Source organism: Rattus rattus, chromosome 2 (genome assembly GCF_011064425.1).
Source record: "Rattus rattus isolate New Zealand chromosome 2, Rrattus_CSIRO_v1, whole genome shotgun sequence".
NCBI classification, from domain to species: domain Eukaryota; kingdom Metazoa; phylum Chordata; class Mammalia; order Rodentia; family Muridae; genus Rattus; species Rattus rattus.
The window spans coordinates 195,967,076-196,103,117 of NC_046155.1; the positions used below are offsets into that span (position 1 = coordinate 195,967,076).

The window sequence follows — 136,042 nt, forward strand, 5'->3', positions numbered from 1 at the left end:
TGTAGAATTGGTAAAGATCTTTTCTCAATCTGTTGGTTGTTGTTTTGTCTTATTGACAGTGTCCTTTGCCTTAGAGAAGCTTTGCAATTTTATGAGGTCCCACTTGTTGATTCTTGATCTTAGAGCATAAGCCATTGGTGTTCTGTTCAGGAAATTTTTCCCTGTGCCTATATATTCAAGGATCTTCCCCACTTTTTCTTCTATTAGATTCAGTGTATCTGGTTTTATGTGGAGGTCCTTGATCCACTTGGATTTGAGCTTTGTACAGGGTGATAAGAATGGATTAATTTGCTTGATGAACATGCTGACCACCAGTTGAATCAGCACCATTTCTTGAAAATGCTGTCTTTTTTCCACTAGATGGTTTTGCTCCTTTGTCAAAGATAATGTGATCACAGGCATGTGGGTTCATTTCTGGGTCTTCAATTCTATTCCATTAATCTACCTGCTTGTCTCTCATGTGGTTTTTTCCCTTGAGTTTGTTTATATAGTGGATTACATTGATGGATTTCCGTATATTGAACCATCCCTGCATCACTGGGATGAAGCCTACTTGATCATGATGGATGATCATTTTAATGTGTTCTAGGATTTGGTTTGCAAGATTTTATTGAGTATTTTTGCATCGATATTCATAAAGGAAATTGCTCTGAAGTTCTCTTTCTTTGTTGGGTCTTTGTGTGGTTCAGTATAAATGTAATTGTGGCTTCATAGAAGGAATTGAGTAGTGCTCCATCTATTTCTATTTTGTGGAATCGTTTGGACAGTATTGGTATGAAGTCTTCTATAATGGTCTGATAGAATTCTGCACTAAACCCATTTGGTCCTGGGCTATTTTTGGTTGGGAGACTTAGTGACTGCTTCTATTTCTTTAGGAGTTATGAGACTTTTTAGATGGTTTATCTGATCCTGATTTAACTTTGGTACCTGGTATTTGTCTAGAAAATTGTCCATTTCCTCCAGATTTTCTAGTTTTGTTGAGTATAAGCTTTTGTAGTAGGATCTGATGACTTCTTGAATTTCCTCAGTTTCTGTTGTTATGTCTCTGTTTTCCCTTCTGATTTTGTTAATTTGGATACTGTCTGTGTACCCTCTGGTTTATCTATCTTGTTGATTTTCTCAAAGAACCAGCTCCTGGTTTTATGGATTCTTTGTGTAGTTCTCTTTGTTTCTACTTAGTTGATTTCAGCCCTGAGTTTGATTAACCTGCTATCTACTCCTCTTGGGTGAATTTGCTTCTAGAGCTTTAGGTGTGCTGTCAAGCTGCTAGTATGTAATCTCTCCAGTTTCCTTTTGGAGGCACTCATATGAGTTTTCCTCTTAGCACTGCTTTCATTGTGCCCCCTAAGTTTGGGTAATGTGGCTTCATTTTCATTAAATTTTAAAAAGTTTTTAATTTCTTTATTTCTTCCATGACCAAGTTGTCATTGAGTAGAGCCTTGTTCAGTTTCCATGTGTATGTGGGCTTTCTGTCCTTTTTGTTGTTATTGAAGACCAGCCTTAGTTCATGGTGATCTGATAAGATACATGGGATTATTTCAATATTTTTCTGAGGCCTGTTTTATGACAGATTATATGGTCAATTTTGGAGACAGTACCTTGAGGTGCTGAGAAGAAGTTTTATTCTTTTGTTTTAGGGTGAAATGTTCTATAGTTGCCTATTCAATCCATTTGATTCATAGTTTCTGTTAGTTTCACTGTCTCTGTTTAGTTTCTGTTTTCATGATGTGTCTATTGATGAGAATGGGGTGTTGAAGTCTCCCAATATTATTATGTGAGGTACAATGTGTGCTTTGACCTTAGTAAAGTTTCTTTTATGAATGTGGGTGCCCTTGCATTTGGAGCATAGATGTTCAGAATTTAGAGTTCATCTTTGTTCGTTTTTCCTTTGATGAGTATGAAGTGTCCTTCCTTTTCCTTTTGATAACTTTTGGTTTGAAAGTCAATTTTATTCAATATTAGAATGGCTACTCCGGTTTGTTTCTTGGAACATTTGCTTGGAAAATTTTTTTACCAGCTTTTGACTCTGAGGTAGTGTCTGTCTTTGTCCTGGAGGTGTGTTTCCTAGCAAAATACGGAGTCCTCTTTACATGTCCAGTCAGTTAGTCTATATCTGTTTTTTTTTGGGGGGGGGGTTGAGTCCATTGGGTTAGGAGATATTAAGAACCAGTGATTGTTGCTTCTTGTTATTTTTGTTGTTAGAGGTGGAATTATGTTTGAGTGGCTATCTTCATTTGGGTTTGTTGAAAGGAGATTACTTTCTTGCTTTTTCTAGGGTATAGTATCCTTCCTTTTGTTGGAGTTTTTCATATATTATCCTTTGTAGGGTTGGATTTGTGGAAAGATATTATGTAAATTTCATTTGTCATGGAATATCTTGGTTTCTCTGTTTATGGTAATTGAGAGTTTTGCTGGATATAGTAGCCTGGGCTGGCATTTGTGTTCTCTTAGGGTCTGTATGACATCTGCCCAGAATCTTCTGGCTTTCATAGTCTCTGGTAAGAAGTCTGGTGTAATTCTGATAGATCTGCTTTTGTTTGTTACTTGACTTTTTTCCCTTACTGCTTTTAATATTCTTTCTTTCTTTTGTGCTATTATGTGACAGGAGGAATTTCTTTTCTGGTCCAGTCTATTTAGGGCTCTGTAGGCTTCTTGTATGTTTATAGGCATCTCTTTCTTTAGCTTAGGAATGCTTTCTTCTATAATTTTGTTGAAGATATTTACTGGCCCTTTGAGTTGGGAATCTTTGCTCTCATCTATACCAATTATCCTTAGATTTGGTCTTCTCTTTGTGTCCTGGATGTTTAGGGTTAGGAACTTTTTGTGTTTTACATTTTATTTGATGGTTGTGTAATGTTTTCTCTGTTATTTTCTGCACCAGAGATTCTCTCTTCTAGCTCTTGTATTCTGTTGGTGATGCTTGCATCTATGACTCTTGATCTCTTTCCGAGGATTTCTATGTCCAGGGTTGTCTCCCTTTGTGATTTCTTTATTAATTCTGTTTCCATTTTTATATCCTGGGGTAGTTTTGTTCAATTCCTTCACCTGTTTGTGCTTTCCTGTATTTCTTTAAGGGATTTATGTGTTTCTTCTTTTGTGGCTTCTATCTGTTTTCTTGTGTTCTCCTGTATTTCTTTAAGGGAGTTATTTATGTCCTTAAAGTCCTCTATCATCACCATGAGATGTGATTTTAAATCAGAATCTTGCTTTTCTGGTGCTGGAGGATCCAGGGCTTGCTGTGATGGGAGAACTGAGTTCTGATGACTCAGTAGCTTTGCTTTCTGTTGTTTAGATACTTGCCCTTGCCCTCTGCCATCTGGTTATCTCTAGTGTTAGCTGGTCCTGCTGTCTTTTACTAGAGCTTGTCCCTCCTATTAGCCTGTGAGCTTGTGAACTTAGGTGTGTCAGCACTCCTGGGAGACCAGCTCTCTCTGGGGAGAATTTGGTCATGGAGAGCTGTGACACGGGGTTATCTCTGGGATCTTGATTGCAGTTTATGAAAAAGTAGTTTGAATATTTTTTTTAGCTGACTGGTTCCAAGAGATGGAGTATAGGCAGCCATTAAGCTTATGAAACATCCTTAAGCTAATGTAAAAATATTGTAGTGATTTCCATCCGTAGGGGAGGTCAGTCAGCCATGGTGAAGGAAGCTTGCCCAGTCTAAACATGTGTAGTGGGAGCCAGTGATTCATATTCAGTTCTCACTCACATCTGTCTACGTTTCTCAGCCCACAACTATTTGAGTCCTTCCCAGGATTCTTAACCATAAAATGCCTGTCTAATTATTTTGACATATTCCTGCTGGGCAGTGAATGTTGTGAGTTTTGCGAGAGTGCAGTTATGAACACAGGGTTATGTTTTTCTTTAGCTGTCTTTCTCGTTGTGTCTATCAGCGTTATGTTCTAAGACCCACTTGATTTGATTTATGTTACCAAGTGATTTAGGACACCAGTGGATTTTTTTCCAGAATTGAATTTCTGGGGCCAAGTCTCTTTCCTTTAATAGAGAAGCAACTTGGATCCCAAGGTCTCTTGATCTATTTTAAAATAACTTTGTGTTAAAAGCTTGTGTGCTGGTGATAAAGGGATAGATGTCCACATATGTTTTTTATCCTTGAATATGCCTATTTTCCACAAAATATGACATTATGAATAGGAACGAGACAGCTGGGTTACAAAGCAAGGAGAGACAAGCTAAAGAGACACAGAGACTGCTCCTCAGAACCAGAATTCGCAAGCTGTTTAGGTTATCTCGATGTCAGATTAACATTTGTGTGGTTATTTTCTTTTTCTAGTGAACAAAATCTTTTCCTTCCTAAATTTCAGCTCAAAATTATGAAAATAGCTTCCAAAGGGGCAGAATCCAGTTTACAAAGTATTCATTGGAAATCTCAAAATCTTTTGAAGTCATTTCTGCAAATGAAGTATGGCATATTTTTCTTTTCTGGGAAAAAATTCTGTACTACTTTGTAGATGTAAGAAACTTGGAGAGGAAGAGTAAAGTTCTCAGGGTCCAAAAAGTTTCTTCTTGTCTGACATTTCCATTGTTATTTAGCCTGTTATCCTCTGTGAAAAACAATAGCACTGTTCCCAATAAAATCACAAAAAGGGAGTTAACTATCTTGGGTGTCAGTTTACACAGGAAAAAATCATAAACAGATCTTAACAAGAATCTCAGGAGTTTTGTTAATAATTAATAAACCACAAGGATCTCTTGGTAGATGCCTGAGGTGATATTGAAATTAACCCCTAGATCTGAGAAGCTCAGCGTAACAAACCTTTATTTCTGATTCACATGGAATGACTAAGAAACTCAGGCAGTGTGCCGGTTGGTGAGGAGATCCCAGCCTTGGAGTCCACCCAGGATATGTGCTGAGGCAAACTCTGCCATCTTGTGGCACCATCTTGTCAGTAATTGACCTCAAGGGTTTGCCATCATGGGGAAGATAGTATGCAGCAGGCTAACCTTCTCTGAACTGTAAGTGACATGTGTTACCTCTGCCAGGACTGTTGGCTCACACTGCCTTTCCTAACATGCAGAAAACTGAGGAAGGAGAGAAGTAGGTAGAAGCTTCAGGAATCATTTATTCTTGGATGACATTTAAAGTTTTGCATTTACATACAACTTTCCCAAATCCTTCATGCATATCACTTCTCATACTTTACTAAGTAGCTGAGTTATTTGAATGTTTTAGTAATAATTTAATATTAAAATGGTTATTCATTTTTATTATCTGTGTATGGATGCAAGCTTGCATGAACTTATGTGCACCACATGCATGAAGGAGCTGGGAGAGGGGACAGAAGAGGGCAATGGGCTATCTGGGCCTTGAGTTGCAGGTAGTTTTGGACCCATGGTTCTCTGTAAGAGCAACTAGTGCCAGCCCCTGATTTTGCATTTTTAACTTACTGAGTTTAATAGGAACAGATTTAAAAAGGTGGATAATTGAGAAGAAAATTGTTTGTTTACTTGCATAGAGACCTGCATTTCTTAATGTTTATCCAAAGCATCTCAGTTCTATACCTCGCCGGCTTCCTTTACTGTGAGAAGTGCCTCTCCCTGTCCCTGTGATGCTGTCAGTCATAAGCTCACCTATGTGACACAAGAGCAAGTACAGGGCTCAGGGTGGAACTCATTCCTCACTAATAACAACCAAAGCTGTTATTCACCATCAAATGGGATGGACCATGTGCCAAGCACAGTGTTTGGGTCTTAAGCCCAACAGGCAAAGCCTCTTTTACATTGTGCGTGCTTCCTTCTTTCCTTTCCTTGTGTACAAATTCTTAGGTTCAAATTCACCCCACTTTACCACTTATAAGATTTTACATCTGCAAGAGACCATTTCCTCTAGTGAAAGCTGAACTTATTTTCAAAGTCCATATATTCTAAAGACGCCCTTCAGATAGACACAAGCTTTGGGCATGGATCTGGGTGGGCTGACACATCAGATAGGGAAGAAGCCTAGGGACCCTAGGCTCTAGGTGCATAACTAAAAGCATGATCTCAGCAGTCAACCTTCTAGCTCGAGCCACCCTGCCAAACTTAACCACAGAGAGAGGTGTCAGTTTGACTGCCAAGCAGGCCTTCCGTGGATCCCTGACATGGGCCATTATCAGGAAAAAGGCTCCTCATCCCCTATGACACAGATGATGAACAAGAGTTAGGACCTTTGCCTTTGACATCAGGAATAAGCCAAAGATACTTGTTGCTACTCTTCAACAATACAGTATTGCAGATGCTTGTAAGAGAATTAGTCAAAGCTATGATGATTTAAAAAAAGAAGAAATTAAGACTTCCAATATTTCAGACTAGAATTTGGCATGTAGAATCTTAAACATGGGTAATTAAAAGTAACATGTAAACATAGAAAATTACCAAAATACGTGGTCATTACATTAAATTGAGTAATGTTTCACCATGTAAGGAATAATACAAAAACCAAATGCCCAAGAAAACATATATCTCAGAAAATATATGTTACATGTCTATGGATAAATTTACTATTCTACCTAACATCATTGGGAGCAGCTAAAGAAAGTGTAACTGAATTCAGGGATGCCATTCAACTGAAAACCAATAGTGATTATCAACATGTTCTACCACTCTAAGGTCACAGGATATCTGCCTTGTCTTCTAGAACTATTTGTCTTTCCCTGTCCATATTATATCTATCATCAATGAGCACTTGATTTTGACATGGTTTCAGATAAGGGTCAAGTTTCAAGCTTTAAGTTAATAACAATTATTCCAGTATCATGTATGGGCTGGTATGTTTCAACCAGCTAAGCTTTACCCAGGGCTACACAGGGAGATTCTGCCCCTCAGCTCCCCACAGAAATAGGTAGCCCTGCTAATAGCCATGGCTCTTAGGGCTGGAGAGATCTAGGAAGAACTCAACAATGATAGTACAATTCTCCAAAATGAATAGCTTAAGAGGATGCTAAGGACCAGAGATGCATTGGAGGTTAATGACTTCAGACCCTTAAGATAGAATCCCAGGTTAGAAAACAGAATACACACTCAGGTCCGGCACAAACATTTGTTTTAAAACACATGGACCTCAGGATATTTACTCTGACCAAAATCCATGAATTATATAAATGAATGATGATGACTTAGTTTTATATGTTTTCACTTTTTTGGTGTTTGGGGTACATGCATGTGTGTACATGTATGTATTCCAGTACACACATCTGTGCATGTGCTTATGGGGACCAGAGGTCAGCTTTAGGAGTCTTCCTCTACCACCTGTAATCTTATTTTTTGAGACAGGCTGCCTCATTGAACCTAGGGATCCAGTTCTGGCTAGATTGGCTAAAGGGCTCCCAGGATCTGCCTTGTCTTGACCTCACCTCTATCCCCAGTGCTGGATTTACAGGTGAATGTCTCCATGCCCAGCTTGTACATGAAATCTGGGCATAGAGCACAGGTCTTAGCATTTGTTCCGAAGGCACTTCATAAACTGAGCCAACTCCTTGAGTTCCCATAACTTAAATGTCTGCATCCCTGGAAGCAATCACACACACACACACACACACACACACACACACACACACACACACACACACACACACACACACACACAAATATTTGGGTTAAAAGTAACTGAAATGGGAAACATTTAGATTTGGTCTTTGTTGAAATACATGTAAAACTCTGGGGCCATGATTGATTTTAGTGGGAAATGTGTGCTTCCGAGGTATCTACCGAATAGCTAGAAATAAGACAATTAGCCTTCAGCATACAGAATTAGAGCAACAGCAAAACAGCAAAGCCAAGAAAGAAATAACCGTAACAGGGGCAGAAATCAATGTGGAAAGCTGTGGAGAAAATGAATAACGGAAGCGGTTTCTGAGAAAACGAAATAGAGTGGAATTCCAGCAAGGATAATGAGGGGAATGAAATGCAACCAAGACCGTCCAGCTGCAGCTCATAACTTGCCGCGTACTCAACTTAGAACCATTAACTTCAACAAAATCACATTTGGATATGGGTTATTAAGTAAAAATAAACCAAATGATACATGTATTAATGAATCTAATATGGACACATTGCCCACCAGTCTAGCATCTGAGAATCTATTCTGAAATGCACTGCACATTCCAGCACACAAGCATACATTATAAAACCTTGCCCTTTTTTGCATGTCCTAGTCAGTAAAAGTCAAAATTCTAATTGAAATTTTAAAAAATATATCCAGGGGATGGAGAGATGGCTCAAGAGGTTAAGAGCACTCACTGCCTGCTTTTCCAGAGGTCCTGAGTTCAATTCCCAGCAACCACATGGTGGCTCACAACCATCTGTAATGGGATCTGCTAACCTCCTCTGGTGTGTCTGAAGTGTACTCACATACAAAAATTAAATAAATAAAATCTACTTTAAAAATTTACATTCAGGAAATCTTAGAAAATTATTGACCCTATAAGCCCTCCAGGTAAAACTTATCTAGCATTTTAAAACTATTATAACAAATAAAGCTAACTCTATGAGTTTAAAATTCAGAATCACACAAATAGGAAAATCAGTCAGGCTTTGGAACCTGCAGTGTTCACCCACTCTGTGGTGCTGGGCATCGTAAGCTCACCTCTCTGACACAAGAGCACAGGGCTTAGGACGGCACTCATTCCTCATCAATAACAACCAAACCTGTTATTCAGTCTAAGGGCACTCAGAATAGTTGGACTTCGAGATTGAGTTCAGCTTTCACCAGAGGAAATGGTCTCTTCCAGATGTAAAATCTTATGAGTGGTAAAGTGGGGGGTGGGTTTGAACCTGAGAATTTGTACACAAGGAAAGGAAAGAAGAGAGTGAGGAAGGGCGAGAGATGGAGGGGCATGCAAACAAGCAAGCAGCAAAAGGTCGTGGGAACCTAAGGGAAGTCCTGTGAACTAAGGTGGGTGCAGTGGCCCAGTCCCAAATACTGCGAAAGCTGACTCAGAAAGAATCCCCTGAGGCTGAGTTCCAGACCAGTCTGAAAAATATATAGAGATTCTATACAAAGAAGGTTTGAAAATTCCTATGAGTTAGAATCTACAAGATCATACAAACTGCAGTTGAACACAACTGAACATTAATTGGTCATAGAGGAAAAATAGATTTAAAAAATACTCTGTGACTTTTACCTTTGAGGTTAAAATGAAATTAGGGAGGGCAAGGAGAAAGAGTGAGTTGTCGATTAAAAGCAGGAAGGTGGGCACAGGGAGAAAGTGAGGGTGGGGGTGAGTGGGTGTGCACGCTGGAGTGAAGGTGAGGGTAGTGGGTGCACGACAGGAAGTTGCAGGGACCACAGGAAGCCAGGTGGAAAATAAACCCAGTTGCGGCTTTTACCCAATTGCAAACCAGAATAAGTCGACCCATAGACAAATGGAAAATCTCACCCGCAGCGTCTGCTGAGAGCTGAAAACACAAATCAGCATAAATGCATACAGGAAAGGGAGGGGGAGGCGGGTGTCCAGTTGTAAGCTGCTCTGTGCTGTCTGCATTTCAGTGTCCGTATTACTTTCTCAGACTTGATTCAGAACAGTAGCCAAATCCAAAAGACAAAAGAACAAATGATTTCTTCAGAAATAAACATAAAACGCACTTTTACAGATTTTCTATTTCTTGGTTTATGGTTTAAGTAGTTTGGAAGGTGCTGCCTCAAATCCATGTGAACTCACAGAATTCGAAGGGGACACCTCTTTGTCCCTATAATAAATTTTGTACTTACATGGGTTGCCACTAGGTGTCTCTTCATACACATTATGACTACAGAAAACTATGCTGTTTCTCAAGGATCCTATAGATTTTTTTTTTTTTATTTGAATTTTGGAAGATGTGAAGTTTTTTTTTTGTTTGTTTGTTTATTGGAATAGTTCATCCCGAAGAACAAAAATGTCTCTTAGTTCTTACTTTAGAGGTGAGGAGACACGAGTACACCTTAGGCAGCAAATAGAAATCTTAAATTCCTGCACCGGGGATGTTGACAGAGCAGGAAGATGGAGACATTAGACTTCGTAGCCTGCTCAGCTAGGATTTCAGCTAGGATTTCAACCCCACTGTTCTTAAATGAAATCCCTGAAAGGACATTTGACACCAGAATAATCCATGTTTGGCTCTCTAGGGTCTCCTAGAAGGTTATGTTCTCCCGACAAAATCCTTCCTTCTACCCCGTAACAGCTCACCTGTGATCCCACATGTAGCCCTCTGGATAAGCATCTAATTACGGGTCATGCTGGGTGTCTTATCAATAAAGTGCTTGCCTACCTTTACTTATTCCTAATCAGAGGTAAGGTTTACATAAATCAGCATATGTATCATCCTCTCCTGTATGTCCGAGCTGGCTCACTGTTAAAGCCACCCATAGGTAAGAGTGTGTTGAGATTTATTGCTCACAGAAAACCCAAGCTTACTGCAAAGAAGGAGAAAAGGCAGAGAATACTGAAGGGGACAGCACAGCCGATGGCCAAACGATTCTGGGCCTGAAGTCTAAGACCTGAGTATGAATTCTGGTATTCTAACCAGCCAATGTTAATCCCGAGAATCCCTGGAGAAAAACCAATTCCATCATTTGAGCCAAATTTGAAGTAAGCCTTATACCAATAGATGGATTTTGGTCAAGACAACTCCTTGGAATTTCCAAGTTGAGTGGGAAGGGGGTTTATTTCAGGGGTTTATTATTTCAGGGGTTTATTAAGACAAAGTTATAGGCTCCCATACTTTTCCAAGAGGCTTTTGTTCTATTCCAAGGACTACAACTCCCAGCATTCCAGGAGGCTATCTGGTCCTTGGGCAAGTGGGGCTTACAGATTAATTCTGGGTATTACATTAACTCTGAAAACTGGTTAGTGGTAGGTATCACTAAAGGGGTGTCTTCACTTCCACATATATAGGGGATGTCATCACACAGATTTGTGGTGAAGTCCGGAAAAAGACCGAGAGCACTGCCAGGCGTCATCCCATGCCCCTATCTGAATCAGGAGTGGACCCATCCTTAACTAAGGCAGCCCTTCCCCCTGATCACGCACAGGTTTAGCTCTGCATGGCCTCCACATTCCCTACTAACAGACACTGCACTGGACTCTGCTTTTGCACAGCCACAAAGCCCATTTATGGGGAGAAAAGAACTAACCAGATAAAAGAGGAATTTTAGTTTCAACATTGGAGTAATGAACGGAAGATAGGGGTTGGTTTTATGTTGGTTTTCCCTCAGTTGCAGAAGCCCCTGCTATGCAGGGACTGTTTGTCCCGGTGCAAAGGCTGTGGAGTCAAGTGATAACGAGCAAGTCTGAATTAGATTGATTGGCTCCTCAGAGCGTGCACACACTGCCACGATTTCACCAAGAAACAAACAAACTCTCTTCTATGGAGAGAACATACGACAATTACTCCTGTGGAGGAATTGGGGCGGGAATGTAAAGATATAAAGAGAAGGGATATTATATGTCATACTCGACCTGCCTTAGAGTCTGTCATCTGTTCTTGTCTCCAGGCTTCGGTGAAATAAACAGTGCTATTTGGTACTCTACCATTGTAGGAATAAGAAGGAACCAGGAGAGAGTCTTTAGTGGACTGAGACTTGGTCACTTGTTTGTGGACAGTGCTTTCTGTGACCTTGCCCTGACTTTGAACTCTATTTCTTAGGCAATGCAGAACACAGGGCAGATATAAACCTTTAAAGACACGACATGAGTTCCCACCTCTCATATTGGACTTCAACACACAATAAGTTTGGATCTTAGTGTGATAAGTTCCAAGTCCCTTGGATCCCAGCAAAGAGAACGCAGAGTTACCTATAGGTTGCGTGCACTGGTGAACAAGGACTTCCCATAGAGTATGTTTGTGTGCATTTGAGTGTATATACAAATGTGGTCCAGGGCTGGAATATACCTATTCTTTTGAGGGCTTGTTTATGTAAGTACTTGTAGAATTGAGTATTTATGCCCATGAGGGTACTTCACACTAGTGAAGGGGGTGACTAGGTTCCAACTTGGGAACAGGAGAAACTTCTGCTGGGGTGCAGTCTGTGGCAGGTACTGTGTTGTTCCAACCTATGAGTATGCTGTAGGTATAGACTCTAACCTTTGAGTTAAGAGTTTTGGAAGCCTACAGAAAAGCAAGAAATGCCTGTAGCTGAGAAACTCAGAGGATCCTCGTGCCTCCCAGAAGACCATGGCCAACAGTTATTTGTGCTAGGTATTGGTAGATCCTTTCAGGGGACAACAGAGAGGGCTTGTTTGGGATTCCTTTCAGCTAGCTACTTTGTTATTACTCTGGCGATATGGTCTGCAGGGAACAAAGTTTGACACTGAGTTCAAGAAGGGTTTTTCTCTCACTCATGTATGTGAGAGCTGTGAGGTGGAACCTTGATTGTCAGGGCTGACAGTGTGTGTGTGAGAATACATGGAGAAGGCAGGAAGGAGCCTGCCAGTCTCCTCAGATGATGTGTTCCCGGATTCTAATGGTGTTGAAAATAAAGTAATTTTAAGCATCACAGTTTTTTCTGTTTTATAAAAAAGCCTGTAATTCTCATAGCCATCTGTCAATTCCTCGCCACAGTGGAGAGAAAGGAAAAGATGTTCTGCAAAGTGAGTGGAAGAGAGAAAACCAAAATGGAGAACTTTCTGAAGTAAGAAAACAGACTGACAGAACTGAAATTAAAATCCAAAAAGGAGGAGGAGGAGAAGCAGGGGGAGGAGGAGGAGGAAGGGGAGAAGAAGGAAGAGGAGTAGGAAGAAAAAGAGGAGGAAATAATTAATATAAAACCACTTCGGTTTCCATCAGTTTCCTGGAGAATCAGTCCAAACCACCTGCACCCCTGCATACCCACTAGCATATGTCACCATGCACACTCTAATGGCAGGTCACTCTGTATTTGCTTTCTTCACACCTGCTCTGGCATGACAGGAGAAATTTCATGTTAATTGGCAAAGCGAATGGATTATTTCATGTCCCATGCTTTTACACAGGAGCCAGGACGAGTGTTCTCTTTGCTTTCTACGGTGCCACTGTGATGGCCCATCAGCAGCACGAGCCTGCTGAACAAATGCTCCAGGTGTCAGCCAAGGGGAAATGGTCTCTGCTATGTCAACTGCATGGTTTTGATGACTGAGTCTTACACCCTAAGGAGGAAGGACCACTGCTGCCATGCTTCTCTGGTTTCCAGGTTAACAAGGATACCAAGTTTACCTATATTTCTCAACTTTCTATAAATCTGCCTATTTCTTCTAACATGTAAAGGCTTCTAATGCTCTATCAAATGCTAACATTGTTATTTCAGAGAGTAAGTGGGTTACGAGTTAATCTGTGCTTTTAGAAGTCTTAGTTCAGCACTCTGGTGTTTTCACTTAAAGCTCAGGCAAAGGAGAGTGAGCCTAGCCCACATTTTATTTAAACTGGAAAATTATTTCTAAATCACAGTTATGATCTTTTTACAATGTTTTTACTGTTATTGTATGTGTATTCAAGTATGTGTGTATGCATATGGTATGTATGTGTGTGCATGCGTTTGTTTGTGCATATGGTGTATGTGCATGTGTATGCACTTGGATATGGTGTGTGTGCAAGTGTATTGCATGCATGGCATGTGTATATGTGTATGTGAATGTATATGGTGTGTGTGCATGTGTACACATGTTCTTGTATGCGTGTGTGCATTGTTTATGTATATGGTGTGTGAGTCTGGGCACATGAGTGCCACAGCAGTTGTGTGGAGATCAGAGGCCACCTTACGTTTCCATTCTCTCTGTCTACCATGGGATCTAATGCTTGAACTGTGTTATCAGGTTTATGCAGCAAATATTTTCATATCACTCACCCTAGTCTCCTTTTTTTTTTGACACGTCAAAGTGATAAGCCTTTACATGTTAAATGTCATTATTCAGATCAAACACTGCTGCTAGGTCTCATGAACCTACAAATCCATGTAATAAAACTTTTATTCTTAGTTCAAAGCAGTGACCATACCGGCCTTCTTTAATAATACAGTGTTTGTTGCAAAGCCATAGTCTTGATCTACTTTCTGGTTTCAAAATGATATGGGACCATAGCAGACACTTCTGAGTTACAGTTTCTAAAGCAGCTGTAATGTGCTTGGTATCACTTGGATAAGCGCTCAAAGCGGACTGAACAACTCTTCACTTGTGTATGTAAGTAGAGCTTCTCCCAGGTTAACTCTAGGACTCATGTGACGATGAATGATGCTTTCTACTCTCCAGCTGCAGACCTGTCAGGAATGCACTGTCCTTCAAGTCATAGACTTAAAAAGTAGAAAGGAAAAGGCACATGATGTCATTGGTTTGGCTTGCTACCTGTTGTTGAGTGTTGAGTTCTCTAAGGAAGATGACTGTTATCAGCATAACCGAGAAAAGTGTACTCTTGAGATCAGCAATGAGGCTTCAAAACTGCTGTGGGGAGATCCAGCCAGGGATTTTAATCAGCCGCAGAGTGTGAGAGCAGCTCCGTTTGATGGGGCCCATTACCACACCTGCCTAAACCTCCTAAGTGTGCACTCATTCCATTTGGAAGAGTAGTTTTGTATAACAAACCTATTTCTAGATAATTGCTCCCATCCTAGGCAATCGCTCCCACCTACTGAGCATTCGCTATGCCTGAGTGCTTGCCGTAAGCTCTTATTTAGTTTTCACAAAACCTTTGTAAGTTGGTTATTATTATTTCTGTTTAACTTGTGAGGTAACCCCCCAATCAGAGGAATGAGTGATGTTTACAAGTTTGTATATTTAACAAGTGATGGAGTTGAGATTCAGACATTAGTATGTTTGCCTCTAATGCACATGTTTTAGTGTACTGGGTATATAGTTTTGGCACATATGAAATAATCTGGAAGCCTCGTGGAGACCCAGGTTCCCTAAATTGTCATATAAGCTTATATCATACACATAAAAGATATGGGTTCTAGAACACTGTGAATCTCCGTAATTGTGTATAATAAATACCACAAAGATTTGATGAGTTCCATCATTAAAAATTTACCTTGAGGACTTAAGAATTATATATTTTTTCTTTTCTCCTAAGATTCAAATTATGATCCTTTTCCTGTCTGGACTTTTATCCTAAAATATGATATGTTTAGGCTTGACCAACTATTGATAATTTTCACATCTGTGCTACAGCAATTAAATAAAATTTAATTGAATTTTCCGTGGAGTAATTATTTATAGAAATTGATTTTATGTGGAGTGAGTTATTGTTCCAATTATTGTTCATGAATAATTTAACAATATGAATACATTACATCCTTGTACAATAGCTATGACTACAGTGGAGCAATATCGTGGTTGAGTGCATGATCTTTAACATAGATGCAGCCTTTTCTCTATAACTGTGGGATATAGCCATGGATGAATATTGTTCATTGCTAGAACGAAAGAGTACAAAGCTAATCATAATCTTAGTGTTGGTCTTTATATCTGTGAAAATTTAAAAATAGTTTTCACATATGTAAAATGCCTTGGACTTTTAAAAGGATTTTATTAGCAAATATTGCTTATATAATAATTCCATCATGACATTGACATAGCGACTGCGTTCACCCCTATTTCCCTCTCCTATCTTCTTACCCTTCAGACTGAACCTCTTCTACTTCGCTGGCTCTGCTTCTACTTCTCAGGTTTTTTGTTTTATATCGGCGAATCAGTGAGTTTACTCAGGGGTATTTACAGGCACACAGATGAGAGTTATCTAAAGGAATATGTGTAACTCGCCTGCATCTGTACCACTCAAGAAATTGTCTATTCATTTCCTGGAAACCATGGACTGCCATAGCTCCTTATGGAGGGCTGGGGCCTCTCTCTAGCTATCGGTGAGTAGCTATAAAACCTTCAAGAGGAGCTTGGCCTTGTGAGCTCCTCCACTCTCTATGCAGGAATGTTGATGGGCTCAGTCTTGTGCCTGTCTGGGAATCATGGCTGCCGAGCTCAGCCCTGTCACGTCTGGAAGGTGACTCTACAACACCTTACCTTTCACTGAGGACTTTCCTCCTCCTCCTCCTCCTCCTCTTCCTCCTCCTCCTTTTGCATTCAACAAAGAATTTTACTCTAGTTATTCACAAAACAATATCACAATATTTTATTAAAATATTGAGTCTTAGGCTACCATTACTTATTTAAAAAAGTGTTTGTGCCAGAAGGCTGCTTTTGCCAACTTTCTTTTTGGTAAGGTTGCTAAAGTTCTGTGTAAAGACAATACAGATAAAAGCTGTTGGAAAAAAAAACTTCAAATGTACAAAACTGTTTCTTTTCCTTAATAATTAAAAATATATAACAATCTAAACTGAAAGCACATTAAGTTAGTGTTGCATACTTACTATACAATTTCTATTCTGAGGAACTAACTGCTCCATTAAAATCTAAAGAATGGCATCATTTTTTTCTGCCTTATTTTCTGATCAGCATTAGTACATAAACACAATTTTATTACCCTTTAAAGAATGCTTAGATAAACTCTAATACCATAGTTCACATGAAGCCCTTTGAAACATTCATGTCACAGACTGTAGACATCAAGGCAATAAGGACCCAGTCTTTTTAGGAGATCCTCTTGGCAGAGAATTCAGTACTGAATAGGTTAAGTAAAAGAAAAGCAAATACAACTTTTAGTAGCAGAACTTTTGCCAACTTACATAGAGTTCACTTGTCTCATTTAAAAAGGTTTAAATTGAACATATTTACCATGACCCACATTTTTACATTTACCGATGGGAGTTTAAAATTATATTCTGAAAATAAAGAGAACTTGATATAATGCCTTAAAATGTAACTATAAAACACAGCATTTTAAAACATAAACATTAGACCTTTATTTCATTTAGCTGACTCCATTTTTCTCTTGCTAGACCCTTAAACTGTTAACGCTACGCAGTTCAAATTAATATTTCATAATTTCTGAGTTAGAAAAACTCTCGTTTTAAATGTTTTACTTCTGCACTTTAAATGGGCAAAACTTTTCCCTTTAAATTACAGCTGCTCAGAATAAGTATTCTTCCTCAACTTAATTATATTATAAAAGGAAAATACAATAACCATCAAGTATATTGAAAAATGTAAGTCAAGTTTCAAACAGGGATTTGAAACGTGTTGTTCTAAAAGGTTCTATATAAAAGCTGGGCCACTGAAATTAGGGTAAAGCCTTATCTTCTCTATTTTGAGGAAGTAAAACTTATTTAGTATATATGATAAGAAAATTAGTTTTGTAATCATACTTTATAACTTTCAAAGTCTAAGGAAACAGCTAATGAGGAGCTCTGAGCGCCAGTCATGTTGTCTCTCCATAACACCAACATCAAACGCTCATCCCAGCCCGGTACCTGCAGAGCTTTCACATTACTTCTCTCATATTTCTTTAAATACATTTTCTTCTCTCCTATTCTATACTCAATATAAGCAAAGGGCATCCAAGTCCCTGATCTGCTGATGTTCTCTACTTGTGGAGCCCATAACCATAAAAACATCTTAGCAACATTTCAAAGGACTGTATTAAGTTCTTTAAAACTGATTGCTTAAATGTTAGGTTTTTATTTTTATGCTATGCAAATAACGAGACTTTTCCTTTGGACTGGATAGTATTATCTCAATTGTATATAACCTTAAAAAAATCAATACATCTTTTTAAAAGATTAATCTGGTTACCTTCATTATTCAAAGCTGAACAGTTCAAGACATGACTGATGGGAAACATTTGTTTTTTGTTTTCTGTTTTTGTTTTTGCTTTCCAGTTCTATGGACAAAGTTTGAACATTCTGTATTACACTTCTAAATTCCATGGCTGTGGTCTAACATTTAATTAATTTTTTGATTCTATCTATAATCCATTTCTTTGCATTTGGAAGACTTGGTCTACTTTCACCCAAAAGGAGGCCTCTGATAAGACTGCACGCTGACTATTAAACAGAAAAAACAAAACAGGAAAACTTGAGAAAAAAATCCTAGAAAAATTAAAAAATGGAATTATTTGGTTCCATGAAGTTCTTTGATTTTAGATTTTACTGTGGTCTAACAGCCAAGTTTTGTTCATCATAATACATAGTTTTCTCTTAGCAAGTCTGAGTTTGGGGAAGAAAAGGCAGTGACTAGTAAGCAGTAGTCCTGCTGCTCTTTCTTACCAGGCCATCGTCCACAGTCACAGTATCTGCCCTACTGTTTCTGGACCCTGCGTAAGTTATAAGATGCATTATTGGTACTTTAGAGTTTAACACTTGGAGAGAAAAAAAAGTGGTCTTGTGTAACCATATCTGGAATTCCAGTTTACCATAAGAAACATGCAGAGTGAAGAGTATCTTCTCATTCCTGTGCAGGAAGAACTCACACCAGGTCTTTACCTTTGGCCTATCTGTGCACCCAGGCTACTTGGATTCTAAATTTTCTCCTAGTTGGTTCTGCGGCTCTGTAGCAGCGAAGTAGTCTCCCAAGAAGGACTGAATATATTCAAATGTTGGTCTCTCATCAGGATCCTTCTTCCAGCAAAGATTCATCAATTCCTGGAGGGATTCTGGACAGCCCTGAGGGCAAGGCATTCTGTGCCTTGGCTCTTTGTCCCAGCACTTTACAGTAGTCTTCCTTTTGTTACCAACTCTGTCTGTAGAATTCCAAATGACCACACATCTGACTTTAGTGTGAACCGATCATACAGCACATCCTCGAGAGCTGTCCACTTGATTGGAAACTTTGCACCTTTTCCAGTTGTGTATTCATTGTCTTCAATGAGTCTTGCTAAGTCAAAACTTGATATTTTGCATAGAAGATTTTCTCCTACAAAAATATTAGCAGCTCGGAGATCTCGGTGGATATAGTTCATCCTTTCAATATATGCTATGCCCTCAGCAATCTGAGCAGCCATATCAACCAGCCATGGAAGCTTCAAATACTTTCCATCTCCTTCTTTAAGGAACTCTAACAAACTTCCTTTCTGACAGAAACTCAGTGAAAATATAAATTGGCTCTTCAGAAACAACTGCATAGAGTGGAACAAGTTTATCGTGCCTTAATTTTTCCGATATCTGAGCTCCTTGAATGAGTGCTTCTGACATCATTGTACCTGGCTTTAGTGTTTTGATTGCTACTTTTGTGGTTCCACTCCATGTTCCCATCCACACTTTGCCAAAGCATCTTTGACCTAGTTTAACCTCTAGTCCCAAAGATTCTCGAGGGATTTCCTAAGTATCTTTTGCAGGACCTTGAGTCTGGGGTTTCACAGTTGGACAGACAGTTGTTAACTGTGGTATAATCCATCAGCATGTTTTGTGTAATGCTTCCCCAGCTTCTGTAGGGTATCAACCTGAGCTCTGGTCCTCATGTAGTATCTACCACTGTCAAGTTTTCTGATTTTGTAATGCTTCACATTGTCACCCCTTACCTCACCCCAATCATGAATTGGGAGGGAATAAGCACCTTTAGTAGTTTCACTTTCTCTTACTAAGAATTTACCTCCTGATTCCCAGGATTCAGAAGTAATCTCTCAGCGTCTTTTCTCCCCATTTTGCCAAAAATACCATTCTTCTGCCTGAATGGAATCTGGAGGCGCTACATAATTGCCTGGGATATAACCATTCTTTCCGGTAGCAGTTGATCTTGCTTCCCACCAGTCTCCTTCTATATTGTTAATTGTTTGAAATCTTTCACCCTTTTAAAGGAAAGGTCTTCGGTAGTTCTAGCTTCATAATCATATAAGGTCACAAATATAGTGACATCACCTGTTAAACCTGTAGGATATGAACTTGGCACCACTGAGAATGAGGAAGATGCTCCTCCAGAAGGAGTCACCCCAGAGGACCCTCCAAAGGTGTCATGGAAAGACTGATAAAATGGAAGAGGTCATGGCAACTGTAGCATGTTCCACTCCATAATAACTGGTACTTGTGGTTACAGGCTCTATAGGAATTTCCAGTGTATATTTAATGGCTGGACTTTTGTTTTCTTTACAAAAAATCAAATCTGGATCTGGCTGCACTCGCACAGTTTGCCGTGGGGTAAAGGCGGCCAAGGAGGACGCCTGCGGGGCCCTCTCCCTTCTCTACATCCTGCTCTCTGGGCGGGTGAGCACTTATATTCTTCCTTTTTTTTTCTCTCCCTTGCTCTTTTTTTTTTTTAAGTTGGGTATTTCTTATTTAGATTTCAAATGTTATTCCCTTTCCTGGCTTCCTGTCCATAAGTCCCCTAACCACCCCCCCATTCACCTCCTCTTAACACCCCCACAATCCCCTACATTGGGGTGTCCAACCTTGGCAGGACTAAGGGCTTCTCCTTCCATTGGTGCCCAGCAAGGCCATCCTTTGCTACATATGCAGTTGGAGCCATGGGTCAGTCCATGTATAGTCTTTGGGTAGTGGTTTAGTCCCTGGAAGTTCTGGTTGGTTGGCATTGTTGTTCTTATAGAGTTGTAAGTTCCTTCAGCTCTTTCAGTCCTTTCTCTAATTCCTCCAACAGGGGTCCCGTTCTCAGTTCAGTGGTTTGCTGCTAGCGTTTCCCTCTGTATTTGACATGTTCTGGCTGTGTCTTTGAGGAGAGATTTATATCCGGTTCCTGACAGCATGCACTTCTTAGCTTCATCCATCTTATCTAGTTTTGGTGGCTGTATATATTTTGGGCCATATGTGGGGCAGGCTCTGAATGGCCGTTCCTTCAGTCTCCAATCTAAACTTTGCCTCCCTATCCCCTCCTATGGATATTTTTTCCCCTTTTAAGAAGAAGTGGAAACATTCACATTTTGGTCATCCTTCTTCTTGAGCTTCCTGTGGTCTGTGGGTTGCATCTTGGGTAATTCGAGCTTGTGGGTTAATATCTACTTATCAATGAATGCATACCAAGTGTGTTTTTCTCTGATTGGATTACCTCACTCAGGATGATATTTTCTAGTTCATTCCATTTGCTTACGAATTTCATGAAGTCATTGTTTTTGATAGCAGAGTAGTACTCCATTGTGTAGATGTACCACATTTTCTGTATCCATTCCTCTGTTGAAGGACATCTGGGTTCTTTCCAGCTATTATAAATAAGGCTGCTATGAACATAGTGGAGCATGTGTCTTTGTTATATATTGGGGCATCTTTTGGGTATAGCTGGGTCCTCAGGTAGTGGAATGTCCAATTTTCTGAGGAACCTCCAGACTGATTTCCAGAGTGGTTGTACCAGCTTACAATCCCACCAACAATGGAGGAGTGTTCCTCTTTCTCCACATCCTTGCCAGCATCTGCTGTCACCTGAGATTTTTCTTAGCCATTCTGACTGGTATGAGGTGGAATCTCAGGGTTCATTTGATTTGCATTTCCCTGATGACTAAGGATGTTGAACATTTCTTTAGGTGCTTCTCAATCATTAGATATTCTTCAGCTGAAAATTCTTTGTTTAGCTTTGTACCCCATTTTTAATAGGGTTATTTGGCTCTCTGGAGTCTAACTTCTTGAGTTCTTTGTATATTTTGGATATTAGTCCTCTATCAAATGTAGGATTGGTAAAGATCTTTTCCCAATCTGTTGGTTGCCATTTTGTCCTAACAACAGTGTCCTTTGTCTTACAGAAGCTTTGCACTTTTATGAGATCCCATTTGTCGATTCTTGATCTTAGAGCATAAGCCATTGGTGTTTTGTTCATGAAATTTTCTCCAGTGCCAATATCTTCAAGATTCTTCCCACTTTTTCTTCTATTAGTTTGAGTGTATCTGGTTTGATGTGGAGGTCCTTGATCCACTTGGACTTAAGCTTTGTACAGGGTGATAAGCATGGATCGATCTGCATTCTTCTACATGTTCACCTCCAGTTGAACCAGCACCATTTGCTGAAAATGCTATCTTTTTTCCATTGGATGGTTTTGGCTCCTTTGTCAAAAATCAAGTGACCATAGGTGTGTGGGTTCATTTCTGGGTCTTCAATTCTATTCCACTGGTCTATCTGTCTGTCTCTGTACCAATACCATGCAGTTTTTATCACTGTTGCTCTGTAATACTGCTTGAGTTCAGGGATGGTGACTCCCCCAGCACTTACATTCTTTAAGCCTCCTCTTAGATGTTATCCTAAGAATTGCTTTTGAGACTTTGCCAGCCACCTGCCACATACCATGATGACCTGCCACATTTATGATTAATGCTTGGCAGACTGCTCGAGTAGGCTTTGCTTCGATTTTGTTGAAAGAAAATCATTAAAAATATTTTAAAAGGTTTATTCCTTTTAAATTTGTTTGGGGGTATGGGTACATGAGTTCAAGTGCATGCAGAGGCCAGAAAAGAATGTCAGTTCCCTTGGAACTAGAGGTACAGAGGATCATGATGTGACTAGTGTGGGCGTTGGAACTAAACTCCTCTGAAAGAATAGTATGTGATTTTAATCCCTGAGAGACATTTCTCTGCTTTTTAAACAAACAAACAAACAAACAAACAAACAAACCCACAAAATTGTTTTATGGCATTCTCATTAGGATCTTAATCATCTTTAAAATATCTGATAATGCAAAAATTATTTACCAAGACATACCAAATAAATAGTGTTCCTTCCTCTAGTTCTTGTATTTGTACATACCTTGCTTAAAGTAATATTTTCAGTTGGATGGTGAAAGAACAAGTAAATAATCATTTTAAATATAATTTTGCTATCATTATTTTTTCGAAAGCCATTGTGTGAACAATTATATTTTCATTGAAACCTTGGATCTATGCATTCACCTTTACCAGCACATGCCCTTGTGTCCTCTAGCATGGTTTGTTCTCACTGTAGATTAGGAAACGCTCTGGCTGACTCAAGTCTTTCCAAATTTTGTTTGACTGTTTTTCATGGAGGAGAAACAGGAATTGGGTTTAGACTACTTCCATTCCTCTCTAATGTGTCTGAATGCTTGCCTACATTTAAGTTCTTACACCACATGTGTGCCTGGTGTTCATGGAGTCCAGAGGAAGGCATTGAATCTCCTAGAACTGGAGTTACAGACAGTTGTGAGGCATCATGCTGACTGTGGGAATGGAACCTGAGTTCTCTGTGAGAGCAGGGTACTCCTAATTGCTGAGCCACCTCTCCTGCCCCCTACAGTTTAGGTTTTGCCTGTGTAAAGAAACCAAGCTCTGGAATCAACTCAATGCTCACAGATGAATACCACAGTACAGGAATATTCATTCCCAGCTGGCCCTGATGCCCACTGTTATTTCTACCATTTGCTCTTCCACTGAAGAGAGAGTGGCAGTAGTATTGTTTCATGGCCATGACCTACAGATGGAAAGGAAAATTTGTAATGGATCATTCATGATGGTGGTGTTTCACAAAACAAAACAAACAAGCAAACAAACCAAAAAGAGAACCCATAGGTTTCTATACAGAAATTCAAAATTAAGCAGTACTATTGTTGGTGTATTCAACTCATTAGTTCAACAAATATTTACTGAATCATTTAGGACACAAAGATTGGGGATGTATCAGTAAACATATGAATGAGACTTTGTAGTAAATGGTAATTAATAAATCTCAGCGCAGGGTTCCTTCCCACCTTAGACCATTTACATTCCTGGATGGAAGACACACACAGCCTTTATATTTTCCTATGCCATAAGCAGCCCAATAGCTAGGAAACTGCCTACCCTCCATGCTGTTAGAATCCATTTTCCTACTGATAACTCCAAGTTACTATTTACTAATTTCTATGTTCCATCTTGGCTGCTCTTGACCCAATTAAGCAGCCCGCTCTGGGCCACGTTCTCTTGGCCTTTTTACATGGTGACTCCATTTCTTCCTCCTGTATGTTCTTCTTCCTTGTGGCTCTTTCTCCTATAGTTTCTTATTCTTCCATGGTGACTTCTCTGTCTCTCCCCTTCTTTCTCCTCCTGGTCCCAAGCTTGGGAAACATATGTCTCTTCTCCCCAACTACTGGCTGCTGGCATCTTTAGTTGCCAATCAGAATTAATTTGGGGGCCGGGACCCAAAGGCTACATGCTGACTCCAAATCTTGGAGGTCACCACTTAGCTCTAGAATACAAGCAGCATTAGGCCAACCCACTCAACACAGGTAGGTATTGTGATGGAGTGCCATATAATAATGAAACAACTGCAGAATTAATTATTCGTTACAAAGAAGAGAGCTTCATGAATCAAAGCACAGATTCTTGGATAGCATCAAAGGGACCAACCTTTTGCAAGAACTTGACTAAAAGCATCATTTGGTGAGAGGAGTCAAAGTATAGATGGTATAAAGCATCTTGGGGAAAGGTTAAGCATGTATAGAAATCATGTGATTAGGACAAATATGTTTAAGGAAGTTTATTTTAGAAAAGCCAAGCAATGCAACTTCGTAAGAACAACAATACCAACCAACCATAGCTCCGAGGGACTAAATCACTACCCAAACACTATACATGGACTGACCCATGGCTCCAGCTGCATATGTAGCAAGTGATGGCCTTGTTGGGCACCAAAGAAAGGTACTTGGTCCTACCTAGGCTGTACCGCCCAGTGTAGGGGAATGGCAGGGGCAGGAAGGGGATGGTTTGGGAGGGGGAATACCCTTATAGAAGAAGGGGATTGGAATGGGATAGGATTCTTATGGCTGGGAAACTGGGAAAGGGAATAACATTTGAAATGTAAATAAAAAATATCCAATAAAAAAAGAATTTAGTATATTGAAAAAAAAAAAAAAGAAAGAAAGAAAGAAAGAAAGAAAAGCCAAGCAATTCAGGAGATGAAGAGAGGTGTGGTAAACATCCGAGAATAGGGAAGAGATGAATCCAGAGCAAAGAGTGTTCAGCTCCCTTGTAAGATAGTTCAAACTTTTGGGTTCAAGATCACTATGGAGACTTAAAAGATAATTGGTCATTTCTTAAATCCTCAGGCCAGGCCCTGTGATAGAATGGTCTTGCAGTAGCAAAGAGGAAGAGCCTTGTAGGGTGGGGGTGAAGCTCAGGTAGAGGCATCTCTTTAGAGATAGGTGAGTTAGAGGGAGTATGGCACACGGAAGCAGTATGCTCTTCATTTTCCAAGGCAGTTCTAATGCTGTGTCTTCCATTAAAGTCAGTATTAGAGAAAGCAGGGGGAGGGGATATTTCATCGTTCTCCCAAGTTTTCTAGGCTTTTGTTGTTGTTGTTGTTGTTGTTGTTGTTGTTGTTGTTTCTAGTAGTCTGACTGAAGAACAGATTCAGAATTCTAATGGGAATAGTCTTCTGATGGTGCGACCTATCAGTTTAAGGAAGCCTTTGAACAGTGCGCCCTAGACTTTGTTCTTCACCAGCATAGGCATCTGGGCACAAAGAATTGATTTGTATTTGCTGATCTCTTTATCAACTGAGGTACAGGAGTATCCACAGAATGATGACCTAACACTGTGACCATCATAAACAATGCCCTGTGGGGAACATGGGGTCGCTGGGATAGAACAGGTATTAGGACCTAGTGATGCAAGTTTGTACTCCCAGCTACTCAGGAGGCTAAGGCGGGAGGACCAAGGAATACAGAGTGAATTTTAGGACCACCTAGTAACTGAGCAAAATCCTGTGTGTGAGGGGAGGGAGGGAGGGAAGAAAGAGATAGGGTGGGGGACAGGGAAACTTTGAATGAATAGGAAATCCAGACTCAAATTCAAGCACAAACTTTCTAATCAATTGCCTAAATTTTCCCATCTAAGAAGGGGTTAATAATGCTATTTTTAAAATAAGAAGCTCTGATAATTATATGTCACAGCACAGCAAACTTACCAGAGAGTTTGGTTATATACCACATACTGAAGAAACACAAGAAAGTAGGCTGCCGTATTGTAGTAAAGAAGAGGCCAATTAGCTTTCAGGATGAGTAAGGACAGTTTTCAAAGGGCCGCGCCATATATTATTAAACAGTTTGCACAGCCGACTGTTACCAATCCTCCCTTAAGCAATGGATATATCTATAACACATGATTTGTGAGACTTTATGATGAGTTAGGTCATGCCTTCAGCTGTATGAAGACCTGTCATCATTTAGCTCTTGTCTAACCCCAAGAAAGGAATATGGATTAGGTTAACTCCATCTCACAGATGGGGGTCTTTACTTCTATTTTAGCCCAATCCAAAATATCTGCTCTTAATGTCTACATTATTTTTTTTCTCTTTACCTAGAAGTGCTATCTTTAGCTTGTGATGCATTTTCTCAACCAATGGATGCTAAAAACACATTAGTCAATAAAATATTCATTGGAATCTTTATCAACATTATTATTTTATATATAAAAACTTATTATAGAAAATAAATAGGAAGACAATAAAAATAAATGATTGGCTATTCCAGTTCCTAAGGATAATCACTGTAGGCATTTTGTTTTTGTTTTCTTTTCCTGAAAATATATTCAGACTTATTTTCTCTTGCTATATTGATATATATCTTTAAAGACTTGTGTTTAGTTCCTTTTGTGGGGTGATGGGTGGCCATGTGTGTAGGTGCCTGCAGGGGTCAGTGAGGACTTTGGATTCCCTGGAATAGAGGTACAGACGGCTGTGAGTTTGCTCTGCATGGAGGCTGGAGAGTGAACTAGGGTTGTCTGCAAGAGCCGCACGTGTTCTTAACCACAGAGTCATCGCTTCATCCTTTAAAGTTATTTTCTTGCATAAAATAATGGAATCATCCAATAATTCTTTTTTTTTTAAGATTTATTTCTTATATATAAGTACACTGTAGCTGTCTTCAGACACACCAGAAGAGGACATCAGATCTCATTACAGATGGCTGTGAGCCACCATGTGGTTGCTGGGATTTGAACTCAGAACCTCTGGAAGAGCAGTCAGTGCTCTTAACCACTAAGCCATCTCTCCAGCCCCCAATAATTCTTTTGTAAAGATACAAAGTGACTATGTAGCCCAAATTAGCCCATAGCTCATGATCTTCCTGCCTCATCCTCTAGAGTGTTAGTCATAGGCATGCCAGTAAAACTGGTTATTACTCTGTACATATTTCAACCCAGAGGGTGGTGGGGGCAAACATTTTTAATCCCAGCACTCAGGAGGCAGAGCAGGTGGATCTCTGAGTTTGAGGCCAGGCCTTGTCTACAGGGTGAGTTGCAGGACAGCCAGAGTTATACAAAGAAACCCTGTCTTGAAAAATCAAAACCAAAACCAAATGAAATCAAACCAACCAGACGATAACCCAAATATATTCCAACCCGTGTTTTAATTAGCAATATGTTGCAAACTGTTTTCCTGCTAGGCGTGGTGGTGCTAAGATACTTTATGTCACACAGAAAAGTCTCAGTGAGTCTCAGTTGTTACACAATTACCATTATCGATGGTATGGTCTCAACAGCTGTCTAGCACATCTGTAATGGCTGTCTTCCTCCAGGCTTCCTCTAAAGTCAGCTTTCACCACTTAAATGGAATCAAATTGTTTTATTTTATGCTTCTTTTACTGCTAATATTTAAGGGTAGGTCATTTGAATTTCCCTTCATTCCTTCTTCTGTAACTTTGTTATTTTCTTATTGGTGTGTACTAAATGCATAGACAATTCCTCTAGTTGGTGACTTTTGTAAGTACATTGAAAGTTACAGGCTTAAAGTGTCAGTCTTTGTGTTTCCTTTACACTTTATAAATAAATGTCTCATTCCCCTCTATGAAAGTATGGGATTTTTGATATTAAAAAGTAGTAGCATACCGTATCAAGTATAAAGCTGAAGGGCCCTAAGACATGTGGATATCTGTGCTTAAGTGTGGCTTTACTCATGATAACTAAGAAATGAAATCAGGTCAGATATCTCCCAACAGATAAATGGATAAAGAAAGCACAGCAAATATACACAATGGAATTTTATTCAACCCTAAGAAAATAAAACTATGACATTTATAGAAAAAAATAAGAGTAACTAGTCCTGGGGGGAAAAAATGATTGCCACAAAAATATGATGTCCCCAGTTCAATCCTCAGAACCGACATGGATGTTCCAGGTGTGGTAGCATGTGCTTATAATCCCAGTGCTGGAGAGGTAGAGACGGAAGGATCCCTGAGTCCAGGGAGAGCATCTTCAAAGCCAAGCATAATAGCATATTTACATAAATATACCCAAAGGAACCCCACTACCTTGTTTGTTAACAACAAATTACAGTTTTAAAGATACAAATTGCAAAAATGGGGTGGCAGTCTTCAAGTTTGGGGGACCTTTGAGATAAGAGATCAGGTTGATGGAGTGAGGGGTATGGATCTGAGCAGGTGTCATGGGGTAAGTTAGGAAATGTCCCACTTCCAGGAATTTCAGTGGCTTTGGGACGTCAGCAAACTTCTGTGTCTTGCGAGGCTAGGTTTCCCCCTTCTGTTTTCATTTGCTTTAGTCGAAGCCACAGAGTGCCTTGTTTCTTCAGGTGCCCCGCTACAACACAGGCACGTGCGAAAGGACTTCTCTTCGTACCACAGCTGGGACTTTCTGAGGGGTTGGCTACATCTATGACATTTGATGATAGCAATGGTTCAATTATTCCATGTTGCCCACATGTCCACACTGTTCTTCACAAACAACAACAACAACAACAACAACAAAATCCAACCCCCAAATGCAACAAAGTATCTGAACCGTATGTGTCAAGTTCATTGCCAGAAACATACTGGTAATGTTCAGCCAAAAATGGCTTATTTTTACAAATTCAACTCTAAGACATTGATTTACTGAATTTGAGATTAAAAGCCAATTAATGAATTATCATTATGGCGAAGTTTATCAATCATAATGTCGATACCTTCTCCCTCTACCTAAAGAGGGATATGATTTTATGAGCAGTATAAGCCTACACTTAACTGAAAATATTTTTCTCTTCCAGATTTTGTTTCTGGCAGTCTGACACCCAGTATGGCCACCGAAGGCAATGTGAGTACCTGTGTGAGAATGCTCTGGAACACTGCAGGCTTTAGAAATTCCCGTTTTGATGAATAAGTAAAATATGAGATGAGTAGACTTCAAGTTCCCAGTTCTTCAACTCATCAGCTTCAGTGGAATCACATGACTCTGTTATCAGGTTTCAGTCTTAGGACCCCTAAGCAGCAAGACCTCTGGCTGTTCAGAGATCAAGAATACAGCCCTGAACTGAAGAAAAACCTTCTCTGTGTTTTAGGAAGACGATCACTAAGATACTGTGAAACCTCTTATCAACTCCCATAGGACAATTTCTCTTAATAGTAATTGCATTGAAGTTATGGATTCCTTTAAAAACTATAGCTGTCTGTTTGCCTGAAATACATATGTAGCTTGAGCAAGTGTATTATGTATATCGGTAAACTTAGGCAGGAAGAATGGGTAGGTTTGTCATTGGGATGCAGCATTTGTCATAGAAGTGGATGTGGACTGGCATGGGACTGTCAGCTGTGATCTAATGACCTCTTCGGAGGTGCAGAAGTCCCTCACAGGTGCTGGAGCTGCAGCTAAGTTGGCAGTAGACGTAGTGGTTTGTATATGCTCAGCCCAGGGAGGGGCACTATTTGGAGGTGTGGCCTTGCTGGAGTAGGTGTGGCCCTGTTAGAGTGAGTGTGTCACTGTGGGTGTGGGCTTTAAGAACCTCATCCTAGATGCCTGGAAGCCAGTCTTCAACTAGCAGCCTTCAGATGAAGATGTAGAGCGCTCAGCTTCTCCTGCACCATACCTGCCTGCATGCTTCCATGATGATAATGGACTAGACCTCTGAATCTGTAAGCCAGCTCCAATTAAATGTTGTCCTTGTAAGACTTGCTTTGGTCATGGTGTCTGTTCACAGCTGTAAAACCCTAAGACAGTAGAGTAGTTGCTTAGGTTCAAATCCAAGCAACACTCAAGCTGGGCATTGTGGTGTACATCTTTACCCTCAGTACTTAGGAGGTGGAGGCAGGAACACAAGAAGCTCACTATGTGACCAAGTTTAAGTGATTTATCAGAAGAAGAGAGCCTAGACTTGGTGCCAAATTGGGCGTGTGAGTGCGGTTTCCAAGGCAAGTTGGAGCAATAGCAAATGGGGAAGGTGTCCCCTGGACAGTTCCTGGAAGCTGCATCAAGGTATCTTGTAAAATCTCTGGCTTCTTGTTCACTTCATGTCCCAGACATACAGCAATGAGCATACTTCACATCCGATCTAATTCTAAATAGTAGGAAAAGCTTGTCATTAGAACTAGTGGAAACTCTGACAAACGGGGCAGGAAACTGAAAATGAAAAGAGAGAATAGTTAGGTATGTACTGTCATGTCTATAGAGTCACCATTTCAAATGAAGGCAAGCAAGAGGTGGTCACTGGACACAATGGATGGTTGCTTTTGGTTCCAGATATATAAATAGAGTGGGAGTAGGAGAATTTTGCCAGAATGTGAAAGAGTATGAGCTGTTGTAGGATATTGCCAAAAGGTTCTACCATGAAGGGTAAAAGCAAATGAATATCATAAGTGTGGAGAGGAAGGTGCAGGAGGTTAGAGTAACCAATGTTTATGAGAATATAAAATTTTAGTTGTGTTTATACTGTGTATGTGCGCGTGCGCGCACGTGCGCATGCTCGTGTGTCTGTGTTTGTGTAGGTATGTAAGTACACATGTCAGTGGGTCAGAGGAGAACTTGAAGACATCAGTTTTCTCCCTCTGTTTTGTGAGTTCTGGGGGTGCAGCTCAGGTCACCAGCCTTTGTTCCAAGTGCCTTTACCTGGTGTGTGATCCTTTGACATGCCCATGATCTACTCTTGAATTTGTTCATTCACTTGTGTGTGGATGAATGCACATGCACACTGACACATACCCAAGGTGTGCACTTGGAAGCCAGAGGACGATTTCCTCCAGTGGATTCTTTTTCCTCCTCCTACCTCGTAGGTCCTGGGGATTGGTGATTAGGCTTGGTGAGCCATCCTTCTAGCCCTCAAAGTCCATGAAAATTATAAAAATGTATGTGCCTATAGGCATATGAATATGTTATAAGGACAGAGAAATGGAAAAAACCAACAACAGTGTTGTCAAGGCCTTCAGTGATAACATGTTCCCTGTGTGGTTTAGTTTTTTGCACTGGAAGGATGTCATTATTCAACTGGGACAAATTTGTCTTCTGCGTGTAAGAGGAATGGGATATTTAGGTAACAAGAGAGCATCTAACATTGAAATAGTCCCTGAAATTTAGAAAGTACAAGAAAGTTATGTGTTCTCTCTCATGCATGGGCCTTGCTGATGAGGCTTACATGAAGTTGTGGGTGTGAGTGCCATGTAGGCCCTGAGACTAGAAAAAGACAGGAAAGGGAAAGGTGTGGAAGAGGGGGAAGATGATAAGACACAGAAGAGGAATGTAGAAAGGAAGGGAGGAAGGGGGTGGAGTTCAAAGAGGGGAAGGGGCGGGGAGAAGAGAGCCCAGAGGTAGGGCAAGGAGAAACAAAATTTGAAAGTCCATAACGAAATGTAGTTGTATATGCTAATTAAAAATAAAAATGAAAGATATCTATTTAATAACCACTCCGAATCTACTATCAGCTGGGGTATGGGTTAGGTACGAAGGAGAGATGTAATTATCTTCAGAGGATGTGGTAGTTTGAAAATGGCTTCGTAGGCTCATGGGGAATGGCATTATTTGACTAGGGTGGAGGAGGTGTGTCACTGGGACTGGGCTTTAAAGTTTCAGAAACTTAAGTCACACACGGTGGCTCACACTCTCTTCCTGCTGCCTGCTGATCCGGATGTAGAATTCTCAGCAACCTCTGCAGCACCATGGCTTCCTGTGATGCCGCGATGATAATGGACAGAACCTCTGAAACTGGAAGCCAGCCCTGGTTAGGTTAAATGTTTTCTGTTATAACGGTTGTCATAGTCATGGTGTCTCTTTACAGCAACAGAAGCCCCGGTTAAAACAGATAAATTAAGATGGCCACACCTTTAGAGTTTCTGAGGTATTAGAAGAAAATGGCTGATGGGGTTAGCAGGTGTACTGTGTCATCTGCATGACCTCTGACTTGGAGCCATCACCACTGTGGCTCGTGACCCACTTCCCTTGGTCCTGAGCACCAGTGAATTCTGTCCTTTGGTGGAGATTGGCTATTTATGGAATCCCTCATTCCCCGAGCCACCCTGCACTTACTCCAGCTCCCTCAGTGGGTCTATTTTCCTATTTCTCTTGCTGCCATTGGCCCTGGGAGGTTCTATTAACATTGCTCTTAACATGGGGCATTTCTCCCAGCAGCTTTTCGACATTTACTCGCCTTTATTTTTCCATTCAGAAAATTAGTTCAATTTTCTGCTGTCATGTGTTTCCTATCAAGTGGGGCAGAGGAGACCTATTTTTGTCCCCTGTGTTTCTGAAGGTTTGTTTGACACATCTGACCTATTGCATCTCATTTTCCCCTAATCTGATGTTTGCCGAGCTTCACGAGCTTCCAGTACTGCCTAGGGCAGGATGGCAAAGATGAGCAGCTCTGCGTCTCATGGAGTAAGGAAGACAGGCTCAGGCACGGTAGCTCTTCCTAGACAGACAGGGACTGGTAGGATAGGTGGTGCCCATTCTAAATATTTCAAATATTTCAAATTTTATTATGTGTAGCAGCAGTGCCCATTTTGATTATAGCTGGGTTATTCATAAATGGGACAGAAGGGACAGTATTCTGTTTCCTCTTTGAAAGAAAATGGTGGAATTTTCAAAGCGAAAGCAGAAGTAATTGACACACCAAGTGGTTCCTCTTCGTACTATCCCTTCTGCAGTGTGATGCCTGGTCCTTCTCTCCTCTTACCAGACTGTCACTTGGCTATCTCTTTCCCTCTGTCCACCTAAATACCAGAGTGGATTTTCTTGTTTTGTTTTGTTTTCCCTCTCAGCATAATCTTTTTATTGATTATTTGTGAGTTTCATGTAACACACCCTGATCAGGTTCACTTCCCAGTCTTCCCAGGTCTACCCTGAACCCTTAAGGTCTCCTCCAAGGAAAAGAAGGACAGAAAGAAAGAGAAAAAGGAATCCAAGTCTAATTTATGTTGCTCATATACTCATTGGAGATTGGTCAGACTCTCAGTGTCTAGCCCCTTAAAGAAAAAACAAATCCTTCCTCATCCCTCATGACAGGAGCCATCAATTGTGTAGAGCTACATGTTTTAATCACAATGTTTAAGAGTTCTCTCCAATGGCTTCCTGTCTAGACTGTTTCTTTCTTTAGGGTAGGGTAGGGTGAGGTAGGGTGGGGGCAGGAATGACCCATGTTGCTTCCAGAGGAGGGCATGTTGGTGTCTGTAGCCTGTACTGCTCTCTAGGGCTGTGATGTGTCCATGGTTCCTGCTGTGGTTGAGGGCTGTGTTGAGGTTCATGGCCTGCCTGTATTGCCACTGGAGACCAAGTGGATGCCTGTGGTCTGTGCTGTTGCCAGAAACTGTGTGGAACCCAACAATCCATGCTGTCGCTGACTATAAAGGGCCAGGAGGCTTCTTTTGCAGTGGTATTGGTGACTGCAGGCTCACAGTTGGGAATGAAAGACTTAGAACAGATTTTCTTAAATGTAGCTCCCGTGGCATCAGTCATGAGCTCACGTCCATTCAATGGCTAGCCATTGGACTTCCTTCAACCTGACAGCTTAAAACATGGCTTTCAAGGCCCTGTGTGACATGGCTTGGCCACTCAGCGTGGTCCTCCTGCCGCTCTGTGTTGAAGCTCCTTGGATCAGCCATGCCTACAGTGTTGTACCATAGCCTCGAAGTCCAGGGTTTTTTTTTCTTTCAAGCATTTGATGTGATCAGCTCACAGGCAGTCTTCCTTGACTGCATACTTCCGGTGGGTGAGCTCGCCTTCCTCCTCTGTGCTTCTGAATGCTCTGAGCATTCACGGGCAGACCTCATTATTCTTGAGTCATTGTACCCTCTCTATTTTTCTCTCCATCCCTTGCCTCTCTGCCTCTCCCTCTCTCTCTTTCTGTGTGTGAGTGTGTGTGTATGGGAATTTTGTATGTGTGTGTGCAGTGTGTGTATATGAGAGTGTGTGTGTACAGTGTGGGTATGTATGTGTGTGAGAATATGAGTGTGCGTATGTCAGTGTGTATGTGAGTGTGTGTACAGTATATAAATATATATATATGAGTATGTGTGTAAAGTGTATGTATGTGACTGTGTGTGTACAGTGTGTATATGTGTGTGTGAGAATGTGAGTGTGTGTATGTCAGTGTGTATGTGACCGTGTATGTATGAGTATATGTGTATATGAGATATATGTATGTGAGTGTGTGTGCATGTGTGTGTGTGCAGTATGTATATATGAGTGTGTGTGTAAAGTGTATGTATGAGTGTGTGTATACAGTGTGTATGTGAGTGTGTTTGTACAGTATGTGTATGAGTGTGTGTGTGTGTGTGTGTGTGTGTGTGTGCCTGTGGAGGCCAGACCTCAAGACCAGGTGTCTTCTTCAATAGCGTTACATCTTAGTTTTTGAGACAGGGATTCTCACTGGAACCTCCCCATTTGGCTAGAGCCGCTCCCCAGTAAGTCCTAAAAGACGCTCCTATGTCCAGGTCCCTTGCTCTCTGAGTACAGATGTATGGCTGCATGCCTGACTATTTTATATGGGTGCTAGGGATCAAACTCAGCAGGTCTCCATGTTTGTGCAGAAATCACTTCACCAAATGGGCCATCTTCCCCTCCTCTAGTCACCTTTCTCTCATGTCTGACTGGAAACTGCCCGAGAGCATGTTTGCCAATGAGTCCTTGACAATGAAACATTTTCTAACAAGTGATTATTGAATAAATAAAGAGCCACCATTTATAGACAGTGGTCTGAAAAAATTATTAAGGATCTGGGTCATTGCTTCTTGAGAGATGTTTAACTGGTCTAAGAATTCATCTCTGTATTCCTTGACATCCATATGCTATCATATATATCATCAATATATCATATATTATTCTTTAAGATGTAATTAGAAATTCTTAGGTTTTAGATCATTTCAGGGGCACTTGTTTTTCTGTGAGCCCTTTGAGATAACAGGACCACAGAAAAATGAGGGAGGCCCTGATGCCTCTATTCCTGATCCTTGCTCTGTTACCTAAGGCTCCAAAACCGTCTTGCTTTCAGAGATGGCTCTTGCGGAGAGGAAACACTAAGATTAACTCAAATCAAAGCTTCATGACTGTGTTTCTTAGGAAATTATTTTAAATAACATTTCTTCACTGAATAGTACCTGAAGACAAAATGTCAGGTAAAAGGTGACTCTTGAAACAGAGTCTACTTAAGCAAGTCATGACTCCTTTGTTCCAGGAGTCATAATGTCTGTCACTATGGTTGTGTTCTTTTCTTTGATGCTGTCTGGATTCAGCTGTGTGGTGTGTGGGGGTGCTCACTACTGCTACTTCCTGAGTGGCTTCAGAGGAGACTCTGTATTGGCCCATTGCTCCTAAAGTATTTATTGCCTAGTTTTTAAAGTGATCGTGGCAGTCAATATCCTCTGATTCCTGTCTTTAAGAAACCTATGAGATTCTTCCCTTCTCTGGGCTGCAGTGTGAGCCCCAGGGAAGTGGTAATAGTTAGGGCTGAAGTAAGGAGTTTAGTCTCACTTGTCAGATCTTGTGAAAGGAGGTGAAACCAAACTGGCAGGTTTGCGTTGTAAGTGATATCAGCATATGCCCTGCCTGAACTAAGAGAGCCAGTACTGCCCTATATGAGTCTAAAACACAGGTCAGACCCCACAGACCCGCTCTATCTATTCCCACAGAGTCTCATTTGGGAAAGTCTCAAGGACCGCTAGAGATGTGTTAATGGGCACAGTGAGAGGTGCTTGCTATTCACCTCTGGAAAACATCTTTCCCTATGGCATCTATCCCAGGAGATTGTCTTGGGTTCGTGAGACAGTTGAGACATGCTGAAAAGGCATTGTGAGTTTGCTTGCTTGCTTGTTTGTTTGTTTGTTTGTTTATTTATTTGAGAAAATAGTATATTGGGTAAAGCTAGAGGTGTGTAACACAAGTCTGTTTTACTCTCGGGGAGAAACTGAGGTCATTCTCCAGGTGGGCTGAAGTTAATATCAGGGCAGCATTTTTCCCCTATAAATTTTGGAGCAAGAAATGTACTGGGGTAACTTTTAGATTGCCCAATGTCCAATGTCACCAATGGTTCCCTCATAAGGAAGCATTTTGCAGCCCAGAGTAATCCCGCAGCAGGAGGCTTTCCAGAGGTTTGTCAAATTAACCATTGGCAGGAACATGGGGATACATACTCCCTACTACAGCCATTATAGGGAGCAAAACCAGACACAAAGCATGGTGTTTTGATTACTGTGTGTCAGACATTGGGCTAGGTACTAGACATTGAACTGAAGATGTCTAAAAGAACATGAGTTCTGCCCTGAAGTCTTGGCCAGAGACTTGGTCTGACTGCCAAGAGCCAATTATGAGCAGAAGTATTTGAAGTAGAACCATAGCAGAATGTTAACCAGACTGTCCAAGGTCTACACTGTAGGTGGTGGGACAGGGTATGAGGGGTTGCTAGTTTGGGAAAGAACAAGATAGAGTTTGACACAGGCAGCAACTGCATACAGACGAGAGACTACACAGACACTAGAAGGCGATCTGGTCAGGGCAGTGACAGAGCACAGGTGTGGGATGAGGTAAAGGGCACAGAAATGATTCACAGCTCAGTGTTGAACCTTGGTAGGCAGTGTTACTATAATATATCCATCACTGTGAGCCTCACAGGGTGATAACCATTGAAATCATGATACCTACCTCAGAGACATCAGCAGCACATGCCAACAGGATTGGAGACTGAAGCAAAGTAGCACACAGTTGAGCAAAAGACTTGGTCTGAGCCACTAGTTAGAAGTAATGTCTGTGTTAACCACAGCGGTGAAGTTCCTCATCTGTGAATAAGAGGGCAGACCAGGACATGCCATGTAGAACCTTGGGTGGTCACACATAGATATCATTCCAATGACTACAAATACAGAACATCAAGCAAAGTTAAGAACCACACAGGAGCTAATTAGCCAACTTCCGAAGCCAGAGAAGGCTCTACGTAGAAGTGGCATTTGACAAGGTCTCAAAGGATTAGATTAACCAGGGGAAGCATGGAGTATGGAAAGACATTTACAGAGGTGCCTGAGACTTCTGTGGAGCAGAGAAAAACAATAAGGAGATTTTCATTTAATAATAATGATTTAGGAGCTGTTCGTTTGTATAACCAGTAGAAGAGACACGAGGTTGACATTTCAATTATAATTTCAAGAGCAGATTGCTGTAAATGAAGTGTGTGTCTTCCATCCAAGCGCATAGCTGTGAGTTCACACTTGGCAACACTCTAGTCTTCTTCAAGCAAGTATCAATGACAGACAAAGGGAAACAGAAAGACAAGAAGTTATAGTTAGGGTCAAAAGCTTGTTCTTCACTTCTGAAAATCAAGCCTGAAAGGCAATGGTGTTACTGAGGCCAAGGGCTTGGTGGGTTCTTATTTGGTGGTCTGATGTTTGCGTTCGATGGCAGGTTCAGAGGGGGAACAAAACAGTCAGTAAAGGGAGGGAAGAGTCACTCACTGGTGACAATGGCAAACCGAGTCTCCCTGTGCATGAAAAGGGCCGTAGAGAGAATAAAAGAGAATACCATTGCCAAACCACTAGCCACAGTTACACATTTGGCCATCTTAGGGAGGAAGGAAACCCAGACAGGCTCACAAACAGGAAGTAAAGAGAAGAGTCAACTGGATGAGCCGCTGGGTGTGCAAGATTCCTTGTGAGCATTTCAAGAGAGATTATAGGGCGAGCTCTTATTAAGTTGAGGCAATCTGTAAACCACCGGAGAGGAAGGTAAGAGATAGAAACAGGAAGGATGAGAAGAGGAAGAAGAATTTTATATAAATATAATTTTTAATGGATAGTATGTGTGTATCTTCTCCCTGCTACATTCACATGCCAAAGTCCTAATCCAATTCAAGATGGAATACTGTTAAGACATATGTTGAGAGGTCATAGGTCACGAGGGTGGTGGCCTCATGAATGGCATTTGTGCCCTATTCTGGCAAACAGGAATTTCTTATTAGCCATGTGAGGATATATTAAGATCATGGATGTCTTTGGGTCAGGAAGAGGTCATCTCCATTGTTAGCAACTTGACCTTGCCTAGATATCCCAGCTTCTAGGACTAAAAAGACATTTTTTTTTTGACCCAGTCTGTGGTTTTCTGTTGTAGCTATCCGTACTAAGAAAAATTTCAAATAACATTAAACATAGTTTCAATAAAGATAGGATATACAATAAAAATAAGAGATCATCATTTCTGTTAAGAGTTTTAACTTTTACAAACAAATCAAGGATGGGACTTTAAAAACCTTTTCTTTCTTAAATGTTTTAGAGTCTTTCAAAAACCTTGCTCCAAATGAAAAAGTATAAATAGGTCTTGAAATTATTTAGTAGTATTAAGAAAGAAGATACACTTCTTAAAATAGAAAGCTTAATATATGAGATAAAATCAATATTGGAAGCTCTGTGTGTGTGTGTGTGTGTATGTGTATATGTATGTGTGTATGTATGTGTGTGTATGTATGTGTGTGTGTGTGTGTGTCTGTATGTGTGTGTGTCCACACACAAACAAAAAATAGATAGTTAAAAATAATAAAAAGTTTAAAAAATGTATGTTTCATGAGGAATGATAAATGGGCATTCTGAAAGCAATTTGAAAATAACTGAATACTTGAAGATACACATATACTATTCCCATGCAACTTTAGTTCAAAGTAATATCAAGCCCAGAATAACATAGGTACATACAATGGGAATCACATAGAGTTGTTAATTGTGAGTTTATAGCTGATAACAGAAACTGTAAAAACATACAAGCTCATTATGAATGAATTGGATAAAGAAGTCACAGAATATCTATTCATTGACACACTGAAAATAATCTGTAGTTACATGTATCAGCAGGGGAAAAAAATCAGAAGTGAAATAACGAAAAATGTGTGCATTAGTGCTATTGTTTAAGATACTAAATTGTATGTGGGAAGGAAAACATGCTCAGGGCAGAGTAAGCTGGAGTGACCCATGAAGCGGATGAGGGGGGAACTTGGGAAGGCAGCAGTATTTATATCTTTTTTTTTTCCCTAAAAACGTCAAAAATAAGAAAGGGAGAATGAAATGACATTCTATAATTCAGCATATGGTGTAGCTGGCATGCCCCATAATGTCCTGTTAATTTGTGTCAAGTATACATCCCTCATTTAACACAGTGAGTTTAAGCAGAAAGCTTGGCTTGAGCGAAAGCATGTGGCTTTATCCATCCTCTGGCCTTGAGTCTGCCTGGTACCATCACTTCTCGCCTTTCCCATAGTCATCAATTCTGTGTACAGCTTCTTAGTTCCCACTCATCCTGGAACCTGCCGGAATTTGTCTTGTGGTTCCAAACAGTATGGGGGTGAGATAGTCATGAATGGGGCGAGGTAGTCAAGACTCCTGTGATGGTCTAAGTCAGAAGTTTTCCCCACGGGCATGCGCACTTGAACTATGGTCCCCAGGTAGTCACAGTCTGGTGAAGCTGTAGAACCCTTGATTCACAAGGCCTATCCCTCATGAGAAAGGCCACTAGGGGGAGCCTTGAGGGCGATGGCCTGCTTCCTGTCCTAGATCTTTGTTTCCTGGCCTAAAGTGACAGTTCCAAGTTTCCACTGTCCCAGACCTAGCTGCTGCACCTTCTCTATGATAATGTATTTCCTGAAACCGTGGGCCCGAATAAGCCCCTCCCCACTTAAGTTGCGCTTATCAGGTGGTTTGTCATGGCGATGAGAAAAATAACAACACAGACATTCTCTAATGAATCTTTTCCTTTCAAGCAACACAATTTGATGGCTTGGACCCACCTTTTCTTGGGGTTCTCTCCCGAGTCTCTCCCTCATGCCCACGACAGTCTTCTCCTGAGTTTGACTCAGGGTATCAGTGTTCAGTTTTCCTCAGATGCTCTTCTTTACTGCTTTGCTGGTCTTTCCCCGGTTCTCCTCCCCAGCCTTTGCCACTTATATCTTTCCCAGGTGATCATGTGCAAGCTCAGACTCCCACTACCCATCTTCGTTATTCTCTACCAGAGATTTTCATTCCCTATTTTGGGGTTACATAATGTTTAAGTGGTTGGTTTTCTGACAAAGTTAAGCAAGGTCGTGTGTTATCACAGGTAGCTCTTTACCAATCATGCCTTCCAATTCCATTTAAAACGTTGAGTTTAGCTTTCCAACGATACAGAAATATACTTGTGGAAATGTCAAGCGTTCGTGGAGAACCTCAAATACAGAGATTTTGTCACTTAGTCTGCAGGTAATGGTAGTTTTTACTGCCAGGCAGGTGAGGAACTATACCACAGAAAATGGCAGATCCTGCAAGCCAGTGTTCCTGCAAATGAAGAACTCTTTGTACACTTTAGCGGTTAGCTTTAATTGTCAGCTTAGTGAAATCTAGAATCATCTGGGAGGAGAATCTCAATCAGGGATTGTCTACTTTGGGCTGTCCTTAGGCATGTTTGTGAGGAATTGCCTTAAGTCAATTGATAGGGAGAGACCCAGCCCACCATGGGCAGTATCATTCCCTAGGCAGGGAGTCCTGGACTATATAAGAGTGATTTGAGCACAAGGAAACAAGTGAGCATATATGCATTTCTTTCATTCTACTCTTGACTATGGATGTGGTGTGACCAGCTGCTTCAAGTTTCCACAGTTGTGACTTCCTCAACAGTAATGGCTTAAAGCTAGAATTATAAGTTAAAATAAACCCTTCTCCACTAAGTTGCTTTTTGCCGTGGTGTTTTACAGAAATGAAACTAGACTATCAACACAAAACCATGTAATTTTTTGCTCAAGATTTGGATCATTGAACATGCATGCGTATATGCATGTATATGTGTGTGTGTAGGGATCAAAGGTCAACCTCAAGCATTACTCTGAGGAACCACCATACATCTTGTTATGTGAAATCTCTCGTTGTCCTGAAGCTCACTGAGTAGACTGGTCTGGTTGGCTAGCAAGTTCCAGGGATCTGCCTATTTCTGCCTCTCTGATTCTGGCATTATAATCAAATCACCACATCTGGATTTTAAATATGGTTTCTAGGCATCTAACTGAGGTTCTCATGCACGTGCAGCAAGCACTTTACTAACTGAGCCATCTCCTCAGCCCTCAAATAAGACAGGAGCCGTCTTTCCAAGGTCAAAAGAAAAGTCTACTTTTCTTCAATTAAAACTATGTATATATTTTCTTTGAGAATTGCCTCCTCCCCCATTTTTAAACCTAATTTAGAGAAAACTTATTTATTAGAATAAGTGGTCAGTTTTCTCTATGTCGTTCAGACAGGAAGGAAACAGGTCGGGAGAACTAGCTTATTAAACCTTAAATGTCTGTGAAGGTTGAAATGGTCTCATAACTCGCTCAAGCACCTGTCAGTGTTTTCAACCTACCCAGTGAGAAAGCCACATGAAAGTCTTCTTGAAACCGACTAGTTCGTGGGTTCCACTTCTGTTGTGAGGAGGAAAATGTGTCTTAGACTCAGTAAAATTCTCAAAGGTTGTTTTCATTCCGTCTTGTAGAGCGGTTGGGGGTTTCATATTCACATCTACCAAGTGAAACTGAAACCTTCTCTAGTTTGTTATTTCTCTAAGGTGCAGCTTGTTTCTGGCCAGGGGACACAGTCAACAGTTAGCAACTTGACTTTGAGGGAGGACTGGCAGGGCAGGGTTGGCTCGAAAGGAGCTCGCCTGGAGTGATGGAACACTTTCCTCGGGGGACTGTGTTGACCTGATGTGGGCGACCAACTCTCAACCCAGATTCAGTGCGAGAATTCAGCTGCAGACCTAGGACTGATTTTTTGGAAACCATCTTAGGCTTGACCTTGGAGGCAAAGAGTCAGCAGTGTTACTGGGAGCCATCTCGCTATGACTGGAGACTCAGCTCCTCTGGGTCAGGAGCCGAGGAACGCAAAATCACTTCTGTGCTTCCCTTCCAACTGTGGACACTCCACAGTTGACTCCCAGGCATTGTGTCCTCCGTGTTGGTTCTTTTCAAACCCTGCTGTTGCTGTGTGAAACAAAGTAGTTTCATCTTGTTTACCTGGGCTTCCAGCCTTTTAGGAATCAGCTTGGCCTTCTCTGCTTTCTCCCACTACCCTGGTTCTCAGTAACTCTGCTTGCTCCTCGGGATCCCAGATTCCCAGCCTTACTGACAATGACGTTCACTTATTCTCTTTGTCTTCAGTCCCCGCTCTCAATTCGGACAATATTGTGTAACCAGTAAGTACTAACTGGGCTTCCTGATCTCAGGAAAGTGGTATAAAAATAAAAAAATGAACCCAGAAACTTAGGAATGAGTAGAGAATCTTAGACCCAGAAGTTGGTAGTGTGGGAAGTGTGTGGGAAAGGAGGGGTAGATGGAGGAGGGGTAGATGGAGCTCCTTAACATGATAATATGTCTAGACTTGATTAGCATATCATGATTGACACATGTTGAATCTGTTTAAAAACTACCCTCCAAGAGATCAGTCAATGATCCAGGGGAAGAAAGGATGCTCATAAAAGAAAAAGCCAACTCAGGGCTGCCCTGGTCTTGTATCCATGAAGAAACACAATTTAGCTTTAATTCCATCCTCCCTGCTGAGGAAAAGCCAAGTCACTCTTACTCTAAAATGATGGGTTTTGTTTATTAAGTGTTTGCTTATCTTTGTACACTCCATGATGCAGTCAGTGATATGTAGCTATTTATAGAAACAGGATTTTTAGTTATCAGAATATTTTTACAAATAAATCTTGGCAGATCTGCTTGACTCTTATGATATTAGAAATCATACATACATACATGCATACATACACACATATACACAAATATATTTATGGGTTTAGAGTGCTTTTTCCTTGGGTAATATAGAGTGGATCTTCCTCATTAAATAATGGCCTATGGCTTTAAAAAATTCTATTCTATTTCCACTATAGATTATATTCTCTTGTCAAACATATGGCAGAGTCACTAATGCCATTCATCAGAAGTTAGGTATGTGGACTGCTGGCCAGAAGCATCCAGAGTACCACAAAATTCATGAGAACTACCAACTTTTAATGTTTTAATTGCATGTTTAAAAATTTAAAAAGTCTCTGCTTGTTAACATAAATGAAATTTATTTAGACCTGAAGAATTTCAGCCTAGATGCTGTAGAAGAAAAATGAAGTTTTAAAAGCTAAAATTCTGTCTAATATTTGTATACACAGACAGACAGACAGACAGATTCACACAGAGCAGGAGCGGCATTTATAAGCATATTTTTTTTTCCCTTGGGATTTCCAGGGTTTTTTTTTGGAATCTGATTTCACATGACTTGATAAAATGTGCTGTGATAAATGTGTGTATTTTGTATAAATCGTCATGTCTGATTTGAATATTTGAATATTTATCTTCTATAAGACATGTGAGAAATATTCAGAGATAAAGATAGAGTGAGATATGTATATTAGGCCTCAAATAAGAAATTCTCGATCTGGAGGCTTTAGAGTCCCTGAGGTCACACAAGAAGAGATAAGGAATTTCTTTCCCAGGGCTATTTAGTCCCCATGGTTTAGGTAGAATCCTGCATATTTGCAAGACCATGAAGTTCTTGTGCTGTGAGCTTTTAATAGTTTGAGATAGAAATAATTATTCTCCAGTTTTACTTAAGTAATCGATATGATTTAGAAATTAAGAGGAAAAAGAAAAGCTGTTGTTTCTTGTAATGTATTTCTCGACGTTTTAAAACTTCAACAAACCCAGTGCCATCCTAACCTAAGTAGTAGCAAGAGCTGCTGTGAGAGGAAACAGGAAGCATCACAGATAAATGCTCGTTACTCTTTTTCCCAGGTTCAGCTCAATGTATATCGATTCTAATTAGCACAGTTTGTGCCTCAGCTGGTAGCTCCCCTCGAGCTCTGAGCTCTGCTTGAGAGGTTTTTTTTTTTTTTTTTTTTTTTTTTTTAGAATCCACCCCTGCCTCATAAACACTGCCGCCCCCCTCCCTCCTCCTTCTCTCTTTACAAATGTTACAACACAATCAGAAATTTCCTCTTTTCTTTCCTCCCTGCATTTCCAGCAGGTTCCCTTGCGTCAGAAGCCCAGGAAGAAAACTCAAGGTAATTCGATTCCTTTTGTTCCTTTATCCCTTCCTTGCCTGTGTTAGTGTGATTTTTTTTTCTTTCTTCCTCCTGGATGCCTTCTTGGGGTGGGCTGGAGTGGGGGAATCAGATTCTTGACTGTCTAAATCTTAATATCTGGAGATGGGTGCCAGATTAATTTTGGGGAGGGTTGCTTTTGGATTGATTTTTAAGAAAGAATGACATGTTGTTCATTTGGACTTGTTCCTCGTGCTCTGTCCACGGAGCTTAGAGAAGCTGGCACCGAGTCCGGGAAGTCACCATGTGTTTCTAGGTGGGCTTTAACCCTTCCATGTCTATTGCATAATTGCCTCTGTTATTGTGGGAAGGACCCGCGTGTGTTTACCACAATGTGGCTTCCAGCCCGAGAGTCTAACGTTTTCAACTTACTCTCTTTGACTGAGGTTCTCGGACCCATACTTGCGTGTAAGTCTCTTTGCCCGGGTTTTCTAGGCACCGAATGGAAGTTTAAAAATAGAACAGATGCATGCTTTTTTTTTTTTTTTAAATATTCATGACCGAAAACGTCCAATCCTTGCTGTGCAAACAACTAAAACTTGCCTTTTATTTTGTCACCAGAGTCTCACACTCACCTGTCCCTGTAACTCTTGCAGGGTTTTTCACCATGAGTCGGAGAAGGATATCCTGTAAAGATCTGGGCCACGCTGACTGCCAGGGCTGGCTGTACAAGAAAAAGGAAAAGGGAACTTTCCTAAGCAACAAATGGAAAAAGTTCTGGGTGGTGCTGAAGGGGTCATCACTGTACTGGTATGGCAATCAATTGGTGAGTGATCCCTCCTCCTTCCCCTGCCCTACCCTGGTTATCAATGTGTGGCTTCCAGAGCGCTGGCCGGGCGATCCCCATGGGGAAGGGAATCTCTGCGAGCTGGAGCAGAGCAAACCAGCAGATTTTATAGAGGACTCATTTCTGCCCCAAGAACCATGTAGGTTAGTGAGCTGTGCTGTACGGGAGAAGCCATCTGGCTTCATTTTTCTCATTGGAGAAGGAAGAAAAGGGGCCCTAAATATATCCTTGCTTAAGGGAAGAGCCCTCAGCTTTCCCTGATTTTATTATTCTGTGAGATCCTAATAGTTTCAGGAGCTGTCTGGATGTCATTTGCTGTGGGAAGTTTGCATTGCTAAGGTCTATTAAAAAGGGACTCAGCTTTGCCCTCTATTGAGGATATAAATCTATCAGCTTAGGGACGTGATCTCTTCTCTCCCTTCTTCCACTACCTTCTCTTCTCCTGGCCTTTGTGAGATGGCTTAATTTGGGATAGTTAAACCTGTCTGCCAGCCTTGTGTAGGGACTGGTGATATTCTTCCATGGTGACATTGGTGTCCAAACATTGTGAGGTCGACCCTCACTGAGGTAGTTGGTGAATTTATCCTTTGATGGGCACATGCTGTTGGGGTGAGCTTCGTGGTTTGGATGTAGAAAGAGAGCTGGAAATGAAGTTATTACATTGTCTTTTGTGGCTGGAGACATTCTGAGAGGGATGTTAGTGTTGTTGAATACTCTATAGAGCTTTGCAGATAGATAGATCTGTCACTGACCCCGGGGAATGGCAACCCATTGCAGATCTTGGGAGAATTGGGTCCCTTTGTTATAGAAGAAAGACCAATAGAGAAGATTCGTTAAATCATTTAAGGGACCAGTGCTAAATTAAGCCAACCCGGGACTGGGTAGATGTCCAAACAAATACAACTTCCTTCCTAAGGGAAATTAAGGTGAACGTAAGTATTTTGTATTTCCTGTTATTTTATTTTTAATAATAATTTTTGAATTGCATTTATTTTGTGTGTGTGTGTGTGTGTGTGTGTGTGTGTGTGTGTGTGTGTGTGTGTGTGTTTGGGTATATAGTATATGTGTATCATCACTCGTGTGTGAAGTCACAGGACAACTTTCAGTAAGGACTTGTTTCTATCATGTGAGTTCCTGGGATTTAACTCAAGTGGTCTTGGCAACAAGCATCTTCACCTGCTGAGCCATTTCTCCAGCCTCTATTTCCGATTATTTAGGCTATGGCATTTGAGTGGTTATCACAAAGTGATTGTCACCTGTATCCTCCTTAAGACAAGCTGGTCTGAGTTACCCTATAAATAGCCCTGGGAGATTTCTTGAGCGTGTGCGATAGATTGGGTGTTGGAACATGCTGCATCCGAGGGACATAACAGGGCTCAGAATTAAGCAGGCCACTTAGCTTGTCTCTCCCTTCATTCGTCCCGATGGCACTGTCCCTGTCTTCATAGAATGTGAAGGAGTCCTCTCCGGACCTACACAATTACAACTTGGCTCATTCGGCCTCTTCAGCTTCTGTTTCTCTTAGGAGAGTAGGGCAGGTTACTTTTGGGCTTCAGATCTTCCTAATCTTAGGCATTGGGGATCTCACTCTTCTGCATGGAGCAGCCATGTTGGCTTAGATGAGGAAGGGGAGAAGATAGACTCCGATGCCTGTGGGCTCCCCATTCCTGTGTGCTTTCATCGGCTGCAGAAAGTAAGTTTTGGGATGCTGGTCATTTAGTGCCACTTAATTAGTAGCATTAGCTTGAGAGTAAGCTTACTATTGGTTGGCCCAGGAGGCAGAGCATTATAAGTGGTATACAGAAGAGTCTTCCATGAAGGACTTCTCATATTCTTTTGCTTTCTCTCTTTGCCACAGTCATTCCCGACATCTTAATTGTATGTTTGTTGTGGGTAGGCCTCAATGAAGATTTAATTAGCAGTCATATTCCTACTATCTGTGTGAATATCAACTGCAAAGTAACAGCCAAACACGCCCTCACAGAAAAACATGAAGTTAGTGTCCTCTACTCTAAGAATTTGGATTCAATAGCTGAGGCAGCCAAGGGTTGACTGATATCATCTTGCTTATCTGTTCCTTATTGTTCTTAGAAGGCCACCCCTGTTCTTTGTGACATTGTATATAGTATGATGGTCTATCCTGCGGAATACCTACCATATGCCAAGGGATGTTCTAGGCATTTTGCACGAAGGCTCTTATTTATTCTTCAAAACAATCTTTAGCTGGGTATGTTGGCATAGGATTGTAGTCTTAGCTACTCAAGAGGCTGAGGCAGGAGGATTGCAAGTGCAAAGCCTGCCTGGCCTACAGAATGAGTTCAAAGTTAGTCTTGTCAATTTAGTGAATCATTGTCTCAAAATGAAAAAAGAAATATAAAATGTCTGAGGATATACCTCGGTGGTAGAGTGCTTGCCTAGCATGCATGAGGTCCAGGGCACAATCTCGGAGGGAGACAGAGATAGACAGAGACAGAGACAGAGACAGACAGAGACAGAGATATATAGAGACTGGTAGAGACAGAGACATAGAAACAAAGACAGACAGAGACAGAGATAGGCAGAGACATAGACAAAGACAGAGATAGAGAAACAGATATATAGAAAGATAGAGACACAGAGAGATAGAGATAGATAGAAATAGACAATCAGAGACATAGACAGAGAGACAGAATCACAGAGGGAGGTACAGACAGAGATAGACAGAGATATAGACAGAAAGCCTTAAACCTCAGAGGCATACTTTAAAAGGTGGGAAGATTGAGACCTGGTTTGAACTGCCTAAGTCATACATGAAGGAAGTGAGTAAAAATTGCTTCCTGTCCAGGCCCCTTTGATTCTCGATTATGCTATGCCACACTAAATGTTCCTGGGGACCAAGATAAGTGATATCATATTAGCCCATTTCCAAAAGGGGACTGAGAGATCATCTGTACAAGAAGCAATTCTGCTTTGACTGTACAAGCTACCCTAATAAATCCCTTGCACATCCCTGTTGCTGTCAATGTTGCCCAGGGACATTGCCACCCTCCCCTCCTTGCTCGCCCTTCTGTTGTTGTTACCCAGCAATTAGTGGGGGGTGGGGTTCACCTCCTTCTGCTCACATTGCTTCTCCCAATACTACTACCCAGACTTCTTTAGGAAGGCCATTCATCATTTTCACGTGGCATTTTGTTGGCTTGAACTGCATCAGAGCACATGTAATTGCACACCACCTCTTACAGCACCATGTATAAGTTTAGTAGCCACAAAAATCTCAGCTAGTGAAAAACCAGGAATTAAACTCTGTACTCTCATTTTCCCATGACCTTAGGGTAAAGTTCAAACCCACTTTTGGGTATCATCTTAATGGGTACCTTTTTCTTCCTTCTCCGTACTCCACATCCTAACCCAAGGCTTAGCCATGAAAGCTTTGATCTCTACTGATGTGTTCTGGTGCTATGCACACCTTTGTCTACACAGATTCCCTGCTCAGAAAGGCTCTGCTTCTGGAAGCCTTTCTCCTGCCCGGTTTCAGCAAGCCTTCCCTCTTCATAAGAGCCACACTTTAATTTGAATGCATATCTTCTTTTTTTAAATACTTTTTTTATTTATTATATATAAGTACATTGTCTTCAGACACACCAGAAAAGGGCATCAGATCTCATTACAGATGGTTGTGAACTACCATGTGGTTGCTGGGATTTGAACTCAGGACCTCTGGAAGAGCAGTCAGTGCTCTTAACCACTGAGCCATCTCTCCAGCCCGAATGCACCTTTTCTATGTCGACTTACCACAGACCTGAACTCAGCTAGTCTGTCTTCTTCCATTTATATTATTTTATAATATTTTGATTGTCACACAGATCCTTTCCTTTTGAACGTGTGTCAGAGTTTCCCATCTTTCATAATTGGTCATCATATCTACGTAGCAAGATCATGGGTTTGTATCTTTAGTACTTTAGGGTCTGGTGTTGAATACGTACTTGATTGAGAGTTGTTGATGTCTCAAGTGAACAGGAACAAGGGATTGCTGACACTTACTTTGCCTAAAGGATTCTGAGAGATGAGATCTGGTTCAAGTATTTTTATTGACAGGAAGTAATTTCCAAGGAATGGCATTTCCATTTCTACTCTTAAAAAAATATGATTCAATTGGTGGTTTGTTAGAAAGGGCACCCATGGAGCAATCGGTCCCATAGGCTGTTCCCATCCTTGCTTAACATCTTCTTTGGAGCTTTCAGGAGTAGAAGATGGGAGTAGGGTGAGCATCTGAGTCTGAAGTCTCATGTGAGCAAAGGTGGGATAGTGTATATATGAGCTACACCAAGCTCCTACGGTAGACATTACGTCTAATTTCTGTAACAACCACTTGTCATCGATTTTATTACTTCCATTTTTCAAGAGCCAAAGGAACAGGCTCAGAGCTTCTGAGGAAGTAACTGGCAGAGCTGGGTTTAACATGGAGATATTCCAAGGCCAGAGCTGGGCTCTTTCCTGTAGACTGTGTGGTGGACAGGTGACCCGGGCCTAGTGAAAACGGAACTAAGACTCTTTACACTGCTCAAAAATAGGGCTGCCGGGTAGGAGGGGGTTAAAGAAGATTCTCAGGCTGGAAAAGAAACTGGCTTGTGGAAACAGGAGCTTGACAGCAGTTAATTGGGAAGGAGGGCATTGTTGGAAATCTGGTTAGGAGCTGGTCAGAAAATGCAAGCATTCAGACGTGGATTCTTGGACTGGGGTTCTAGTAGTGAGAATCAGGAATGCACCACATTGATGGAGAGGGGCACCATATCAAGAGTCCTTGGATATGAGACAAAGTAGATGAGGCTAAAACAAGACTAATTTCCAAGTTTTAGTGCCTGGGAAAATAACATGAAAATTGAGAAGGAATTTGTGGGTAGAGTGTAGACTTTTGTATCAGCTCATCCTCGGCTGTCTAGCTGATTCACTTTTTGTATTGTCCATTACTTGTCAAATTACTAGAGACTTGAGGGTTTTTTTTTTTTTTAAATAAACTAACCAACATTGATGTCATTTGTGTTGGCAGCAACAGTTCAGGAAAGTGATGGGGCTGCTGGGTAAACCACCTGGCCCTGTTTCATGGAAATTTCAGGTCGGCCCATCCCTTGTGCAGGGCAGTGTCTGGCTTAGCAGCCACCTTGGAGGTTCACAGTCCTCTGAGGTTCCCACCTGTCTATATAAATGTGGCCATGTCTCTCGCTCATTGTCAGCCTGGGTGCATGTCAGTGCCCTGTGGTAATCACGCCCTGTCTGTCGTCATCACCAGCTGCATGAGAACAAAGCAAGGCTCTCAGAGCAGCTTAGATGTGGAAGGTGCTTTTCTTGGAAACTATTTCCTGAGAGTCTTTTCTATTCGAGTTTGAGTATGTTGGTAGAGTAGAATTGGTCCTTCCAAGAAAGCCTTACTTGAAAGGCAGAATTTCTCCATAAGAGAACTGTCTTGATTGATGGGCAAATATGAAGAGCTGTTCTTTCAGCTAAAGAAAAACAAAAAGTGGGTTGGTTCCTGGAAGGAAGGGATCTTCCCTGCCTTCAGTTTGATGCCTTCTCTAAGCATACATTTTTGGAAAATATCTTAGTAATATTGTCATAGGTTGAAAAATAGTTTTATTTTTCATTGACATACTTTTTTCTTATGTGGCTTTTAAAAAAATATTTGTTATTTTGTGCATTTGAATGCTCTGTGTGTATGGTGTGTGTGTGTGAATGTGAGTGTGTGTGTGTTTGTGTGTGTGTATGCATGTGTGTATTTGTGTGTATATGTGTATGGATGTGTGCATTTGTGTGTATATGCATATATGTATGTATATGTGTATGAGTATATATGTGTCTGTCTGTGCTTGTATGAATGTACACGTGTGTGTGTGTGTGTGTGTGTGTGTGTGTGTGTGTGGCTTTGATGCATGCCACAGGGGGCATGTAGGAGTTAGAAGACAGCTCTGTGGAATTGGTTCTCTCCTGCTTTTATATGGGCTCCATATAAAAGTTGCCAAGAGTATATATGTCAAGCACCTTTACTGGCTGAGCTGTCTTCTTGACCCATTTAGGTAATTTAAATGTATCTTTAATCTTGGAAAGTAAAAGATACAGAGTAGTAGACATCAATATTTTGGGGGAAATAATGTAATTTGAATTTTCATGTTACTTATTAATGAACCATATAAAATTTTCTCACATCTTTCCTGACAGAATCCTATTTCAATGAGAAATGTGTATGAGTGTATATGTGTCTGTGTGTGCGTGTATGTGTGTGTGTGTGTGTGCGAACACAATGCAGGACATGCTAGTGACCAGGTGACCTCACAATGATGCTTCATTTCTTTAAAGTCAATCTATGGGTTTAGAAGAAGAATGATTTTTCCTAAAATCAAGCTGCCAGGTGGAAAACACAAACACATGCTCACTACTTAAAGAAGTGATATATATTTAGTATACAATTTATTAATATGCATATATGCAGTGTCCATATTTATAAATGTTAATATGCATTCATATATGTGTAGAATTTGTCAATAGGGAGATCATTGAAGTAATTCTCTGTGCATTCATTTTTTTTCGAGTAATAAACTGACCAAGAACACTGTCGGTATGTAACTCTGAGCTAACTTGAGAGCTTTGAATGCAGATCAAAAGCACCATAAAGACACAAAAGGACCACATACAAAGAACAACAATTTTGTGGATGCTTTAAAATATACCTGCTTGGGTATTGTAGTTACAGGGTGCAGAACTTTGCTACGAACTTGGACACCATAAATGGTTCCTCATGGTGACTTGTATCCCATCCTGAAAAGATACCTACTGACTCACATGGAACCATAAGACAGGTGTGCAGAATGGAAGGGATCAGGTGTTCTTCACAGAGTGGAACTCTCTGCAGGAGGAGGTCAGGTGACCTGGCGTTGGAGCAGAGATTGGTGTGGTGTAAGTTTTTTTCTTAGATGGAAGAAGTAGCCTGTGGGAGCTAAACTCATGCTCTGATGTGAGGACTCTTTACAAGTCTCTACTTGAAGATATATCATCCCTCTCAAAGGAGTCCCTTTAAGGGACAGACCAGCTGCTTCCACACAGGCTGTCTGATAAGCTCATTTGTCACTGGGCTCTTTGTTTAATCTCCTATACAGCATTTCAAAAGGAAGCTATCCAAGGGAAAAGAACTTAGAGATTGGGTTTATTTAAGGGGTCAGAATTTAAGGTCAGAATTAAATATTTGCAACAGTGCCTTCAGAAAGGATACAAGGAAATGGTACACTGAGGAAGAAGATGGCCCCCAGGCTCAAAGACAGGGCACAGGTCGCACCGGATGCTGCACACCCCCACTCTGGGAGTCAAGCTTCTTCCTCTGAAACACAGAAGCACAGATGGAAGGCTGACACCTGGTAAAGAGATAGTGAGATAGTGCCCATCATCAGCCCACGATCCTCTCTGAAGTCTCCCACTTTTAATCTTACCCAGCTAACTGTGGTGGTTACACTCATTCTCTACGGAAAAATCATGACTTTAGAATATTGGCTGTAAAATTCAAAAGTTACTGTTTTAAAATGTTGGTGAAGTATGCATACACACACAAGTCAACGTCTTGAGCATTTTAAAGGGTACGCTTCAGTGGCATTGAATGTATTCATGTTATTGTTCAGCTCACCCCACCCTTCATCCTGAACTCTTTTCATCTTGCCAAACTGAAACTCTCAACCCATTAACCCACTCTCCGTGTTCTTTCTCTGCTGGTCCCTTGCACCTACCAAAGAATTTTTGTGTCTATGAGTTTGACTACTGTATGTCTACCCAGTAAGTATAGCCATATTTTTATCCATCTATGTATCATGTGTATATATGTATGTATGTATCTATCATCTATTTACCTACCTCTATCAACTATCTACCTGCCTATCATCCATCTTTCTTTCTATCTATCTATCTATCTATCTATCTATCTATCTATCTATCTATCTATCTATCCATCCATCCATCTATCATCTATTTTTTTAATGGCTGGCTTATTTCACAAATCATTATATCTTCAGTTTCAACTTCCTTTCTTCTTAAAGACATCTTGTGTATCCATTTGTGTCTATGGATGACTGCTCAGGCTACACCTACCTTTTACCTAGTGTCAAAATACCCCTAGTACAGCTATGCCCCTGCAACTATGCCTTTGAGGCTCTGCTTTGAACTCTTCTGGCTATATATGCAAGATTACAGGAGAACCATACTTTTAGTGTCTGCAGAAACAGTTTTCTGTAGCACACTGCTCTTTTCCCTTTCTCTCTGACAGAGCAGAGACAGGGGGTTATAGGGGCTCTAGAACTTTCTCAGGATTTACTTATTTCTGGTAATTACCATTTTAATGAGTGAGAATAAGGTGTCAAACATCTCCTTGTGGTTTTGGTTTGCATTTCCTTAAGGCCCAGTGACTCTGCCTTGTGCTCATTGGCCATTTATGTACTTTTTTTTTTTTTTTTTTAAAAAAACTTTATTCTATTTTTTTTAGAAGCAGAGGGCTGTTTCTGTTGCTTGGCCTTCAATAGTATCTTAATGATATTCATGGAACGCAGGAAAACAGCCTGGGGAGATCAGAAAGCTCCTTGAAGATTTAATATACATCATGCGATGGCAGATTATGTGTTACAACTGTGATATCTCAAGGATTAATATTCGTTATTATTCCTTATTTTTTATTGCCCCTAAATCTCTAGTATTGGCATTTGTCACTTAAATCTTATATGAATCTCTTTAAAATTGATTCTTTTATTTATTTACATTTCAAATGTTGTCCCCCTTCCTGGTCTCACCTCTACAAATCCCCATACCATACCCCCCACTTTGCCTCTAAAAGGACACACCTCCACCCACCCACCCACTCCAACCTCACCCCTCCGGCATCCTGATATGCTGGGGCAACAAGCCTCCTCAGGACCAAGGGCCTCCCCTCCCACTGATGCCACATAAGGCCATCCTCTGCTGGATATGTAGGAGCCATGGACCCACCCATGTATACTTTTTGGTTGATGGTTTAGTCCCTGGGAGCGCTGGGTGGGTGGGTAGGGTCCAGTGAGTTGATATTGTTGTTCTTCCTATGGGGTTGCAATCCCCTTCAGCTCCTTCAGTCCTTCCCTATCTCTTCCATTGGGGTCCCTGGGCTCAGTCCAATAATTGACTATGAGTGTCTGCATCTGTCTTAGTCAGGTGCTGGCAGAGCCTCTCAGAGGACAGCTAAACAGTTCTTGCATCAGCAATAGTGTCCCAAGGTAAGGCAGTCTTTGAACGGCCTTTCCTTCAGTCTCTGCTCCTTTTTTTTTTTTTTTTTTTTTTTCCCTGTGTTTCCATGTATGTCCTTTTGGGTCTGGGTTACCTTTATATGAATCTTACATGATGTTCCTTTTTTTTTTCTTTTGCTATTGCTTTTAATGGGAAGATGAGTTCATTTAAATTTTATTTTTAATAAAATTATTTGAGAATGGGAAATACGCAAACAATATATATTGATAATATTTGTTCTTGTTCTTCCTTATTGCTAAATCCTCCTTCCTTCCTAATTCTCTCTCTCTCTCTCTCTCTCTCTCTCTCTCTCTCTCTCACACACACACACACACACACACACACACACACACACACACACACGTGTGTGTGTGTGTGCGCGCACGCGTGTGCTTATGTATATTTTACCAAGTCCATAGGTAGGCTCATGGGTCTGTGTCTCACCTATCAGAGCCCACACTCTTAAAGGAAACAGCTTCCTTCCCCTAGTAGCCATCAGCTGGTAATAACTCCTCAGCCATCGGTGAGGTGGTGAGGTCTTCTTAGCTCCTCTCTTACTCAAGGCGGAATGTTGACTGGATTCCGTTCCCACAGGCAACTGTTTTGCTCTTGTGGCTTTAACTATGGGTAGCACCTTCAATTTTTTAGTTGCCAAGAGATAGTATTTATTCTATGATCCTAAAAGTCAATCAAATTTCTCAAAGCTCTCTTTTTATTTGCCTTGCTTTCTTTTCTTTCATTGGGCTATGCTGATGAAGAAGTTGGCCTAGACTGATGAAAAGGATAGCCCCTCTGGGGTTCCAGGCTTCTAAGAGAGCAGGTGAGGCTGGCCATGGGTAGCTCATGAAGGGGCACATGTGCTAAAATTTTCTTTTTCCGATTGCAGAGAACCACCACCAAATCTTTTAAACTGTGAAGGTTTAAATCTTAACTGCTTGTGGAAATGGCATTTCTGAAATGAGTCTTTGTAAGAGAAATATACTTTCACTTATCACATGATATCATTGGGAGAGAAGGAGTGGCCAGGAACTGATTTATAGACACAGAATAGGACGCCAGCCACCTCATGGTCCGTCTCCAGTAGTACCTACTGTGGTAGGGAGGAGAGCATATCCTTGGGTGTTCCTTAGAAGGTAATAATGAAGAGGAATTATAAGAGTGATTGTGTGGTTGATGGTCACTATGAGTAGGAGTTTATTTATTTTTCCTGTGGGAGAGACAGGTTGGCTTCGGTTTCTCAGAAGCAAACCCCGAGAAGATTTGGGTGTGAGTGGCCTTTGTGGGAAGTAATTCAGAAAATGTAGTTGTTTTGTGGTTTGTGTAGTGGACTAGGTATAGGACTCCCCAAGGATACCAAGAGCCCTGGAGGCTCAGGTTCAAAACAGTGTAGCATTTGCATATAATTGTTGTGGTTTGTCCCGAAGTTATCTGTATTTTGATGCTAATTCCACTGCCCCAAAGACTGCCTAGTCAGTACTCAGGACTCAGGTGACTTCACCAGAAACTTCTCCCCACTGAATTTGTAAAGTACAGGGGAGGGGCAGGTACAGGATAGAAGGAGGCTGTCACTGGAGGAGAAGGAAGGATGGGCGGGAGAGAAGTTTGAAGGAAGAGGAGGAGACTAGGACAGAAAGGAGAGACAGGAGAGAGAAGAGGGTGAGAAGCCATGGCAGGTGATGTTAAGATTCTGCTCTGTGTATTTACAGGTTGTTATTAATGTTCGTAAGGGATGGATGGTACCGGACTTTATATGTTTAAGAGGGCAATTATATCTTATCAATTGGGTCAAAGATTATTGTGTTGTGTGTTCTTTTAAGTGACGGTTTGAGTGTAGGAAAGTGTGCGGCGACAGGAGACCCTGGGCTGCTGAGGAGTTGGGATGTGTTTCCGCCAAGATATCTAGCAGATATCATGGGGCACTGAGGTGCCGGACCTAGCTGGGAAAAATACAACACTACTATTATTACCATAATATTTTTACAACACCATATAATCTATACACACCCTTCTTTATCATTGCTACAATACTTACAATACCCAATGCCATGTTAATATTAAGCAAATTGTTGTTTTGTGCTCGTTTGGCATAGACACGCTTAGGCATGTTTATCGTTGGTGATTGGTTCACTCTGTGCACGTGACATGTACAAACCCAGAGCCACAGCTAGCTTGGCACGGGACAGACAAGTGAGAGAAGGCAGAGAGTAGCCGAGGATAGCTGCGGGTAACCCACACTAACAGACCTGGGGAATTCAGTGCTTTTGAAAAATAAAGAGTCCAGAGTTTGCGTGCAAGTGTCAGTGGCCGGAGTATTCATACACCAAGTCTTTTCAGACATGAGCCCATTCTAGGGGCTTGATTTGTGAATCCCTCTACAAGTCAGAAGAGCAGGATTAGGGGCTAAACCCCCTAGCAGATATATGCAAGTGTTGGCAGTGAGAAGTCTGGCTGAGGCACCTGTAGCATTGTCCACGCATTATCTGCCCACCCAGAGCCCTTGATTCTCTCTCTTGCTGGGGCCTTGGCAGCCTGGAACCATTGGGAGTTTTCTAGAAACACTTTGGTCTACATTTAGAACTGACATCCAGAAGTCTCTGGATTCTGTAAGAAATTGAGGCTTTTGTTTATTAGCCAAAGACATTTACCAATTGTTTTCTGTATAGAATATATTATCTCTAGGCATCTGCAAGAAGAAATTCTCAAGGTATCAAAATCTAATTATATTTATAGGATAATATTATATAAACCCAAATGCAATAATATTTTTAATAAAATATACACCAAATAATGTACAAACAGATTAGCTTGCAACCGTAATTATGCTCTAAGTAATTTAATATTTTTTTCCTTACAGCCACTAATCTGATGCAAAAATGACAAGGGAAAACTGGGACACAGGCACAGCTGTTCCAGGGTTCAGTGAAGAGACTGAGTCAATAGACTTATCACTGGCTCCTTCTGAGTGATTCTTTTTCCCTTTATAACAGCTGACTGATAATGATCTCTTAACTTTCTAGGCCCAAACTATCTTACGGTATTGTATGCACACACATTGATGTTATTTAGCTCTAAGACACTGGTTGTGCCCTCCTTTTGCTGGAAAACAGTTGCTTCAGGGAACTCACCCCCTGGCTAAGATCCAGCAGTAAGTGGCTTGCAGTCCGATGTCCTGTTCCAGTTGGGGTTCTTGCTCCTGTGCTGTGTGTTACCTGGATTCTTCTGGTCTCTCTTAGTTCTCTTTGTAGGGTGGTGGAAGACTAGTCTCATGTTAGAATTACTAATTTCTGGGCCCAGTTCTGCATTCTGGAATTGTGTGAATCCTGTACAGTTTCCTCGTGTTACAACCATGTCTGCTTCATGAGTTCTGATATGGAGAATAGGATTAATTTTATCCAAAAGGTAGAGAATGGTACCTTGCTTCTTAGGCTTAGTGCTTAGTGTTAGCTCTGACCTGTTTCTCATAACCACATTCCTGAGGTATTTCACACTCACTGGGAGACATGGTCCTTATATCTAGAAGAATAAGGAGGAAGAGGAGGAAGAGGAGGAAGAGAGGGACAAAGGGAGAAGAGGTAAAAAGAAGGAAGAACAAACAAAAGGCACAGTTTTCTTGTAGCTTATAATGCTTGTTGTCCCCTAGGGCTGGCCAGGGCCCCTCTCTGCTACCCACCCAGGTGATGCCTGCAGAATGAAGTGTGCTATCAGTGTAATCAGTATCCTGGCAGGGGGAAGAGGATTATCTTACTTATGGTACTTATTAGAACAAAACACGGGGGTCAACTTCACTGAAGGAAAAGAGGGGGGGGGAGGCTGTAGAGTCTGAGTCATTTACAGGTGTGGAAACTAAATAAGTACTAGAAATGGGGCAGCAAGGTCGCTGGTGAGAAAAGCCATCACCATCTCTGCTTAGACTGTAATCCACTAACTATGGGCAAATAAAATTCTACGTTCCAGGTCTTCCTGGAGTCATGCCTATTAAGAGTGTGTATGATCTATCACCAGCTCTTCTGTTTCCTTTTAAAAATCCTTTTACGAATTCATTCATTTCATTGGACCACAGTTTCCCCACCCTCCACTCTTTCTAGTCCTCCCCTGCCTCGCTCCCCCAGATTTACAATTCCTCAATTTCCCTTAAAAAAAAAAAGCAGGCCTCCCAGGGTTATCAAATGACCTAGCCTAAGATGTTACAATGAGACTAGGCACAAACTGTCATATCAAGGCTAGACAAGCCAACACAGTAGGAGGGAAAGGGTCTCAAGAGTCAGAGATATCCCCACTCTCACTGCTAAGAGTCCCAGGAGAGCACCAAGCTACACAGCCATAGCGTCTATGCAGAGGCCCTGGCTCAGACCCATGCAGTGTCTGACCTCGTTTTCCTCTTGTTCATTTGTTTCCAATTTGATGAATGTCTTTTTTGGTTCTTGGTTTCGATTACTTTTTAAAAAATATAACTCATTTATCCATTTTAAAAGTCAAAACCACACAATCAGGTATTCTTCTCCATTACTTGTCCATCCTCTTCCTCTCTTCGGTTTGAATTCATATTCCCACTGCTTCCTTTTACAAGTATAAGCAAGAGTGTGCATTGTATACAGTTTATAAGTATAAGTAAGAATCACATCCTGTTTTCTCCTTTTTACACAAATTCAAAACTCTGTACAATCATACTCATGATTTTCTTCCTTACTGTCCTATAAATTCCTCTCAAGATATTATGTATGTCAGTTTTTGCCTGTGGGTTCCACACATTATTCAACTTTTCCCTGATGGTGAACTCATGTATAGCTAGTGCAGGACAGGGTCAGCTACCACTACACCAATACAAGAGATACGTTCTAGTAAAACACAGGAAAAGGGGATCTGTTGATTGTGGAGCTAAGGGACCTAGTGCTTCATACCCATCTTTGGAGTCCCAACCGTATGTTTAGGCCTAATTGGTGATGGAGTAGATCAGGGGCCAGGGGATATGCATGGAGTGAGGCATGGTCTGTTCATCACCAAGTGTGGTCTGCTCATTACTGTCTCCTCTTGCTGGTTCTGCATGTGGTCCCCTCTGTCACAGCTAGAGGGGAACAATGTAGTTCTCAGGACATGGTCACTCCAGTTCTAAGGTGCAGCATTACCATTGTGGAGAATCCTTCTCATAGAAGGGGTGGAGGGGGTGGGAAGCAGATCTTTCCTGTAAAGTCTACGGTTTCTAGAAAGTAAAGTGCCTAAACATTTAGGTCAATTTTACCTCTACACCTTTAGCCTTGACAGATAGGTTAGGTGGACAAGATAAAGGAGACAGACAAGACAGAGGTAGTGATGTCAGGATTTTGGTCTCTAGTGAGGAGTCAATGCCTTTTAGAAAGGAGGCTTCCAGGTACCTGTTTCATGTGTGTTCTTTATAGTCATGTGTGAATACAAATCGTGCCACATGTTATCCCATGAAGTCTCAGAGATATATGTAGGACAGACCTCAGAAGTGGGGTTTCTGGTTGAAGGTCACATTTCTTTAGCTCTGTCCTTCTGTCTGTATTTCATTCCTACCTCTGTGTGAGAGTGACTCTCTGCAAAGCTTGCTCTTGACAATTCATCTTGTCTTATCCCTCTTCAATTTCAGTTTACCTCTAGCTTATATTTTAGAAAACAGGGTTTGGATTTCACAACTGGTCACAAGTCTGTATGTGACAGGAGAATCTAGCACCCATGAGTGTGCTAGGAGAGTCCAGCCCCTTTGTTCTGTTAGCCTGGGAAAGCACAGCTGAATTCATCTTTGTCTTTATTTCTACCGTGTATGTATGAGAGCAGGGAGGGAAGGAGCGGGGTCGGGGGAGAGGGAGAGGGAGGAAGGGGATGTAGGGGCATGGCTGAATAAATGGAAGATGTTTTGGGGAAGTGGAGAGTTTTGGAGTCTCTTTAGATTGTAATAATCATTGAGCATGAACTCAGTGTTTGGTGAAAGTGTGAGCTAGTCATATTCAGTGGGATCCTTAGGACCTTGGATTTCACCTTCTGAGTTTTATGATAACCATGTAAGAGGGACTTTATTCACAGGATTTAGGCCCCAAACTTTTGTTCCATTTTTTTTTTCAGCTTAATTGAGGGATGTCTACTGTATCATAAATAATATCTACCCCATTCAATTCCATTACAACAAGCTCATTGTAGATCAGTTGTTTAGTATCAATTTGGTCCCTTGTGCCTATTTACCATGAACCTTACTTCCAACCCCATGCCTTTGTTTCCCCTTCTGCCTCCGTGGACTTAATAAAATAGAGACATAGAACAGCATACTATCTCCGTCAGAATGATAGTCTCAAGGCTTGCATACAGCTTAGCACGAGATGGTTGTTCCTTTCTTTGTAATAATGATAGAGGTCTGTCCCCTGATCGTGATGAGCAAACCATGCTGTTCAGTTACCCGCTGATGGACATTTAGGTTGTTTCCTGGTTTGGGATACTATGACTAATGTGCCTATAAATATTTGCATGTACCTCTTTTCATGGGCATGAGTTTCATTTTGGGGTGGGGGTAAATACCCAGGAGTGGAATTGCTGGGCTTTGCGGTAATTCTATGCTAGTGATTTTTAGAAAATGCTGAAATAGTTTCCAAAGCAGTTTCCACACCTCATCTTAACGTTTTCTTTATTGTCAAAGGGGAAAAATTCATGTTCTATCACTCGGTCATTCACAACACTTGTTTATCTTTTCTGCACACAATGAACACTTGCCTATAAATAAAGAACATATAAATAAAGCAGTTACTTCCTTCAAGAGACTCCTGTCTGTCAGCAAGCAACCAGGTCACAACACTGTTAGAGGACTATGAAGGAAGCCCACTACTGACTCTGAAGACAGACAGGACGGAACCTGTCCAAGACTTGTGGGAACAGGTCCTACCCATCATAAGGCTTGGAGACTAACATTGGAGGGTGAGGTGGTAGGATTTAGTATCATCAGGTTGAAGTAGGCTTTCTGCCCTGAGGGAATTCCACAGCTCCATTATGGTGCTTACCTTCACAGTGTCACGTGGTTACCATCCATGAGATGCTACATAATTTACATGGTTCATGTTGATCTTTTTGGGGGTGAGGAGCCCCCCAAAGCATTTGTCGACTAAATGGATGTATGGAAGCCTTCAGTGAGAGAGAAAAGAGAGGTTAAGGGAGGGATTAACACAAATGATTGACACTGGAGGCAGGACCAGCATGCTCCAGTGTCCTTGGTGTTTGAAGTGCACCAGTTTTGAGACAGTTTTTCTGCCTTGTCATAACAACTGTTCAGTAATGCTCTGCTGAGATGGGGGGTATCAGAGATGCCAGGGAAAGTAGATGGGCGGTGTGTGGTCACAGAACCGTGTGCTGTTGTATTTAAGACTGGTGAGTTTGCACAGTGGCTTGAGGACAATCCTTTTAAAAATCGCATTAGGGTGGAGGAGAAATTAGCAGGTCCTGCTGTATAACTGTCGGGTGACTCTTTTGAAAGTTTGGATGAGTTAAAGGGAAGGATAACATTCAAGTCAGCATTTTAGTTACTAAATCAGGCAGGGATAGATCTGGAAGGGAAGGAGGAAGAGGAAGAAGGGAAGGAGGAAGAAGAGTAAAAGGAAGGGGAAGAGGAGGAGGAAGAGAAGGAAGAGGGGGAGAAAAAAAGAGGGGAGGAAGAGGAGGAGGATGAAACTGCCATTCCAAGAGAAGTTGCCCATTGTGATTGTTGCTTCTGAGGTTTGTTTGTTTGTTTGTTTGTTTGGCTTTTGTTTTTTTTTTCTGTGCTAAATAAACAAGGGACATTGATGTAGCTGTCCTGACTTTGGATACGGCTCAGATGTCTTCAGAATAATGAAAAAGAACTGCTGCATATGAGGAGGGTTCCCAGGGAAACTTTGTGCAGTGGCTCCACTCGAGTGCCTTTGGATGGCTATTTGGAAGAACCTCAGTCTTTTCAATCTATGCAGAAAGGAACCCACGTGAACAAAGATACATAATCTATCTCTCCTTAGTTTAAAAAATTATAGTTTCTTGTGGACAAGTCACAGTATGCTTGTGGAGGTCAGAAGGTAACTTTTAGTAGTCTAGTCTTTCCTTACATCAAATTTTTGGTCTTGGGGATAGAGCTCAGGCTGCCACCTTTAGTGACAAGCACTAAATCCACTAATTTACTTTTAAATCAATACAAATATTAGTAAAAAATTATTTATTTATTCATTGTAGGCTTATTTGTTTTAGCTATTTTATTTGGGTTCTTTTTATACCTCTACCTCCCTTCCAACCCTTATTTTACCCTAATCCTTTCCCAGCCCTCAACACTAGGTAGGAGAGAAAGAAGGTTAGAGGCTAGAAGGTTACTTCCTACTGAACAGAAGCATTGAGTTCCTTGGGGCAAGTCCAGTCTTTCTCTAGTCAGAATTTCTCCAACTTCTAAGGTCTTTTCTCTCAACCATCAGCGACAGCAGCACATGAGCAGGAATTAGTGGAGGAACAGCCTTGCCTTCTTCAGAGCTTCCTAGTTCCTCTCTGGGCTTTGGCATTTATTCTCTCTCAAGAGATCTCACAATTAATCTATCTGCAGCTGGCGGAATCATGCATGAGCCAAGTAGTCAGCTGCTGTGGACAATCTGAAGCAGCCCCCGTATCTCACAGCTGGGGTCAAAACAAAAACATGTTTACATAACAAAATTGGGTTTTTATAAAGAAACCAAAAACTCTACAATTCTTTTATTATTTATTTTTATATTTATCTATTTGAGTGTGTGTGTGTGTGTGTGTGTACAGGTATATGGAGGTCAAAGGTCAAAGGTTGTGTGCGTCTCTCTCAATTGCTCTTAGCCTTACCTTTTCATATGGTTCTCTCACTAAACCCGAAGTTCTGTGACTAGAACAGACACACTGGTCTGCAAGGCCCAGGGATCCTTGAGCCTCTGCTTTCCTAGTGTGGTCAGCTTTTTGCATGGGTTTTTTGGGTTGAACCTAAATCCTTATGCTTATGTGGCAAGCACTTCACCAACTGAGCGTCTTTCCATCCCCTGTATGTTTCATTTTTTGGTTGATTTACATATTATTGCCATATAAAACATGCTTATGGCATTGCAATTAAATTGTTCAGAGGGATATGTCATGGCAAAAAATTGGGTGTTAGCTCTAATTTAGTAATTTAGCTCGGTAAGAACATAGTTTTCTTTGTTTTAATTTTCCAGTTTGTTTTTTGGTTGACTAGAGGACAGGGACATTGGAGAAGATGGAATTGTGGAACTCATTAGGGCTTGGTCATAAAGGGCTTTCTGCTGAGACACTTAGGCTTTATCCAAGAGCAACTGGGAACCATGCAGGGTTTTAATTAGAGAAGTGACTTTTGAAGCATGCTCATGATGTGGAGATTTTCCGTGGCTGCTACTCGGATGCTATATTAGGTAGAAGGAAAGAATTAGAAAGAGGGGGGTCTGGCTTTGGAGGCCGTTGCAGTAACCTAACAAAATGCTAATGGTGATGGACAGGTCATGATGTGGTAGGAATAGACGAATGAACCATCTGTGGAAGATGCAACCATAACCTGCATGAATTCTGGGAAGAATTATCTCAGTTCATCTTCTATAACAAAGTACTAGAGGCTGGGTAGCTCATAAAGAAAAGAAATGCTTATTATGGTGCCAGACCCTCTTAGCTTCCAGCAAGGACCACATGCAGCTAGTATGATGGAGAAGCAGAAGGCTTAGTGCTTGTATGCAAAATGATCCCAGCGTGTGGGCCACCTTCTTTGACAACAACCCCTTCTCTCAGCAGGCAAACCAGTCTCCAGAAAATAAGAATTCACCCTCTGGAGAAAAATCTTAGTTCCCAAATGGCTTAACATATTCATCCATTTTTCATCATGTGTTTGCTGCGGCATGTGTGTTCCCTCTGTGTGCATGGAGACCAAAAGGAACATCTCAGTTGTCCTATACAATTATCAATCTACACAAGGGGCTTCAGGATTGACTCTTGATTCAAGTTATAGATTTTGGATGCATGTGTACAGATGATATATGATTCCGGAGTTGCTGGATTGAAGAGGGTATAGGTTTATGGACTGAACTGCAAGGAACCCTGGTCCTGGAGAAGTAGCAGAAGACCCCATGAAAGCGTCAGAAGAGGGGGGAACTAGAGACGAAAGAGGGGGGAACTAGAGACAAGGTGAGCAGCAGTGTAGTGTATCAGGAAAGCAAAGCCAGGAGGCACAGGAGAGGACTGGACTGTGTTGACAGTCACTAGAGTCTATTTCAGGTTATAGAAGAGTTAGATAGGACTTAGCAAAGGAAGTATTGATATTTCATAGAATCTAGAACACTCACATGGAGATACATGTTAGGGGGAGGTGGCAACAAATGCTTAATATAAACAATTGTTTTTCCCAGGTCTGGGAGTTTTTATGAAAATATTTTAGCATGGCATCTATGTTTTATGAATATGGCCACTTTACAGAAGATCAACCATGAAGTCAGTACTTGAGAGGGCATTTAGTACACTCACAACACTTTACAACAACCTCTATCTAGTTCTACACTATTTCCAAGACAAAATTCTACTCCCTTGAAGCAGTTATGCCCAATTCTTCACTCCCAAAGGCCTGGATATATAGCTTTTTTTTGTTATCATGTATTTGTTATTTTGAATACTTTATATAAATGGAATCGGATAATATGTGATCTTTTGTGGCTAAAATCTTTCATTTAACATAATATTTTCACGGCTTATCCACGTAGCATTTGTCAGTCTTTCATGGAGTTTGTGGCTATATATAATATTTCTCTGTGTGACTTTATCGCAGTCTGTTTATTGATGGTCATTTCATTTGTTTCAGTCTGTTTCCTGTTATGAATTATGGTTCTGTGAATGTACATATATACCTGAGCATCTGGATTTGGTTGTTTTGGATATGTTTCTAGCAATGGATGGGAGCTGGTTTCCCAAAATTACATTTATTCTTATCATCGTAATTGAAAAATCACAGGAAACATTATGTGTTTTATAAAATATCAACTCATATATTGTACATTCTTGAATACTTCATTGTTTTTTAAAGATGACATTGGTGAAGCCAATATGTGGTGACTAAATACCAGTAAACAGTGTGTCTATACATGCACTCAGTGTATGGGGTGTGTATAAATCTTTTGTAGAGAGAAGTTCTCACAAGTACTGAGTTTTAATTCTCATAAAGGAGAATATGTAGATGCATGCTTGGATAAATCTAGTCTTGTAGGAGATAGAGGCTAGGAATAGAGTTGATTATTTCACAGTTTAATTTTTCTGAAGAAACGATTAAGTTGATTTCTCAGTGATATGGAACAGAGACAAAGAAACAAAGTCAACTAAAATCACCCTGGAACAAATTTAACACCTAGCTGATTTTAAAATTAATACTCTGTTTTCAAAATAAAATTGTTTTCATCTCCTAATATCTGCTACTTCACTTACATTTTGTTTTTTTAAAATTGTGTTTCTCTGCTCAGGGATGTTAGGGAGTATGAGAAGAAATCCACGCTCTGTTTAAGACAAATGACCCAACTTTTTTGCAGACCATCTCAACTGTATTCATACAAGTTAACTGGTTCATAGAGAGGCGGGGCCTTTATAGCACTTCCTGTGAAGAGTTTGTTTTTTAGGTTTGTTGAAGAAGTTCTCAACCATGGGTCATGTCTCTTTTGTGGTCCAACGACTCTTTTACAAAGTTTGCCTAAGACCATCAGAAAACAGATATTTACATTATTACATAATACAGATTCATAACAGTATCAAAATTATAATCACGAAGTGCCAACGAAAATAATTTTATGGTTGGGGTACATTACACCATGAGGAACCGTATTAAAGGGTCACAGCATTAGGAAGGTTGAGAATCACCAACCAATTTAAAGCAGCATGCTTCCTATGACATCTGCAGTGTCGTTCTCTCCTGAGGACTCTCTTCTACAAGAATCAACTCATGGCACTAGAGTTTCACAAGGTGTGGCTCTGACCGGACACTGCCTATAGACTTGGGGAAGAAGATCATCCCTGTTGAGTGTCTGTTGAGCATTTCACTTACCCTGGTTTGCTGGCGTCCTAACAGACAGCGAGATGTGTATCTAAGGGTTTGCCAGCCTCAAGGCCAGGCTCTGTCCATCATCCCAAGACTGCGAATTTGGTTTCATCTCCTGTGCTTGTGGCTTACCACACTTGTGTGTGTGTTGGGGGGGAAATGATGCTATGCCTGCCTCTAGGCTCAGCAGGAAGCAGGACGTGGGTGGGTTAACTTTGTGGGTTTCATAAGGACAGAAGTAAGGTAGGGACAGGGACAGGGCCTGTTGTATATTGACCATCCCTAAGCTGTATCATGTCATTTCTTATGAGAATATTCTGTTTGTGTTCTTTAGAATATTAATTTCTCCTGTAAATGGTGTATCTAAGTCCATGGCTAGTTGATACTACTTCATGGACGTTCCGGTAGATTCTACTTTATTTCATTCATACCCTTTCTATTTGTTGTCACCATTTCAAAGCTTAGGATCCCAGCATTTATTAATGTGTGTGCTATGTGTTTCAGGCAGAGAAAGCAGATGGATTTGTCAACCTGCCAGATTTCACAGTGGAAAGAGCCTCTGAATGCAAGAAAAAAAAGTGAGTTGTACATCCCCTGCCCCCCACAAAGCCCCAGTCCAGGATCATAGCTGTTTTCAATGTTTACCTAGTGATGGGGTGATATGTAAGTGGGTACAGGTAGAACTCAAATGTCTGGAAAGTTTTAGCATTGTGAATTGGAACTGCATAAGTATATATGCTCATAGAAAAGGTTCATAGAAATGTCTTACTTCTCATTTTCGGATATTTCAACCTGGGGAGTGGGTGGGTGGGTTTAACTTTCCCCACCACAAAGGCAAGGGAATCAATGTTGAGACTTTGACCTTGTAAAGAACAAAGAGCTAAACAAATTTCTGTCACCAGGCAGAAATGCAGACCCTACAGCAAGAGCAGATCATCTTGACTCGTGGGATTATTACTATCAGCCTTACCATTGAGTGCTCTGATGTGTTTAGTCTGGGATTGCAGCCTGCTACAGACTAAATGTGAGCAGAGATGGAAATGAAGGCAGTTCTAGCTCATGCTTTTTCTTCTGCTCACAAGCACAGAGCCTATAGGGTCTGGAAACAGCTCAGAGCTCCTTGGACAGCTGCATGTACACTTTGGTCACATGGTCATTTCAAGAGAGCATCTGGCTGTGACTTACTTTTGTGTCTTCCCTCATCCTTCTCTTCTTTCTTCAATATCATCTCCCATATTATCAGAAAGGGACATTTCTTCATTGATCAGCAATGATTTGTTGTCTTGGGATCCACTGTTAGCTTTTATTCTTTGTTATATGGGTGTAACAGCTATGTTTTGCTCTGTGTTGGTTGTGTTGATGTTCTTGATTTTTGATTTGTCAATAAACAAACAACCCCCCTCCCCCAGACAACCAAAACTGTCCTGCTCTATAGATCTTCTGGTGTGCTTGGTAAGTGAAAACATTCTGCTTACTGTCATGGATGGGTCGTCAATTTCCTTTAGCTAATATCTAGTTCAAACTTTTCCTTTACCAATACAGAGCCCCTTATCTATGGCTTCTGAAGAGTCACGAGGGTGTAGAAGTTGCATATATGACTGTTTTCCTATAAATAAAATGCCACTGTATATTTGGTTGAATGTAAATAATATCTTGCTTGAATGAGTTGATTCAAATAATGTTAACTGACAACTCAGGGATTCTTGAATTTAATTGTCTTTATACAGTTAAATAGCAGGTAAAAAAAGACACACACATTCGCGTACACACACACACACACACACACACACACACACACACACACACACACACGCACACTTAAATGGAAACTCTTGAATGGCTAAAATGCAGCCCTGACAGGATAAATTGACTCTTCACTTTACTAAGTGAAATCAAGACTAAATAATAGGTGTTTAGTATAACAATTACTTTAAAAACACTAACACTTGCGTGCTTTTCTTTTTTTTTTTTCTAGTGCATTTAAGATCAATCACCCACAGATCAAAACCTTCTACTTTGCAGCAGAGAATTTGCAGGAAATGAATGTGTAAGTAGATAAAACTGGTGGGCCCAGTCCCTAAGAGGGTGAACTCACTTTGGTCTGACATTAGAGTTTTAAGCCAATGATCACATCAGTTCCTGTCCTATTTTTTTTTTTTTTTTTTTTTTTCGAGCTGGGGACTGAACCCAGGGCCTTGCTTGCTAGGCAAGCGCTCACCACTGAGCCAAATCCCCAACCAGTTCCTGTCCTATTTATTTGTTACTTTATCTTGTTCTGTCAGTTAATTTCTTTAGCAATTTTAAGACCATCTTGCTTTCTTCTCCAGCATTTGTAGTCCTTTGGGGGAAGTACGCTTATCCCAATGGCTGTTTTAAAAAGTAGCTGTGAGATTCTTCTAAAGGAGCCCTTGAGAGGAGAGGGTAGCTGGACTGAAACCTTAAGCTGAAATTCACATCCCAAGAAGAAGGACCCAAAGGAGGCCTGAAACCAGTCTCACAGCTGTCTGATCCTCACCCAGTCTCTGCAGCCTGTAGCATGTGCTGTGTGATTAGCTCGTGGTCTTGCTGCCTGCTTCTTCATGTAACACCCTGAGCATCTACTTCGAGTGTATCTGACTTTAAAAAATATTCTCTCTCTGCTTCCTGCTTGCTCTGCTAAGTCAGTGCATTCAGTTCCGACTTCCCTCCTGGTTTAGATGAAGATGCATTGTAATTTGAGTGAAGCTGTCTGTTAGGTGCTGCCTTGAGGCATAGAGGACATCCTACTTGTCTAAAATGCCTATTCTTGGTGTCTTGAAGACCATCATGTAATAACATAAAGTCTATGAAACATCTATAGTGTGCCCCATTGCCAAAAAGGCTGGGCAATAATAGTCAACACCTTCCACCGCCATAATTCCTCCATCCATAGAGTTTACACTGAGACTCTGCTATCTATTTGTACATGGTAAGTTCCTTGTTTATCTTCCAGACATAATCCCTCTTCGCCTTCTTGTTTTAGAAAGCTAACTAAAATAGGTGCTACTTTTCATGACACACCTCTCACCCCTGCTTCAGGTCACCTCTTCTGCAGCATTGTCTAGCTGGTGGCCTTCTCATTTATAATAGCCACTTAGCTTACCCTCACCTCATTTCTTCAGATGAGAACACAACAAAGTTCACAGGAAGTTGGGAAACCATGGTTAGCTCTCAGAGAAGAAATTGACAGCTGGGTCCTCCAAATATATCTTTGATATACAAAGAGACTCTTCCTGGTTTTACACCCCCCCTTGTGTTTATCAAGAGGGAGAGAGAGAGAGAGAGAGAGAGAGAGAGAGAGAAGAGAAAGAAGAGAGAGAAGAGGAGGGATGGAGGGATGGAGGGATGGAGAGAAGGAGGGAGGGGGGGAGAGAGAGAGAGAGAGAGAGAGAGAGAGAGAGAGAGAGAGAGAGAGAGAGAGAGAGAGAGGGGGTGGGCGTGGGAGAAGACACATCAAAAGAAAGGCTTATACCCCTCAAAGGTCATCACTCATCTCTGTATAGCACTGGTGACTCAATCCAGCTGATTTGCAATGACACAGTCTTCAAGCATCCAGAGGGGGTAATGCTCTTGCTTAGAAGTACTTACTTAGAACACAGAGATGATGAATGCTATTCTGCAGTTGAGTCACCAGTGAGGTTCACAGGACTGGCTCTGGCTTGTGGTGGTCGGGAGACAGGGCTACCCACCATCACATACCGATAACTCCTTTAACAGCATCCTGGGCTTTGTGTATCTTCAGCTTTACCTGTTACCATCTTCCCCACCCGTCTCAGGGGTGATCATTTTAAAGTAGTTTTCATTTTCTCAGCGGAGGACTAGGTGAGAGAGAACATCCCAGAGAAATAGTCCTTTGGAGTGCTTTGTTGCCTGGTGAGTGACTCCTACACAGCAGAATACATTTCCTTTCAAGAGAAGGTTAGACTTTTATGAGGTTATTGGGATCCATTGTGTTCCAGGTACTTTAAGTTACACATCAAGGTTACTTAGCTCCTTGTTCCTGGCTCCCACCAGCTCAGTTTTTGTTTCTATCTTTACACTTTATCTTCAGGGTTTGTTTTCCATTTGCAGATTCCTAATTACTGGCAGGCCTTGTATGTGTTTTATTGATAGATAAATACCTTTATCTTGATGGCTAGTAACTCAATACCTGTCACTACAATCAAGATCAAATCTTAATGTCAGCCTGTGTAATGTGTCCTTTCCCAACTAATAAACAAGACATAAGTTGAAATTTGAATTCTTGCATCCTGTGCCCTCATTTCGAATCTCTCCAATTATCTGCATACTTTGAAGGATTAATTTTAATCATCGTCCTTAAGTTGCTCACTTCACTCTCAGGATGACATGGCCCATTTCATCTGCGCCTGGATACATGATGATTTCTTATATCTGTAAAACCATTGTCCTAGTTTCACTTCTACTTTGTCATAAAAGAGCCTGACGAAAAGCAGTGTAGGGAAGAAAATGGTTTATTACACTTAAAATTCTAGGAAAGGAGCTTAAACATCATGTCTGTAGTCAAGAGCAGAGAGAATAAATGCCTGGATCCTTGCTTGCTTGTTGTTTTATGCTTAGTTAGTATTCCTCATGTTTATACAATTCAGGACTAAAGCCAAGGGAATGGTGCTTCCCACTATGGGATGGGTGTTCCTACTTCAGTATCATGAAGATAATGCCCCAGAGACAAGCTCAGCCTGATATAGGCAATGCCCTCAATGAGATCTTCTGCCCTGAGGATTCCAGGTTGTGTCAACTTTATGAAGCCAATCATCACAGCCATTATTGGGTTGCTTTTAGCATAATACTTCCAATAGCCAACAAGGACCACCAAGTTTGTCCTTTTTCCTACAAGATAATATAGATGATACCTAGAGATTTATTTTTAATGACACCTAAAACTCTTCCTTTTCTCTTGATGGAGCCTGCTTAAACTAGTCAATAATATATCTAGGAATGGTATGGTGGGCAGAGAGGAAGTGGGAGGGATGGGTAGTGATTTCAGATTTCAGTCACTTCACTAACTCTGGCTAACTACAACTTTTGGGGGGCTATAAACTGAAAACTGTTGGTCTTCTTAAAGTGGACCATGAAATATATTGTATTTTATCTGATTTAGAAAATGTGCTTTAAATTTTTGTTTGTGTAGCACACATGTTCATGTGTGTGCACATATGCATGCAGATGTCCATGTATGTTTGTGTGTGTAAGTGTGGAGGCCGGTGGTCAACCCTGGGTGCCTTCCTCTGTTGACTATATCTTATATTTTGAGACACTTTTCCTTACTGAACACAGAGTCTTCCCTTTGGGTGACCTGTCTAGCCAGCAAGCCTCATGATAGATCTGCCTGCCTCTGCCCATTACCCCAGTGTTGGGGACATAGACTAGTGCCACTGTTTCCCTCCTTATGTGGGTCCTGGGAATCTAAAATCAGGCCATCATGCTTTCATGGCAAGCACTTTACTCAGGAACCATCTCCTGCTTCTCCTCCTCCATGATTTTAAATGTAAGTGAGGTAATACATGATGAGACACCTTGTAAAATCTATATCACACAGAAATAGAAAACACGTGAGTTTCTGGCTCCTCCGGCCTTCCATCCATCTTCTTCCCAGGCTGATCCACATTTGACGGTGTGAAGGTTTCCCTCTTCACACTGTGTGCACCGGTTTACACACAGGTGTAGATGCGTCAGGTTTATAGAAAATTAGGACAGGGCAAACATATGGTCCTGTTCTTTTTTTCTACTAACACTATGTTCATAGTAGCTTTTTTTCCTGAGTCATTACAATTCCCTTTATGAATATTTTTATTAGCTTCATTAAAACACAGCATTCATATAATCCAGATCATTATTTATCTAGTTTCTTATTAATAGACAATTATTAACTGTTCTAGTAATAATTAAATTAGTTGGAGAGTTTCTTTGATCATTGAGTTCCCAGATAAAAGACTCAAAGCCTTTATATTTATAATAAGCCATTATCAACATTTAGAGCCGGGCAGGTATCAACCCTCTCTGGCTATTTTGTCTGCTTTCCTGTAAATAACTCTAAGATATGACTTACCATGCCCCACCTGGGCTGCTCTTACTCCTACTGGCCAGGCCTCCAGGCCAGTTCTCATGATCCTTTACCCCACAGCATCTTCTTCTCTCACCAATCTCTCCTGCCCCCAGACCCCAAGCCCAGGAACCAAAGCCATATCTACCCTCTGCCTGGCTACAGGCTGTAGGTATCTTTATTCGACCAATAGTTTAAAATTAAGTAGCATTACAATATGTAACAAAAGACCAAACCTGAACAATTGACAATTAACATGGCCTTTTCTTTCTATGGTTACAAGCCTTGTTAACAGTTACATTTTTCTACATGAAGCGCTGCTTTTTTTCTCTTTAAAACAGATATTCACAGTTACAATTGCTAGGCCAAGAAGGTACATGTTTCAAGTTTGAACATATCCTCAAGTTGCCTGCTCAGAACTGACTGTATCCACTGTCATGTTTGGCTCAACGATTGCTTCATGTGTTTGTTTTCCATTTTTTCCTTAGACACAAATAACATTGCCTATGCCTGCTCGTCATTCTGTGAAAAATACCTCCCTGTACCTAGTTAACACAGTGGGCAGTGTGTGTGTTCCAAAATGGGGGATTTTCCCCTCGTGTTCACTAGCTCTTGGGTGCCCTGACCCTGTTCTTTTGACTTATCTGTCATCACTTAGGGACCAGATAAACATTCCCGCCTTCCAACAGCATGGCCTGTGTCTCAGTGTTGGTCCAGTCTTATGTGGCTGTAGAGGACTTGAGTCTATTGTGGAGCTAAAGTGAACATCTTGAAGGAGACTGGGCTCACTAGCCTTCTGGTATATATAAAATATAGAATGTATAACACATAATATATAGTATATTGTAACATATGATATATAATACACAATGTATAATATCTAACATATAACTTGTGATGTATTATATAATATATGATAGTAATATATAGCAAATAACATATAATGCATAATAAATATATAACATATATTTAAATAACGACTATAGCAAGATCATGTCTGGTTGAAGACTAGGTAGGAATTTCTGAGAAGTTGGCAGCTGTAGATTTGGGAATGTGTGGTGTTTGCTGCCAGTGCAGCAAGCTGGGTAGCTCCTGATGCAGGACGGGACTGGAAGGAAAGTATATGTGGGAAATGTGTAGAAGCATTGCTGTTATTCTGATGATATTAACTTAAGTCATTATTGAAAGTGCTGGTTTCTCCAAAAACAAACAAACAAACAAACAAACCCAAACCATACCCCAGGAATATTTCAAAACACAAACAGAAACTTGGGAAATGGTCCCCTAGACAGCCACTGTACCCAAAGGACATTTTCCTTTCAAATATGAGTGAGTAAAGAGGAATATATGGAACAGGCAGGCTTTGTTTCTTATTTTTTAGGCATTTTTTATTTTTATAATATGTTCCTAACTGAAATCTTGAGGAGGCATGGCAGTGGCCTAGAATTAAGAACAGAGTTTGGGGGCTGGGATTTAGCTCAGTGGTAGAGCGCTTACCTAGGAAGCGCAAGGCCCTGGGTTCGGTCCCCAGCTCCGAAAAAAAAAAAAAAAGAACCAAAAAAAAAAAAAAAAAGAACAGAGTTTGGGTTTGTTAAGGTTTGTCTAGACTTATTGCACAACTGGGATCTGATCAATAGGAAGCAAACCGATCGATGGTACCTTGCCAATGTCACCTTCCACGAAGAGTTTAGAACTTAAACATTTCTACCTTTTAGTAATCCCCTCTGTGTTCTAGTCAGATCGCCTACTGAGCAGCACAAACATTTTTCTGACTTAGGAATGAATGTTATGGATATTTTTCTTCTGAAATCAATTGGCATTATTTCAATAATAGATGGCTGGAACTGCTCTGTGGGTCAAACAGTTTCCCAGGCAGACCTGACGCACTGAGCTTAACACCTGAAAGCCACTTACAGGAACAAAGAGAGACTTGAGTCCCGAAAGTTGTCTCCTGGCTCCCACATGTATAATGCATATAATAGCAATAAATCTAAAAAAAATAAGAGATGGCTTTGATGGTCAAGCGGCTGAATTTGGTGACCCATAGCTTTATGGTGACCAAAGACTTAAAATACATAATTACTAAAGAAGACATATTTGTTCATATAGTTAGAATATCTTACTTAGCTTTCTTCCTTAATCACTGGATAAAGTCTTATCCCACTTCTCTTACAATGTAGACCTTTGGAAAGCCAAGTACTGTGAAACCAGAAATCTGAGGTCTCCGTGTCTCACACTCATAATGCTCTAGGAAATACTCAGTGTAGAATTAGGGCTGAATTTTATGTGAAGTCTGATACAGGGAGCAGGTTCAGGGTCTAAGCAGAGTGGATCAGGGGCCCAGCTGACAGCTCAAATGTTTACTTTCCATTTGAATCTTAGGTGGCTAAACAAACTTGGATTTGCTGTGACCCACAAGGAATCCACTACCAAGGATGAAGGTACACTGTATTTTTGTGTTTCTGAAATTTTAGCAAGGATATTAGGCTAGACCAAATCAGGGTGGAGAGAGAGACGCCTTGAGGTTCTATGTATAGGCACATTCCAGGGAGACATAGTTTGGCATTCGAAATGATCTCAAAGGTACAGAAAACCATCTTCACGCAGCCTCACCATGGAGCCTGGTTTCCCATACCAGCTCGAAGTGATTTCACACTTCACCCACACTTGAGCAGCTGCAGGCCTCACTGATAGCCCAGCAATTGCCAATGCAAATGTGTGGTGCTCTCCTTACAGAGCTCTTACTCATGGGCCTGCGTGTGTCACGGTCTAGTCAGATAGATTTCATCCCACCATTTCCGATGACAGGTTAACCTTTCCACCAGCTGGAGGTTGACATTAGTTACCTTAAAATTGTTCCCTGAACCTGAAGGCCAGGCTGAGACACCCCCACCCCCCACCCCCCGGTACTTTTTTGCGCTGCACAAGCCACAGGGACATACGTCTTCATAATGTTATTTAGCCATCAGTGTGGGAATAGAGGCTGTAGGTGCCAGGGCGGGCCACTGGCAGATTCTGGTGCTGAGGTGTTTAGATATTGGGACACTCAGGGACTGTAAGGAGAAATTTGTATGCTTAGTTGTAAGATCTTAAATGTAGAAATGAAAATGTGGCAGATTTGAACCAATAAGGAGAGTTTATTACAATGCTGTGAAATTGCCATCTAACCACCTTGTTGGTCCTCTTTTCTATCAGGTAAGCATCCGTTGTTATCAACCGGGGGAGACAGACCCCCGGTTGTCTGTCTGACTCTTTTTAAAATTAATTAATTAATTAAGTTTACATCCCGATTGCAGCCCCCTTCTCCTGGTCCCCTTTCATGCACGCTCTCCCCTGTACACCCTCTTTTTCTCCTCTGAGAAGGGGGAGTCCCCCCTGAGTATCACCCTACCCCAGCACTAGGTACTAGGTACTAGGTACTAGGTACTAGGGACTAGGTACATCCTCTCCCGCTGAGACCAGACAAGGTGGCCTAGTTAAGGGAACAGGATTCACAGGCAGGCAACAGATTCATGGACAGCACTTCCTCCCGTCGTTGGGGGGACTGGCATGAAGACCAAGCTACACGTATGCTGCATATGCTCAGGGCGGGGGAGGGGCTAGGCTTAGCCCATGCTTGTTCTTTGGTTGGTGGTTCAGTGTCTGGGAGCCCCCACCCCTTGCAAGGGGTCCAGGTTAGTTGACTCTGTTGGTCTTTTTGTGAACCAGTATCTCCTGCAGGTCTCAATCCTTCCTCCAACTCTTCCAAAAGACTCCCGAGCTCTGTCTAACATTGGCTGTGGGTCTTGGATCTCTTCCTCTCCGCTGCTGGGTGGTGTTCTTAGAGGACAGTTATGCTAGGCTCTGTCCACAAACGTAACAGAGTATCATTTTTACTCCACTCTGGTTTTTAAAGACCCTGTGTGATATTGTCTCTAAAACTCTAAAGCTTCATCTTCCAGCATCTCCCTGGGGGATCTCCATTTTTAGGGTTCAGCCCCAGGCTCAGTATGGTCGCTCCTCTTTGCTATTTGGGTACCAGCCATGAGTGGGTCAGAGTCCGCTCCCAAGACTCCTTCTGATTCCCATCTTTATGGCTGACTGTGTTATAATGACGCACATTTTAAAGGTATTTTTTTAATTTTTTTCTGAGTAATAACAGCCCCTGTCTTGTGTGCTCCATGCTCTGTGGCAGCAGAAGTCACTATGGGGACCACTTGCTTCTCCCAGTCCTTAAATTTCTTTTCAACAGGTAGCGCCAGAGAGTTCTTGCTTTCTACTTCTTTTAGTTTTGTTCCTTTTTGGATACTTGCCTTTTGAGTTGGATTGACATTGCAATAGGCAGATGGAGGAAAAGGGAAAAACCTTTGCTCATTCACTATGGAATAAATGATGGAAGCCCTGGAACCTGAAGCATCTTCCTTCTGGTTTTAGAATGTTACAGCGAGAGTGAGCAGGAAGATCCTGAAACAGCCGCAGAGGCACCGCCCCCTCCATCCGCGTCTGCAACATCCTCTCCTGTGGTACGTGTAGATGTGAGTAGTCGTTGGTCACTATTCCTTTGTGTGGTCGTCCCTGCCTACCTTGGCTAGTAAACTTTTAGAATGGGCAAAGTTAAAGGTACTTCCCAAAGAGCAAGTGCAATTCTCAGGCTGCTGACTCAGGGCGCTGACTTAGAGCCTTCTCCATAGCAACCCAAGGGGATGACAATCTTGACGTATTTGTTAATAACCCACAGATGGACTGGATCACACTCAGAGGATGCATGGAGATGTACAGGGCTTTTGAGTGGCAGGCCAACGCCTGCAGAGGCTCATTTGGCAGTGTGTATCAATTATACCCTACATATCCTCAGAAGGAATGTCAAGTGCCTTGCCCGGGTGCCTGTGATACAATGATGCAAGATGAACTTTAAAGTGGCATTAAATATAGAGTATGAAAAGCAAAACAGTTATCAAGACGAGACACCAGCTGGGGTCAGCCCAGTAAGATGGCAGGTGGACTGGTGTGGCAGGCTTCCAAAGAACAGTCTAAGTTCTGTGCTAAGCTTTAGAACTTCAGGTCTTCATGGATGCCAAGACTTTGGAGAGTTACTTTGTATTAGGATGTATAGATGTAGATAATCTACAGGGATCATTGGGCATATAGATTTTAAAAATAAATTAATAGGTCATTGATAATATTGTTTTGGGTTGATTGGTTGAACTAAGGACCTCCCACATGCTACCATGAGCTTTACGTCTGACATACACCACCAGGCAAACTTATAGCTTTATCTTTATCATGTATCAGGTGCTAAATACATGATCATTTAATTGTCAAACAATCTCGAGAAACATTAGTGTTTTATTTGCATTTTACTGATGGCTAGTGAAGCCAAATCCCTTTCCATGGTTAGAGCCATTTGTATCTTCTCTTGCTGTGTGTTGGATGGTTTTAGTTTTTACCTGCTCTTCTGTTTCCTCTTCCTCATTCTTGGTGATTGGTGGTATTCTCCAGTTTGTGACTCTCTATATTGAAAATAGCATGTATTTGTCATCTATGCTTGTCAGCTAAAAGTGAGTTGCTCTCACTATTTTTTAAAACAATTTCATGGCTTTTAATAAATTATGGTTCATGAGTTTTAATGTGTCATATTTATCCATCACTTTTATTGTACCTCATGTCTGTTTGTTTGTTTGTTTATTTATTTATTTTATTTCTGGTTTTCTAAATTGCTTCTCAAGGCCACAAGGAAGTTGATCTTACTGTTTTCATTTCCTGACAGAGGAAACCTGGGTGGAACTATACCATGATACTTGCCTGTCTGTAGATCTGAAGTTCAGCATTGCATATTTAAGCATGAGAAACTTAAGAGATCTAAAAGTTAGGTTAGTACACTTAGAAGATTCTCTACTTTCCCCCCCAATTCATTAATCAAATGCTTGCTGCCCGTCTTTTTTGAGGCAGTGTCTCAAGTGACCCAAGCTGACCTTTAACTTTCTGTATAGCTGGCAATGATTTTGAACTTTTTGTCTTTATTCATGACCGCCCCACCCCATTTATGATTACTGTAACTGCATGTGTGTACCACCATACTTGGTTTTTGTGTAGTGCTGAGGATTGAACTCAGGACAAGCACAATATCAACTGAGCCGCCTACCCAGCCCTTAAATGATGTTTCTTAAGAAGATCTAAGTCTTTTGATAGGTATTTTCTAAAGTAATACATGATAAAATTGTCAGATAAACGTTGTCTTAGTGTTTTGTCAACTTAATACAAGCTACTGTTATCTGAGAAGAGAATCCCCATCTAAGAGAATTTTATATACACACACATATCAGATTGCCTGTAGGCAATTCTGTGGGGGCATTTTGTTAATTAATGATTGATATGGGAGGGCCCAGCCCACTGTGGGTGGTACCATCCCTAGGCAGATAGATAGTCTAGGTGCTAAAAGAGAGCATGGAGAGCAAGTCCATCAGTAATGTTCCTTTGTGGCCTCTGCTCCAGTTTCTGTTTCTAGGTTTCTGCCTCGAGTTCCTTCTTTGGCTTCTCCTGATGATGGACTGTGACTGCCCAACCAAACAAACTGTCCCCAAGTTGTCATTGGTCATGGTGTTTATTGTAGCAACCAAAAGCAAGCTAGGACAAATGTTGAATAGTTGGATGTTTTCCCCTGGTAACAGAGTACATTCCTTCTGCTCATACATTTCCCAGGCAGATTTTGTTTTTGTTTCCTCTTGTTTCTGAAAAAACAGACATATAGGACACTTAAAAGTCTGGGCAACTTTCATCCAGGGCATAAATCAAGTTATTGTTTCATTCAGTAGGATATAGGCTAGCTATGATCAGGTATAGAAGCCTAGGTTATCAATAAAATTTTTCCAAGTTATTTTTAAATTGGATATTTTATTTATTTACATTTCAAATATTATCCCCTTTCCTGGTTTCCCTCTGCAAATCCCCTATTCCATCCCCTCCCACCCTGCTTCTATGAGGGTGCCCCCTCACTTCACAGCCCTAGCATTCCTGTACACTGAGGCATCAAGCCATCACAGGACCAAGGGCTTTCCCTGTCACTGATGCCAGATAAGGCCCTTTCAGCTCCCTCACTCCTTCCCCTAACTCCTCACTGGGGTCCCCGCGCTGAGGATGGAATGGTTGGCTTCCAGCATCCTCCTCTGTATTGTCAGGATCTGACAGAGGCTCTCAGGAGACAGCTGTACCAGGCTCCTGTCAGCAAGCTCTTTTTGGCATCAGCAATAGTGTCTGGGTTTGGTGTCTGACTGTGAATGGATCCCCAAGGGGGCAGTCTCTGGATGGCCCTTCCTTCAGTCTCTGCTCTACACTTTGTCCCTATATTTCCTTTAGACAGGAGCAATTCTGGGTTAAAAGAGATGGATGGGTGGCTCCCTCCCTCAACCAGGGGCCATGCCTAACCTCTGGATATGGTCTTGACAGGTTCTCCCTCTGCTTTGTTCTTTTAACAAAGAACAAATGACAAAAGTCATTGGGCAATGACTTTGTTTCATGAAGCTGAACTGAACATAATAAAATAATATTATTTTAGAAAGTTGTCTCAAAAATGTTCAAAGTTTGGGTAGTTAAATCAATGTCTAAATTTTCTTACCACTAGACAGTAAAGATAATCTTAACTTTCAGTACGGGAGATCTTGGACTTCTGGTTCAGGTAGCGAATCTCAATGGGCTGAATTCCACAAGGGAACACAGTGCACTGTAGGAGCTCAAGTGAGGGAAGAAGAGTTTCGTATTCTGTTTTTTCCAACTGAAAAGGCCTCACAGGAACGACAGTGGGAGGGGACCCACTATCTGCTTTGTGTGGGGCATGCACATGGGAACACTAAGGTCAACTCCAAGTGTCATTCTTCAGGAGCCAACCTTGGGATTCCACATGGGAGCCCAGGACTCACTATAACCCTAGGCAGGCTAGCCAGGAAGATCCAGAGAGTCTCCCAGTGGCAGTGTTATATATGCTTGCCTGCCACCTTGCCCAACATTTTATGTGGGTGCCAGATTTCTGAATTCAGATCCTTGAACTTGAACGGGAAGTGGGAAGTGACTTGTTCACTGAACAATGTCACCAGCCACAACATGACCTAATTCTTAAAGACATGATAGCCCCTCCCCCTGCCAGCTTATTTAAAAGGCTCTTTACATTTCATTTTGAAAGATAACCTGTAGGTGTCATTATTCAAATTTCTTCATTCCTCAAAGAGTACAAAAGAAACGTGCCTCTCATTTCACATTTCCCTAAGTAACTTACTGCTTTAAGAGCTATTATTACTGCTTTCACCATGTATTTTCTTCTTCTAAGTTTAATTTCTTTTTATTCTTTAATCATCTTTTATAGTTCAGTCTTCATTCCCCTCCCAGTCTGCCCTCCGACTGTTCCTCATCCCATACCCCCTCCCCCATCTCCAAGAGGATGTCACCATCCCCCCACCCCATGCCACCAGACCTCCCTGCTCCCTGGGTCCTCCAGTCTCTTGAGATTTAGGTGCATCTTCTCTCAGTGAGTCAAGACCCTGCAGTCCTCTGCTGTATACATGTTGGAGGCCTCATATCAGCTGGTGTATGTTGCCTGGTTGGTGGTTCGGTGTATGAGTGATCTTGGGGGGTCCAGGTTAGTTGAGACTGCTGGTCTACCTATATGTCTGATAACCTGCTCTGTTATATTGATTGACTTAAATTGTGAACCAACTTCCTCAGATTTTGGGACCTATCAATGAATGGTTCACATTCTCTGTGGGGTGAAACATCCTGTTCAAAGAGATAGATGCAGATAGATATCATAGGTGGAGATCTACTGTGGCACAAGTAGAGAAGCATGGACAAGGAGACTGGGAGAGCGGGAGCTAGAGAGTGGGCTGTGGCACCCACTCAGAGGCATGGATGATCAGAATGGGTCCCACACAGTTTCAATCTGAGGAAAGGTGGGTCAAAGAGGCTCTTTGGGTCAGCTGGGTGACCCACTGGGAAGACATTTCCCACTGGAGAAAATGGAGATCTCATTGGTGAGAAGCGATGCCAAGATGTCACCAGAGTGGTAGCACATGAATCTGAAGGAGACTGAGAGGAAGTGGCACCAGGATGATGGTAGCCTTCCTCTATGGGGCTTGTAGGTCAGTTAAGCTTCTGATTGATACTCCATTCTGAGTGATTAGGGAGCACTTAGATGTGAGTAGAAGGGGTGTGAAGTCAGTTTTGAGTTTAAAAGGAGACCGGGACTGGCATGTGGAAAAAACCCAGTTTATCAGGGAGTGGCTTTCTAGGACAGCGCTCAGGCCCTTAAGGAAGTGAGATGGCTGGGACTTGACTTGTACTTGGAATGTCGACCACCAAGAGTTGGAGCAGATGTGAAGGAGTAGCTCTGGCAGATTATTTTAACAGAATGTTTCGGGCCTCACAGTTCGATGTTTTTCAGAAGAACAATTCCTTTATGTCTCCCAGAATGTTGAAACAAGCTATCTAAAGCAAGCCAAAGTAGCAGGAAGTAAAAATAAACTCTGAAAAGAGGCTCACTGGGCAGGGGTAGGGGAGGAAGTTAAAAACTGAACAAACAAGTGCAGGATAATTTTAGAAATACAGATTTCATTTAAACAGGCTATAGCTTGAATAGCTAGCTGTCTACCAAATGTTACTTGGTCAATATTCACTATATAAAATGGTACGAATGCTTGCAAGTGGGTAATTGTAGGAAGACTTACCAGTGAATATAACACATAAATCTAAACCTATGATCTCTCTCTCTCTCTCTCTGTGTGTGTGTGTGTGTGTGTGTGTGTGTGTGTGTGTGTGTGTGTGTGCGCGCGCGCGCGCAAAAGAGGGGTAAAAACCATCTTTCTACTCCGGATATAAAAGATTGTAAGCTTTATGTTTGGAAAGTGAACTGATTTTCAAACTTTGCTAAAACTCAGTATTATATATTTTTGTCTCTTGCTTTAACAGTTCATTTTCACAGCCTGCTAGCATGGAGGCTCTCCCACTACCTCTTCCTGTGTTCTCCCACTGGCCAACTCCAACCCCCTCATTAGCTCTTGCCTGAGTCACTGAAACAGGCTCTTTATTTCTAGTCTACCTTTTCCTTAAAATGACCCTTAAAAGGTGCCCTTAACAGGACTGATTCTCCAGAGCTCACCATGTAGAGCAGGCTGGCCTTGAACTCACAGAGCTCTGCCTACCTATTCCTTCCGAGGGCTAAGATTCAAGACATAAGACACCATCCCTGGCCCTACTCTCTGGCCTTTTATTCAAGGCCATGGCAATTCCACATTTGCTGTGACATTCTTGTCACTAATTCCTCCTTTGTCCTTAGCCCAGGAAAATGTCTGCTTTGCCCTGAGTCTTTCAAGCTTCCTTTCTGAACCTGCAGGGAGAAAGTTTCTAGTTATAGGAAGCCCCGGCTTGCATGCCACTCCCCTTGCATATTCTTGGAGTACTCAGTCTGCTTCAAGCATGGATCCCTTCGCCAAAGCATTCCCTGCCTTCTAAGCCAGGAAAAAAATTGTCCCTTTGGTTTTATTGATTTTTTGCTTTTGCTTTTGTTGTGTTGTTATTTCTATTAGTCCTCTTAGTTGGCATTTGTAGTAATGGGTTCATTGTGGTATTGCACACATGTGTATGGTTCTACTTTGTCTTACTTTGAATTCTCTCAGCATTTCTGGAGTACTCTATCTATGCCTTTTTATGCTGTTACTATGACTGACCTTGTACTTTGGGCTTTATGTGTCTGTGTTATTTATAATTACCACATTTGTCTAAAATATGTTTTTATGTGTATGTATATATGCCTGAGTGTATAAACGCATATCACACACATGAAGTAGCCTATGAAGATCATGTGGGTGCTGGGAACCGAATTATTAAAGTCAGAAGCCATGCTCAACATATCTTTTTGTTTGTGATGTTTATAGGTCTACCCAGCATGCATTTTGAACTTAATACATGGATAGGTAGAAAAGTGGGTTGCGGTTATGGCCTCATCCACACGCTCCAAGATCCCCTAGGTACACCTTTAAAAAAAATGCTTATAGGCCAGTCATGGTGGTATATACTATTAATCTCAGCGCTTAGGAAGCAGAGTTAGGTGGGTCTTTGTAAGTTTCAAGATCAGCCTGGTCTACATAGCAAGTTCTAGGACAGGCAGAGGTACACAATAAGAAGACCCTGGAGAGAGAGGGGGCGAGGGAGAGAGGGGGGGAGAGAGAGAGGAGGGAGAGAGAGAGGGGAGAGAGAGAGAGAGGAGAGATTTGTATTGTTAATTAAGTGAAGGTGGGTATATACACATGAATGCATTGCCCTTGGAGGCCAGAAGAGGGCATTAGATCTCTTGGAACTAGAGTCACAAGAAGTGAGCTGCCTGATGAGTGTTGGGAATCGAAGTCCATTCTTCTGCAAGAGCAGTACAGGCTCTTAACTGCTGCGCCATTTCTCCAGCCTGCAGAGTGATGCTCCCTTGTGCAGAGACTTTGCATATCCCTTACAAAGGGTAGTTTCATCTGATTCTCAAAACCCTTTGTTTAGTTTTACAAATGAGGAAACCAAATTCCAAAGAAGTAAACCTGACTTTATCATAGGTAGAAATTTTAAGGTGTTAGTATTTTAGAAAGGGTATGATTTTTGTCTGAGCGTAGTGTCACATGCCTGCAACCCCAGCTCTCAGGCACGGAGGCAAGAGGAGTCCAAGTTTAAGGCCAGCCTGGACTACACAGTGAGACCGTGTCTCAGAGAGCAAAACAAACAGCAAGGATGTATCCCTTCACATTGTATTATTTGCTTCTGTTGACGCACCCGTCGATCAGGCAGCCGATGCATAATTTTGTGTATCTGCCACCTGCAAGGTCCTGCTGAGGACACTGTGTTGCTCCATTGAGGATCCGAATCATTAAGTGGTTAGTCAAAGAGGGGAACATGTTAATCATTCAAAGAAATGTCTTCAAGCAGTAATGAGTATTGTGAAGAAGATCAAACTATGAAGTGCCCAGGAGAGCAGGGCAGTAGGATTATTGCTTTGTGTACTCCAGTTAGAGCAGATTCTGTCAAAGAACTGGTACCTGAATGGAGCTCAAAGGTAATCAAAGGACTGGAGTGAGATGCTCAATGGGTAAAAACACTTTCTCTGTAAGCCTGACATCAGCAAGAGAACCAATGCCAGGAAGTCGTCCTCTGACTCCACTGGTGTGCTGTGGCGTGTGCCCCCTTCCTCTGTTCCACACATGTGTGCCCACATGCACACACAGATACTCACACATAGAGAGGCACTCTCGTGCACACCCCAATAATTTAAACTAAGTAAAGAGCTAAGTATATGTTTGTTCCTTCACTCTCATTTGATTTTATTACATTTAGTCCTGTTATTCTTCTAGTTCCTTTTCCACTATACCCTGACTAATGCCGCTAAGACTTACGCTGAATCATTTCTTCCTAATTGCCAGCTTTCAGTGCTCATTTTCAATTACTTTTCGTCTTGTTGAACTTGTGTTTTGAACACATTTTCCCCCCAAACAGGATTTTAGCGCTAAATAGCACTTTAAGTTCTCCAATAATAAAAGTATCATGCAGAAAAAAATGAGAAAATCAATTTTAATATTTAAATTTAGTCATGTCAATCAGCTAAAACTATAATCATTTGGCCCATGAGATGTCTTCATAGACAAGGTTCTTGCCACCAAGCCTGAAAACCTGAGTTTGGTCCCAGAGATTCACAGACTCATATGATGGAAAGACAGAAACATTTCCCATGATAATTGTTCTCTGACCTCCGTGTGTGTGTGTGTGTGTGTGTGTGTGTGTGTGTGTGTGTGTGTGCACCCACAGAGACACAAGTGTAAAAAGTAAAGGCTGTAACCATTAAATACAACTTTAATTCCCTCACATTAAGTAAGCCATGTTGCTTGAGTTTATAATCACCCATTGTGTCCCTGACTCTAATACTCTCTGTCCTGAAGTTTGCCATTCTATCCAGCAAGTTGATGGAGATTCGAGGAAGCTCCTCAGTCAGAGACTAAACTGTGGTGCTGAGATTTTCTTTGCAAAGCTGCTTCTCTGATCCATTCTCTCCTGGCACTAATTTATTACCAACTATGTGTTGGGCACAGAATGCAAGCAAAAAAGATATGGACGTGTAAAAATGACTAAGAACAGCCTGCTTTCAAGTAACTCACCAAAAATGACCCAGCCGCCAATCAGCAATGGCAACAGAAGTTGTCAAATAAGTTCATATTCATTTGGTATCATAGAAGGCAGCACCAGGTATGGTAACCTCACAGCCTGGCACCACTAGGGAGACGTCTTACAGGACCAGACATGTGAACTGGCTTTGAAGGGGAGACCCATTAGTCAAAGGGAGTTGGGGAGCGGCAAAGGCAGACCTATGCCTTTCTTTCCTTTGCTGTTTTATAAGTATAGGATACCGACAGTTTACAGAAGGCTATGTTTCTGTGCTCGGTGCTGACTACTGGGAGCTACAGATTCCTAGAAACAGTAAGCCATGTTGTGGCACTATGCTGTTTACAAAACAAAACAGAACAAAAAGGTTCTAGCTGGAATCTGCTGAGATGAACCCCATTTCCAGTTTGTTTGATAATATTACTTTCTGCCTCCTTGACCGCTTTCAACACCTGACACACACGCCTTTTCCCTTTTCTGTTTGTTTTCCAGTTTCCCCGGTTCTTTTGTCATTGTTTTTCTCTGTTTCATTATTCACCCATACATTTTTTTTTAAAATAAAATCTAGGGCAGGGGAGACGGTTCTGTTGGTAAAGTGCTTGGCTTGTAAGCACGAGGCCCTGACTCTGACCTCAGAATCCTTTTAAAAACCTTGGCGTGGTGCTATCCTTCTAATCTTGGCACTGGGGAGGTGGAGATGGGATCATCCGAGGAACTCACGAGCCAGTCAGTTTAGCCTAATTGGTTAGCTCCAAATGATGGCAGACCTTGCCTTCAAAAGCGTGGTGGACTGTGTTTGTGAGAGACACTTGAGGTTATCAGTCAGCTCCTATCAGCGTGCAGAAACACACATGCATACACACATGTATGCGCACGTGCACATACATGCACACATACATGCACTGAAAGGCAAAAGGGAAACAAGAAAGCAACTCCACAATGTTCCGTGGTATGTTGTGAACATGGAGGGAGAGCATTTTTGCTGAGTTACAGTCAACAAGAATATCACCAGCCCTTCATAACCTGACATGAGCAGATCTTCTGTAACATGCCCTTCCCTGTTCCTTTAAGGGGAGTTTGGAGGTTTAAAAAAAAAGGCAAATGTAGTTATAACTTGAGTATGCAGTCCATTTCATATAAATACCAGGGCAGGAATGACAGTTCAGGCTTGGTCCCTTTAAATGGAAGGCAAGCTTCATCAAAATAATTCACTGTAGAAGATCATGCAAGGATGGAAGCAGCATGTGTGGTTTTGTTAATTATTTTGTAGACTATCTAATGGGTAAAGTAGCTCTGCATTTATTTGGAGAGGGAAGGGCCTGCACAGTCCTCTCCTAGAGAAGCAGGATTTACAGATCTTTGACCTCTTAGTTGTTAATTGGTCTAGGTGACTTAGGGTAAGGCAGCTGCCTAGCAATCTGACACTTTGCTGAATGAAACAGTTCCCATTTCATTTCTTATCTGACCAGGCATTTTAATGTCATGTTACTATCCACAGTAGGTTTATTTCTGGGGCTGAAGAGATGGGCTACGGCTATTGTATTTACTGTGAAAATATGAACACATGAGTTCAGATCTCAGATCCTGAGTAAATGTTGGGTGGATGTGTGACTTGCCTGTAATTCCAGCTTGAAGGTGGATCCCTAGAGCAACCTGCCTTGGAAGACTAACCATAGGTGAGCTCTGGGCTCTAAGATCCTGTCTTTATGAATAAGATAGAAGAGAGATTGAAGACAATTCCCAACATCATCCTCAGGCTTCCAGAAGTGCAGAAGGAAACACATTACACACATGCACAACATATGCACATACTTATAAAAATGGGGCACAATAGATTTATTGGTCTTTTGGTGGTCTATGTTCACTGAGGATCCAAGCAGACACATATTAGTTGGTAGCAATTCTTCCCATTAAAAGCACAGATTGCTGAAAATTCATAGTGCCACAGTGTATTGACACACAGGAAAGCATTCTGATATGGTTAGCCTGTTGCAGATGTCTTGAGGAGGATCCAAATGTTTTCTTTGGCTTTCTCCTTTTAATGATCTCCACCCTGCTACTTGCCTAATTGACAGGACTGTCCAACAGGATGACGACAAGAAGCCGAACCATGAGGTACCTTCTAGCTTATGTCATGGGAGATACAGGGCAACCCAGAACACAACAAGTATAGATGTCGGATTTCATTGATAAATAATGTTAAAAGTGGAAGGCATTGCTGAATCTTTTGGTGTGGATAACATTCAAAACTGTAAATGTTCCTAGAATAGTACATATAAATATTACCATTTGTCAAGTCTCAAAATATTGCACCATCAAAATGTAACTAATATAAAATCCCAGCATAAATGGCGTCTGCCTCCAGAGGATGTCCTTAAAGGTGACGTGGCCTTAGCACTATGTCTGTGGACTGGTGGAATGTCCTTCAGGGTGATCATTTGCCCTTGGAGAGCATGCTGGGACACTGCTGTCAGAGAATCCCACGGCAACCTGCTTATCACCATCAGTGGAGCAGCCTTGGCTTCTTGCTCATGAGTTCAGAGGCTATAAACATATTCTTGCCTTGCTCAGTGAAACTGTATTAAAGTTGTGAGTGATTGGGGCTGGCAAGATGGCGCCGTAGGTACGGATGCTTGCTGCCATGCACCATAATCTAAGTTTAATACAAGGAGTCTACATGTGGAAAGGAGAAAATGGACTCTTTTGATCTCTAACATAGGCTGTGGCACCTGGACTCCCCCATTCCAGTTGCAAAATATTAACACTATAAATTACAAATAAAACTTTTAAGATATATTTTTATTGGTTATTTTTATCTATTTACATTTAAAATGTTATCCCCTTTCCCAGTTTCCCATCCACAAACCCCCTATCCCATTCCCCCTACCCCTTCTTCTATGAGGGTGTTCCCCCACCCATTCACCCACCCCTTCCCACCTCCCTGCCCTGCCATTCCCCTACACTGGGAGTCTAGCCTTGGCAGGATCAAGGGCTTCTCCTCTCATTGGTGCCCAACAAGGCCATCCTCTGCAACATATGCAACTGGAGCCATGGGTCTGTCCATGTGTACTCTTTGGATGGTAGTTTAGTTCCTGGGAGCTCTGGTTGGTTGGTATTGTCGTTCTTATGGGGTTGCAAAGCCCTTCAGCTCCTTCAATTCTTTCTCTAACTCCTCCAATGGGGACCCTGTTCTTAGTTCAATGGTTGGCTGCAAGCATTCGCCTCTGTATTTGTCAGGCTCTGGCAGAGCCTCTCAGGAGACAACTATATCAGGCTCCTGTCAGCATGCACTTCTTGGCATCAGCAATATTGTCTGGGTTTGGTGGCTGTATGTACATGGGCTGGATCCCCAGGTAGGGCAGGTTCTGAATGGCCATACCTTCAGTCTCTGTTCCAAGTTTTGTCTCTGTATCTCCTCCTATGAATATTTTGTTCCCCCTTCTAAGAAGGACTGAAGCATAGAGTGACTTGTATTTAGCTCAATTTTCAGCCTTGATAGTTATGGATGAATAGTCAGTCACACTCTGAGGAATAGGTATCTTGCACCTGCTAGGAAGTATTCTTCAGTAGGCCACACCTCAAACCTCTGCTTTCTTTTTATTAATTATCTTTCTCACTTGTTTTTGCTCATTTCATTGTGAATCAAAAACAATGACAAGTTATCATTGCACTCACAAACGTTCTAAAGAATTGTTCTAACGTAGTCTTTAAGTTGTTGGAAATGTTGAAAGTTTTGAGTAAAACAATCTTGCTATAGGGATTTTTCAAATCTTATATAGTAAACTCAAAATCCCACAAAAGACTCTTAGAGAATGTTTGTTGGTAGCTGGTATACAGAAATGAGTGTCACACATTTTTCCTCTGACTTTTTAAAAAAGTTTCTAATCACTTTTTTGAAACAATTCTGGGCAAATTTGAATAAAATTCGGACAGAGAGAATGATAATTCACAGTCTCTCTTCTTTTCCTCCTCTTCCTTCTGATTTTATTTGTGGAAAATAGGCTGCACGGCGGGCATCTTCTTCTTCACCCAAACGGAGAGAAACATCATGTTCTTTCTCTTCTCTGGAAAATACAGTAAAGGCACCCAGCCGGTTTTCTTCCTCGGGATCTAAAGAAAGACAGTCGTGGCTTGACATAGTTAACAGCTCGCCTGCTACCGAAGATGTGGGACATCCCCTGTCATTTGCTGTACAGGTCCACACACTTGCCTCCTCAGAGGCAAGCAGTTGCCGGGTCTCAGAAAACAGCTCCACAACATCAGAAAGTGGTTGTTTGAACTCTTTGTCTAGTGATGACACTTCTTCACTGAACAACAGTCAAGACCACCTAACAGTCCCAGACAGAGCTTCTGGATCAAGAATGACAGACAGAGGTAAACCAGGAAATTGCTTATTCTTCTTAGATGGCAAATATTTGTTGGGGGTATTATATAACTCTGATATAAAATTGTAACAAAAAGGTTTTAAACTCATGAATGGCTATTTGATAATTAGTCACATGGGGTTTAGCTGCTGGCTCCTTTGGTAGAATTCGCCTGTGGCAACCCTGGTTGTTAAGTGTCACTAACCAAATAAAGCAGGCGGGCATGTGATCATATGGTAACTCCTCCCCATAAATTTGGGGAACCCCCTTTTATGGTTCCGTAGTCTAATAATTAAACCCTGGGGGTCTGTAAAGTGCATTTATTTTGCTTGAATGTTACCAGATGGGCTTAGAGAGGCCATCTTCCTGTTGGAAAGGGCCGATCAGTAGTCTCTTAAGGGTACCTTTGTAATTGATGGAAGGCAGATATTTCACATGCATTCTCAAGGGCATCACCTACAGATGAGGCAACAGCTTATATTCATGGGAAAGAGTTTTCGTTTGACAAAAGATATAGTTGTGTATAGAAATCAATAATGTGTCTTCAAATATTCTTTGATAACTTTCATTTTTGATTCAGGACAAATGTGTGTCTATCACTACCCATTCATGACAAGTCTTTTCTAATTGTGCCTCATTCATTTTGGTGTAAAACAAGGATATCTGACATCAGTGAGCAACTGGAGAATAATGATTTGCACTGTAAGTTTTCAGTGTACAGCTAAAAGTTGGCTTGCTAAATTCCTGTGCTAACTTGCAGTGGTTGCCCAATGACACGAATGACCATTCTTTCTCCTCTACCCTGAGCAGGGAGGGTGTCCTTAAGTTCTCAGGTTTGGGACTGGAGATATTCAGTGGCTTAGCGCTGCTCTGTAGGCACTCAGTTCCTAGCACCCGCATTGGGTGGCTCACAACCACCTGTACCTCCAGCCCAAGGGATCTATGTTCTCCTCAGGCTTCTGTTTGTATCCAAATGCATTGTGGATGCACATGCATGGGCATGATGTACACACACACAGGCACTCACATATACATGCACACACATGTATACAGAGAAAGAAGGGGGCATATATATATATACACACACACACACACACACACACACACACACACACACAGAAATAGATCGTGAAGTAAACCCTTAAAAAGTATCAATATTTTGGATATACCCTATTAATTTAATTTTTAGAAGACAATAATTTAGGCCAGAGCTTACAACTGTGTGCCAGAATACAACTATATGCTGTGTGTGTGTGTGTGTGTGTGTGTGTGTGTGTGTATGTGTGTGTATGTGTGTGTGTGCATGAGGGCATACTATATTTTAATACATGTGAATTTAAACAGCCAGGCTAGTAACTCATTCTCGAAGTCACTCAGTTGTCACTGTTTTTTAGGGCTTTTTCCATGGATGCTTTATATTAAGTGATATTTTACATTGATATCTTCAATTTGAACCAATTACCCACTTTTTATTAGAAAATAACTTCTAGAGGTGGGTGAGTAGGTAGGATAGGTAGGAGATAACCTCTGAGGGAGAGGGCTAAGAGGATTGTTCTGTGAGGAAGGGAAGTAGTGGTCTCTGTCTGGCCACAAACATATGAGGGGATGTTGTACAAACAAAGTATTGGGATTAATAGCAGCTCCCTTGGCATATGCAATTAAGGTCAGTGGGGTGATCAGACGGGAGGTATAAACATGAGTTAAGAAACTTCTTTTTCTGAAGCTATACGCTGTTCAAAACAGAAGAGACAGCTTATGCCTATGTGACTATCACTGGATATGCATACCATTTAGAGATGGCCATTTTCCTCAAATATAGAGTGTGCAGTACATATTGATTATATTTTTTGTTCTGGCAAAGACACAGAATTTCAAGTGTAGGTTTTAAGTGACCTTTAGCTTTGCGATTACAAGATGCAAATGTGGTCTCGCACGCATCACAAAGTATTTGGGCAGCACAAATTAGTACTGAGGGGTTTTGTTTGTTTTTAAAGGACACAAAGTTAGGAGGGTCAGGATGAATACATGGATCTGGAAGAGTTGTGGTGGAAGAGGTTGAATATGATTATAACACTTTGAACAAAACTCTCATAAAAATGAATGAGTGAATGAATGAAAATAAATGTAAAAGAGAAAAAAAAAGATACAGATGTTAAGAATGGAGAAGCCAAACAATTGTTTCCCATTGAAGAACTGACTGTAATCATTTGTTTAGAAGGAGAAATACAAGAGGGGTTGACAGGATAATTCAGTGAGTAAAGTAGGTGGTGTATAAGTCTAACAACGCAATTTAAGCCTGGATAATCATAAAGATAATTAGAAAAAAAGTGAACGAACTCTTCTTATCTATCTTTTTTTTTTTCGGAGCTGGGGACCGAACCCAGGGCCTTGCGCTTGCTAGGCAAGCGCTCTACCACTGAGCTAAATCCCCAACCCTGTGAACGAACTCTTAAAGGTTGTCCTTTGACTTCTGCACATGTACTGTGGCACATGTGTGCCCCCATACACCTCACACATACAACAACAATAACAACAACAACAACAACAACAATAAACTGTGCCCCATATACCTCACATATACAATAGTAGTAATAATAATAATAATAATAATTATAATATATGTGTCTCCATATACCTTCATATACAATAACAACAACAACAACAATAATAATTATAAAAAGATGTGGAAATTCCTCTCTCCTCTCTGTAACAATGGAGTCTTTCAAGGCATTGGAGATAGTAAAATTCCATTTACATTCTTTCCCAAGAGGTAAGTCTGCAGGCTGGGTTTCCCTTAAGGATTAATAAGCAGAGTCATGGGAGGAAGGATATGTTTCTCGTCCCTGTCTAAGTGCCACCCCGGGAATTCATGGGCTGAGGAATGTAGGTGACAGAGGCTCTTTTAATCTAGGAATAAAGAGGCCTGGTGGTAATCAGTTTTGCATTACACACAGAATGACCCACACAATCTAGGTGCTTTTTCCAGCTGCGTGATGGGAAGGTATTGCTCCCGGTGCAGGGGAAGAGAGAGTGAAGGTATTTTCCCTGTACTGGTTTGTTAGCAGTTGCCATATGGTAGAGAATTCTTGCTGCTGATTTTCTCCTGCTGTTGGGGATTTGGTTTCATTCCCAGAAGAGCTGAACCACATCAAGTCATCTCCATGGAAACGGCAGCCCAAGCTTCCCTTGTGTTTGCTGTGACTTGCTGTTGAGTAATCAAATCCGGTGTTGTGAATGTATGTTTGCCTGTTGGAGAAGGAGGTAGCTTTTTGGTGTGACTTCTGAAAATTATTGTTTTTAACTTTCCAGTGTAGGGAACAGTCTCTGAAATTTCAGCATCTAAAATACTATGCTGAAGGCGTTAGATCAAGTTTAGTGTCATCCGTAATAGGAGTTAAATGTTTTAGAAGATTAAAATCTAGTCTCGAGATACATTTTTTTCTGGGGAGAGAAGCTTTTACCCTGGAAAGGAATCTTAAAGGTTAATAGCTGAGTTCTGAGAAAAGCAGACAGCGTGTATTATAGCCTTTCTTCTAGTTAGACAATGGAAGAAATATTTTTGCAGTTGGTGTGCAATTAAAATTGTGGTTGCTAGAATTTTATTCTGAATTTAAATATCCTTCTAGACACTTCTCCCTGTAGTGTAAGCCATTAGGAAAGGGGGAGGGCACACTAATAGCTTCCTCTTGCCTTTCTACTCTGAAGCTTTCAAACTGACACTCTGGGATTCTCCACCAAGCCTCGAGCGATTAAAACTAAACCAAATCTGAGACTGACGTCAATTCAATTTAGCATTGCTGTTATTATTACGATGATGCTCCTAGCATGAACTCCTCTACTTTGAGAAAACACAAATCTAAAATCTAAAAGTGACTGTCCCAAAACATCGTCACATGTACTGAGGCGAGTAGGAGGAATGAGACACAATTAACAAAGAAAAGGAAGGTAAAAAAAGGTGTCCTAAAGGAGATAGGTACCCAAGGCTTTACAAAAGTAGGGACAGAGAGTACAGTCACACCTAAGGGAGACCATGCATGGGGTGGAGCATGGGAAAGGGAGGGGGAGGGAAACTGGGACAATGTTGAATGGTGGATTAGGCATAGTTAAGTTCAACAGATTGTTTATGACCATTTGTCAAGGAGGTGATGACATAGGGGGACTTGTGATTCCAAAGAGTTCTTTCAGTTGTAGGTCACAGGTGATGCTAGAGTAAAGGGAAGCAGTAAGTAAGAGGGGTCAGCAAGCCTCTGTAATACGATGAAGGTACAAATTGGAAAGGAGAGAGAGGAGGGATTCTGTGCCCTGCCTCATCTCAGTCATTGCGTACTTAGGATTTAATTAAGTCTGTAGAGTATTTCCCAGTATTATTAGTTTGTAGAATAATGAGAAATGATCTTAACGTGGGGATAAATATTTACTACTAGGAACATCTTGTCTATGTGACAGTTGGCCGTCCTAGCTTGGATCTCAGGCATGGATGATTGACTCACTACGTCTTTCAGTGCTCCCACTTAAGTGATAAAGATCTCTCTAAATTACCGTAAAATGAACTGACTAGCTTGTCTGCAAGCCCATATCATGTAACTAGGTCATCTGTGGTAGCTGGAATATCACTTCTTTTATTCCTTCTTGGTTCTATACTTAGTTGCTGAGACTAGGAAGTAGATGTGGGAGGCCGTGGAAACTCACTGGAACAAGGGATCTGAAGCTGGTGACAAGTGAAATCTAGATTTTGGAAGCAGGAAAACAACTGGTTAGATAGTGGTTAGAGTTAGGGGTAGTTGTTAATGGTGGAAGATGAGTGTGTTCAGAGGAAACCATGCTTGGGGGAGGTGCAGGAGAATGCTTGTACTAAGAAGGGAGTTTTAAGGGGAAAGGTTTTGGGTAAACACATTTGAAAACTAAGACAGTGCATTGAAGGAAGTCTGCTCTGGGGACAGCTATTCCGGATGCACCACTGCTCATGGCTGTGACTCCTTCTCAGATTAGAAAACCAAATGTATCCAAGAGAGGAGAAGGCTCTGTTGTGCCTCATGTTGGAAATTCCTCTTCAGGCTCTGCAACCAGGATTGTGGTTTATTGACTATTCTTGACTATTTTCTTTCAGTTTTCTTTTTAAAAATTTTTGTTGTTGTTGTTTTCTATGCAGAGTTTAGAAGAGCACACTGGAAGAAAGTGAGGGGACATTTTGTTGTTGGATGGTGGAGTCATTTCTGAATCCACATAGCTTTGAGCCCAAGCCATCTGCTACACTGCCACCGATGGCAGGTTGTAAATTGTGCTGAACTTCTTGCTGGCTCATTGTAAGGCCTGTGGACATGAACAGCTTTGGGAATGACTGGAATAGTCTTCACCCTTTCCCATTTTCCTTATAACATTTTTCCTAGTCCTTTTCACATCTCTGCACATTTAAATCTTCAGTGTTTCTTGCCTGAGGAAGATTTGTTATGTCGAAAAATATCGTATACATGATACATCATCAAACAAGCTCATGAACACACGTGCACACACACACGTACACACACACACACACTGTAGCTACCATCTTAGCTTTCCTCTCCATCACACAGCAGGAATGTGATCTAGATACTCCATTGTTTTAAAACACCAAGAGAAGTCTTCTCTATTGGCAAACATGTTTTGCCGATCCTTGGGCAGCTGCACACTTCAAAGTCATAGGCTTAGATTTTAAAACAGAGCCAGATTTACAGAGAACCCGAGCAGAAAGTACAGTGTCTGTACCCTTCTCCCTTTTCCTACAATCCTCTATTGCTTACCCTTTTGCAAGAGTGTGGTTCACTTCTTACATTCGAAAACAAATATTGAGACATTCCTTCTGTATGCCCTTTACTTCATCTTAAATTCACGGCCTCTTCTCCTTAAATTGTTACTGTTACATTTTGTATATACATACATATGTGTATATATAATATGTACATACAATATATACATACAACATACACATATATGTTTATATACAACCTACTGAGTCCCTAGAAAAAATGGATTTTTATTTTATCTTACTGATTGACTGTCTTCATCTAGGGGTAGGGCCTTATGATATCCATGTTGGCATGTCAACTGGTGGCGGCATTTGTGCCTTGTTTAGACAACCATGTTGTTAAGATTTCATGGGTTCAGCTCCCTCTCATATGTAAAAACACTGTCTCACAGCAGCAGATTATCTTGGTTCCTTCATGCTTCTAATCTTTCTGTCCTCTTTTCTGGAATGTTCTCTTAGCTTCAGATATGGGACACGTGCGTGTCACATTGTAGATCTATCAACTGGGCTCTGCATCCCATAGAAATACTGATACACTCTTATGACCTTAAGCCTGTAGTTGATTAGGGTTCAGTCTTTGCTGTGCAGTGTTGCGTCTGAGGACTTGTAGTGGTGATGTAACCCCACCACAATCTGTGTTCCTTGTCTGCCTTCTCTTCTCCAAGGACAGCTAATCTTCTGGACGCTGTTTTAGTGTTTTGAGACAGTGTCTCACATTACAGCCCAGACTTTTGTGAAACTCAATAGGTGGTCCAGCCTGGCCTCAAACTCTTGTCAGTTCCCCTGCCTCAGATTCCAAGAATGCTGGGATTATAGGCACGTGCCAATATTCTGGCCAATCTTTTCATCATCTCGTGTTACCTTTCCCAGTGTCATATGATTACAGCCACAGAGATGTAACCTTTTCAGATGGACATTTTCCCCTTCTGGTGTAGAAACAAGATTTTTAAATGTCTTCCCATGACTCAATAGGCCTTTAAATAAAACACAAAACAAAAAACAATCCCTGAACAGTATTCCATTGTATGGATCCCATTTTATCTGTTTTGACTATGGATGGCCCCAGAGCTGTTTCTAAGTCTTTAAGATGAGCACTTTAACACCTGTGTGTCTCTGTATAATTACAAGTTGCCAGCTCTTTCGGGGAAGTACGAAGGTCTGCTGTTGCTGAGTTGTATACAAAGACTGCATTTAACTTCGTAGGCAATGAAAGGCTGTTTCCCTGCCTCACTGTTTTTTACATTCCCACCAGCAGTGAGTTAGAGTCCTGTTGCTCCACGGGCTCAGTGGCATTTGCTGCTGTCAGACGTGATGGTTTAGATAAAAATCTTCTCAGAGGCTCTTGTGCTAAAACATAGTCTCCAGCTTGTGACAATATCATGAGGTGTGGGGACATTGGTATTGGTATGGGGACAGCTAGTAAGGAGGAGGGTGCTTATTCGGGTATCTAGGGGCATAGAGGACCTTGAAGGAGGTGTGGTTAATGTCATTTACATCATAAATAAAAAACTGCTTCCTACATTGATTTCATGTATGTTAGTATGTGTTCTTGTTCTCTCTCTCTCTCTCTGTGCATGTGCACAGTATACATGTATGCATGTGCACAAGGAATCTAGAGCTTTTATGTTCGATGTCTCGCTTTTGAAATAAAGCCCTTTCTTGAACCTGGTGCTCTGATTGTGTAGGCTGCCTCCTGACCAATGATCTCTAGAGATTTCCCCTCTCTCCACCCTGTGATGGGGCTACAACTGCTTCCCTTATCCTGCCAAGCCAGCTTTGTCTGTGGTTCTGTCAGTCTCAACTCAGGTCCTCACACTTGCTCACCAGGCCCCTTGCCAACTGAACCTTCTTCCTAGACACGTACTCTCATGTTATGAAGACAATTGTTTCCTGTTGTGTAAATGGTTTGAAGTTGCTTCTGTGTTCCATGAACAAGATAGAACGTCGCCTTCCTTTATCCATACGTGCAATCCTCCCAGTATATTTCTCTCAGATATTCTCGTAAGTTCTCAGGGACATCTTTTCTTATCAGTGTGTTTCTTTAGACATCCATTTATCCAAGGTTCTATTTCCTTTTGTCCTGCTTCGTACTATTCTTTTAGTTATTATTGAAGTTTTAATGTCTAGGAATTTATTTTTACCTTGTTCTTTTTAACAGGTATTTGGTGTGTTGTTGATCATTTTGATGTTGATAATTTTATACTTGTCTGTATGTGCATGGGTGTGCGCACATACACACACACACACACACACACACACACACATACACACACACACACACACACACAGTTGATCTGGTTTCTGGTTACATTGTATCCTTAGATTCATTCCTGAGGGAAGTACAAATTATTATGATTTAAATTTTTTTTTACTTCACAAAATTATTGTTTTAACTTTTGACCATTTGCTTTTTTTTTTAACATATTGTAATAAAATACAATTTCTACTCTTCATACTATTCATGAATCTGTCTTGTTAGTTTCTTTCTTTCCTTCTCTTTTTCTGACATGTGTAGCCTTGGCTGTTTTGGAACTCACTCTGTATACCAGGCTAGCCTCGAGTTCACGGAGATCTGGCTGCCTCTACCTCACGAGTGCTGGGATTAAAGGTGTGTGCCACCACTGTGCAGCTGTTTTGTTAATTTCTGCAAATTATATTTTAAATACTGTTTTAAGATCTATTTTCATTTTATTTGTAACGACTAGCCACTGGTACACATAATGGATTGAGCTTCCAGTTTCCCTTCTCATGTGTTGCCCTGCTCGTTCCTGAACTCAGAGCTTTCACATCTGAACCACATTACCTGTCACTGAGCCACGCGGTCATCTGTGAGCATGGAAGTGCAATTAAAAAATAAAGCATATTAGGGGTTGGGGATTTAGCTCAGTGGTAGAGCGCTTGCCTAAGAAGCGCAAGGCCCTGGGTTTGGTCCCCAGCTCCGAAAAAAAGAACCAAAAAAAAAAAAAAATAATAAAAAAAATAAAGCATATTTGCCAAAAATATTTTATATGTTTTTGTATAAATTTTATATAGATAAATGCATTTATAAGTAAACAAATCTTTATATAAATTTCTCTCTATATAATTTATCTATAATAATAAGAATACTTATAAGTATCTATAGTATAAGCATGTTATATATAATATATAATATATCATAGTACATTACGTAATAAGTATATTACATATATACTCATAAGAATATATATTTATATTTTATTATATCAATTACATTTATTTTAATAATTAATAGATTTATATCTTATTATATTAACATATACATGTATGTTTCTGTATTTGTGCCTCTGTCAACAATGCTGATATTGATCTCAGGTCTTCATGCTTGTAAGGCAAGCTCTTTACTCCTGAGCCATTTGTTCAGTACCTACATTCTAATTCTAATCACTCATATCTATACACTCATATCTATACAGCATACCCAGACTGTATATATGACCCTCCTGATGCCGAAAGGAGGTGCTTCCCCATATTAGCAGTCTAGTTCAGACCCAGCCATCCTCCATTGTTGGCTACTTTGTGAATTTCCCATCTTTTAAGCAGGAAACCTGGGCATCTCAGCATCCAAAGCTTTGAGTAGCCTTTGCAGGATGAGTAGTGCAAGCGGGGATCAGCGCTTACGGCTGGCTACTGCTCCACTATCTGCAGATTGTCTGGCTTAAGAGTCTCCATTGGGTGTTACATAGATAGAATGTAGATAGAATGTCAGCATCCACACTATTTACAGGGAGTCTGTATAGGGAATGATAACCTTGGCTTCAAAACCTGTGATTGTAGCCTGCCATGTGTATGGATAGGGTCACGTAGGGAACGATAGCCTTCAGTTCATATCCCATGTTTGTCTCCTTGTGCGTTTGGTCACGCTCTGTGATCTGTCACTATGTTGGCATTCTCTCCTTGATGTTAGTGCTGCTGCGGCTCCGTCACAGGGCTGTGGGAAGACGCTGAGGCGATGTTGGGAGAACTGTTAGTGCAGAGCCAGCTGTAGAAGAAAAGCTCAGTGTGGGGGAGCTGCTGCATTTGCAGCTGCAGAGACTGGAGACTTGTCCCTCAGCATGACACTGCTTATGTGCTTGGGCAGAAGCATTTTCATGTCAAAAGGAGTTGTCTAGATCTGTTCTTTTTGGATAGCTAAAGTCTACCATCATTGAAGCCATGCTAGCTTGTAAGACTGTCAAATTTCCATATAAAGAATGACTAGAAAAGCCTTTTAATCTCTAGATATCAGATGGTGTATCAGAATATGTTGTGCATATAGACCACTGTTTTCTTGTTTGTATTGTTGGTGACAGGTGGTATTTTTTTGTTGTTTTTGTTATTTTTGTTTTTTTGGTTTTTTTTGTTTTTGTTCTCAAACACTAGAACATTGCATGTGAAACTTATAATCCTTCTTTTCTCCTTAATTCCTTCCAAATGCCTTACATTTGAGGATGAAAATAAACTCCCTTGGGACATTATTTGGACTTTTCAACTCTATAAAAGGCTTTTTTTTTCAAATTCTGGTATAGAATCTAGTATATGAATTTCTCCCAGTCTTCTGAAGCCCGCTTTTATGTTCTAAATAGAAAAATAAACAGCCACATTCTAGAAAGCACAAGCAAGACCAAAAATAAGACAGTGGGGGAGGCAGAGTGGAGAACACAGCACTTCAAGAGATGATCTGCATACAGTGTTCCTGACAGGCAAATTCCGGGCTCCGGGAGCTGTCCTGTCCTGCCAGAATCAGACAATAGGATGGTATGGAGGAGGAGGAGGAGGAGGAGGAGGGGAAGGGGAGGGAGGGAGAAGAGGAGGGGAGGGGAAGGGGAGGAGGAGGGGGAAGGGAGGAGGAGGGGAGGGGGAAGGGGAGGGGGAGTGGGGAGAGACACACATTTTTGGCTCAGTCTTGGGAAGGAGAGAACTTTAAGCATTAGTTAAAACATTGGTATGTCTCCAATCTTGCTAAAAATAGGACCTGGGTTGTAGTTACTTTATGTTTTTTAGATTTAATTATTCCATTGTATGTGCATGAGTGTTTTGCATTCATATATGTGAGTACACACACATGTGGAGGTGTCTGATCTCTTGGGATTGGAGTTATAGATGGTTGGGAGTCACCCTGTGGGTGCTAGTCATTAAACTTGGGGTCCTCTGTAAAAGCAATAAGGGTTCTTAATCACTGAGCCACCTCTCCAGTCCCCAAAACTGACATGAAGGGTCACCAACAGTTAGTTCAAATTCTTCCCTATTCACCCTGCAAAGTACTGGTGACTTCTACTGTCCACTTCCCACATATCATTTGAGCCAAGCTGGATTGTTCTTCCTTTCTCTTTGATTAGTATATGGCTCAGACACAGTCAGTGCTGCCTTTCGGATACATATCAATTTTCTGGTTGTTGTTTGAGTCTCTTTACTCATCACTAAATCTATGCTGGTGAAATTTTGCCAATTGATATCTAGCTTTGCTACTCAAATATAGTCAATGGAACTTGCCAAATTCTAGAAGGTCGAGAAGAGCTGGGGAAGTAATTGTGTAAACATCAGCACCTGAATATGATCCCTAGTGCCCATGTGGACACCCATGTGTTGTGTTGTGGCTTATCTGTATTCCCGGTGTTGAAGAGGTAGAGAGCGACAGATCTCTGGGGCTCACCAGTCAGCCTAGGCTACTCCATGAGTCTCAGATCCCTTCGAGAGACTTCGAATCCAAAACCAAAATGTCTGTTACCTGGGGAATAACAACTAAAATTGAAATCTGGCCCCAACAGTAGCAGACATGTGTGCATGTGCATACAACATTAACACTCATGCGTACATACACACACACACTCATACATATACAAACATACATTCATGCAGATGACCACACACGCTCTAATGCATATATGTATACATAAGACACACAGACACACACAGACAAACAGACACACACACAGACAAACAGACACACACACACACACACACACACACACACACACACACACACACACACACTAGAGTATCAACACCATCCCAGATGGGCTGAAGCAGAACCCACATTTTACTAAGTTCCCAGGGAGACTGTTACCCTGTTCAAGTTTGTGAAGAATGATTTGGAAACACATGGCCCTGCACAGAATAGAACTTTTATTTTTAGTACCCACTACTAATTGGCATCTGGGGGGAAAAATCACCGTTTTTCAAGACTCTCCATTTTCCTCATCTATAAAATAATGCCTTCAACTTTGACCAAGCACTAATGAGTTGAGAAGCATCAGACCAGAAGGTGCCCAGGTGTCAACGGGAATTGAAGTCCTACAGTCTCACATAGGAAGACTAAAATACACACTTGAGGGTTGAAAATTCATGGTTAAACAAAATTTGTTTTGTCTAGGGAGATAGGGAGGTAGAAATAACTCACTTGGCTTCTATTTCCAATGGGAGAGAGATGAGGGGTCTTTCCTGCCAACCCTTACATCTTATTGCAATATGGTGAGACAAGAAAGATAAATTAATGCTTTCTGGAACAAAATTCAGAAAAGAACTGCAGTACACAGAAGGCAATGTTAAAATTATCTTACAACACGATACTAATGTAGAGGGAATGGAGAGATGGCTCAGTGGTTCAGAGTACTCGCTGCCTTTGCAGAGGACCTGGGTTCGGGTTCCAGCGTCCACCTGGTGGCTCCCAACTGTCTACAATTCCAGATCCAGAAGATCGATGCCTTCTTTTGACCTCTGCTGGCACCAGGCATGCATGCACACCATACATGTACATACATGCAGGCAAAACATCCATCCACATAAAATAAATATATAAAGGATACTAAACAAAAGACTAATCGGAGGGGCTTAACTTACAAAGCTTGCTCTGGTACAGCAATCAATGAGGTCACAGCACAGTGGTACCTGGGAGGGTGAACCAGCAGCCCTAAAGCAGGAACACTTTTTCTGAAGGACTCCCTTCACCTCTGCTTCATAATCATGGCCAAGCTGTATTGCTTTGGGTTCCCCTTTATCCTATGTCTCCATTCATCATCGATGTCTATTATTATTGAAAGTTCCTTTTATGGTTCCACAAAGACCTAAGCCCTAGCTGACAGCAGCAGTAAAAACAGGACAAATCCCCTGTCTGGCTTGTTGAGTCACAGGTGTGTCCCCTGAGTGTCTGGTGACACACTGTATATCTCCTAGGGTAGAGCACACAGGAAACCCAATAAAGTATTTTCTTTACTTTTAACGTTACTGTCTGTTATTTTCATTAAGTTTGTGAATGATGTCAGAAGTATATTGAGCTCAGAAATTAGTTTTCCAGGTTCTGGTTTTTCCTTAGGAAGAAGATCCAGATTGAAGACTCCCTTTCATTTTTCAGGTGGTTTCTAACTGGACACACCCACTCCATCAGATCTTGTTTCTGGATGGATTGAAGCAGCGAGTACTTATCTCCCGACATTTCAGATGAATTACAGAGAACAGCATATTAACTTTTAGTGACCCAGACAGGTTCACTTTATTTTACCAGTGTTAATGTGAAAGTTAGCTATGTTGGAGAGTCAAATTAAACACACACACACACACACACACACACACACACACACACACAAACACTAATTAATACCTTCATGATGAGTGACCCAAAGTTTAAATTAGGGAAGGAAGTTTTTCCTGTGTGTGTTGGTAGGGATATAGCTTCTGATATTAACATAAAGATTATGTTTTTATACAGGTACATTAAAAGATAATAAAAATTATCCAAAAAGGAAATGCTATTATTTTCTTTTAAATCTGGAGATCACAGTCTGTATGTTGTTATTCCAAAACTCTAAGGTTATTTTTATCTTCAGTGATTTGATATCTTTTGAACTAGAATTATATCACCACAACTTTACCCTGGCATAATTATCATGTACTGTATGAGTGAACAGCAAATTCTGCTTCTAACTCTGTCTTTAGTAATTCCTGCTTGGTGAGTACTAGGAGAATCAATGGAACAATTATTTAGCTCTTTTTGCATGTTTGTTTACTTCATAAAGTGTGTTATGCAGATGTTGTTAGGAATTTTTAGATAGAGCACTACCTGATTAGCCACCAGAAGTTATAACAGGTTTGTTCCATGGTTCTGGCAAGTTCTCAATCCTACTGCTTCTTTATGAGTCATGTGACTTTGCCTTTTTTCCTGTGAAATAAGATCTTGCTCTACAGCCCAGGCTGACCTTGAATCTGATCCTTGCCGCCCACCTGCTAGGATCCCAGCGCCTTGCTCCACTTAGTTTTTTAAAGGACTTTATGTTGTCTCTGCATTATCTCTAGGACTTAGGGGCTTTTCTGTGAACACTCACCTCCTATCACGATATCTTATGAGTCTGCTTTAGTGTCTCACCACTATCTTGATCTACTTCACCTGCTATCAGATGGACAGTTCAGTGATTGGTAGTGTGCTCATGGAGTTGTACAGGTATTACCACAGGATGATGAGGGAGCGTTCAGCCCAATGACAAGAAAGCCCTATGCATTGTATTATTTTATTGAATTCAATCATCACCATCACCATCACCATCATGATCATCATCATCATCGACATTTCTCATTCCTGTCTGGACCCTCAGCATCCTAGGTGGCTTTCAGTCCTCATGAGTTTGTTCTAGATATTTTATATAATAGAATCATAGACTATGAGCTTTTTGTGACTTTTTAAAAAAATTATTCCAGATTTCATTTATGTTGTAACACTGTGGATGATTTAGTATCTCATTTCTTTCTTTTTTAAAGATTAATTTTTTATTTTATGTATATGAGTATACTGCCACTATCATCAAACATACCAGAAGGCATCGGATCTCATCACAGATCGTTGTGAGCCACCATGTGGTTGCTGGGAATTGAACTCAGGACCTCTGGAAGAGCAGTCAGTGCTCTTAACCACTGAGCCATCTCTCCAGCTCCCAAGCTTTCTTTCTTCCTCCCTTTCTTTCTTTTCTCCCTTCCTTCCTTCCTTCCTTCCTTCCTTCCTTCCTTCCTTCCTTCCTTCCTTCCTTCTTTCTTTCAGTTGTTTTGCTAAAATTATTTTTTATTTCAGGAAAGCTTTCTTAATATTTACCCATTACTACTCTTTGGAAATTCTTAGTTTGTATTAAATATCTTTGAAAGTTATCAGATTATATAATATGTAATATTTAATATAATTATATAATATGTAATTGCTTCAACTTTTAAAATTCAATGAATAATTAATTGCAAATATAAGATTCATGATTAGCATCTTCTTTTTTATATATTGATTTATTTATATGAAAAAATCTTCTTTCTTTTGGATATTTTGTACCATGCATATCTTTTTGGGTCTGGGTTACCTCACTCAGGGTGATATTTTTCTTTTAATTCTGTTTGCCTGCACAATTCATGATGTCCTTGATTTTAGTAGCTGAGTAGTATCCCATTTTGTAAATGTACCACATTTTCTTAATCCATTCTTCAATTGAGGGACAACTGGGCTGTTTCCAGTCTCTCTCTATCTTATGTGGGCATCAGTTATGCAGCCCAAGGAAGCTCTAATATTTCATTGATCACGCACTGATCATCCATTTTCAGCAGAACTTTCCTTTTCTTTTTTTTTTTTTTTTTTTTCTTTCTTTTTTTTTTTTTTTTTCAGAACTGGGGACCAAACCCAGGGCCTTGTGCTTGCTAGGCAAGTGCTCTACCACTGAGCTAAATCCCCAACCACTCAGCAGAACTTTCTTATATGCACACATCACTGGCCGTGTCATTTCTCAGTGACATAGTGGTAACTATTAAACACTTCTCAAACATATAACCAAAAAGTCTCCCATTCCATCCCATCCGCAGTGCTTGTGGAAGGTCTCACTGCTTCCCAAACACAAAAGCTGGGAAGTCATTCATGTTCAGTTTGTAAGTTCAGTCTAATATCCTGCTCTTCTTGCAACAGAGGGGCTGTAAGCCTGATGGTTATGGATTGTAGACATCTTGGCCTACAGCCCCCCCACCCCCACACTTTTTTCTTCATTCATGATGAAGTAGAAAATAAGAAATGAACAATGAATATATTCTACCCAAAAGCTTCTGCTTGTCAGACTTGTGAAAGCAAAGGTTGTTTCTGGCCACGCCTTATTTTTAAGACTGTAACTTTTACACACTTGGCTACCTATAATCATCTCTTTGGTAGGTAGACTGGGCTGTCTGAGGTGGAAAAATCTCTTCTCAGCCAGAATTAGGAAACACTGGTAGGCAGTGTGTTTTCTTCCACGCACACACTTCTGGACACACTCAAGGTACGTTTGTTAACTAAATAATGTACATTGTGTTTCCCTTTCTCACATTTTATTTTATTATTCATTTAGCACCCACACCTGTGCCCGTGTGTGTGTGTGTGTGTGTGTGTGTGTGTGTGTGTTTAGTTAGAGGATCACTTCAGATATCCTTTCTAAGTTTCTGTGTACTCTGTTGTTTTTGTTTGTTTGTTTTTAAGTTGCCGGCTGGTGCTCCATGGTGTGAGCTCCATTTACCTGTTGATAATCACGTTTATCTATTCACCTATTGATAATCAATTACTTAGGTTCTTCTCTTTTTTTCTTGTGACCAATGCTGCTATGAGTATGTACAACTCATGTGGGGATATGTTTTTATTTCTCTTTAATATAAATATAGAGGTGTAATTGCAGGGTCCTATTGTCATTGTGGCACAGTGAGGACCATCAACCTACTTTCTAAAGTACTAGCTTGTTTTTCATTCCCACTAATGGTAAATGAGATCTCCTATCTCTCTATATCTTTGGCCACACTTAACTACTATCTGTCTTCTTTGTTTTAGCAATCCTGATAAGCATGACTTGGTATCTCTCTTTGGTTTTGATTTTCATTTCCCTAATCACGGAGATATCTGTACTTGAATTTATTAGCAGAAGTTGACTTTTGATTGTTGCACAATGCCTGGGGCTAGAAGTTTATCTTCAGATCTATTTTTATATATTTTCCTTTCATTTTTGATACAAAATTTGATTAAAAGACAAGAAGTTGCTCTGGGCCAGGAGTGGTGGGGAATTGTCTTTAATCCTAGCATTCAGGAGGTAGAGGTAAGCTGATCTCTATGAGTTCTAGGACAGCCTGGTCCTCATCGCCAGTTCTAGCTTGCCAAAAAAAAAAAAAAAAAACAAACCAAAACCAGAAACAAAAAACCAAAACCAACCAACCAAACAAACAAACAAACAGACAAAAACTTAGTGAAACCTTGTCTCAAACAGAAGAAAAAACAATGTTGTTCTGGTTAACACATTAAGCTAGTCGTTAGAAATATTTTGCTTTCCCTCTCAGGTAAGTTTTGAGGACACCTTATAGCGACTGAGGTCATTGGGCAAAAGCTAATTTTTAAGCATTTCTAGTTATAGAAGAGTAAACTGTGACTTAATCAAAGTTTCTGGTTTCTGCTATATTATCCAATGTGCCTGCCTCAGAACCTGTTTTGATCAGCCCCCTTCCATGATCACAGTGTGCATAGGGCGCTCTCTGGATCTTTTTTTCCCCACCACAGAATGGGGGACATAAACACTGTGTTGTATGTGGAGGAAAGAAAATGTATTGTGCACACTTCCCAAGGTAGTTTTCAGGAAACAAAGGAACAATGAATTGAAATTCTCTATGAGGAATAAAAGACACACAAAGGGTCAACCTCTCCTTCAGGTTCTGTTACTGCCATTTAAAGGTCCCTATGGTTACCTGTGATTGAAAGCCATATCCAGTGTAGCCTCAAAGGGAACACAACCTTAAAATGAGAGGGTTTCAAGGAGAACTAGCCTCATTCTAGTTTTTAAGATGACTCCTGGAAATCTAGCCTACACACCACCATATTTAGTTGTTGTTATTGTTGTTGTTGTTGTCGTTGTTGTTTTAAGTGAAGCATCTGTGACAGATCCTAACAAATGTTCTAGGATAAAGTCTTCCTGGCCCCCACTGGCCTGCCAATTCCAGAGTAGCCTGCAGGGGCTCATTGCTCTCTAGACTCTGAAGGGAAGGCTGAGGCTGGATAGGTGTCGTTAAAAGGGGACAGATAGTGTGGAGTAGGTTGAGAAATGCTGTCTTTCTGCAAACCAGCAAACAGGCAGGCTTCTTAGAAGACACTGTGAAGGTACCTAGGGCAATAGGTGTTCCGATTTTATGGTAAGCATTGCGTTGTAGGGCTTGTCTGTAAGGTAACTTAACTGTTTCACAGGTTCAGAGATGAAGAGGAACTTTGCACTCAGATGAATTATCTCTGAGTCTCCCAATAACTAACTTTGAGGATATTTGGATAAAATACTAACCTCAGAGTCCATGTTGAAATGATTTAAGATGGGGGGTGGTAGTGGCGGTGGTTATTGAAATGAGATGCATGTGTTCTCTGTGTGAGAGAATATGGATTTTAAGGGGCTAGGAGTCGACTGAATTGAGTCCCACAAAAATTGGCAATATAGAAGCCCTACTGTAGCCCCAAAGTCTCTGAACAATAGGTCAGTGTGTGGCCTTACTAGGGTACATTCTAATCTTATATCATTAAATGGTTCGCAGTCTCCTGAGTAACAAGGCAGCATGATATGAGTGGTCAGACACACAGCATCACTGTCCTATCTTCTGGAGACCAGGAATCTGAGATGAAGGTGTGAACAGAAACCCATTAGGACTACAGCACCTGATGTTCACTCTTTGGTTGTCATTGACTTTGCTGATGCTGATCTCTTTAAACAGACGAAATAAAATCGTCCGAAGACGATGAGATGGAGAAACTGTACAAGTCATTGGAGCAGGCTAGCCTGTCTCCTCTTGGGGACCGGCGACCTTCAACCAAGAAGGAGCTGAGAAAGTCTTTTGTGAAGCGATGCAAAAACCCATCAATAAACGAGAAGCTACACAAGATCAGAACCTTGAACAGCACATTAAAGGTGAGATGTGCTCAGCCTGTCCAACCTGCCAGGCGGCGGGGAGGCAGGCAAAGAGTGGCTGGCTGTGTAGAGAGAGACTCAGGGCCATCTTAGAGTGCTTGTGTGGGAGGAGGGGAGAGCAGAGAATGTAACTTCCTTTCACCGCGATGCCTGTGACCTTTTAAAGGCACCCTGTCGCTGACTCAGCGGCATCCGTGCAAAACAGACTACCATTTTACATGTAGTCTGATTCAAAGTTTCAATTCCCAAGTCCCAGATGGCAAGGGCGGTGTGTAATTCGCTCATATAATTTTGTGTCTACCACAATACTTGGCTCAAAATTAGATTGTTTGAGAATTTCACCCATGCATATAATATATTTTGGTCAAATCCCCTCCCTGTCCTATTCCTCTTCCACCACTACATTTTATTTCCCCCCTACTCAGCTCCATGTGCTCTTTCTATCTCTTGTTTTAAAACCCACCAGCTGCACTTAGTGTTGTGTTGTATTGTATGTGTGTGTGTGCACGCACGTGTGCACGCGTGCACAGGTGGCCTCTCAGAGGTCATATCCTTAAAGAAAACTGGCTCGTCCTTCCCTGTCATTTATCAATTGCTTGTCTCTTTTCATTGAGGTGGAACCTGATGAGCCCTTCCCGGGTCCATATGGGCTTTGGGTTGATCAAACTTGATCTAGTTAAGGTCTTATGTGTAGAGTCCAGTCACTGTTAGCGTAGGTGTTCATGTGCAGAAAGTAATATTCCTCTGCAGACATCCACCACCACCGCTCTTATGATTGTTTGCTGATTAGCAAAACAGAGCATCCTTTGGCAAAAAGAAGCAGTGATTGAAATCAGGATGTCACCTGACTCATTCGAGGGCATAGCAGACAATGTTTGCTTCTCTATCTTTGTCTTCCCCTCTCTCCTTTCCTCCTCCCTCTCTCCCTTCCCCCCTTCTCTCTGACATAGGATTTCTCTGTATAGTCCTGGCCATCTTGGAAACCACTCTGTAGACCAGGCTGGCCTTGAACTCAGAGAGTCACATGGTTCTGTCTCCTGAGTGCTATGACTAAAGATATCCATGATCAGTACCTAGCCAGGAGAATATTTTTGAAATGTCAGCTATTGGTGCTACAGCCAAGAAGCAAGGTGAGAGCCAGTTAACAGGAGGCATCCATTTAGCAGATGTTGTTGCCTGAGAACAGGGACAGTGTTCAGGATGCCCTGGGGCTTGTTTTAGAGACTTTCCCCATAACAAAGGGTTCCTTCTAACGTGAACAGCTTACTTTTACATTTAGGCTATAATACCAGGAGAGAAGACAGGGAACTCTATAAGGTCAACTTAAATCTGCGCAAGAGGTTCTGAACAGATCCTGCAATTTAGTTTTGAAGTGTGCATGTCCTTTCACAGTAGAACTTTAGAGTCCTTTTCCTGGAAGAAGTGTCAGCAGTGATCAGGACAGTGCTGAGATAGTCGAGTGAGGATTGGTCATCCCAATCAGACGTCCCAGTTAGTCAAGAGAAAAAACCAAGCAAAGCAGAAAAAAAGAGGCTGGAAAGGATGCAGAAAAGAACAGATTGGTTCGACAAAGAAACTCCAAATTCACAGAAATTCTCTAATACTTAGCGAGGAGGAGACACTGCCAGCGCTCACTTCGTGGTGTGTGCAGAGCTGTTGATGTGCTGGGCTATTGAGCGGAATATGCCAGAGAATGTCGAGATTTCACTGTCTTGTGGGAAGAACAACTTTACCATTGGAGAGCTATTTTCTTGCAGATTCCCGTGTACCAAGCACCATCCTAGGTCACCATGACCATGGAGTAGCATGTCCAGGACAATGGAGACAGGAGAACAGATGGTTAGAATGGAGCACAATAAGTAGTGGGTGCATGCACTGGGAGCCTGAATAGCCCAGAGGATGGAAATGGCTGACTGTCTAGGGTACTTACGTTTAGCTGACAGCTGGTCCATGTGAAAGGGAGGATGGGGGAAAGGCCCCTGGGAAACATCTAATGGGAGTGATCTGCTTTGATTCAGGTTGGGAGCAGCAGGAAGCAGAAGCTAATGGGGTTATGGGTAGCTCAGAACATTATAGGAGGAAGACTGTGACTCCAGATTCCATAGACCGTCAGACTCAAGATTCTAGACCTTGACAACACACTGTGTTGTCTAACACAAAACAAACAAACACCAAAGGCATTTATCAGCCTCTCTGGTTTGCTGTGACTTCTTGCTCTTCATGGTTAGGTCAATGGATGATTCCAGTGACCTCTTTTCTCCCAGTAGGGTAGGCCACTATCTCCAGTCAACTCATCTCCCTGAAGCTCAGGAGCTTCAAGGAAGAAGCATTTATTCCTTTAGAATTTCTGTGGTTCCACGGTCTTGGACATGGCTTGCGCATGGCATTCTTCTGTTACATCTTGTGTGAGTGTGTGGTCAAGATATCCCACAGGCTGTTTTCTTTCTCCACTGGGAAATGTTGATTTCTAGGTTACCAGAGTTAGAAGGATTCGGTTCCTTACAGCTTATGGCACTGAGAACCTCAGCTGTCGTCCGCTGAGTGGAGGCTGACTTCAGGTTCTTCTCAGGTAGACGATGTAGGGCAGTTTAACAGCTGAGTGACTGATTCATCCCAGCCAGCAAAGTGCCAGTGACAGTGAGTGAGCAAAGCAGGTGAACCCAGTCACCATAGCTAAATCACCCTTTTTCTGTGAATTATCTGTTGGACAGTAGCCAAATATTAGGGCAACCAATAATCTAGAAGAGGATTCTACACACAGATAAGTCTCGGGAGACAAGGGAAAGGTGTCTTCTCAAGGGTTTTTTCTTAAACCCAGTCTTACTGCTCTCCAGTGAGTAGAAAGCATCCCTTTCCATGGATCTCTTGGCATTAGGGAAGTGTAGTGCTGGAGGTCTATGAACTGTAGCTCATGCTTTGTTGCCCAGTGACTTTCAACAGCCAGTTGGCCACTGTCATGTGTAACCTGGCCATGTTGAAAAATTAGCAAGGGCTAGGTTTATAACTCCATGGTAGAGCTCTTACATATCGTGTGCAAAGCTTTGAGTTCACCCCCGCAAGTACTGCAGAACAAACAGGAAAAGGTAACCCCCCAAAAAAACCCACAAAAACAAAACAAAAAACAAACACCGCCCCCCGCTATAAACAGAAACAAAGAACAAGCTATGACTTATTGAATGGATGAGCTACTCAGTGTATGTTTAGTCATAATCAATGCTATCATAATTATGTCTCAGCTATTGGGAAGACACACAGATGGGGCTTCTGAGGTGTGTACTGTAAGAGGGTCTTTTCTTGACTTTGGAGTTGGTTATGGAGTAGACTTATTTTGAGATAATTTCTCAACTACAAACCTTTGTGTTTGTGCAATTTCCTTTACATTTGCTGCACTATAATGAAGTGTTTATTTTGAAATACTGGAAGTCTAGAGCGTGGGCATGTAAAAGTACCAGCTAGTACAAAGATCTCAGGTCCACACTTGTTGTATTTGACATGACAATTAGCTGTTTAAGTAGAGCTGATGGTAAATTTAGATGAACGAATATGCAGTTTAGGAGAGATATAAATCCAGGATCATGAGCTTACAAGGGGCATGGAAGTATGAGATTATAGAAGCTACCAAGAGTGTTAGTACACACAGAACAGAGGCATAGACAAACATTGGCACTCCTGAACATTCCAGTGTCAAGAGCTTGGGTAATGAGAAACCGTTATAGTGCCAATCAAGGGACAGGGACAATCAGGACAAGGACAATCAAGATCATATTATATTATAGAAGAAACCAGATAGATGTGTTCAAGGTGGAGTGGTGGCCAGCAGTTTTAGGAATGTTGATGAATATGAAGATGGATGGCTAACCACTGCTTAAACTAACATGGCGGTTACTGATAAGCAGCCCTGGAGCAGGTTCAGTGGTGCAGTGGAGATCAAAGCCTGGCAGAAGAGAAGGAGGACTACAAAGGAGTGGGTACAAGGTCACCAGGACAAGGAGAAGAATGGAGCATGAGCCAGATGGGGTTCGGAGAGAAGTTTCAAGGTAGAAGAGATAACAGTGTGGGAGAGCCAGTGAGGACTAACAGGGCCACGAGAATCAGTGAGGATGCCAGTGGAGATGGGAGACTGACAAGTCATGGGAGAATATTCAGAGCATGAGAGAGGCTGTGGTGTGGTGCCCAAGTGGAGAGGGTAGCCTATGCTCAGAGCACAGATCCTTCCTTCATCTTATGAACAGGAAGGCAGGCGCTGTGTGTTCTTGCTGATGTAGGTAGTGGGAGAGGGAGGCTTGGGAGTGCTTTCCTGATTGCTTTCATTTTCCAAAAATGCAGAACCAAGTTATTGACTGAGTGATAGGAAGGAGGTTTGCAGTTTAATGCTAAGGGCTTTCTTCTTTTTTATTTATGTGTATATGTGTGTGTGTTTGTGTGCATATGTGGATGTGTTTATATGTGTGTATGTATGTATAAGAGTGTATGTATGTATATGTATATGTATGTGTGTATGCATGTATATGTAAATGTGTGTATGTGTATATATGTATATGTGTATGTATATGTGTATATGTGTTTATGTGTGTATGTAGTATGTATGTGTATATGTGTGTATATATGTGTGCATAAACATGTTTGTGTGTCTGAGCATGGGCATGTGTATACAGCAGTGCCTATGTAGAGGCAGAGAGCAGTGTGTTGGTCTTCACCTTCCACCCTGTTTAAGATAGATCTCCATTTAGTTTTCATCTTCTCTAGGCCTGTTAACTGTGAGATACTCTCCTGCCTCTGCTTCCCATCTCTCTGTAGTTACATGCTATCATGCCTGGCTCTATATGAGTTCTGGGTGCAAACCTAGGTCTTTAGGCTTGTGTGGCTGGTACTTCTTTATGCATTGAGCATTTTTCCAGCCTGAGTAAGTTTTAAATAGTCATTTGGCGAGCAGGAGAGAGAAAGAATATAGAGTATGATTACTGGGTGGCTCTTGGTGAGCATCCTCTCTCCCTTTCTCTCCTTGGAAATGCAGAGGTCAGCTTTATTATTACTAAAATCTCATGATTCTGTACTAAGTGATATTCTTCACAGCCCAATGATATGATTCTTCACAGATTCACCATGGCTGTCTCCTTTCTGCTCTTGTGTCCTGGCTTCCCCTTCCTCCTAAAACCCTCCCCAGTCTTAGCAATTGCTCTTTTACTTTCATATTGATTTCTCAAAGTATTTTACATATGAAGGAAGGAACCCATTGGATGCTTGTGGTTTTTTTTTTTTTTTTTTGGCTTTGTGTTTACTTAACCCATGCTTTCTCATTCTGTGCCTCAGATGATAGGATTCCATTCTCCTTTAGCATTGCATATATTCAAGTTTTGGCAGGCCACTGGTCCTATCAGAGAAACATGTCTGTCCTCATAGGGCCTTCAGTTCAGAAGGGGAAGACAGAAGTGTGACCCTCTGACCTTTCAGGCTGACTGGTAGTTTTGAGCTTGAGATGGGAGTAGTGAGCATGATTGTAGCATTTGGGCTGTGCAGATGGTTCCCTGGGGATGGTCCAGGGTTCAATGGTGAACAGGCGCTTACTGTCTACATGGCAGGAGCCAAGAGTATAAGGATGGAGGAGAGGCATTTTCTGTCATTTTCAGGAGGCTTGGTTAATTGATTAATGGATCGTGTGTGGGGGCCATGCATGTGAATATGTGACTCACTCAGCCGTACACATGTGGAGGCCAGAGGAAGAAGTGGGGCGTCTTCCTCTCTCGCTTTCCACTTTTTGCCCTGAGACCGAGCTACTTGTTGAGTCAGAAGTGACCTTTCTGTTGAGGCCGACTGTACAAGGAGCTCTCCAGTTCCACCTGTCTCCGACCTCACTGCAGTGCTGAGGTCACAGGCACAGGCACCCATCCTGGCCTTTTATGTCAGTGCTGGTGCTTCAAGCTCAGGCTGTCCTAGGGTTGCTATGGCTGCGATGAACACCACAACCAAAAGCAACGTGGGAATGAAAGAGTTTGGCTCACACTTGACATCGCTGTCATCGTTGAAGGAAGTCAGGACAGGAACCTAGAGGCAGGAACTGATGCAGAGGCCATAGAGGGGTGCTGCTCACTGGCTTGCTCCCCATGCCTTGCTCAACCTGCTTTCTTATAGAACCCAGGACCACAAGCCCAGGCATGGCCTCACTCACGGACCCCATCCACATCAATCACTAATTAAGAAAATGCCCTACAGGCTTGACTAAGCCTGATCTTATGGGAGCATTTGATCAATTGAGGGTCCCTCTCTGATAACTCTAGTTTGTGTCAAATTGAAATAAAGCTAGCTAGCACGCAGATCCTTAAAACTGCTCAAATAGAGGCATTACCCATAGAACCACTCTTCACCCCCTTTTAGGTTTTGGGACAGATGTCTAAATAGACTACAGTGAATTCTAGGCTTTGACCCAGTTGGGTATAAGAGCATGAAAATAAGGGTGTTTGGTTGACGTTGCAGGCTCAGTTTTCCCCTGAATTTGATAGCTGGCAGTAAGTATAAGCTAAAGAGGTGTAGAGGAAGATGCTCCAGGTAGCTCAGCATTTTGGAGGTGAGAACAAAATGGACCAATAGTCTGTCTGTCTGTCTGTCTTTCTTTCTTTCTTTCTTTCTTTCTTTCTTTCTTTCTTTCTTTCTTTCTTTCTCTCTCTCTCTCTCTCTCTCTCTCTCTTCCTTCCTTCCTTCCTTCCTTCTTTCCTTCCTTCTTTCTTTTCTTTTCTTTTTCCCTTCCTTCCTTCCTTCCTTCCTTCCTTCCTTCCTTCCTCCCTCCCTCCCTTCCTTCCTTCCTTCCTTTGTTCTTATTCTTTAATCCTTTTTTACAATCTAGTTTTCATCCCACTCCTGGCCTGCCCCCCAACCACTCCCCATCCCATACCTCCTCCCCACATCTCCAAGAGGATGTCCTCACCCCCTCACTCCTACCACACTAGACCTCCCCACTCCCTAGGGCCTCAAGTCTCTCAAAGGTTAGGTGCGTCTTCTCTCACTAAGGCCAGGGCAGGCAGTCCTCTGCTGTGTGTGTGCTGCCTGGTTGGCGGCTCAGTGTCTGAGTGATCTCGTGGGTCCAGGACAGTTGAGACTGCTGGTCTTCCCTTGGGGCTGCCCTCATATACAGGGAGGCAGCTTGGCGGTGGAGGGCCAGCAAATGGAGCTGGGGTTCTTGAGAGCCTGGTACTTAATGAGGGAAGTCACGAGGAAGACCCAGCATGTAGAAGGATCCCCACATTGCTATACAGAGTGTGGATTTAAAGGAGGGGATCAGAGGCGAGGACCTGCTGGCAGGCCAGTGTTATGTATTGCACTGTACGTGCCCAATTAGAACGATGCCTCTATAGATGGAGAAAAATCATTTGTGATAGGAATCACATCTCCGTTCTTAGGTTAGAACCAAGCCTCTGCTTAGGCTTTCTACAGCTCCAGACAGACACCCCATTGGGACATCATGAGGCCATGGTTTCTTACCTGGGAAGTGAGTTAACATCAAAGCAGGCATTGGCAATAGTGGGGCTATTGATACCCTGCCCACCCTTTCCCTTTCATTGGCTTCTACCCAGGAATCAGAGCCTGGCTCCGGCTTCCTGTGGAGACCTCCCCTGTCCTCAGAAGTGACAGACTCACTTCTCCCCACATGGGCTCTGCTTCTCTTCAGAGAGCCCTACACAAGGTCTCTCTGGTGCTGTCAGAATCCCTGCCATCAGTTGTCCCCCTCTGTCTGTCTGTCTGTCTGTCTATCTGTCATGTTAATAAGTCTCCTAATAAGCTCCTTAGTCCCCAGTAATCCATCTCAGCGCCATCTCAAAACACCCAGTCCCTTCCCAAACCTAATAATTATCAGGGCGGAGTGACCCACTTTTTGTGGATGCTGATTATATTTTTACTCTATTCTTTCACTTCAAATTTGAGTGACTGATTGTCCACGAAGTGTTGATAAGTTATTTTGTACTGGCATGCATGCTGTTCTGTTGGAAGTTAGGTGTCTCATCTTTGAATAATAAACCATACTTTTCATATATAAATCTCTGTGTTAATAGAATATGACTGATTTTAAAATAATTTAAAATCTACAAAAATTAAAAAAGATCAATTTTTGTTACCTTATGTCTCAGGTAAAGTGTTCTGTTCCAGTTTTAGTTAGTGAGGTTCAGATGGTCAATGAAATAGCTTCTATGTTCAGCATTCACTGAGCCTCAGGAGGTAGCCAGCACCCAGTGATACACCAAGATGGCGTCCCCTCTGTGGTGTGAGGTAATAGAGGGGGTGAAAGGCAGCAGCCTAGAAGACTGACTGTCTGTTTTTTTCACTAACTTGGGGGTGAATAGATACAACTTCTTATGGTTCCACCCTGTGAACAGATGTTGAGCCTGACCTCAATGTGTTGAGAGATTAGAATATTAATGCGCCAAACCACGTTGGTAGTGTTGCGGCGGATGAGCCCCTATGTCTGTGACAGGGCTGAGGAAGTTGACTCACTGAAGTTCAGGTCCTCAAGAACTCACGGATGCCCCTTTCCTTCCTGTTTTCTTCCCGGCCAGTGCAAAGAACATGATTTGGCTATGATCAACCAGCTGCTGGATGACCCAAAGCTGACAGCCAGGAAGTACAGAGAGTGGAAAGTCATGAACACCCTGCTGATCCAGGACATCTATCAGCAGCAGGTACCTCAGGACCCTGAAGTCACCCCTCAGGAAATCATGAACCCCACCTCTTCTGACTGTGTGGAAAATTCTCTGTGAGCAGATGCCGGGACCCTACCCCCATTTCTGTTACTATGCCATTCTACAGGATGCTGCCAAGGGCCTACATTCTGCTTATAAGGAAACCCCATACCCAGTTCCTGAGACATCATCCATCCCTCCCAAGGATGCAACCCAGGTGAAGCCAGTTCTGATGCAGTGGGAATCCTGGCTCCCACATGTGACATTCCTAATACTGGAGTAGAGTGATGGAGTTCATCCGAGCAGGCGCATCTTCTGTGCTTCTACTGAGAGCTAGCAGGAATCCTAGGCTTTAGGCAGGATGTCAAATGGGTAAACCCCCTCTGTTTGCTTTCAAGAGAATTACAACCTGCCGCAGACAAAAGGCCCAACTTCACTAGGGATAATAATTCACATTATTATTTTGTTTTGCAAAAGAAGCATGTAGAACTGCCTTTGGTGGGCAGCGGAGTTCTTCAAAATATTGCTAGTGGAGGAATCTCTTCCTTATTGGTGACTGGAACTGGACACATGTTGGCATTTGTGGAGCACAAGGCTCCGTGTAACGTTGACGTTCTACTTGTAGAGCACCATATTTGCAGAGTAGAGCATGGTGGGAGTGGGGTATGAGAGCCCAAGGAGAAGGTATTCTTCCTGTTCCACTCAGAGGGCAGCTTCATATGTTCATGCTTTGCTTAGGGTAGGGGATGTGATTAATGTGCCCATTCCTTACAATGTCTAGGAGACAGACCATCACATGACCATTGGAGACGTTGTTGCCCCACTCCCAGCTTCTTTGAACAGTGGTAGGATATTAATACCCACTATAAGGAATGTTATATTGAGTTCATCCCTGCCTGTGCTGCCTAAACCCAGCATGAGTTTATGTCCAGTTTTCCTGGGATCCAAATTCACAAGGTTATTTTCGAATTGTTCTTAACTTGGAAAAGAACCCAGACCAGCAAAACAACAAACCAGTTAAACAGGATCATTTTATTTTTGTATGTTTATGTGTCATATGGTGTGAGGTGTGAACAGTGGTCTATGTTTCTTATTTAAATATATTTATAGAAATGCAAATTATAGTGTTTTAAAAGAAAATGTACTACTATTATTTGTTGTTCAATATATATATATTCTAGAAGCATATCCTTTTTGCTTGAGAAAAATAAGTATAGTAGTGACTTACTGGAATTGTATTGCACTATGATATATGAAGAATGCTCAGGAAATCTCGAGAGAAAACCACAGGAGCATGTATTAATAATTACTAATTTTCTGAATGCTTTCTTTCCATTTCCTATCCTCACCTCCAGAGCTCTTAAATTTCAATGCCTGTTACACATCATTTTCTTAACTAGCTCCTTAGGATAGTTCTTCTATTCATAAAGGTTATGCTTTATGATATTTATGCCACGAATTATAGACCCAAAGGAACACATCTCATGAACTCTTGGGCCAAATAAAATACAAGTAACATAATTCCCAACTAAATATTAATAAAATTAAATTTTTTTGAAGAAATCTCAAAGAGAAACAATATATTAATCACAATGACGATTTCTAAATCATAAGCATAATTCACTAAGTACCCATATGAGTCTCCCCTGCCCTTTGAAAATTGTTGACATATATATTCATATAGCCTCAAATGTGGCTTGACAAATTCATATAGAAGTAGCCACCTGATCTATATCTATAAAGTAAATATAAAGAATTGTTTAATATTTCCCTGTACTTTACCAAGACTTTTTTTATACACTGAAATGAAAAACAATCCTTGCCTTAAGAGAGATACATAGACCAGGAAGCAAAGAGAAGCTACAGGATTCATTGAGTTGAGAGACGAAGCCTCGAGATGATCTGGGAGAGGGCACGCTGGGTCTTCCTCCTGGATCACCGCAGTTGAAGAGGCTAATGCCTCTTAGGATTGATTCCTCCTGTGGCCAGCAGCTGTACGGAGGACAATGCTTAGGGGTTCACAGTGAAAGGAAGCATTGGGGGAAGGTGAATTAACTGGAACAACCTTAGCCTGTGAAAAAATATTCACTCGTGTCTTTTTTTTTTTAGCAGCACCAACTTATAAATTTCCATCTTCCCCCAAGTTGAAGCCCCGAACTCTTTATGAGGGCTGATTTCTATATTTAAATGCTTTCCTTTGACTTTTCATTTATATCCATTTAACTGACCTTTGAATGTAAACTCTTAGTAACATTCAGATCTAAAGGCAAAATTGGTTCATGAGATTGCATGACCAAGCCATAGAGTGATTTTTTTTCCCCATGGCAACTTAAAGAAAGCCAGAGTGGCAGTTTCTGCTTTGGTAGAACCAGGCTGCTGAACGTTCCCACGTCAGTCAGCTGTGTCTTCCTGGACATGAACCAACCACTCCCCGCTCCCCAATTCAGTAGATAAATACTTTTTCACTCCGTGCTAGGCTTAGTTAGGGAGTAGGAGGTGCTTCTGTGGATACACAGCCTCCGCTAGGAGGGTGGGGACAGACGGGAGTAAGCAGAAGAGTAGGTGACGTGTCCATAGACCCTTGGTGAAGAGAAATCATGAGGAGCCTTCCCTTGGCCTCGAGTCTCTTCCCTGGTTCAAGAGATTTGGGAACTGTAGATCTCTTCTGGTTAATGACTGGGACATGGATTATGGATAGTCAGTGGTAGCCCAGGGGAGACTATGCCTCTGGAATGAACCAGAGCAACTATCTCCGGACACCATGGTGGATCTTTGAGCACAAGTCTTTCACATGGTACTGTTAAGGATGAGGATTCTCTGGGTACTTTTTTCCTTGGGGCTGGGAGAAGGATCTTTTCTTTCCTAGTCTGAAGACCCAGATAAGAGCCTGGCGGGAGACCCTCACTAATTGAGATGTTGTTAACACCCATGGATCCCGCATTTTTCTGGTGTTTGGAGGATGTCTGTCATTTGTAAGAGTTCTTAGTTTCCCCCGTAGCTTTAATCTGAGGTTAGATTCAGAGTTCAGAAAAAAGATGCTGGAGTAAACAGCTGTTAGGATTCCAACAGGCCAAAGAAGAGGTCAGGTTTGGAGTCAGATTTTCAGTGTGAACCCATGCCTTATATTGATACAGCTCTTTGAAGTTTGCAAACTATGTTCCCCCTCCCCTGCATCCTACCACCCCATAGGCTAAATCGGGGCAATTGTGAACTCTGGGTATAATGAAATGCCTGGCTCAAAGCCCCAAGTGGTACAGCCAGAATCTGAGTTTGAGTTTCAGGTCTGCCAGTCCTCTCTGTGGAGGAGGAATGACTGTCGGGGCATAGCCTGCTGGGGAACCAATGGTCTGACCTGGTTCCCACGTCTATTACACTGAGTTCCGCACACCTGGCTGCTGCAAAGGCTTCTGCTGGATCCCCAGAGGCACGCACTGCTGTGAGCAGTCTCTCCCCAAAGGTCCTGCTGCCTTGCCACTGGGTTTTCTGAGAACTAGGGCTTGACCTGATGTGTTTCCTTTATTCCCTTCTGTAGAAGACACTATGTTACCACTGTGAGGACTTTAAGGCCAGAGGATAGAAGTCTTTAAAGGGATGGAAATGCCTATTTTTCTTATTTTTCCTTTTGAGATGTGACCTGCCATGTCAGGTGTCAGAGACTTAGGGACTAGAAATGACTCATGGAATCATTTCCTCAGGGAGGCTCCAGACCACATCGTCATGGAGAGGGAACAAAAGGAAAAGCAAAATAGTTTTCAGTCTTTTGAGGAGAGGCACTCTAGCAATGAAAGCCATATTTCATTTTACGGACACAGGCGTCTTTGTAAAAAGAGAAAGACACTATTTTGACATAGCAATACAAATGATTTGGTACAGAGGGTGACTGTTCAAACGTCACATTATGTTGAAGCGGGTATTGTGTCCAAATGCAGTTTTAGAAAGTAGTTCTGCTTCCGGCTAACAGAATAGGATACGTGGAGGAGATTTCTGATCTCTTTCCCACAAAACACTTCTGTAAACATGAGACATTCAGTTCCGGATGTAGGAGGTGACTGCCCACCTAAGGTTTTGTCACCCATAATAGTAAGAGCCCCTCACATTAGATTTTCTACAAATCTCTGTGAAGTGGGTGTGGTAGAAGGATATTCACAGAAACCTAACCTTCTCAGCCACACCATGCCACATGAAAACGGACCCTGCATTTCCAAAGGAAGTTTTCCATTTCCCTTGTTGTAAAGAAACTTAATTGCTCTGTAGTGATGTCTTGTTAGCTCTAGTCCAAAGGGAAGCATGCCCCCATGGAGACATTTAACATCCTGTAATTAAAAACCATGGTTTACGTCACCACATGTTCTGCTATTGCATGGTGGGGATGGGGTTCAACAGTGCATGGTATTGGGGCAAGATGTTAACGTGGGGTTGATACCTTATCTGTCATTGTGCTTTTGGTCATTGTCATCTATCTCTTTTGACGAAACTGAAAACACAAGGCATGCCTCATCTCTCCTGTTCCCTGTTCCCCAGGATGTCTTGTAAGATAAAGATAAAAAGCAAACTGTTTAGTAAAATGGAATGAAAAAAAAGTCAAAATACACTACTTGTGTTCATTTTCTGCCTTACATTATTTCATCTTCCTTGAAGACTAAAAGAAACAACCCCAAACCAGCCAGAAAAACCACCACCAGCAAAACAATATGAAAACACCACCCTGAAGCTGGGTTTCGCTCTTCAACAAAGGTTATTGCACCCTCTGGTGGTCATAATGAATGTAACAGATCCCAGAGTTGATGTGATTTTTAAAACGAAAGCTAATTTTATACTGGAACTTATTTCTACACTAACCTTTGTAGTCTTTGTCAATGTCTCTCATTTTACAGACCTATTAACATCATTATTTTAAAATGTGTCATTGGTCCACAAAATTCGACTTGTCTATTCCATTACACAACAGTGTTGACCACCTACATTGTTTGGAGAATTTTTTTTGAAGTGCAGATTTAAGAGTTAGAACAAGCATCACACAAGCTTTTAAAAATACAAAGAGTAGATCAAAACAGAAGAAGAGATTGCTTTCCATTTGTGCCCACTGACCACAGGAAGCTGGCCCGCATTCAGACCTGTTTCACAAACCCCAGGTTGCAGGGTCCACAGATGACCAAGTATTTTCCTTCTCTTTTCCCATTCTTCACCTTTCAGCCAAATGCCGTTCTTCCTCAGCTCCATCCTGTCTTCAAGTATTTTTAAACACCTGCAAAGCCTACCCAACTACCAGAAGCAGTAAAGTTCTTAGTTCAGACAGATCTAGGCGGGGGATGTAGCTCAGAGGTAGCTTGCTTGCCCAGCATGCACAAAGACCTAGGTTTGATTTCTCATGGATGAGGAGGTGTCGCACCATGATGACAGAAGGCCCCAGAAGTTCAATGTTCTCCTCCATGTTGGATCAAGGTCTGAACTACACAAGACCCTGCCTCCAAAGTGGGCAAAAAGATTAGCTAGGAAAATTAGATTAGATTAGTTAGGAAATTAGATTAGTTAGGAAAAAGATTAGCAAAGGGTGTAGGTACACTGTTTCCAGAACTAACTTCTCCAAGTTTCCAAGTGCTACTGTAGCAGATCATCAAAGATAGTTAGCTGACCCACATTAGTTACTTCGTAGTTCTGAGGCTGGGAAGCTACCATCTTCCCAGTCTAAAGTCAGGGAAGGATGGCACTTTTTGTAGAGGTTGGGAGGGGTTATTCTGTACAGCTTTCAGAAGCCACCCATGTTTCCTGTCTCTTTGTGTGCTTCCTGTCTGCGAAGTCGACAGTGTCCTATTTCTTTGCACCTCTTTAATCACCTCTTTCTCAGGCTGATCCTTCTCAGTATCTTTGTGTCACAACGGATCTTTTGAAATATCCTGTCAGTCAATTTCTACTTTTAATATTCATTTGTCTTCAGTTCCCCTATATAGCCTGCTCATTAATTCTGCGTTATGACATTTGCCATAAATATTCATTTCAAATATCCTGTGGAATCCTCCATTGGTCATCAATATCTACCAGAGAGTCTGAGGGTTTCAAACCTTTAACAAGATTCAAAGTCCTTTGTAACTACCCGAATTTGACTTTTTTTAAGGTAGGTTCCTCCAGGGAATCTCCCTGGCTTTTGCCATCACAGGTATTCAGATGCAAAGGCAACAGCTATTCAGTAACCACGGGAGACTTTTATGATGTCTACTGCAAGTACAGGAAGGGTGGTGTTGCTGGCGTTTGACAGACTTGAGTGGTAAGTAGTGACTGAGTAGCCCCTGAGTACCACTGATGAACGGAAGGAAGAGAGAAACAGGCTCTCATCTACTCGCAATTTACTACAGAGTCCTACGGGGAGGTCATTAGGCAGCCTTCAAAGAAACAGTCAAAGGGCAGGAAGAGTTGAAAGCCAAATACAGGGCTAAATTGGAAACATGACAGAACTTCAAAGAAGACAAACTCTTACAAGAGAAAGAACAAGCCTAAAACTTGAGATGGGGGCTGTCGGGATTCTTCAAAGGCATCAGATTCTACCAGAAGTGCATGTCTCCTTAGTGGTAGGTAGCCCTTCACATCTGAAGACTTTTCAGATTATATTTTCACATGAAGCAGGTGCTGCACAAGATAATGTAGTCTTTTCCAGGAACAAGACAGCAAGGGAACTACTAGGTTGTTTAAAAAAATTTCTTGGCTATTGCTGGGGGACAGAACGGTCATTAGAGATTGCCACAAAGAATATGCATTGGTTAGTAACAATGTGGATGATGGTATGCTAGAATAGTGGCAGAGGCCAGATGGCTACACTTAACAATCCAAGCAATGGGTCAGAATTACTGAAATGGTAACTAGGTTAGAAATGGTGGCCAGTTGTGGTCTTGATCAAGAAATTTCCAGTATAATAAGATATGCCAAGATACAAGGAACTCTAGTCATCAGGTTAATGATATAGGAAATAAGATTAGATACATAACATCAGAGAGTGAGAGTTAAGTATTTGGGTTCAGAGGGGTGGGTCAAGTCAGTCAAGTATCTATCACTCAAAAGTAAAGGGAAAGTCTTGCATTTCTGCCAGCAAGAAGGATGCCCTGTGCTCGGTGAGGCTTATCCAAGTTTTCAAGGCAACAATTCTACACAGAAGAGTTTTCTGACTTCATTAAGTGATATGAAAGTATTCTACTTTTGGACAAGAATGAAGGTGTGGCAGGAGCAAGCCATGCATGTGTCAGATCTTACACTAGAAGAGATGTACATAGTACAGAAAGCCACAGCATGGGTTCTTTGGAAACCAATCTTAAAAGGAGCACAGATACCAAAGGCTCTGAGTGAGACCACATCATTAAGAGAGAATGGGTAACAAATGCCTCTGGCATGTCATTTAGCCCTGTGTCTAATCACGGGCACAGGTATCTTTATAGCCAGAACTAACTATCAAGATATAGGTACCACTAGACAGCCATTTGAGGTAGTCCAGAAGCAATCTATTATAAAGTGGAAATGGTGCATTCAATATTGGTTTAAGAACCTGTCTTAGTTGGGGTTCCTATTGCTGAGATGAAACACCGTGACCACAAAAAGGAGTTGGGGAGGAAAGGGTTTATTCTGCTTGCAGTTTCATATCACTGCTTATCATTGAGGGAAGTCAGGGCAGGAGCTGATGCAGAGGTCATGGAAGGGTGCTGCTTACTGGCTTGCTCCCCATGCCTTGCACAGCCCGCTTTCTTAAAGAACCTGTGACACCAGCTCAGGAATGACACCCACAATGGGCTGGGCCCTTCTCTATTAATCACTAATTTCAAAAGTGCTTTGCAGCTGCATCTTAGGGAGGCATCTCCTCAACTGAGGTTCCTTCCTGTCTGATGACTCTACCTTAGGCCAAGTTGACACCAATCCAGCCAGTTCAGTACCTAAGGGGACACAGGGACATTGAACAGGTGACCCTGACAACTCTGTCTATTCTCATGTCTAAGTCAGGTCACATGCTTGATCTCATGGGGACATTACTCACTGTTTGGCAGAAGAAGAAAATGCCTAAGCTTAATTTGTTAATGGTTGGTTTGCTGTATGATGGGTGAGTATTGTCTCATAGCCTTACCTATGGGTGACTTCCTAAGTCAGTGGTAGAAGAACACCTCCCAGCCTGGGGAAGGCATGCCTTATGTACCACATGTAACTATCAGTTCTCTGTGGAGAAAGCATGGCCCAACGGACAACACTTAAGGATGAATCTGTGGTAACAATGCCATATATAAGGACCTAATCCCTGTGTTTAGATTTTATTATCCATCAGACACTGCATTTCTGAAGACGCACTGAACATTCAAGGGCTCAGAAGGAGGCAGCCCTTGGCTTCCATGCATGTCCCCTAGGATGCACACGCTAGCTGGGGCTGAAAACTACTACAGCTGGCAAACCTTGTCTGCATGTAACAAAATAAAACTGTGTGAGTTCTAATAAGGTATTTTATTTATTTAGGTGAGACCAATCTGCTGCTTGCCAGCAAGTTAATCAAGATTAGTACCTTTTATCTAGGCTAAGGCCTGGTTATAAGTGACTCACAGAATCTCACCTGTGGGAAAAGTCCTTCCTTCTTACAGTGCCTCAGTCAATACAACTGTTCAAAGGCTTCTATAGCATCTGGTCCACACATAGTACTCCATACAATATGCTTAGGATAAACACAGTATGATAAGAAAATGAGGCCTAGAACACGTGTCAGCCTATGGGAACCAGGCACATTCCATACTATAGGCTTAGAGTTTTAAAAAAATTTATTTTAAGGGCTGGAGAGATGGCTCAGTGGTTAAGAGCACTGACTGAGCTCATTCAGAGGTTCTGAGTTCAATTCCCAGCAGCCACTTGGTGACTCACAACCATCTGATGCCCTCTTCTGGTGTGTCTGAAGACAGCTACAGTGTACTTATATAAATAAAACAAATCTTTAAGAAAATCTACTTTAATAAGGATTATCAAACATTCCCTTCTAGCCCACTATCCAACAGTAGGGGAGAAAGATGGCAAATAGGACAAGGACATGTGGACCTGTTTAGAAGAAGTTCTTTGGGGTAGTTTTAATCTCCGTTGTCAGGATACCAACAGTCCAGTTTAGTAGTGTCAAGGCACCCAAACACGAATGCCTGGATGCCAGGAGAAGGTCTCTGCTGTGCCTCTTTCAATAAAGTGAAGATCAACGAAGACAAAGATGTGAGACCATGCAAGATCTCTATCTGTCGAGTCCTGTTTATACTCTCTACAAATACCACATGTCCTCCCTCAGCACGGGTCTCACCTCAGCAAAATATCACGTTGAATCTGCCTCAGCCATACACCATGTGAATCTGCATCACATGACACAACTGTAAGCTTTCACATCACTATACTATTCTGAGATTGCTGGCCTGGAAGAGCTTTGCAAAGCTGTCTTGAAGGTGTAATTGAAGGACCCTTCAGTGGACAATCTCTATTGCTGATGGAGCTCCATCCTTCAAAATTTAGATTTTATTTTTATTTTTAAAATTGTTATTTATTTTTATCTCTTCTTTCTTATGTGTGTGTGTGTGTGTGTGTGCGCACGCGCATGTGTGTTCAAATCTTATTTGTATGCGTGTGCATGGGAGTGTAAGCGCATGTCGACAAGTGTATTTGAGATTGGAGTTTAGTATTGAATATCTGTCTTCATGTTCTGTCCCCTTTATTGTTTGAGAATGCCCCTCATTGGCCCAGAACTCACTGATTTTGCTAGGATTCCTGGCCAGTAAGTCCCATGGGTCCACTTGTTCCTGCCTACTCAGCTGTGGGAGCATAGTATATGCCATCACATGTGGTTGTCTCTTTACTCATGGGTATTGGGAATTGAACTTAGGTCCTTATGTTTGCCCAGAAAGCTTTAACCAACGGAACTGCCTCCTTAGCTCCATAAATAGTACAAGCAACAAACCAGCGGCCCCTATATGATATTCTGTTCACAAAAGTTTGACTTACATAGTTTAGGCAACTATTAGATGAACACACAACTGGCTAGGATTTATGGTTTCTGTTCACTCAGTGAACTTATAGATTCCTCTTGAAAGTAAGAATCTTGATTAATCTAAACTGGTCTACCATATAGGCATTTGGGTTCCTCAAAGTAGGAGAAAAGGAGATGCCCAAAGCATGTGCTATATACATCGATGGTAACGATAGCAAGGAGAGAGGTTGTCTGCTTCCTCTCTGAAGAGTGGAGGATAGAGCAGATCTCCTGCGGTATGTCTTGGTGCTCCTAGGCCCTGTTAGAACTTGTCCAGTTAGAGAGAAGCATAGCTACCAGGCTGATAGGTTTTTGATAACCAAGGGCTTAGCTGCTGGGGTGAATGTCTGAGATCTGAGAACAGAAGTGAGACCCAAAAGGAATCTAGCATGTTATAAAAATGGAGGGGGCTGATGTGCCTTAAAGGCTTTAAGATCAGCTAAATAACAAGGGTATATAGCTCATCACCCTTCTTTTGCCTCTTGGAGGTATCCACAGGGTGTGATTATAAGCAAACAGATTGCAATTACACAGCTGTATAAAAAGGTAAGAGGGCGTGAACGGCACACGAGGTTGCTCCTTTGAATGTGAATGTCCTGTTTTGGTCTCTTTATTCACCCAGATGGACCCAAAGGCCAGCAAACAGTACCTATAAAGAGAGCACCCATTTCCCCTTCTATAGACGCTAGCATATGGCTGAGGGACAGGTGTCTCTCGGGAGTGGCTGTCCATTATCTCTCCTTGCCCATCCAAACCCCCAGCAGTAAGTGATCAGAAATTGATTTCTGTATGCTGTTTCCTTTGCTTTAGACTTGGACCAGCACCGAGGCTAAGTGCCCAACAGGAATGCCAGGACTGTCCTTGAATCAGTTCAAAGCTGGTTTCTATCTACTTTGAGTTATCAGTTCCTTTCTTCCCCTTCAATATCCAGTTTGTCCTCTGCCCCTTGGAGCTTTTCTCAAGTCATCATGTCAACAGAAGTCTCTGTGACTGACTCCATGTTTATGACACCTGACCTAGGAGAGTTAAGTGCCTCTGCATGGTTCTTCCATGTAGGCAATTCTCCTGCCCCGCATTTCATAAAGATTCCTAAGGAACCTTAGCACAGTGAAGATGGTGTTGGAGTCTTCCTTTTTCTATAGTTTTTCAGCCTTGAGAATGAAACCAAGGGCAGACTCGTTTTTCACAGCCTGCCTGTGAATGAGCCTAGCAGTCGATTTCAGGATCCCTGGCTAGCAATTGCAAGCACACTATGAACATTTATTTTAGATCTTATGCACAGAATGCTTTGTTTTGCATCCAGAAGCTTTCTTCGGAATAAAAGCCATTCAAGTTAAGCAAACACAGCTCCAAAGAGCTGCTGCCTCACAGAAATGCTGATGGTGACAGTTGACTGGACAGAAGTGAGGGTTATCCAGGAAGAAGGAGTCTTAACTGAGGGATTGTGTCCATTTGTTTGATCCTGTGGGTAACTCTGTGGAGTCATTTTCTTCATTAATGATTGCTGTAGGAGGTCCTAGCCCAGGATGGTCTGTGCTATTCCTGTCAAGGTGGTCCTAGGTGGTATGAGAAAAGAAGCCGAGCAGAGCTATGGGGAACAGGCCAGTAAGCAGTGTTTCTCAGTGGTCTCTGCCTCAGTTTCTGTCTCCAGGTTCTTCCCTTGTGCTCCTGTCCCAACTTACTTCAGTGAGGGACTGCAATGTGTAAATCAAATTAAGTCTTCTGTCCACTAAGTTGGTGTTGATCTTATTACATGAACAGAGAAAGCAAACTAGGACACCTGAGAAGAGGGAAGTTCATTTGAGGAATTTCCACCATAAGCTTGGCTTGTGGACATGTCTATGTGGATGGCACATTTCCTTAACTGGTAACAGATGTAGAAAGACCCTTCCACTGTGGGTGGCGCCATTCCTTAGGCATATGGGCTTGACCAGCTTAAGAAAAGTATCTGAGCAAGGCAGATAAAGTAAGCCAGTGCTCTTGCTTCAGTTCCTGTTTTGGCTTCTCTTCATGATTGACAATAACCTGTAGGATGCAATCAATCAATCAATCAATCAATAAAATATATTTCCTTTGCCCATAAGTTGCTTTTGGTCAATGTTTTGCAGCAGAGAAGCAAACTAGAACACCTCTCCTAACAGTGCCTTGAAATATGTGATTTTTATCAAAGAAAGTACACTGCTTTGTATAAGGTTTTCTACCTTTAGACCTTATGAATTATAGGTTTTGTTCTTGTGCATATGAATGTTCAATTACTCCAACACCATTTATTGACAATGCTCACCCTTCTCATTGTGTCTCCTTTGAACCTTTGTCAAAAACAAGTCTGGCATGCTTGTGAGGCTATTTCTGGCTTTCTATTTTATTCATTTGATTTACAACTCTGTCACAATCACCATCTTTGATGGGCGAAGCTATCTATATAAGTATCAAAATAGGCCAGTTGCTGCCTCTCACTTTATTCTTCCCTTTCAAAATGTCTTAGATATTTTACTCCCTTGCTTTTAAATGTAATGTTTAGAATAATCTCTTCTATATCTATTTATAAAGCAAACTGTGCTGAGGATTTGATAGGAGCTACATTACAACCATTGGGGAAATGACATTTTTAATATATTGGGTCTCTCAATCTATAAACAAATATGTCTTTCAAGTTATTTAGAACTCTGCTTTTTGTAATCAATGCTTTATATTTTTAGCATATATAGCCTATGATTTTTGTTAGACTAATGCCTAAGCATAATTTTGAATTGCTAAAAATAGAGTTATATATTTAATTATGGTATCAACACATGCATTGCCAATATCTAGAAATACAACCATCTGTGGAATATTCTATCTTGGGTCATTTGATCTTTTCAAAGTCTTATTAATGATAGGACACAAATACTCTTAAAAGCTCTTAGAATTTATAGTAATTTATAAACTGGGGAGTTTATTTTTTTTCTTTGCTAAATTGTATACCTTTTAGACCCATTCCTTTCTTTGTCTTATTCCACTGGTTATGATTTCCAACATTATGTTTAGTCAACATGCTTGGAGTTGCTCCCAGTCTTAAGGAAAAACCATTCAGCTTTTTAACAGTGACTAAAATGGCCGGAATGGGCATTAAATGGATATTTCTTATCAAGTTGAATAATTTTCTTCTATTTATTCTTATTCTTCTAAATGTTTTGGTCACGAATAGGTATTGAATATGTTAAAATGAAATTTTACTAGTAAATGATATACTCATGGCTTTTCTTCTTTGGCTGCTGATATGATAGACTTTTTTTTTTTTTCTGGGATAATGATAATTCTTTATTTCTTTTTTTTTTCTCACATTTTTTTTTATTATTATTATTATTAACTTGAGTATTTCTTATATACATTTCGAGTGTTATTCCTTTCCGGTTTCGGGCAAACATCCTCCCCTCCCTTCCTTATGGGTGTTTCCTCCCAACCCTCCCCCATTGCTGCCCTCTCCCCAACAGTCTAGTTCACTAGGGGTTCAGTCTTAGCAGGACCCAGGGCTTCCCCTTCCACTGGTGCTCTTACTAGGATATTCATTGCAACCCTACGAGGTCAGAGTCCAGGGTCAGTCCATGTATAGTCTTTGGGTAGTGGCTTAGTCCCTGGAAGCTCTGGTTGGTTGGCATTGCTGTACATATGGGGTCTCAGCTCCTTCAAGCTCTTCCAGTTCTTTCTCTGATTCCTTCAACAGGGGTCCTGTTCTCAGTTCAGTGCTTTCCTGCTGGCATACGCCTCTGTATTTGCTGTATTCTGGCTGTGTCTCTCAGGGCGATCTGCATTCACATTTTGATCATCCGTCTTGAGTTTCATTTGTTCTAGGCATCTAGGGTAATTCAAGCATTTGGGCTAATAGCCACTTATCAATGAGTACATACCATGTATGTCTTTCTGTGATTAGGTTAGCTCACTCAGGATGATAGTTTCCAGTTCCAACCATTTTGCCTCTAGAATTTCACAAAGTCATTGTTTTGATAGCTGAGTAATATTCCATTGTGTAGATGTACCACATTTTCTGTATCCATTCCTCTGTTGAAGGGCATCTGGGTTCTTTCCAGCTTCTGGCTATTATAAATAAGGCTGCGATGAACATAGTGGAGCACGTGTCTTTTTTATATGTTGGGGCATCTTTTGGGTATATGCCCAGGAGAGGTATAGCTGGATCCTCAGGCAGTTCAATGTCCAATTTTCTGAGGAACCTCCAGACTGATTTCCAGAATGGTTGTAGCAGTCTGCAACCCCACCAACAATGGAGGAGTGTTCCTCTTTCTCCACATCCTCGCCAGCATTTGCTGTCACCTGAGTTTTTGATCTTAGCCATTCTCACTGGTGTGAGGTGAAATCTCAGGGTTGTTTTGATTTGCATTTCCCTTATGACTAACGATGTTGAACATTTCTTTAGGTGTTTCTCAGCCATTCGGCATTCCTCAGCTGTGAATTCTCTGTTTAGCTCTGAACCCCATTTTTTAATAGGGTTATTTGTCTCCCTGCTGTCCTTCTTCAGTTCTTTGTATATTTTGGATATAAGCCCTCTATCTGTTGTAGGATTGGTAAAGATCTTTTCCCAATCTGTTGGTTGCCGTTTTGTCCTAACCACAGTGTCCTTTGCCTTACAGAAGCTTTGCAGTTTTATGAGATCCCATTTGTGATTCTTGATCTTAGAGCATAAGCCATTGGTGTTTTGTTCAGGAAATTTTTTCCAGTGCCCATGTGTTCCAAATGCTTCCCTCGTTTTTCTTCTACTAGTTTGAGTGTATCTGGTTTGATGTGGAGGTCCTTGATCCACTTGGACTTAAGCTTTGTACAGGGTGATAAGCATGGTTCGATCTGCATTCTTCTGCATGTTGACCTCCAGTTGAACCAGCACCATTTGCTGAAAATACTATCTTTTTTCCATTGGATGGTTTTGGCTCCTTTGTCAAAAATCAAGTGCCCATAGGTGTGTGGGTTCATTTCTGGGTCTTCAATTCTGTTCCATTGGTCTATCTGTCTGTCTCTGTACCAATACCATGCAGTTTTTATCACTATTGCTCTGTAATACTGCTTGAGATCTGGGATAGTGATTCCCCCTGAAGTCCTTTTATTGTTGAGGATAGTTTTAGCTATCCTGGGTTTTTTGTTATTCCAGATGAATTTGCAAATTGTTCTGTCTAACTCTTTGAAGAATTGGATTGGTATTTTGATGGGGATTGCATTGAATCTGTAGATCGCTTTTGGTAGAATGGCCATTTTTACTATATTAATCATGCCAATCCATGAGCATGGGAGATCTTTCCATCTTCTGAGATCTTCTTCAATTTCTTTCTTCAGAGTCTTGAAGTTCTTATCATACAGATCTTTTACTTGCTTGGTTAAAGTCACACCGAGGTACTTTATATTATTTGGATCTATTATGAAGGGTGTCATTTCCTAATTTCTTTCTCGGCCTGTTTCTCTTTGTGTAGAGGAAGGCTACTGATTTATTTGAGTTAATTTTATACCCAGCCACTTTGCTGAAGTTGTTTATCAGCTTTAGTAGTTCTCTGGTGGAACTTTTGGGATCACTTAAATATACTATCATATCATCTGCAAATAGTGATATTTTGACTTCTTCTTTTCGATCTGTATCCCTTGACCTCCTTTTGTTGTCTGATTGCTCTGGCTAGAACTTCAAGAACTATATTGAATAAGTAGGGAGAGAGTGGGCAGCCTTGTCTAGTCCCTGATTTTAGTGGGATTGCTTCAAGTTTTCTCTCCATTGAGTTTAATGTTAGCAACTGGTTTGCTGTATATGGCTTTTACTATGTTTAGGTATGGGCCTTGAATTCCTACTCTTTCCAGGACTTTTATCATGAAGGGGTGTTGAATTTTGTCAAATGCTTTCTCAGCATCTAATGAAATGATCATGTGGTTTTGTTCTTTCAGTTTGTTTATATAATGGATCACGTTGATGGTTTTCCGTATATTAAACCATCCCTGCATGCCTGGGATGAAGCCTACTTGATCATGGTGGATGATTGTTTTGATGTGCTCTTGGATTCGGTTTGCCAGAATTTTATTGAGTATTTTTGCATCGATATTCATAAGGGAAATTGGTCTGAAGTTCTCTTTCTTTGTTGGGTCTTTTGTGGTTTAGGTATAAAGTAATTGTGGCTTCATAGAAGGAATTGGGTAGTGCTCCATCTGTTTCAATTTTGTGGAATAGTTTGGATAATATTGATGAGGGTCTTCTATGAAGGTCTGATAGAATTCTGCACTAAACCCGTCTGGACCTGGGCTCTTTTTGGTTGGGAGACCTTTAATGACTTCTTCTATTTCCTTAGGAGTTATGGGGTTGTTTAACTGGTTTATCTGTTCCTGATTTAACTTCGGTACCTGGTATCTGTCTAGGAAATTGTCCATTTCCTGCAGATTTTCAAGTTTTGTTGAATATAGGCTTTTATAGTAAGATCTGATGATTTTTTGAATTTCCTCTGAATCTGTAGTTATGTCTCCCTTTTTTTTCATTTCTGATTTTTGTTAATTTGGACACACTCTCTGTGTCCTCTCGTTAATCTGGCTAAGGGTTTATCTATCTTGTTGATTTTCTCAAAGAACCAACTTTTGGTTCTGTTGATTCTTTCTATGGTCCTTTTTGTTTCTACTTGGTTGATTTAGGCTCTGAGTTTGATTATTTCCTGCCTTCTCTCCTCCTGGGTGTATTTGCTTCTTTTTTGTTCTAGAGCTTTTTAGGTGTGCTGTCAAGCTACTGACATATGCTCTTTCCTGTTTCTTTCTGCAGGCACTCAGCGCTATGAGTTTTCCTCTTAGCACAGCTTTCATTGTGTCCCATAAGTTTGGGTATGTTGTACCTTCATTTTTCATTAAATTCTAAAAAGTTTTTAATTTCTTTCTTTATTTCTTCCTTGACCAGGTTATCATTGAGTAGAGCATTGTTCAATCTCCATGTTTATGTGGGCATTCTTCCCTTATTGTTATTGAAGACCAGTTTTAGGCCGTGGTGGTCTGATACTTGCGCATGGGATTATTTCTATCTTTCTGTACCTGTTGAGGCCCATTTTTGACCAATTATATGGTCAATTTTGGAGAAAAGTACCATGAGGAGCTGAGAAGAAGGTATATCCTTTTGCTTTAGGATAGAATGTTCTATAAATATCTGTTAAGTCCATTTGGCTCATGACTTCTCTTAGTCTGTCTACGTCTCTGTTTAATTTCTGTTTCCATGATCTGTCCATTGATGAGAGTGGGGTGTTGAAATCTCCTACTATTATTGTGTGAGGTGTAATGTGTGTTTTGAGCTTTAGTAAGGTTTCTTTTACGTATGTAGGTGCCCTTGTATTTGGGGCATAGATATTTAGGATTGAGAGTTCATCTTGGTGGATTTTTCCTTTGATGAATATGAAGTGTCCTTCCTTATCTTTTTTGATGACTTTTAGTTGAAAATTGACTTTATTTGATATTAGAATGGCTACTCCAGCTTGCTTCTTCCGACCATTTGCTTGGAAAGTTGTTTCCCAGCCTTTCACTCTGAGGTAGTGTCTGTCTTTGTCTCTGAGGTGTGTTTCCTGTAGGCAGCAGAATGCAGGGTCCTCGTTGCGTATCCAGTTTGTTAATCTATGTCTTTTTATTGGGGAGTTGAGGCCATTGATGTTGAGAGAAATTAAGGAATAGTGATTTTGCTTCCTGTTGTATTCATATTTGGATGTGAGGTTATGTTTTGTGCTTTTCTTCTCTTTGTTTTGTTGCCAAAGGCGATTAGTTTCTTGCTTCTTCTAGGGTATAGCTTGCCCCTTATGTTGGGCTTTACCATTTATTATCCTTTGTAGTGCTGGATTTGTAGAAAGATATTGTATAAATTTGGTTTTGTCATGGAATATCTTGGTTTCTCCATCTATGTTGATTGAGAGTTTTGCAGGATACAGTAACCTGGTCTGGCATTTGTGTTCTCTTAGGGTCTGTATGACATCAGTCCAGGATCTTCTGGCCTTCATAGTTTCTGGCGAAAAGTCTGGTGTGATTCTGATAGGTCTGCCTTTATATGTTACTTGACCTTTTCCCCTTACTGCTTTTAATATTCTTTCTTTATTTTGTGCGTTTGGTGTTTTGACTATTATGTGCTGGGAGGTGTTTCTTTTCTGGTCCAATCTATTTGGAGTTCTGTAGGCTTCTTGTATGCCTATGGGTATCTCTTTTTAGGTTAGGAAGTTTTCTTCTATGATTTTGTTGAAGATATTTACTGGTCCTTTGAGCTGGGAGTCTTCCTCTCTTCTATACCTATTATCCTTAGGTTTGATCTTCTCATTGAGTCCTGGATTTCCTGTATGTTTTGGACCAGTAGCTTTTTCCGCTTTACATTATCTTTGACAGTTGAGTCAATGATTTCTATGGAATCTTCTGCTCCTGAGATTCTCTCTTCCATCTCTTGTATTCTGTTGGTGATGCTTGTATCTACAGCTCCTTGTCTCTTCTTTTGGTTTTCTATATCCAGGGTTGTTTCCATGTGTTCTTTCTTGATTGCTTCTATTTCCATTTTTAATTCCTTCAACTGTTTGATTGTGTTTTCCTGGAATTCTTTCAGGGATTTTTGTGACTCCTCTCTGTAGGCTTCTACTTGTTTGTTTATGTTTTCCTGTGTTTCTCTAAGGGAGTTCTTCATGTCTTTCTTGAAGTCCTCCAACATCATGATCAAATATGATTTTGAAACTAGATCTTGCTTTTCTGGTGTGTTTGGATATTCTGTGTTTGCTTTGGTGGGAGAATTGGGCTCCGATGATGCCATGTAGTCTTGTTTTCTGTTGCTTGGGTTCCTGCGCTTGCCTCTCGCCATCAGATTATCTCTAGTGTTACTTTGTTCTGCTATTTCTGACAGTGGCTAGACTGTCTTATAAACCTGTGTTTCAGGAGTGCTGTAGACCTGTTTTCCTGTTTTCTTTCAGCCAGTTATGGGGACAGAGTGTTCTGCTTTCGGGCGCGTAGTTTTTCTTCTCTACAGGTCTTCAGCTGTTCCTGTGAGCCTGTGTCTT

The 136,042-nt window shown here is 41.4% G+C and overlaps 1 protein-coding gene and 1 pseudogene across 5 annotated transcripts; one reads left to right on the forward strand and one right to left on the reverse strand.

Annotated features, from left to right (window-relative positions):
- Positions 1–18,337: 18,337 nt before the first annotated feature.
- LOC116893520 lies at positions 18,338–22,060 on the reverse strand (annotated as a pseudogene).
- A 21,768-nt stretch (positions 22,061–43,828) lies between these two features.
- Ipcef1 (interaction protein for cytohesin exchange factors 1) lies at positions 43,829–118,027 on the forward strand. Of its 5 annotated transcripts, none has more exons than XM_032894772.1 (9): positions 43,829–43,956; positions 44,592–44,761; positions 66,585–66,658; positions 68,056–68,127; positions 74,542–74,600; positions 76,573–76,661; positions 89,310–89,682; positions 108,163–108,356; positions 116,900–118,027. In XM_032894772.1, the coding sequence occupies exons 2-9, from the start codon at positions 44,603–44,605 to the stop codon at positions 117,098–117,100; spliced, it is 1,221 nt and encodes a 406-aa protein (XP_032750663.1). In that variant the 5' UTR covers positions 43,829–43,956; positions 44,592–44,602; the 3' UTR covers positions 117,101–118,027. The 5 variants fall into 5 exon arrangements, with proteins under 5 accessions (XP_032750663.1, XP_032750665.1, XP_032750666.1 ...); XM_032894774.1 differs by having other exon boundaries at positions 43,837–43,956; positions 76,573–76,673; XM_032894775.1 differs by lacking the exon at positions 43,829–43,956 and adding an exon at positions 44,173–44,251 and having other exon boundaries at positions 76,573–76,673.
- Positions 118,028–136,042: the final 18,015 nt, after the last annotated feature.

Bases quoted from the DNA above. Each gene is read 5' to 3' on its own strand.
- Ipcef1 (XM_032894770.1), top strand. From the start codon at position 44,328: ATGTGGCTTCCAGCCCGAGAGTCTAACGTTTTCAACTTACTCTCTTTG. The intron at 74,601-76,572 runs GTACACTGTATT...TTCTGGTTTTAG, and splicing joins ATCCACTACCAAGGATGAAG to AATGTTACAGCGAGAGTGAG. The intron at 108,357-116,899 runs GTGAGATGTGCT...CTTCCCGGCCAG, and splicing joins CCTTGAACAGCACATTAAAG to TGCAAAGAACATGATTTGGC.